Source organism: Lepeophtheirus salmonis, chromosome 1 (assembly GCF_016086655.4).
Source record: "Lepeophtheirus salmonis chromosome 1, UVic_Lsal_1.4, whole genome shotgun sequence".
NCBI classification, from domain to species: domain Eukaryota; kingdom Metazoa; phylum Arthropoda; class Copepoda; order Siphonostomatoida; family Caligidae; genus Lepeophtheirus; species Lepeophtheirus salmonis.
Genome location: NC_052131.2, coordinates 5495599 through 5639777, shown reverse-complemented (window position 1 = coordinate 5639777; position 144179 = coordinate 5495599). Strand labels below are relative to the sequence as shown.

Genomic DNA, 144179 nt, shown 5'->3' with positions numbered 1-144179 from the left:
ATATTAGCAAACGGTTACTTTGGGTTGCTCGGGCAAGTGCTTGGGTATTCTTAAACCCATTTGTCCACTAATTTTTCAAAAAAAGAAGTAGCTATTAGAATGTTTCAGTATTAGAAAGAGGAACACAAAGCTACCAAAAAAAAAAAAAAAAAAATTCGTACCTGTTAAACCAAAAAAGTTATGTAGAATAATGTCGTAGAACCAACCAAGAACCAGAGGAGGATAATGGCGATCAACAACAAGAAAAGACGGACAGAGATGACAATGTTGTCTTTAGTCAAGCAAAACAATCTAAAAACCATAATGATCAACTGATCATACATCTACACCCAACATTGTAAAGCAGTAAACTAAGAACATCTCAGATAGTTTTAATAATAGAACCATATCACACTGACTGCAGAACAAAAAATCATAATCTAAGTGGATACACAATTCACAGTAAATTATGATCAGAATCTACATTCGAACTGCATGCTAATAATAAAATACTAATAATCATCTTTAGGATAGCAAATACATTGAGATAAAAGAGTAAATTCTTGAGAACGTCATTTATGAACACAATCCAATAGTAAGAAATCAGGGAAATGAGCCCCAATTCCTCACTCAGCAAGCTAGTTCAACTATTGATATTACAATTATGATCCAACAGCATTCCACTTCCTCGTAATGGAGCCCTTCAGGGTCGCGATGCTCTTGTGGCTGACCTTGCACCCCTCCCTCGCCAACTTCTCCTACCAGTAGTAATCACATGGATTGAGGTCGGGTGAATTGGAGGGCCAGGTGTTGCGATCCCAGAAAGTGAAGTTGTGGGAGTTGAAGAGGTTAGTGGTCCTCATGGAGATGTGTGCGGGCGCTGAGTCTTGTTGGAATATGAACTCCCTCCCAGCGGCCGTATCCTTCATCCAGGGGATGACTAACTCCTCCATGACTTTGCAGTACCTTATCGCGTTAACCCTTTCCTTGGGATTGAAGAAAAAAGGAGGCATCACATTACCGGTGCTGCAGATGACACCCAGGGTCATCACGGAGGCCGGGAACTTTCTGGTTAAGACCGCAGGGACCTCTTCTCTCTCCTTGGCAAGCCACCTATCATTCTTGACGTTGTAGCTTCTGTCGACAGTCCAGTTCTTCTCGTCGGAGAAGAACATGATTCTTCCTCCATGGCTCTTCAGGTCATTGAGGAGACGCTTACCGTTGCTGAGCCTGGTGGCCTTAATGGATGCCGTGAAGATGTGTTGTTTGGCAATTCGATATGACCTGTACCCGAGGTACTCATTCACAGACTTGGAGACCAGCTGCTTGATCACTCCACGGTTCTTGGCCAACCTGGACAAGTAAGTCCCCGGCGAAGCCTTGATGGACTTCTGGAGGCCTTCAAGGAAGCGGGGAGTGCAGATTCGGTCACTTCTTATGTTGTGGGCCTTCCGGTAGACCTTCCCCTCAACCTCCCAGGCATTGAAAATCCGGTACACCGTGGTCTTGGGGTAGTTAAGAAGCTTGTAGATAGCAGAGGGATTGTGTCCCGCGCGAGCCAATTCTAGGACGGCGTCTCTCCTTGCTTGTTCCATGATGACTATTGTTTGTTGTTAAAACAGTTGTGGTGGAAGTTATAGTGTATTGTTCATGCAACCTTTTATATTAGTATGATTTAACCCCAAATATCCACATTATGGATCTGGATGAAGTTTAAAGTAGTTCCAATTTATGGTGGCCACCCTGTAATTCCACTCAGCAGATATATCAATGGGAAACCTGGGAATACCAGAGAGCATCAGAGTTTGGTATAGACTCTCAACTCTCGAACAGTCACAGCTGAACTATAAGGTGAAAAAAGCAACGTCATTCGAAAAGATGATATCCTCTATTTAATAGGTAGAAAACATCATCACACTCTTGTTAATGCAAGTAACATATAAGGTTCTGGAATGGGCAAAGTAAATGGTACTACTTACAACCAAACTAAGTCAAGCATTATAGCCTACTCAAAGGCAAACAAAGTAAGATCTTTATACTTCCAGAATTATATATTGGTGGAAAAGGAATGAAATATGCAATGCAAAAGAAGTACTTGGGTGTGACTTTCGATCAAGGAATCACTTGGACGGAACACTTGAAAGAAAAAAAGTACAACAGCTTTTCGAATGAAGGAAGCCATGATCAGACCTATCATCATCTATGGTGTCTTGCCTGTGGACACATCATTACTGAAAATAATGATAAAATGAAGACATGATACACCTTCCAAGGAAAGACACTCCACTTTATGACTCACACACTTCGATCAACGCTGAATGCAAGAATATGTAGAGTCTGTTTTGGGCGTAACCTCCTTTGACGTCTATATAAAAGCAGAAGCAATGGAGTCAAGATGGGGAACAAGGTTTTTCCTACGGCACACCTGGGAGGACATTGGTAATCTTCCAAGGTGGCGTGGGCGTTTCTCTCGTGATAAAATACTTGATCAAGGTAAGTTGAATTAACCAATTGCAATCATATCTAGGTTGACAACTGCCAGATTGACAACCTTGGCACCGTCATTTTTTACTGACAGATTCAAAGATGAACAAGACAAACAGGTTCTGGATGGACTATCAATCGAGATAATACGTCCAATCATCGACCTTGTTTAACAACGAGGCATTGGTATTTCAAGCATAAGTATTCTCCATTGCACATTCAGTAGAAACTCTTCTCAAGTAAGATACATCGATAACAAAGGTTATAATTCAATGAGATGAACAATCAGGCATTGCTGATAAGCGCAATACCTATACTAATGTGTGATTGTAATTGTATATTTTTAGGCTTATAATTTTAATTAAAAAATGCATAGTTTTGTGGCATTTTTTCTTAAAATTGAAAATTGACATTTGATAAAAAAAATGGAAAAATTATTTACAAATGATAGAAGGGAACAGGATGTTTCAGAAGAACAGGCGCTTTGCTATGGCTCGACAAACCATTGGCAGGATTCAGGGAGGTACTCAAAGTTAGAGCATTCTGAAATTGAAAAAGAAAGATAGTCTTTGTCTATTCATGAACCTTTTTTCCTGTCTAAAGAGAACAAAACAGGCTGTATTAAGTAGTTAATTCAAAGAATCTATTCCTCAAAGTTGTACATCTAGGACTGTGAATTCATACCTTTAGTGGATATCAAGCCAAGTATTGAGGAACTTATCAAGTGACTAATGGGCTTTTTATACGAATGTTTATGTATATTTTTCTAGTATGATATAATGACATTTGAATATGTAACTACGTTTGTGATAATGTTATTGACAAAAAATATGAAAAACTAATGCAATTTTGCTCCAACTACATTAACTTTTAAAAAAAAATTATTAACATAAATTCATTGGTCAATGTTTAATTCCATCAATTAATTTATTTACATATTGAGCAAATTTAAATACCATTTAATGACGACAGAAGGAGCTCTTCAAAAATCATTAGACACTCATGTTATTATCTAATTTGGTTAATTATGGTACGTATGGTTGGGTTTCGTGCTTCTATATTTTTCCTTTATCTTAATATATACTATATTGGTGATAGGTATTATTTCAGTTTAATTGATTTTTGCCATATTTTCCATTGCTATTTTTTTCTTAACATTTTCCCCCTTGCCATTATTCCACTGCCATTTTTTGTTTAAACCACTTCAAACATATAAATACATAGTCGACGTTAGCAATGTATATTGTATTAATGTCATATTTTATTCAAATTGTAGTAATACATCTTTAAATTAAAACAATTCAAGGTGAAGGAAAGTATTTTCTTAAAGTAACAGTTTACCAAAAGTAATTAAATAAAATGAAAAGAAGGATTGCTATTGAATTTAATTATTTGATTCCAGCATGGAATCTGCAGGGAATTCTAAGAATGGAGTTTATATATTTACTTATTCATATTAAATTTCTTATTCTTCGTATATTAGGTTTGATAAAAAGGAATATCGTATTTCCAGCCCTTTTTTGAACAAAGTATATTTAATTCCTTTTTGAACAGATTGAATAATATTTTAAGGCGTAGTAAAGGTGTGAGGTTTTACTACAAACATTTTTTGGAAGGTATTGCGTTTGATCTGTTAAATCATAAATTATCGTGCATCGAGTATGGAGGTATCAAAGAAAGAAACTCGCCATATTTTACACCGAAAGGAAAAACACGTCAAAAGGATCAAAAGTGTTCAAGAAAATTGTGATCTATACGGAGATAACACTCCTTTGGTTTGTATTGTACAAGAAGGGTTTGTGAATTTTGTTTCCAACAACTGTGAATAACTCAGTCATTTAAAGCTAGTGATGGAACGAAAGCAATCAGCATTGATGAATTGTAGACAACAAGGCAATGCCAGGCCACACACATCTTGATAACACTCCAGAAGCTCCGGGATCTTGGATTAGAAGTTCTTATACATTAACCCTAAAGTCCGGACCTAGTACCAAGTAACTTCCGCCTATTCCTGTCTATGGCTAACGTGCTTGGGTTACAAATTTGGCCTTAAAAGAGGCCTATGAAAATTGGTTGTATGAGTTTTTTTCCCATAGGGATAAGGCCATTATAAAGTTTATAAAAATTAACATTCTAAAAATGCACTACAGATTTTTGATAGTATTGATTTTATTAACAACTAGCACTTGTACCCTGCATTGACCGGATATTTAGGTGTCAACAAACAAACACATTTGCTCTAATAATATTGAACAAAAATTCGAACGTGCGGATCACAAAATGAGGTTTGAAGGGCATAGGAATCAAGAGTTTATTACAAATTTGCATATAATAATGGTTGAAGGGTGATCCAAATCGATAAAGACCATTGTCAGGGATCTCAACTGTTCTGAAAGGCTTATCGGAAAGTGTATGGCAGATTATTTGTGAAATAAATCAAACATTATGCAAGCAGCTCAACTTCTGACAGAAAAGATATAGGAGCAGAGGCTGAACTATTTCAAGAACAAGTTGAAGCACCTCATGCAATGAAAACGTTGACTTGGTTGTCAGAATTTGTGTGAGGCACAGTTGAGCGACACACCAAGAGATCCTCCTGAAACACAAAATTAGAACGAATGACTAGACACGGAATCTGCCAATAGAGACTACTATCAAGACCTGATCCTGTTTTGAGGTCTTTAAAGTCACTATAGACAACAAACGGGATTATACTGAATAAATATTCTTAATTATTTATTCAGATTTAATTTGGCATTGATAGTAATGACTTAAACATTTCCCAACGTACTCAAAGAATCATCTAAAAAAATAAAGAAACATAAACGAATATAAAATATATTGTGTTTGAACAATGAAAAAAAATAGGAGGAACTGTGCTGTTCTCCTTTTGGCTAAAGAAGTAAAAAGGAATGGCACGGGCACGTATTCAGTTCAAAAAGCCTATCCACCCATTTCTCCGGTATCCATGTAAATAAAGAATACTGTTCCTGTTGTAATTACAAAAAGAGTTCGATTTCCCATGTCATATTTTATTATCCAATGTAAATTTACTTCCCTAGAAACGAACGAGTGTTGACCCAACGTATATTGAGTTTTGTAGCTACGATGCGTTGTTCCATAGTTATAATTTTAGCTAAAACAATAAGTTATGAAATTAAAGTAAAAAGTTTCTTATAATTTTGAACTTTCAAAATCAAAATCCCTTTTATAATCTATTTACTTCATTTCATAAAAAGTTTGTCAACTAGTCCTACTCTTGTCAGGTAAAATGCAGGTAAGGTAAAAATTCTTTCTTTTCTTTTTTTGAGCGGCCATTTTTAATAATATTTATCGAATGACCGTTTTTTAGAAAAACCCAGGCCTTCTAATGTCTTCTTTTTATAAATTGTGTGTATATTTCATTTTATGACGTGTTTTGCCAAAATTTTATGGTACTTTTATACAAAATATCTATTTCATTTATATAAATATTTAAATTTTAACAAAATTAAATTCAACGTGGGCCTTATCAAAAATGGGCTGGGAATTGGCCCCAAAATCTGGCCCTACATTCTTCCCAACATAAGTACTGCTAGGGATATAAATCTTAAGTATTGTCGATGTGCAAAAATAAGAGAAACCGAAAATTCACAAGGTAAACCATGACAGTTTGAAGCATGCTCGAAAGGAAAGCAGTTTAGCTCTCATGACGTTTCATTTGATAAGCTAAAAACAGCTATGAGAGGACAGAAATTAGACCAAGACTCACTCCGTATCAAGCAAGGAAATAAGCAGGAATGACTTTGTTCTTGATCCTCAATTCTACTTTGAGTCTAACAAGGACTTACACCAGAGACGTCCACAGGGGGTGGGCTGGAAGGGTTGACCCCCCCCATAAAAAAATATATAGGAACTTTTGCTTTCTACTAATATTTTTGTTTAGGATGAAAATATTTTACGCAAAATTAGGGGTAAAATTTTATTTTTATAGATTTATTTTCTTAGGCAAATTGTGGAGAAGAAAAAAAAAGTTTATAATTAATTCAAAATAATTTTTGAAATTTTAAATTTTTTGTGAAAAACTGCCAGTTTTGAAGTTATTTTGTATAGAGCTGTAAATTCTTTAAAAAAATTCCCAAAAAGTCAATAATTTAATTAATTTTTTTTATTTAATTTTTTGTGAAGAGCTATGGATTTTTGATAATTGTTTCAAAAAATTCTATTTTACAAATTTTTTGTGAACAGCTATGGGTTTTTGAAAATTGTTTCGAAAAATCAATTCCCCCAAAAAAAAAAAAAAAATAATGACAATAGTTTCAAGAAATAAAATCACCGTTGAGGATCTTAACAACAACTAAGCTAAAAATGCTTAGTATTCACAACAATATGTTTTTGCGCTGCTGTATTCACGGTTTTGTTAAAAGTTTTGGTCTGATTTTTTTATAGAAGTGAGGACAGGACTTTAATTGCAGGTTATTAATATTACGTGAATACCTTTGTGATTAATATTGGGTACATATTCACATATTACACGAATATTCTTATAAATAAAATCCAACTAGCAACATGCTTTAAATTGGCCATTTTATAGGTATAAATATATTCAAGAATGTACCTAATATTGAGAATGTCCCCAATTCCAAAAATGGGATGTAATTTATAAAATGTTTTTATTTAGGGAATAAATTTTTAATTAAATACCTTCTTACAAATTGCTGGCCTCATTTATCTTTCTCTCTCCATGACATAGTTTCATGGAACTTACTTCCTAATTTTATGAGATTTTTATGGAAGGTTTTGGACCTTTGAATATAATGAAAAGTTACATGTATAGGTAAGAAACTTGGGAGTCAATAGCTAACAGTCTAATTAAATTACACAGGGGATCACTTATTTTTGACAAATTAATTCAAGCCAACAAATAAATTTATCTGAGAGTGCAGAATCTAAAACCGGGTTTAGTTTTCCTCTAAGTCATCTGAATTCTGAAATATCTGGGGTTATAGTAATTTGGAACTATTATCGTTGATGGTAATTTTTACCCTTAAAATAATCCTCAAATTGAGAGTAATAATTATAAGACGAAAGTAAAAGTTTTTTATGACTGAAAAGTGTTATTTTTGATTCTGTATCTTGTTTTGAACATTATATATTTCTATTTTAGGGTAAAAAACGATCTAAATCAATTTTGTCGTCAACCACGGCCTCGATTCTACCTAAAAAACGGGATCAGGTCTTGACAGTAGTCTCTGTTGGCAGATTCCGTGTCTGGACATCACCTCGGATTTTGTGTTTTAGGACGATCTCTTGGTGTGCCCCTAATCTGCGCCTCGCACAAATTCTCACAACCAAGTCAACGTTTACAGAAACAAAAGAAACTTGGGTTTTTCGCTTACGTTTAAGTCGAGAAAATGGTACTTGACTGTGATCAACAAATGTCCATTCGTGGACTCTAAGCAGTTGAACATCTCCAAGACCACTTTCTATAAAGGAAGCAAGTTCAAAACATTTGAAAGAAAGAAGGGCTCTGTCAAAAAGACCAAACTGGACACTGATGAGTAAACGAAAACAGCACATGCAAATCCCTTCTAACCCATGATGACTTATACAAGAAATATCGGAGTTGCAGGCCAGACTGTTCAGAGAGCTTTAAAAAGAGGGTGGAAAGTATCATTCAAAAGAGTATATTTCTGACACCAGCAATGAAAGTAACCAATCTCTTTTGGAAATATACTCTTTTGAATGATACTTTTTAGTCCTTTTGAACCCTTTTTTTGACAATTTTATGCCCCTACAGCCCTGATGCTAACCTACTCTACTACACGTTTTGGCTTTATGTTGAGGGAAAGCCCTGGAATGTCCATCATCCAAACACCGAGTCAAAGCTATTGTCAGCCAGCACTGGGATGCCAAGATAGGGGAGTACATGTGAAGCTGGTACCAGGCCTTCCGCCACAGCCTGGAAACCATCATTGTCACTAAGGGCGACTACATTAATGATTAAAATCACTCAGACACACATCTATTTATAGTATAAATAGAACTGAAATTCTACTGTTAATTAATAATTTATATCTTATTGTAGTTTAAAATTCAAAGTGTGCAGAATTCACTGGACCAATTGGTATATAACCTTAATTCATATTAACTTAATTCTTAGTTCAGTTCTTAATTCAAAAGAATAAATTAATCCACTTTTGCAATTAAATTAGATCCCTATTTATTAGGTCTATTCCCGTCTTTGGACAATTCCTATAGGTCCTTCGAACGTCAGTTCTATTGGTCCTTCGAACGTCAGTCCTGGAAAATTTTCGTAAAAATGTCGATGGTTTCTCAAACCAAATAAAATATATGAAATATGTATAATGAACATTGCACGTACGTTCCAAAAAATATATAATGCAATTTAACACATGATGTCTACCTTTTTTTATATTGACACATGTGCAACATTGTTTTTTATTCATTTTTAAAATACTGCTATGTTACTTTTAATTTATTCTATGTACCGGTATGTTAGGTGAAATTTTCAATTATGTAATTATTAAAATCTTGGACTGAATAAATCAATATTCACTATACAAAATAAACAAAAACGAGTGAAAATTAGTTGACGCCGTCAAATAAAGAAGAAATAGTTGACCAAAATATTCCAATTGTAATGTTGATGGATTTTAAAGACATAGAAATATTTTGAGTTTTTTCAAATGTTTATTGTAACGTAATAATTTATACAATAATTGTTTAAATTTAGAGATATCAATAGATTAATTAAATATTTTTAAACAGATCCTTTTATGGCGTAAATTTAGTATACTTCCTATTTTTAAATTTTAATATTATTTTTTTTTTAATTTCTCTCACAAGTTAAACTAATACTATAAAATTGTTGGAAATTGTAGCGGGAAATTTTTATGTTTTGGTCAACCATTTTTTTTTGTCTCGTCTGCTGTCACGACGTCAAAAATTTTTCCTTGCTTTCGATCAGTATCATCACTCTATGTATTAACACGGCGTTACCTCGCTATCACAAAAATAATCTACGTATTTATTTGTCAGCTGTCGATTCTTTCTTCTCACTTGATACGTCATAGCTATTACATAATATATCATAATTGATAAATAAACGAAGCTCTAAGTAATATTATAGTTAGGCTCCATTTCCAAAAGGACAGAAAAACAATTTCTTATTAATCACTAGAAGTCGTTGTATGTAAGTTTATATTGACCCTTTTATTTTTTCTATGAATAAAATTAAGATTATCATACACAAATACAAATTTATAATTACACTTCCAATAAAATGTTACTTGGCAATATTATAGTAAAGTAACAAATAAAATATTTTGTAGGATTTTAATATTATAAAATATATAAATAGGGTTCGGAATCAAAACGTGGACTGATTTAGTGATTTTAGAAAAATATCAATAATTTTACAATGGTGGCCTTCGGGGAATCCACGTTCGGGTGAGATGTCAAGTTAGTCTTCCCCTCCATAGTACCTTACACAGCAAAGTCCAACGGGTCCAAATCCGGCAAAGATTATGCCCACATGTCTTTGGGCCAAAAATCAGCTATGTTGTCGGTGCATAACTTCTGGTATTCAGCCGATCTGTGTAATGGTGCACCATCTTGGGTCCACGCATAGATATCCTCTTGGTAGGTGTCCTTGAGCCATGGCAGTATGGTGAGCAAAAGCATCTTGTAGTATGCCTCCTGGTCGATTTTCTCCTTAGTCTTAAAAAAGAAGGGATTCATCTTCTTGCAGTGAAATGCCACTACCCGAAGGACCATTGTTTAGCCGGATGTTTTGTATGGAATCCCCTCCCCCTTTTAACTTCCTTTGTTGATCCCCCCTGCCAAAGGTCGTTCCGATGGCTGTAGACCTGGTCCACGGTGAAAATCTTCTCGTTAGAGAAATTTTTTACTGTGGATCCATTTCCCTTGATCCTCGCACAAGCTTTCTTCCACCTCTGCAGTCTACTTTCCTTCAGAGTGTTCGTCAACAGGTGGTGTGGGGTCCTTGTGTAAGAGGACAACCCCAAGTTCTGGTGCACGTCAAACTTGATAGAGCGGCAATTCATGGATTTTGTGGGGTCCTCCTTGATCTTCTTCTTCAAGCCCCCTAGAAACTCAGAATCCCTTTTGAAGCTGTGTCTCCCACTTCCGTCTTTCCTCGAGAAGTCTTTCTTTTTTCATTTTTGACTGCTTGAAAATGAGGCTCCTGGAACACTTCACGATGTCCATAATCTTTGCCACCTCAATTTTGGCATCCAGAAGGTCTGAGATTATCTGCCATTTTGCTCCTTGCTCACTCATGAAGAAAGATTTGAGAAATGTTTATTAATGTTAACTTATGCAAGAAGGACAGGAGATTCGGAATATGCTAGAAAAAATTGACAAGACCTCTCTTTTTTAATTTGCAAAATTTGCATTTATTAAAAGTCCTCGTTTTGCTTCCGAACCCGGTAAATATATGTCATTCATTTTCAAAATGGTGGAGAATAACATTACAATTATAGTCTGGTAGTAGTTAAGAGATAAATAGTGGTTTATATTATTCACTTATTTGGCTAGCTACTACATGATTTGGGCCTTTTGTCTATGTTTTTTTCTGGGGGGGGGGAAGGATGTGTCATACAATAAAGGTAATGACGTGTTATATCTCATGGGGGTCAACAGGGGATGGGCTGGAGGGGTTCCTTTTCTTGATTTTTTTTTTTTTTTTTGGGTCAGGATGAAAAAAATTACGAGAAAATAGTGGTAAAAATTATTTTCTGGAAGGATATATTTCCTTAAAAAAAGGTCATTCGAGAAAATAATCCAGCAGAGCAAAATTAACTTATTATTTGAAATTTTTGTAAATAGTTAGAGATTTTTGATTAATCTAAAACTATCCTATCCCTCTAACTATTTTAAAGCGAAACCATATTTGTTTTGAGTTTGTGAAGGGATTTAGCAGAACACATCCTGTATTTTTTTAGGATAGGATTGTCGGAGGAGATAGTGAACTTATCCAGATGTCTTCTTTTTTGAATATCTAGGGTTATTCTCAATGACTCTTTCAGAAACAGCTCTCCTAACTCAACTGATGTTCAGAGTTATTACAAATAACAATAAGATTAGAGTTATCATTTTAATTTCATGCTTCTTTGATTGATATGGCGGGAGAGTACATTTTGAGAGCACTATTTATAAATAATTTACACTCAAATACAAGCTTTACTTGAAATTCATTTAATTTCATTGATCTATATCCAAATTATGAATAAGGTTTTAATCCTTTTTAAAATAACAGATCTAATATGAAGAATCAAAAATGGAAATTTATAAAGTTATCACGTAAAGTGGGCCATCCATACGATTTATCAGTTCAATAACTTGTTGGTTGTTTTTTAATAATTTGATTAGTTCATATCATTAAGTTACACAAACTTGTATTTTAACCCTCTGATACTGACCTGGGAAATTATACGATCCAGTATTTCTAAGAATGCTTAAAATATCTTTGAATATACTATTTATTTCCTATAATTTTTAATATGCACCTAAAACACTAAACTTGCTTAAATTCGGTTCTTTATTTATCTTGCAACTCCGTTGTTTCGGATTTAATTGTACATATAATTATTTTAAATCGAGGTTTGGTGAACTTAATTAATTGTTTTACTTCTTTTTGATTCCTTAGATTTCAAAGTTACTGAGGCGTAAATATATATGATAAAACATCATAAAAATTGATTGGTACTAATTTGATTGCCAAAATTTGCTATATTTTGCAGAATTTCTGTTTAAAAATATAAATTTATGATCTCACATTAAGAATAACAAATCATATCTTGCAAAACCCTAAATTCATACTGTTAAGATTACTTTGTAAAGAGGGATTATTCATAGAAGTATTTTTGTAATTTTAATTTATAACTATAAGTGTACAGGGATAGAAAAATTGATATAGTTTAAATGACGTAATTAATATAAACTTTCAAATATTAATAATGTAATTAAATACATTTTTTTTTTCTCTTTTTTAACCCACTTCACAAACTGTCTTATGGATGCTCACCATAGGAGGCTTAAAAAAACGCATAAGATTAAAATTTTGTATACATATAAGACAATTTATTTCAAGTATGGACAAAGTTTCGCTAGCCAAAGAATACATTCTTCCATATATACTATTTATGGAAGATGCAATCTTCTTTTCTCTTTCCTTTTTGACCAACTCATGGCATTTTTTCTTTTTTCTGCATTAGTGGAATAGTTATGAAAAGAAAGAAGAATTTAGTGAAAACAGTCGTGTAATGAATTAAAAAGATTTTTTTACAATATGAGCCATAAGAAATACCAGTACCCCAACGATGAGTTAAGATACCAGTTCTGTTTTAGTTTTGAATTACCGAGTGGTCTATAAAATTTGAACAATTTGAATTTTAAACTTCATCAAGATATAATTAATTATTATAGAATTTAAACCAAATTAATACCATTAATAGAAGTGCGACTAAGCCCCCTTAATCATTAACGTAGCCGCACATTGTAGCAATGATGGCTTCTAGGCGGCGTAGAAGTCTGGGCACATGCTGCAGATGTAGTAACTGCCATGGCGTCCCAATTCAAGCTGATACTGGCTTTTTGGGCCTTGGTGATTGGACGATGGACACTACAGGCATTCCTCTCAACAAGCAACCTAAATGTAGGAATGCGAAATTGTCAAAAAAGACTTCAAAAAGAGCCTTGCAACTGAGGAGTAGAGTTTCTTTCATTGCTGGCCAGTCTAGTGGGAAACCCTGAGATCTTTCGTATGGGTCCACATTAACTTGAGGGGATTTGTCCGACTCTTTAACTCATACAGGCCTTTTTGACAGAGCCCTTCTTCTTCTCCAACATTCTGGATTTCCTGACGGGGTAGACGGTGGTCCTGGAGAGGCCTGATTGCTTTGAGTGTACGAATGGAAATTTGATGATCACATTCAATTGTAATTTTCTCGACTTGTACGTCAGCTACAGAGCTAAGTTTTGTTTTGTGACTAATTTTTTATGCTTTAATATATCAAAATATGAATTAATTTCAATTGTTTAACTTTCATATATGTCAGTTGACGTCTTACACACAAATCTATATTGACTTCATTATCAGAGGATCATGAATGAAGAAATATTCTCAAAAATAGCATTGCCCTGTAATGTTGAACTCACAGATCGAGAGCGAGAAACTTTTACTGCAAAAGTCAAATCAGAAGCTCTCATGAAATATATGAATGATCCTGAATCATTCAAAATAAGAGTCCCCAAAGTTAGAGGTATGGATACAAAAGATGTAATTCAACGTAGTGTTGGGTTTTTTGATAAAGTTAGTAAATTTGGAGAGTTAATAAAAGAGTGGATGAAATACTTGAAGCAAAGAATACAAAAATTGTCTGAGACTGATTAGAGGGAATTTGAAATAGAGTGAGCACCCCCCTCCCATGCACTAGTTACAGTTTTTGGGAATAAGGTTTTTATATTTCCCGTGACGGAAATAACAACGTGCAAAGTGCTATAACTTTGGGCGCCTTATGAGAGACTGTGTGAATCGTCCCAAGTCACCGTCCGAATGCAGAAGATGGCTAGCACGAAGAATTAAACGTATTTACCTAAACAATACTCCTGTAACTATTACTATCAACCTAAGAGGCCTAAAAAAATTGAGAAATCAGAAATATTGGAAGCAGTGACTGATCTCGCTGGAACAGAGGATGAAGAAGATCACGTGTCGCCGATTGAAGGGGAATTGTATGTAGAATATAATGCACAGCACAAGATAGGAAAATCAAAAGGAGGCTTTCTCTAGAATCAGAAGGTTGAAGAAGTAGAGAAGGAGATACCTCAAAATGAATATAGTATTTAAAAAAAAAAATTAAGGACCAACTCAGAAAGTGAGGAGTCGAAGCACTTGTGATCAAGCACAAAAAAAAATTGCCAAAATTCATAGTATGATAAGCAAATATGAATGGATTCTGTTCTAATCAAAAAGGATTTTTTTGTGGAAATTCTTGAACTCATAAAATTTTCCTGAGATTGCCTGCTTTTTGGGCAGTAGAATACAAGAAACTGATGGATGCCCTTTTATAAATTCAAAGTATAAAATTTTCTCCTCAAAGACCATTATAAAAGATTTAATGCACATATCAAGGGGCGTAACAATATTGGTCAGAAATGGTTTAACTGCAAACCACATTTTTAACGACGTGAAAGGAGGTATTTTAACAATTTATGTAAGCTTTTGGGGTACAATACACAAGATTTTATGTGTATATATTCCATTTGGGATGAAAAAAATTAAGACTACTTTAGTAAAGCTTAAATGTAATCCTAAGCAGGAGAGGGTCATAATGGCCCGGGACTTCAATGTGGCAGAAAAATCAAAAGGAGACTTCACATAAGAAAATGGATTCCCGGACATTTAAGAAAATATAAATTCTGGATGAACTGTGGAAGAAGCAAGAAGTCTTTTTTACAAGACTAGTAAAAGAGTCTTAATTTTTACTGGTAAAACTGAGGTGAAGAGGAGAAGAGACCAAGAAAAGATTTTATTTGAAGAAAGAGAAGACTGACTTTTGAAGAATTAAAAACGTAAATCAATTATAAAATGGAAAAGGCACGTACCAGAACCCATACTTTAAATGAAAACATAAATTCAAATCTATTATAAAACATGGAAAAAACTAATCGAGTTTATATTCCCAATGTCATTGAGACTGAAAATACAAAAAAATGAACCACAGACCAGAAGATTAAATTCATTCAGGACTGCCAAGAAAGAGCTTTGGTCTAAGGGAGAAATAATGAAGGAAAATGATCTGTCTGAAAAAAAGTAGAGGGATTTGACGAAGAGATTTACTCCATCGGAGATCTGGGAATACATAACTATAAAACTGAAGGTAAAAAAATCCTCAGGTATAACCAGATTCACAGCTGAATTTTACAAGTATTTTCCACAATTACCCTTAAAACTTGCAACACTTTTCAAGAAGTTTTTTTTTTGGCCAGGTATCTCAAACAGTCGAAAAAAGGGGCTTATAATTTTAATACCAAAAAAAGGAAAATACAAGACGGAGATTAGAAATTGGCAACCAATATCATACTTGAAAGTAAGTAAAAAATTTATTCAGGTTGTATTACAAAGAGGTGAAAACCGATTTTAAACAAAAAGTTTCCAAGAACTCAATTCGGGTTCCGCCCATTTCATCAAATGGAAGATGTAATGATGTCATTAAAAACCATTGTTGGTTGTTCCGAGGCAAAAGGGCAAGATGTTGTCTTGATTCTTCTGGACTTTGAAAAAGTGTTCGATACAGTTGAGCATTCCTTCATTATTGATTAAATTACCAGGATGAATTTCCCTCAAGTCTTTTTCTGGGAAAAACTTGGCGAATGAATCAGAATCAATCATTGATATTAAAGAGAGTCTAACAGTAAGGTTACAGTGGGTGTTAGGCAGGGGGATCCTGTGAGTCTAATGATTTTTCTCTTATGTGTGTTATGCCTACAAAAATGTTAGATGCCGATAGTAGAGGAGCAAATATTCTAGGGGAAAAGTAATAACCTGTTTTATGCAGATGATGGAACTATCAATCTTAGTGATTGCAACATTAAGTCCAAAGTGTCTAGGCTGGGAGAAGAGGTGGAAATATTCGGGAAAAAATATGGTTTAAGGGTGAATGCATCTAAATTTCAGATGCTAACAAATATGACAACGATTCCTCAACATCTATATTCCTTCAATCTAGTGGAAGAAGCAACAGTTCTGGGGAATACCATCTCCATCAAAAACAATAATGTAAAAAACCTAAGGAAGACATTATTAGCAAATCCATCGATGAAATTTTGAAACATAGACTCACCCATTTCGAGAGCATAAAATGTTGGAATCAAGTGGTAATTCCAAGAGTAAACCCCATCTTGAGATCTACACCATCTTATGATACATTCTGCCATACTTGGAGGAAGAAAGGAATTTATTTCGTTTGGCTCCCAAAAACTGTTGGGACGAGCTGTTTCTTAACTCCCAAGAAACGTAGAGGCTTGGGAATGTTTGAAGAAATTTTAAGAAACTTAGTAGAGGTATTTTTGGTTGTTGTTTTTTCCGTCTCTTCTTTTGTATTATTTAGTAATAAGTTGTAAATGTATGTTAATCAGTACTTTTGAAAAAAAAATTCCATGATTTGGGGGAGAGAGGAAAAGAGTTATCTCACTAATCTTTTGCTGTTTTATATTTATGTCATACACGCACTAGCTTTGTTGTGCTTTACTGGCAGTTTCTTTTTTGTTCTTACTTATTTTCTTTTATTTTCACATAGGAATCTTTGAAGTTTAAAATGTAATGATTGATATCATAGTATGAGGAAATGTGTTTGTGCGTTATATTCTTTTGGATTCTAATTTAAAATTGTGATTACCAACTGTATTTTACATATTCCTGTTTAAAAAAAGAAGAAGTAACTTTCTGTTAAATTTTCTTGAAACAATCTCCTGACAACAAATTTTTCAAAGGAGACGGGAGATGGTTGAAAAACTTATTGGGTTTGATTTATTTACGCAGTGTTGGTCTGACTCAAAGCAATACATCCATCAAGTTGCGAAGGAAAACACGTAATCATTTTTAGTCCAAATATTTTGGTGAGGATATATTTTTTTGTTCGCTGTGAATATATTTGAATACTACTCTATAACTAACTATCTACCGTCCATAAATTTACCCTGTTGACTTAATTAAGAAAATGACTCTGACAAGCTTACGGTATATATTGTGTTAGCTCTAATGTTAAAATTCAGTGGGAAAAAATCAGATAATTCAATTGACGATGTTTCTGCAAAATATCATCACTTAAGCATACCAAAGTTAACAGCAGAACACAATGGAACAATTTTTCGCACACCTTGTTACCTAGTTTATATTTTTTTCCTCAATGGGTATCATCTTTTATAGGAACAAAACTAATAATACTAAAAATGTACTCAAATTAAGAAGCACTTTTGGCGTCTTTGTTTAAAAAACTTGATTTGACCAAGGTTAATAAAAATACAATGCTATACCATAACGCGTGTACGACGGATGTTTGACTTCCACAATGCTTTTAATAATGACGTCATAGTAGATGAGTGGTTGCGTGCTCTGTCAAAATCTATTTTTCTTGCCGGTACGATACATTAAATTGAAAATTATAGAAATAGTGACGCCATACTCTATGAGTGGTTGTGCTTTTGTAAAAATATGCCTATCTTACCTATCAGTCTGTACAATACATCAGATTGAAAATTCTAGCTAGCCCGATTACATTATGGAATCTTTGTATTTGTATTAACCTTGGGTTCGACCAACTTAGGGCCCAATAAAAAAACAGAAAAAAAGAGTTAATGTCCCATGTATAGAGTAGTCCTTAGACTAGCTAATAGAAAATCCCTAAAATAATTAATTTTTTTATATAATACTTTTTTCTAAAGAGGTAAAGATAATATGTACTTGCTAAAATGCACTTCTTCTATTACTGATCGAAGTCCTCCTTTATGGAGATATAGTTCGAGAGGTACTTTCTCGTTAAAAAAAAAAAAAAAAACAATACATATATAAATATACTTCTTAAATATGTAGATTATATTGTTAGATTGTTCGTTTGCCACACTTTTTCCAAAGCCACAGCTTCAAGAGAGCTGAAATTTGGTATGGAAGATTATAAATGCTAAAACTGGAAATAAAAACTTTATAATAACATCATATGTTGGTAGCCTACTGATTAAGTTGTTGTAGATGAATGTTATTGTCGGTTTTTTTTTTCTTTCATTTTTTCTGCTCCTCTATTAGAATTACTCAACTTACAACCAATAAGAAAACCAAAATATATTTATAAGCATATAAAGACTCCGTTTCTCACAATTATATAGTAGGCATGAATTACTCCCATTTAATTTTGCCTTCTATTCTGAGTCGAACAAAGACTTACACATATAACTCCCCCTACAAATCCTCAGATCTACTTTACGTCTTGCACGCTCTATTGATTACTTTTTACTTATTTTCATAGATGAAAATAAGTAAAAAGTATACTCTTCCCTATATTATTAATAGATAGGGTTTGGTGTTTGTGTTTGGCTCCTTCATCTTATAACAGATTGCAAGTTCACCTCTTAACCATTCATAGAACAAATCAATAGGCTCCTTGCAGAATGAATATAACTTATCCGCCTCAATTTCTTTATATGTGTTTCTGAAGCTTATAAACGTTGCAATACGATTTCTTATTTATTTTTTCCTGAAGTTGATAAATGGGTACCTCAAAACGGATTTCCTTCCTAATTTTTCAATATCTGAGTTAGACCAGCCCAGTTTCAATAGACATTTGGGGACTAGGAGGACCCGAGAGTTGTTACTCTGTTGTTTTTTTTTCTTCTCCTGATCAGTCCCACATTCAAGTCCTTTCTATAGGGAACGGTATGTAGAACTATACTCATTTTGATTTTCGTATCTATTTCATTACAAAGATTCAGTTTGCAATAATAAAATTATCGGAATAGAAATCCAAAACATTTTTTCAAATTGTTAGGGTGACCACGTTCATTTTCGATTTTATTTTTCATATCATTTGAATCTATGCATAGGATTTTCTACTTGAAGAATATTAATAACAGCTTCAGAAAATAAGAATAACCTTTTCAGATTGATACTTAAAAATTACTTTTTTTAATCAAAACTTAGAACTCATTAACAATCAAAAATAGTACCATCTGTTTTTCATGAGCGAGCATACGCACTACTTAATATTACTTAATACAAGGGTCGTTTGAAAAGTCCAACCAAAGTGAGAGGGATGCCACTACTGGCTTGTATCGAGGTTAGTAGCATCTCTTTGAAGAACACATACAAAATCGATCCATTTCTTTCTGTTTTGCATTTGTTTGAATATAAGAATCTGCTGGAAAGATTATAGCGACTATTTTGTTAGATTTGCAATGAATAAACATCATCGACTAATTTGCAAAGGGCAAAATTATTATTACTGTATATCATTTATCGTTATTGGACCGTTTGAAAACTGAGCTGCAAGAAACACACACATGATTAACCCACAATAAAGTCATTTTCCACCACGACAATGAACCAGCTCTAGCAATCTCACACACCTTCACTCTTCTGTCATCTATCAGCATAACATGGATTTTATCTATGATTTTGGGGTAGTAACCTCAACAGGGCGTCCAAAACGTTCAACGTCACGTGTCCCCATATGCCCATTCAAAAAACCAAACAAACCACTTATAAACTGTTCCAATCAAGGGTGTAGGTTCCCCATAATGGGTATCAAACTTATTTTTAGTCTCCTGAGGCGTTTTGCTTTTCATAAATGAACTTTAAATAAACACACGAAATTCTTTTCCGTCCAATTTTTGAAAAACACTCCACTTCTTCAATTCAAACGAATGCCAAACAGAAGAAAATAGACCTATATGGATGAAAGTTGGTGTGTTTTCTTCCAAGAGATACTACTTACTAAATATAACATCGATAAGTACCAGTATTTCAATCTCTCGGACTTTACACGGAATTTTCAAAGGACTATCGTACATATATGCTCTCTTTTTCAAGAATTAAAGAACAATAATAACAGCTTTGGAAAATACAAAAACAATGCTCATATTCTAGCTAGTGTTTTCGCTAATATTTTGTGCAACTCAATATATGCACAAATAAAAGAAAATATATGCAGATATAAGAAACCCATAAGAATTCATTAGTCATTACACAAATATACATATTGTGTATCAAAACTTAAAGAGTAAATAGGCACAATACCTACAGAATACATTTATGTATACAAACATAGAAAGATCAAAGAAATTGTCTCAAATGAGAATACAATCAGATAAGAAGAAAAAATAGCCTCGTTTATCTTTATATATATATAAGTTTATAAACATACAATATAGCAAAATAAATGGATGTGAAATGAAGCCTAAAAAGGTTTGTAGGAATGAGGAAATTAGATCAATTCAAGTGAACAGTGTACAATGTATCATGGGAGAAGGGAAAGAAAGATAAAAATAATGTAAATTTACAATCAATCAGGTAATACAAGTCACCATGGAGATGGTGATAAATATCCTTATCTATGCTGTCAGTGTTTTGATATGTCTTTGAACGCAATGTAAAATAAATAACTTGGTTTTGGTAGTCGTTGAATCAGACGTGGTTGAAACGATTACGATTGAGTCATGACTCGGGTGGCCCAGAATAAGTTGCTGGTTTAATTCAAGAACAAATCACTCATTTTATGATATAATATTTATAGTTACATGTTAAGTCACTACTGTTTTGAAAAAACTAAGTAGTCATTGGCCTACTATGAGTAGATCTTGGAACTAGTTGAGATGATTTTTTTAAATCAAGACAGCTTATCTCGGTAGGTTAAATAGAATGGCGAGACTTAAAACTACTCAAAAGAGTCCAAATGAAGACAAATTCATCTTTAGAGATAAAATTCTGGCCCTTTATTCCCTTAATGATCGGAATGGAGGCAATTCCAGATAAAAAGTCGGTGCAGACTCGGAATATAATTGGTCCATTTATAGTAGAGAGAAGACTATTGGGGTACGGCAGGTCCAGGGAGAACGTCAATGACCATAATCCAAGGACCGTTATGTAGAACCCTTTTTCAAATGCTAAACAAATTTGTTTTTAACTATAAGATGGTGACTTTGATCCTGTTCACGAATAAATCGAATCTAGAAAAGGATAGACAGAGTTGTTATCTTTGAAAGGAAGGAAAAGGAACAAGCTGGCAACTCTTCTACGACTGCTCGAGGATCCTGAGAGTCCTTACCATTCTAGAGGAGAAAATAAAGATGAATACGGGGCGGATGTGACCATACGGGACTAGATGATCGCAACTCAAAGACAACATATAGTACATTCTAAAATTGACTTTTTCATGACATTTGTTTTGAACGTGGTATATGCTATTCGATGTAAAGGAGGATGCCTTCCGATAGGCTTCGAAATTTTTATTCAATGGAGTATAACTTTTTTGAGGAGGTTTGACGACAAGGGGTCAAGGAAAATACATTGTTATTTATGTATTACACCCACGACATAATCTAAAATAATATTAATATGCCGGAACAATTTTAAAAATCAACACAACCTCAAATATTTTAAATGTATCAGCGTTTAATGCACGTCATTTACTATTATTATTGTTAAATCTATGTAGTTTATATATTTTTCAACTAACTTTAATGCTTCTGTTGTTAGTAATAATAACACGGTCTTACAGCAAAAATGGTACTAATACATATATGCTAACTTTAAAAGAATTGGATCCCTTGATTCCAAATATGCCCTTATTTTTTCTCTCAGAGCCTTATGGCCTTCAGAATAAGGTCATTATTTTTTTATTTTTTTGGGCTACTTTTAAGGTTCCAAATTTGTAGGTCATCAGTGTTGAAGATTGGGATACATTATGAAAATAAATTTTAAAGTCAAATATGTCCGTCTTTTGGAATCACGCACTCACTACGTGTATGCAACAAGTTATCTTGTGTCCATTGAGCTTGAAATAGAATGCATGAAATCAATTCATAATTTATGGATGTTAACATGAGGGATATTCAAGGTCCAGAATAAAAAGTTATACTTTGTAATCTTCATTCAATTATTTGCTTAAATTACTTTATTTATTTTGATATATTACCTGAGTCCCAGATATTATTTAATATATTTTTAACCATTGACAAATGTGCAATGGTGGAATGGTTCATGCCATATAGGTAATAATGTGTTCAGTACGTTGTGGATATATATAAATTGTAATATATATGAAATAGTTTCAATGAAAATAAAGATATATCATAATATTTCTTATGACATTGAGCCTCATACCTCAACTTGTATAAATAAATCTAGAAGAAAGCAACTCTTTGCCTCCAGTGAATATATCACTCTAATACAGAATTTGGTCTTTTCCCAAAGTTTATAGAAAATTATATTTTTCAGAAAACCGCAAAATGAAATAAGTCAATTTCTCATTGATTTTTAAGCATATTTATTTAATATAGATATTTGGTCCTCTATACATTGTTTTAATATATTTTTTGATTAATTTCATCTAATGTATTGAATTAATTTAGACTATTTAAATAAGTAATTAGATCTTTTTTTTTTTTTTATATCAAACACGGTTCTGCGAGTCAGTTTTTCCCGAGATGAATGTAGTGAAGAGTAAATGTATTACAAAACTCACTCTTGAGCACATACATCATATAATGAGGATTTCTACAATCAGTCTTGATGCAAACTTTAATAGGAGAAAATAACAGTCATTAGACATTAAATATGCAAATATTTTCAAACGTCAATGACATTACTTACATTCCAATTCAATTAAAGCCAAATAGCATGGCCCACAAGATGATTTCTTAATCTCATTTTGCCAAAGATTTTAGAAAACATAGAATAAAAACTTACTGTCAATCAAAAATCTATAGCTCTATTGCCTAGTTGGATTATATAATTTTAAATATATTATTACATCGTTATGCGTTTGTCTTTCTGTGTTGTGCCTATGAAATGAGACTTTTTTTTTTTAAATTTGAACGTTTATGGTGAAAAATGGTTAAAAATTATGCACCTTTGCTTGTCACACATTTTTTCATTCATTCCCACTTTCCAAAAAAATTGTTCGTCTTTGGCCGCAAACCATCCATTTTTTGGCTTCAATGTGAGAATTGAAGCGTAAATCATTGAGGGCATGGTCCAACGATGCAAACAAGTGATAATGGGAAGGCGCTAGGTCTGGTGAGTAAGGTGTAAGAGGTTCCCAGTTGTACGATTCCACAAGCTGGTATTATTATTTTATTTTTTTATATTTATTTATTTAACAAACATAATTTTTTTATTCTTTCACATATACAAAATATCCAACTAAAGATCAACCATTTACTTTACAAAAAAAAAAATCAATAATAACAGAGTTTTGTAAGGTTTATAAAAACATCAAAGATTTAAAAGTTATTAAAAATACGAGGTAAAAGTCCCCTTTATAAATTAAAATATAAAATTTGTACACTTTAAAAGTTCATTGTTTCTATGTATCTTGCGATTTTTGTGTGTAGACCCTCAGAAAGATGATTCCTTTTTGATCAACAAGCGTAAATAATTGTGAGAGTCTTTGCTACTCTAGCCTCCACTTTTAAAATCATTTTCTCCTCTGATTGTAAGAGCAATGAGTCAGTCTGACGCCTTGAGACTAATGTATGCCAAACCTATTGGTTATTATACTTTCCACCATCAACAATATGTGTCTCACTTAATCACAGAAATAAAATAGGTGGAACGAAAATTTTACTACTTCTTTACAGAAAAAAAAACACCACGGTCCGTTTTATTTGACTTGTTGTCGCTAGCTGTATCGAACCCATTTCTGTGACCATGTTGTAAAGGGTTTTGAGTGTATAATTCTGGAGTTGATTGCTTCTTCTTCCATATTAGGGTTCTTCCAGCGTTTTGCAATCAAAAAACTTGGTGTTAATTTCTTTTTTTCTGTTTCGATTTGTTTTTTCCTTTCCACTAAACCAATTCCTATAAAGAAGAAGATTGGTGGACTTTTATGTAGGAAATTAGTAACAAAAATAATGCAAGTTATATTCCTCCTTGAATAATTCAATCCGCCATGTTTCCTAAGAATCTTTTCAGCTCATCTTTTAAAGTTAGGACATGGACTAAATTATTTATGATGCAAAGTCTTTTATTATTTTTGTTTAAAGTTAAGAAGCCCAAAAAGAAGTCAGCCTATATAAAAGTCGAAAATATCAAGCGGAGGAAAAATATATAAACCTCTACATCAATCTACCCCACCCCCTCCCCACTCCCTTCTTAAAAAACCGTAAATATGGACAGCACGCTCGGGAGTTATTCTCTTGAACTTGATGTGTGTACGTTCGCGCCCAGGTGATTCCTGGAGAAGAGAGTATACTATATGTCTATGGATTTCACCAAAAAGATTCCTAGGTTAGATGGAGAAATTGTAATACTACAATGTTAACTTATACTTAATCAGTGCAACTCCATCTAACCAATTAAAGTAACACTAAAAAAAATATGTACATATATACTTTCAATTCTACTCATCAGTCTCTTAATTATATATACATATTTGAATGATTAAATTGATATATGTTGAGTATTAAAATACTATTAAACAAACACCCTTAACAAAGTGTTAATATAATTAACATAAATGTTAGCTTGAAAAAAGTATACTTGACAGGCTCTTCAAAGTTATTGAGCCTTCAGAAAATAAACTATAGACTAAATGTTGAATCAACTCTATGTACATATTTATCATGTAGGTATATTTCAAAGTTTTGAGGCTATATTGTGAGTGTCCAAGAATAAATTTACATAATATTTGAAGTATGTAGGAAAAGGACTCTTGAATAAGTGGTTATAAAATGATAATATATAAGGAATTCATAGATTTAAGAATGCTTACTTAAGAATTAATGTATTAAAAAGGGTTTTATTAGTGGTGTGTAAACTTGAACAATTATTGACTCGGTTTGAATCAAATAGATAAATGATTGTAGGATTCAACTCAAATAATGAGTTGATTTTCCAATTTAAAAAAAAGGCGAGTTGACTTCATATTATTTTAAATCGGGTTGATGTGTATCACTAAACCTCAATTAAAGGTGTGTTCACTGATGTGCGCAAAGTGTATAATTCAACGCAAGACTTTTCCCTTTTTTATTATTTTTTTTTTCTGGCGTTCTTTATAAAAACTGCTCATAAAAGTTGCCTGGAACCTCTATTGCAACTTTTCATTTTTTTCATAATTTTGAAAGGAAAAAAGAAAAGATTGTACGCAAACTTTTTAGCAATTTGCTTCAACTCACTTTAAATATGAGTTTGGATGAGCGCAAATGATTTTGGAAGTATACCTGAAGTATTTGGAAGTTAGCTTATGTATTTGGAAGTATAGCTGAAGTAATTAGGAGTATAGCTATAAAAAGTTCGACCCATATATAAAAAAACACCATATCATAATTTTTGAATCTGACATATTCAATTATAAACATTGCATGATTTTAGTTTTCATTAATGACTGCCTTTTTGCTAAGTGGATCATCTCTTTTTTTTTTTTTGAGAGTTGCGAAGAATTCAAAGAAGCATTTCGTCATAAGATATCTGTTATTTAAGTCAATTGAAGTAAAGGATAATTAATTATTATGTAAAGTCTGGAGCCAAATCCAACGACGGTAAAGAAAACAGTTTGATTTACACTGTCTGTTAGTATTGTATTTGTTGAAATGTCGTTTTATTTCCAGGAATATATTTGCTTGCTCTATAGGAGAGCTGGGAATAAGTGCATATACAAATTGCAAGTGCCTTTTTTTGCTCACAGGTCCTTTAATATTTTCATCCACCCCTCGAATTATGAGAGAATTTGTTAAAAATAGTCTTAAATCCATTGAAGGTTCGAGTTTTTAGCTTTCTAATTCAATTCAATTCCTAAAACTTTCATTGTAAGATTAATCGAGTCACAAATTTTCAAAATACGGACTCAAGTCCGAGTTGCAAGTAGCGAGTCCAATCCCCTTACTTAAGGAGTGAACATTATGAATTGGAATAATATTATCCGTTCTACATATTTACACTTCATGAACTACGAAAGCTTCATAATATAATTAAGGTAACTTAATGCATTTTAGGCTAAATATTAATATACTATAATCTATATTTTGTCTTTAATTCCCTGTAATTATGATTTGTGGAGTTCCTGTGAATATCAAGTCAACGATGATGTGAAATATAATATGTATTTCAAGATGAAAGTTGATTATTTTTTTTTTTTTTTTTTTGTTATAAAATAAATAATTTACTTAAACAAAATTACATTGACAGTTTTATAACTAACGATTTAACTATTATTTTGATTGAAATTACATATAACATTTAGAAAATGAAGTTGAAATGTATTTTAATTTTCATTAAATTGTTTTTTTAAATTAAATAATACTTCTTAACAAAATAATAATCGTTGTTTGTTTTTTTTCAATTTTGTATTATAGAAAAAATTGTTTATTATTATTTTTTTTTTTTTTTTTTAAAGACGAAGTTGGTCTTTCTTGGTTCCTATAAACAACAGTAAAAGACCTTGAGTCCAACCTATTTTGATTTATATTATTTAGCAAAATGGTGTATAAATTCAAATAAATTACGTATAATGTAAGTCTATATTTACAGTTTTGATTCGATCCTGTTTATCAAATTATCAGTAAATTTAACTGGTATTCAATGCAAAAATTGAATGACTACCATTAAGTGAATTCAAGGATATGAATATAAATTTACTTATATTCTTAGCTCCATTCCTCTTGTGTCTCATTTGGCTTTAAAAAAACAACGTAAATTTGGAAAATAAAGTCATGTACTGAATGTGTCGCCCTCACTCCCACTTTTTTTGGCTATACTTCCAAATACTTCACCTTAAAAAAATATAGGAGAAAATTTGTGTTGAAGTATATACTTTGCACAAATCAGTGAACCCACCTTTATGCTCCCTTCCACTCTTTAACCTTAAGGAATCAATCTCTCGAAAGAATAATGATATATTTATGTTAAATAATATAAATAAATGTATTAATACATATTTTGTGATGATCCCAACCTCCATCCCATTAATAAAATCGTTTTTTATGAATAAAAAACTAAAACAATAATGAAACTGAGTACAACAATGGCGTATATAGGGGTGGTTTTTCCCCAAAAAAAAAGTTTATGTATTTTTACTTTTTAGTAGGAAATTTAATATTCTAATGTATTTTTCAAAAAAAAGAAATATATTTATTTTTGTAACTTTTGAGCAAAAAATATCATTTTTTCTGAACAGCTGAGAATTTTCGAATTTTTTTCCAAAAAATTAAATTTTTTAGGAATAGGTATGAAATTTTGAATTTTTTTTCCAAAAAAATTATTTTTTTGTGAACGGCTGTGGATTATTTAAATTTTTTCCCAAAAAATTTCATTTTTTGTGAACAGCTATAGATTTTTGAAATATATTTTCATAAATTTAATATTTGAAATTTTTTTCCATGAAATGAACATTTGAAATTTTTTTCCAAAAATAAAATTTTTTGAGAATAGCTATGAATTTTTTAATTTTTTTCAAAAAAATTACAAAAACCATGTACCCTCCCCCCTCAGTATAATTCCGCAGACGCCCCTCTGACCTTTTTGATATATTTACTTTAAATTAATATAAATTGCTAATTTTTTTCATATTTGTTCACAAAACAATAACTAAGCAGTAAATACAATCATTTACAATATATTTAACTCAATTAAGCCTCTGGTGGCCGCAATAACAGCTTCAGTTCGGATCATGAGCCGTGTAAAGGTATTGAAATCTAGAAACCAGTATAACTTCCTGCATTGCAGGATGATGGAGTTGATGAGGGCCTCCTTTGTGGTGTGAAGATATTTGTTAACCTTTAAATCAAGGTAACTCCAGGTAAAATAATTCATCAGATTCAGAACTTCTGATCTCGTTAATAATTGTCCCTCTATATAAAGTCCTTCAGATCTTCCACGTAATCATCCTATACTTCTACATATAAGAACTAAGGAGTTCCATAAAACGACAGAATAATCGACAGAGATACCCAGCGAGGAGCAGAGAGAGTTATCATCCATCCTCCACCCACAGCTCCTTCTTTGAAATGATTGAAAGTCAACTATGCTTCGTCTCCTGCTCCAAGAAATTTATTCCATTAATAAGAGTCCTTCAGTTTCCTGGATGTATTTAACGCCGAAATCACTCATCCCTATCACATTTATATCAATTCCATTTATAAGTTGGACTTTGTAATATACAATACAGTCTATGCCGATAATTATATAAGCTGGACACTTCAAGCTCATGCCTGATTGCTTTATTACTACTGAGTCACTTGTCATTGGAAAATAATGGGAACATGATTCTAGACTGGTAAAGATTATGTGCTTCTCATAGTTTACTCTGCTATTACAAATAAATAGTTATTCGGAGCTGTTAAGTGATTATGTGTTTTACAAAATATAAAACAAACCTTCAAACTTCTGTAGATTTATGTTGAAATATCTGAATGTCATTGAAATTCCCAACCTTATTGAGTCGGGAATCCTTCTCTAAACAGCCAAATTGCTTGTCATCATATTGGAATATTACTCTCGCAAAGATCTAGGATCTCAACACAAATAAATACCTAAATTATAAAATATTTTCTATACCAGATAAATTGTTTGACTGAAAACAATTGATAAATATAACAATATAATAATAAGATTGTTTTAGTATTGATTGAAAAAATAATAAAGTATTAATGAAATTCTTCAAAATTTACATTCCCTATTAATGAGTTCTCTGTTATTTTTTGTTTTGTTTTATTGATTAATTCGGTTTTATTTTGAACATGTAAATGCATTTTTGTTATTAAAATGGCTGTCAGGCGAGTAGAAATTTCAAAATCTTTCCTGTTATTAGTTGTAGAACTATTATTGGTCTATTTTACAAACTATTGCAAGCAATATAAAAGTGGGAAATCTTTAGAAAATTTGATTTCCCGAAAATTATTGACACTTTTACTATACTTAAATATATATCTCTTTCTGGAGAGATAAGTAAAAATAATAATGCAACAGATACTTATTCAATGCATCATCTTCAGTTTTGTGTTACCAATATAAACTGTATATCAACATAAATAACAAAATATTCACAAATGAATTAGCTCCAACTTATGACTACAAAGTAACTAACCGTAATAGTTGTCTACCGTATTATATTCATAAAATAAATTATAATTCCCCCTTTATATAGTGCCAGGCCCATTTTGCAAGTAGAAAATCTTATATTTTGAGTTAGATTCCTTGTATTCTTAGAGCAAAATACAAGTACAGGCTAGCGTTTTCCACACATACATAACGTAATAAAAATGGAAAACTTACTTCAGTCAAATTAAAAAAGTGCTGAGCGGCACACCCTTATAATACATTACATTGCATTTAATTATTCATAATGAGATCCACCTCTCTTAATAATATCATCAATATGGCACAGAAAGCTTTGGCATGACTAGCCCACCTCGTGCGGATCAAACTTTGGCATATACTGACTCTGGTCTTGCACTTTGAAATTTACATACCCTGGATATATAGAGTAGCCCAAAAAGAAACAAACCTTTTATCAAGAAAGTGTGTGGGCCAAAATGATGCCTTGAGCACAAAATGTCCTCACTTGCGGAGCCATCACTTTTGGCCTGCAAACAGCCAAGACCTGAACCCATGCGATTTACATCTCTGAAGGAGGGTTGAACATGAGGCGTGTGCCAAGTGACATTCGTCTGTTGAGTCCCGGAAGTCTCCAATTTATCTGGACCACCCAGTATCTATGTTTTAGTTTTCGTGGTGGTAATATTTTCTGGTCATTGAAGGTTTAACTTTTTTAAAGACCCAAATTAGATTTTTAAAATCCTCTTGAAATAGTTATGTAACGCAATTGCTAGCATGTTTAAAGAACTTCAACTATTGTGGTAGACATTAGTGAAAATGGTCGCTCAATAGGGTTCCCTCATTCGTCATAAGATGCAATTTCTACAATTATATTAGAGGATTATTTTATTAAAAAATGACCTCAAAGGGTTTTTGTAATTTTTTTTTCTTCTATGAACTTTAACAGTAAAAATGCCAAGATACAAGTTGCTAAAGTTCAATCAATAAAATATTCAGTAGAAGTAAACAATCAAGAGATTGTTATATAAAAATACTCTCAGTATGTTACTTGACCAAATTTTAGACTTTTTCTTTATTTTTATGTTGATGATTTTTTGTTTTGTAACTTACAATTACAAATTACAAGAGGAAGATTCAAAAGTATCTTGTGTCGACCACCTTTTATATGATTTATAGCAATCCTGGTCGAAACAACTGGTTGATGCAATCTTTCTTTCACTCTTATTTTTGATGTGAATGTGATTAATGTCAAAATTAGTCCATGTTGCTCAAAAGTGACTATGGTACATCATATTGAAAATTCCAGCAAGTCCGATTATGATTATGAAACTTGAACAATAAATTTGAAAGTTTATTTTGGGGCAGTCCAAGGATCGATGCAACAGAAGATGTATTATAATGCAAGGAGCTTGTCCAGTCGTAGACTGCTTAAAAAGTGCATCAAAACTTGAATCAGATTTTTAATATATTATACATAGTAGATAAGAAGCAAGGACGTTCGCAGGGTTATATGTATATATATATAAATTTTTTGGGTGATGGCATGGTTTTTGATTTCTTTTTTTTTTAATTGACAATTGAAATTTATGAAAAAAAAATTTGAAGAATTACATTTGTGAAAAACAGTGAAAAATTCAATTTTTGCATTTATTTTTTTAAAATCTATAGCTATTATCATAAATATAAATTTTTTGGATAAAAATTTTAAAAATCCACAGTTTTTCACAAAATATTAAATTTAAAATTTTTTGAAAAAAAATTCAAAATATAAATTTTGGAAGAAAAATTTCAAAAATTTATAGTCTATCACAGAAAATTGAATTTTTTGAAGAAAAATTTCAAAAATCCATAGCTCATCTCCAAAAATTGAAAAATTAAATTTAACTTCAAATATAACATTTTTTTCTAAAAAGCAAAAATGCCTTGCCCCGGGGGGGATCAATAGCCTCTCTATACCACTCCTGTGGATACCTCTGAGAAGCTAATGTAATTTTAAATGGATACCGGAAACTCTGTTAATAAGGGAACACGAGGAAAACAGCGCGGCAGGAAAGACCTACCTTTAAAAATTTACGCAGGATTAATTGCCGTGCAGAAAATTCGCCTTCTTACATAAAAATTATAAAGTTATAAAAACTTACTGTATTTTGATTTGAATATAATTTGGGTATAAAAATGGTATCAATTATTTCTTCAATAGATGGTTGTTGTAATGTGGAAACATAAAATTTGTGAGCGACTGCTCAGTCGCTCACAAATTGCTTAATTTTTTTTCAAAAATACTTCTCATTTCCCCCTTTTTTTGTGTGTGAAAATGGCTCATTTTTCTAAACTGGTCTCAAATAAAATTAGAAAGTTTTGTTTTAATTAAATAACACAACAACTTTTGATGATTATTTGATTATATTTTTCAATGAAAAATATACTTGCCAAACCTCTCCTTCATTGAGCTCTCTTTTTAGGGGTAACATATGTATTAGATGTAATCAGGCTTAAGATTACATGATTACACGTAAAATCTAGAATGTAGTGATGTGTACCTTGTGTTGTATATGTGCAGTCGGTTTACACTAGATGGAGTTAGAAAGTTAATATATCATTCTAAAAACAAGTAATACGACAGTTTTCTAATTGTTTGACTCAATATTGTTTGTGTGTGAGTCAAAGATGGACACCAGCAAAGAGAAAATAGGCGGAAACGTAAGTCAGACGGCTGAAGTTGTGAATAGTGTTTTTGGTCCTTATATTGTAATAGACAATCACGCACAAGTTTGGTTTCGTCGATTCCAGTCCAGTGATTTTGATGTCATAGATTCACCACTCTCTGGAAGGCTATTTTTGAAAATATATATGAACTAATAAATGAGATTTGATTGAGGTATTTGGCTCAAATAGGGTGTCAGGAATAATGAATCATGCTTGCATTTTTGAAAAGATAAATTAAATTTGAAGGTGGAAAACTTTATTTTTGATTAAGTGGAAACACTGATCGTACCTGCTATTTAAATTCGAAGAGTAAATGCTAGGATTATTAATTGAACAGAACCCTCAAATCTCATTTTCAGCATATAGTGTTCAAAATAGTTTAGTGTTCAGATCATTCAACGTGCACCATTAAATTTGGTAATCCGTTCATTGAACATGGGTTCTGATGAACGCTGGTAAATTTTGCGTTCTGTTCACAAGCCTAAATGTAGGATATGATGTTATTTTGTATAGAACTGCAAACTCCACAAAATGGGTGATTTCCAATTTGATAGCAAACGTCATTTTGTTATGGAATATTTCATAGGATCATTCAAGTCAAATTGTAAAAGCTTCACAATAAAAACTTTTATCCTAATTATATTTAAAAAAAACTACAACTCAAAATCTATTTTTTTTTCATTCAGATTATTAATTCCCTAGATACCGAGCTTTTATTTTTAGCTTTCTGCAATTTACATACCCAATTTGATTAGTTTGACCTTATATTTGACGTTGACATTTGACATTCTACCAAATGTGTAGTTCAAAAAAGTAAATGAATCCAAAATTATTCATTTTTATCACGCTCTTACATATATTTTATAACGCAATCCTTCCTCCAAAAAGAAACAGGAAAAAGACCCAAAACCCTATGGTAATTAGCCAAATAAGTTAATCATGCCAACATTTATTTTTATTTTAAATACTCCAGACTTATCATTGTTATAGGTGTAGGATCATCCCGAGAGCTCATTGCCTTATTAGGCCTTTTTTCCGGCTCTCTTCTTTTTTCTTTTTTTTTCATCAGTTCATTCTTTTATAACTTTCAACTGTCCTAAGGAATGATACATTGGTTTTTCCAGTCCTACGGTCCTAGCTATCTTTTTATATTCTTCACTCATGGTAAGATTGAAGGCTATGTCAACTAAGAATATATTGACCAATAGCTAGAATATATAATAACACACAACTCCTTTTTCAAAAAGGTATGGAACTATTAAGTAACTTCAGCGACTAAAATGACGTAGTTACTGCAAACAAAGTAAATTCCATACGATTCCATGAAATAATTAATTAGATTAGTGAAGGATATAGGAATAAATTATGTCCAAAACTTTTTAATATCTGTTTTTTAACACTGTAGTGTTGGAGAAACTATGAAGGAAGTCAGTCAAAGTTAAGCAAGACCATTATATTTTGACAACTACGAATATACAAGATCTATTAAATTGAGAAAAATACATCCTGAACGTGGTTTTTTTTTGTTTTATTATTTGGTTCCTTCATATTAATATATATGTATACAAAAAAGATAATATAAATATAATAATAATAGTCCAGGGCAATTACGCACAGATATATAAAAAAACGTTGTAGTTTAAATTTATTGCCTTGGAGTTGAACCATATCGATTATAAATATGCAGATTTTTTTTTTACTAAAACGGACTAAAATATCCAAATTGTATGCAATACATAAAATTAAAACGACAAATTATCAAGCTTCTCCTAAAATTTTTGATTATTCTCTTAAAAACTTTTCCTTTGTTGGACACCATAAATGGGATAAACTTGACCACTTCTGATGTTGTCGACCATGCATACGTTCCTATTTTTGGAATTTGGAGCAATAAAGCCAAATATCTCGCAGATGCTGTCAAAATTATACCCCTCACTTCTTCCACAACAATTGGTTCATATGACGTCAGCCTGCTCGCAATAAGAGAGCTTTTGAGTTTAGAATAGCAAAGTCAATTGCATTGGTTTCGGGTAAAGGTCCTCTTTTCCTTCATGAAAGTCCAAACAGTACAATTGCTTTCTGAAACTTTTCATCTCTATCCATCAAACCCAAGTATCCTATTTATAAGGTCGTGGCATTTCAGTCAACACTGCTTACTAGGCAGTTGACGTCACGAACGGTATAAAAATCAAAATAAACTCAGTGATACTTCATACTTTACTTGACTGAGAAATAAATAAATTACTCTCCAATATAATTATAAAACATCCTTTGGATCTAAATAATAATTGACTTGAATTTACATGGAGAGAAGGTAACCAACGATATGAAAGATATTTCGTTAGGGGTTTTACTATCAATAATTCATTACTTAGGTGGAACCTCCTGAGTTCAACACCATAAAAAATTCGTCATAAAATATGTGCAATCTTCGGTTGCAAAAGTCCTGACGGTGTCATATACCACAATTTTCCAGAGAACATGGTTCGACAGGGGATTTGGAAGAATCTTTGCAAGAGGAAGGATACATTTAAAGCAGAAAATGCTCAAGTGGGTAGTCTGCACTTTAATAATGGAAGCTACGAGAGGGACCTGGAGCATGAGCTTCTTAATTTGACTCCCAGAAAGAGGCTAAAAACAGATGCAGTACCAAGTCTGATACTTCCAACTTCCACTGTTCCTAAGCCTGAGGATCAATGTGATAGAAGTTCCCGAAAAAATTGCATGAATAAATATCCTCTCAAACTCCCAGCAGTGTCGATAATCAAGGTGAAGACCAAGTAGATTTTGTTTCACCTCGTTCCAGGAGGGAAATGAGGAGGCAGAACAAACAAATGGTAACCAATTTATTGATAAAGGAACAGGAGCAAAAGAATAAAGAAAATAATGGGGATAGAAGCAGAAGATTCCCTTTTTCTGGAAAATACTGATAATCTCAAAGGAAAATTAAAGAAAAACGAAAGCAGATTTATGTAAACATAAAGTCAAGGTAAACATTCTCACAAAGAAAGTCGAGAGACTTGAAGCAACGGAAAAGGAAAACTCCAAAATGTAAGGACTCTTCATGATAAATGTACTTTAGCTCAGGCTAAGAGAGTTTTGACCCCTAATCAAAAGATGAGTTCAATACTCAAAAGAAGATATTGCCCCTGCCTTGATAATAAGATCAATGAGTAGACGTGCTTTTGAATATTTAAGGCAGAAGAAAATCATGCAAATGCCAAGCATTCGAACTGAAGAGAGACAGCTTCAACTTTTTAAAATGAATCCAGGATTTCATGATGATAGCATCAAATTCCTTCAAGAAATGATCAACACCAACACATTTAAATACAATTTTTCTGTGCTATCCTATGATGAATGTCAAATTAAGAAAAAATATGATATTGAAGACTCAAAAGATTTATGTGCCTCACTTTAAAGTTCAAATTGTTATGATGAGAGGATTGTTTGAGAAATGGAAACAGCCGATCTGGTTCCATTTTGATACCACTATGACCAAGAAGCTGCTTGATGATATCATAATCAAAATGGAGAGCAATAGTTTTGAAAATAGAGCAATTGTTTGTGATCTTGGGAACCACACGCTTCGTTCTGAACTGGGGATTGACAAAGGAAACTTTTTCTTCACCAATCCATTTGATTCCAGTAGAGTTGTCTACATTTTTCCTGATTCTCCTCATCTTCTCAAGCTCTGTAGGAATAATTTACTATACAAAAGGTCTATGGTGCTTGCAGAGTATGAAATATTAGTCCCTCTTGTTGAGAGTAATTTTGAGGGATTATTGATGAAAGATTCCAGAGAATTTAAAATTGTTTTTAAGCTTAAACCTCTTCACATTTACTGGAAAGGAGGAGCGAGACAACAAGTAAGATTGGCTGCACAAGTTGAGAGTAATACAGTAGCCAAAGCTTTCACCATTCATATCCAAAGTAAAGAAACAAGAGCCAAGGAAAACGCAATAAAAATAATCAACAATTGCTTTGATGGAGTAAATAGCAAGCAAATTTATGGCAAGGTTAAGCTCAAATGTGGACTGGGTATCAATTTTGAAGATCAATGTATTGCCTTGGATAAAATGGAATTGTTTTTGGATACATTTAAGGTCATTGTAAAGGGGAAATAAGAGTGAATTGCCATGGCAGAGAGGTGTGCGAGTTTCAATCAAATCAACTCGAGCAGTGTACCATGATTTGATTTATAATCGTCCTCTTTCTTTCATTTTTATGCCCAGAACTAATCAAGATTGCCTTGAATTTTTTTTTACATGCTTGAGAAGTGCTGGTGGTGATGATGATGACCCTGGAGCCGTTGGAGCAATGAAAAGGAGGATAATTCTAGAAATTGGAAAAAATTATGAAACTTTGTTGAGCCAATCCAGCTGTTCAGATTGAAAAAGAATATGACATTTATTGAGGATGAAGAGGAAAAAGAGTTCGTAACAAAGCAAGTCACTGGAGACATCTTAGATATCATAATTGGTGAAGAAAACTGTTCAGAATTTGAATTTACGTTTGATACCCCTTATGAAATTCATGTGGATTTTGTAATAAGCCATCTACTAGATCAGTTCAAAAAAATGGGATCTCAACTTTCAGGGGCTCAGTTATCTATCGGGTTTTATTGGCCACAAGATGAAATTTCTATATCCGGATTTGGGGAAGAAGACAAATTACATATATTTGAATGATCATGGACTGATACCATGGATATATCATTTGTCTAAAGGAGGACTTATGGTGTCATCTGATTATTTTTTAAAAGATTGTGAAGTTTTCGACCAGAAGTTCAAGGAATTCTATTTACCTCTATTAGATCGTCATCCAAAAGTAATCCAACATTTTTGTTTTTTTCAAGTTTTGGAAGACTCCTTTGAAGGCAAGTATGACAAGGGTGTTCTGAATCTCTCTGCCAAGACAAGGGCAATGATACGAATAAGATACTTCAATGTACAATTAGAATTTAATACTGGAGGGAGTGAAAAAATAAGAGGAAAAAATCAAATCGGCCAATTTCAAGTTTAATTATAATTTAAGCAAATATTCAATATTATATTAATTAATACCAAAAGATTATTAGGGAATAAGTCAGTTCCCTAAAAAGGTAACATTAATAGATTTAGTAATTTAAAAGGAGATCGACGGTATACCTACAGCCGAAACAATACAAGTAGAAATATATCTCAAAAGATTTTACTCGTTGTAGAGTGTTGGTAATGCATTACCTCTTAAACCAAAAATATCCTATTTATTTTGTTTTTAGCTGTCGATCCTCTTGTCTCATGTGATAAGTCCAAGGTTAATAGAAAAACATGGTTATACCATAACTCGTTTGACTTCCACTACACTTTTTAATTTTGACGTCATAGCGTATGAGGGGTTGTGCATTTATAAGTCTAGCAGTTTTTGCTGTTCAAGAACCGGAACCGACAAAGTCGAAGCAAGAAGACAATATATTGCTTAACAGTCTCGGTGATTTTTTTGGTTTTTTAAATCTTTATTTAGACAGCAAATAATTAACTTTCCTGGTGAAGATGCATTTACAGTTATTTAATTAAACATTATAGTCTAAAATTTATTCACCAGATTAAGGCTTATAAACGTAAAATATCCATATATCTAAACTAAAAATATTAACATTTAAAACCAATATATTACGAACATATAAAATTAAGAGCAAATTTGCTTTTAAACTAACAAATAGCTCGTTCCTAAAAGTTCGAGTATTTTCTACAAAATCTGAAAATGTCTTAATGCGTGTTGGATAAATGATATTGGAGGCCCAATCCCAAGTACCCTCGATTGCCCTGGGGATCTTGAATTCGAACCTTCGATATCATCCACCGCCGAAATTAAAATAGCATGAGTACCCTCTAAAACCACGGTTTATCCTACAGTTATATTCTTTATTAGGTAACTTTTAACATCTAATAAATATGTTAAATAGTTGAATAGAATTATCGCCGTAATTATATTAACGTTATTGTCCTCGAAAACTCTCGGATTTCAACTAATAAATGATCTCCGAATATGTAATTGTAGACATACCAAAGAAGTCATGAATAATTTACCACAATCTTTACATGGAGTGCAGAAAAATAAAATTCCTGTGGTATTTTGAAATTGAGCTGCGAATTTTCATTCTTCAGTTATTTGGGAAGTCAAAGACATAATCCTATGCATGCCATTACCAGATAAATTTAATTCCCCAATCCATCCATCACACCTTGACACACATCTGAATTAGAAAATTCATTTTCAAATGCCAAGGAACGGCACATTGTGTAGCTTGGCATGTTTAATAAGAGAAAAAGTAAACTTCCCGGTAAAAAAAACAAAAAATCAAACTAAACACCATTATCATGTATAGTTAGCTAATTTTTTGTGAGTGCCTCAATTTTAAAAACACAAGGTCACGTAAATTGTTAAAAAAAGTTTTTTTTCCAATAATACCCACGATTGTTCCACAATTGTAAGTGGGGGTCGCTTTCCAATGAACCCTTGGTGTTGCAGCAAGCAAAGAGGAAAAGTAGTCGATACATCCATTTATAAGATCAATTCCAATTATGATATATTCATAATTGGGGCATCACATATCCCCACTCCAAGTTGGGATTTTTCGTTAAATCAACCAAAACTTGCGAATAATACTGATTATACCCACAAAAGATTCAACCACACCACCCAATCGATTTCTTGGTATTTTTGATGGTGAAATTTAATTCCAATGAAAAATATAATTAAACCAAAACATTTCTCCCAATATGGTATCCTCTTCCAATATTCGTAAGGAGATTGTCTTATACAAAACATTTGGAATAACAAAAGTGTAATAAAGGTCAATTATTTTTTTAGGTTTAAAATTGCATAATTATTGACTTTAGTTTTAGCTAATTTCATTCTGAGTAACCAAAGCCTGCCCATTAATCCCTAAGACAGCTATCGTTACTTTGATACAACAATTTGAAATTTTCAAACCTTTTCGGGATGCCATAAGCCAATCACGATAATTGAAGTCTTTGATATATTGATTTTCAATCCCGATTTTTTTTCAAAGTTTTTAAAATAAGATAATACAATGTCCATTCTTTTTGTGATTTAAGTTCCGAGTTTACTTCTATCATCACAGTCACATCATCGGCATAAAGATCTATAATATGTTTGATATTTCTAAAACTGACACCAAATCCTAGATATTTTTTTGTCATAACGATTCTTAGCTTTTTTATAGAAGCTACAAAGAGCAGGGGCCGAAAGAAAACCCTGTCAGACAACTTTTACAAAAGTAAATCGGTCTGTTTTCTTTACTTCCAACGATTACTGCCAATGATCCCTGACAGGGTTTAAAAAAACGGCTTGAGAATGAGAAAAGGAAAGGAATGCTTTTGAAAAATCGATTGCAACAATAGCTCCAAAACACTTGTTCCTATCCACAGCTTCAATCGCTGTCTGAATAGTTTGGGAAATGTCATATATTTTTCTTCCTTTTAAAAACACTTTTTGCTCTGGGCATATCATTTTATTTACAACATTTTCAATCTGACTTGTTATCACTCCAGAAAGTATTTTGCATGTTTCGTTTAGTACATTGATTGGCCTCCAATTATCAAGGTTTAAGACATCTTCCTTTTTGGGGATTAGAACAATTTTTACTTTCGTTATAGCTTCTGACCGATATCCCTTCTTTTCTATAAAGTTTCACATATAAATAAATAAGGGATAATCCCTTCTCTGCATATCGTAAATATCTTTTGCCAATCCCATTTGGACCAGAGGCCTTATTATCTTTAAAGTTTTTCCTAATGTATTTGGATAATATATTGTTAGAGAATAAAGAAGTTCTTTCCTTTTAGGGAGCTTACTTCTGAACCTATCAACTAACTTCTGGAAAGTTTTACAAAATTCTTGCTTTTTTAGTGTTTTACACCAGAATTATCTTTATTACTGAGTCGGAGTAATTATTTTTTAGTCTTTCCTTTATAGTTTAGCTCTCTCTTCTAACTCGGTGATTTCTGCAATCCGGAGGGAATTATAAAACTTAGAAGTTATATTTTGTTAAAAAAGTGAATCCATGTTCAAGGTACGTTCCAAATTATCATTAAAATTATCCATCACTTTTCGCTTTTTACTAATACAACTTCTAGCAAAAGTATTTATTGTGCGTTTAAGGGAAAATATAACTATTTTACTGAAAATCAAGAATTAAAACTATTTGTTATGTTAGTTTTCATTTTGTTTATGCATTTTTCATCATGGATCAACCACTAAAAGCGGGGTTCCAGGGCTTTGAAGAAGTTTCGAGTAGAAAACAAACCATTATCATCTTGTAATCAGAAAATGGTTCAGAACGATACAAGCATACTTAGTATTTTCATAGATGAATATTGACGCTATTGCTAAATCAATTTGTGATGTTGATCGGCCTCTTCTCTATAACACACTATCGCTTGGGGTAAAATATGCTGCTCAGTCCATCAAATTTAATTTTCTTCACTTATTTTTTATTTTAATATAAGTTGCTGACACAATATAGGTCAATATTAAGGTCACCTACAAGAAAAATTGGTAAATTTTTTACCTTCACAATTGTTGATAATGACCTGAAAGAATGATTGACTCTTTACATTTGGACCAAAAACATTAATTAATTCAAATTTAGCCTGTTCAATGGATATTAAAATTATATACCTGTCACTTGCACTTGTGTAAAATTTGGTTCATGTGGGATCACCAAGAGATTAATAAGCCAAGGACAGAACTCCTCAATTTAAACCCAAGGAGTTAAAAAAATAGCTTATTTCGTTTCCCAACTGGTTCAGAACTGGTTTTTCTGGGTTTTTTTCATTTGTTTCCTTAGAACTACTAATATCATCATGAATTGAAATAATTCATTTACAAATATTCGATACTAAAATGATTTTGTATTACAATTTGTCTCTGTATTTTTGTTTATTGTAACCTCTTCTTTGACAGTAAAAGTGTTTACTCTTTCATTTTCTAGAACTTTTTCCTCAATAGCTATATTTATCCTCCAATCTGAATCTACCACAATATCTTTAGTCCTGCCAACAATGATGGAACCATTATCAACTATTTCACTAGTTTTATAAGGATCCAGTCTTTGGATAAAACTTCCTTAACTGACTCAAGATTATATCCCCTTTTCACAAACTGATTGATATAATTTTTTATAATACTTTGCACATGCAATTGACTGACCTGCGTCGTACCTAATCCGAGTTTTTATATCTCAAAAACCTGGAATATCACGCTTTATTATCGATCCAAAAACAAAATTTCCGTTATTAGGTCCTTTAATCTTCCATAAATAAAAGTAGTCTCTATTGCAGGTTTTAAAATTTCGCCGAAATCTTTTAATTGTTATTTTATTTAAATACAATGGGATTTTCAGACTCGTCTGTACGTTGAGCTCTTAACCCTTAACAACTCCTTTAATTTCCCCACCTCTATCATTTGCTCCCCTAATTGGAAAGGTATCCTCTACGTGAGAAAGGTCAGTACTAATATCCAATTATTTTTTCATTATGTTTTTCAGTTGTTCATAGAACGAATTTTATCATCACAATACCTGCTACACAAGTACAAATTAAATTAAATTTTTGGGGCATTGTGAATCAACAATAATTTAATTTTAACAACATTAAAGTTACAATCCTTAGAGGTCCAGAGTGAAGAGATGAATCGCTCAGATTTGAAAACTTGTGTTTTACTAACAACATCAAAATTAAGTCCAAATCTAATCTCAACCATTTAATCAATTGTTATTTTTTTTTCTTCAGCTGTTGTTATTATTCTTGAGTAGGGAATTTAATTTCATATATAGATTGAATTATATTCAAAACATGATTGAGCATTCATGTGTACTCATAAAAGACAGAGAGCAACCTTGAGTATCTGTTGCCTATTTATAATTGCAAGTCCTTGTTGGACGCAGAATAAAATAGGGGATACACAGGGAGAAATTCTTGGCAATATCCATGTTTATTTTTTTCTCACCTCCATTCTTGTCATAGCTGATTGAAGCTTATCTCCTACGGACAATTTCTTCAAATTTACCATGTTGATTTTTTTTAAATGTCCATTATACACTCAATTTTCATCACTAGTTATATGCATAAACCAATCTACAATATATTTTTATCTTTAATAAAACATAATAGCACTCTCGGGTATTTATAATAGCACTCTCGGGTATTTATAATAGCATCTAATCTTGTTTTCTTTAATCTAAAAAGATGTTCCATTAAGGGGCTTAGGGTATTTCATTATATGACAATGAGATACGATTTGAGTGCTCAGTGAGTTGATACAACTTGACTGACTAGTGTTAAACATCTGTTTTATGAGCCATTTAGCGAGAAAGTTTCATTTTTTGCTCATGCCTTGAAATTATATTTTTAACATACATATTTTATTTTTGGAGTAAGCCATTTCATGATCTACATATGTTGAAAAAAGGCTCTTCAATAACCAAAAATTAGGAAGATGAATTACTCAAATAATTAAAAATGTATTTAGTCATAACAGGGCCGTCAAAAAAGGTGGGAGAATTTTTAACATACATATTTTATTTTAATAATTAAAATCTTAAAAAAGAAATTTTTTACTCGTCTTTATTACGGTCTTACTCCGTTAACACAAAAATACCTGATGTATTTGTTGTCAGCTGTCGATTCCCTTGTCTCACTTTATATGTCATGGCATTTCATAATTTATTCTTTTTAATAAATAAAAAAAGTAATAAGTCATACTTAACTTATGCTCAGTTTTCAAAAGGAAAGGAATACCAGGGACGTCTATATTCCACTCCACCAAATGAAGGATTTTTGTCTTCAACTAGGAAAAATTATCGTTCTGGAGGAAAAAAATAAGTGAAAAAAACATGCCCCTATTATATTGTAATCCTGCGGACGCCCCTGAATACAATTCTTGTATAAAAGACAGGGTGTAACCCTGAGGATTTGTTGTGGAGTTATATTTGTATGTCCTTGTTGGACTCAGAGTAGAAATTGGGGATCAACATTAGAGTAAATCTTGCCAATGTCTTTGTTTAATTCCTTCTCTCCTTTTCACATCTGATTGAAGGCGACCTCCTCAAAACATTTCTGATATTGTCATGGTTACCATGTTGATTTTGAGAGATTTTTTTATCAAGCCCATTATGTACAGGTTTTTCATCAGTTATTTTAATACAGTATCGAATAAAATACCATGAAAGATTTTAATATTATGATATATATGTACCATATGTAATTCATTTTAAAAATTGTAAATAAATAATATGATAACTGGAGATTACTTATGAGATAAATAGCAGTTGGTATGATGAACTTATTTGGCTATCTACCACGTAATTTTGGGTCATTTATCTGTTTCTTATTGGAGGAAATGTTGCGTAGTACAATCAACGTAACGACAAGTTATTTTTTCTTTTGCAAATAGAAAAAAATAGGCAAGACCTAAGGTGGAAGTGATACGTATAGTATGTATAATGATGAAAATTTAGTTTCGAATGAACAAGTTATTTGTTCTTTGAATTTTTTTCTTAAAAAAAAAAGTCCCATAAATTTCAAAAATCTATAGCTTTCTCCAAAAAATTAAATTAGGCAAATCTGGTTTTTTGAAAAATTAATTTTTTTATATAAGTTTAAAATATAATTTTTTTTATATTAGGTTCAAATAATATTTTCTTTTGTATAAATTTAAAATTATTATTTTTTTTTAAATATTTCAACTAACTATAGCTATTAAAAAAGAAAATTCAAAAACCCACAGCTATTCACGATCAAACATTCTGAAAAAAGTTTAAAAAATAAATAAATATATATATAGTTCTTTACTGAAAATTAAATTTTTGGGAATCGGGAAAAATTTCAAAAATCTACTACATTAAATTATTTGTTGGAATATATTTTTATAAATCCATAGCAATTCACAAAAAATTAATTTTTTCCGAAAAAATTTAAAAAATTTAATTTTTAGCTCTGTTGTATAATTTGCCCGAATGACCTTAACATCTCTTAGAAAAGAAATCTTTAAAAAAAAAATTCCTTAATTTTCTGGTTATTTTTTTTAATTTTTTATCTTAACAAAGAAAAATCTAGTAAAAACAAAAATTCCTTAATTTTGGGGGGTGGGCTACAGCCCCTCCATCCCACCCCCTGCGGACGACCCTGCCGGCGTTATTTATTTGGTCGAGTCCAGTCTTGGGACGGCCCTATCAGTCCTTGAGATTGGTCCTTCAGAATGTCAGTACATTAAATAAAAAAATAAAAAATTTGAGTGATATCAGAAAGGACCGAATTTTATGAGTTTTAAAAATGCGGGAATGAATTGGACCAAACCGAAATTTGACTGGATGGGACTGCAGTCTTAAGTCCTAAATAAGGGTTGACACAACCTGGTACGAAAAGAAAATACACTTCATCATATAATACACATAGAAATACAACGGTATATTAACACTAACAATCACGCAACCTATTAAGAACAAACAATTCATCTAGGTAGTAGCAATATTAAACCAATGTTACAAGAACATGAATGGCAGTTGAGATATATGGTAAGTCAAATAGAAATGACGCTTAACTAAAAATGAAGTTATTGAGAAATTCCCCTTTTATTTATTTACTTAATAAACATTAACCGTGAAATAGTTTATAGACATATTTGTTCCATTATGGGATTTATGTTGTTCAAATTTGAGGGATGGGATGAGATACTCAAGCGAATCTAAGCTTTTGCTGCAAGTTCATATACTTAAGTTCAAAGTTTATGAATTGGAGAGCCTTGGACTGGGAGATGGGATCCTCTGCTGGTGTTATATTACGGAAAAGAGGCAATAACCGTTCATCAGACGTTGGAGGAGTCCATGTAATTGACAGCATCTCAATACGCCGGTTAGATACTGTTCTTATCATCCACAAAAAACGAAAAATGATTTTTAACAATTTTTTGACGAAAAAATGATCATTTGTTTGCTCAACGTGGAATATGAACCTATGGAGTCGGCGAATATTCAAAAATATATTCACTAATTCCGGTACTTTTTGAAATCGTTTCGAATTGTAACATTGTATGTTATCACTAAGAACGTGTTTCCCGTAGTATAAATGCGCCTTTACGGTATACCACCAAAACGAAACTCTTTAAAATTACGTGGTATCCCTTCTGCTACTCATTTACGTTCATGATCGATTTTTACCATAAGGAAAAACTATAACCTTGCTCATAGTAGGTTTTTTGAGAGGCAACTGCCTATAAATCAATTAGCCTTTACGTACTATTATATGATTAGACGATATTATTATTAATTTTCCAAACGCTATAAATCATGTCCAACTACATTTCATCCACCTCCTATGTTGATATTCGGCCTTTTCATCAGGACGTGATACTTCGTTATGTGGACGAGGAAGAGCAGGAGATGGTTCGTAGTTTTTGCGAAATGGGATGCAATTGTAAAGTAGGGCTTCTAGAATCCTGTGGAAAGAGAGGTCCATACTCTAAGTGGTTTTCTCCGCAAGAAGTCAAATTTCGTAGGGATCAGTCCTTAGAAATGACGACAATTCTCTCGAAATATATGCTCTTTATCATTTTTCTTCAATGGATGAAAAAGTCGACAAGATGAAGCTTTATATTAAAGGTAAGCAACTGTGCCAAATCACTTATTTTTTTAAGGAAATGTCCAAAAGTACTGTTGGTCATTTATATACTCATTATCTGGAAAATAGCCTTACTTTGAGGAGATATAGATCTATTGAGCATCCATCAAACAACCCTTAGAATAAGTCTATTCATTAGTGACGGGAAGGTATCAAGATATTTCTTGAAAACCTACTGAATGAGCCTGGCGTTTTTATTTCTGGAAGGTTACCTTCTCATTCAGACCTTAAGGCTGTTCGTATTCCAATTTATTTGAGTAAATATATCATATCCTAGAAATACGTTCAATCATGCTAAGATTTTGGTAATGAAAGATATTGTTGTAAAAATACATTTTTAAAGCATTGGAGGACTGCATCTCCAAAATTAGGAATTATGGGAAGGGAGGAGTGACTTTTGCCATATATGTTACGATCATTCGGAAACTTAAGCTTACTTGTTTAGGGAGCCCATCTTAAAAAACAATACACTTGACGATTGGACATTAAGTAATCAAAGATCCATTAAAAAACATTTAGAATGTGTTCAAATAGAAAGAAAAGACAACAGCACTCGAGTCAGTTATTCTAAATATAATAAGGATGAAGTTCAATTGTTTACAATCGACTTGTCAAAGGCTAAGTCCATTCCATATTCATATATTCAACAACGAAATCCTAATTTCCTATCTCACATATACATATTTGATGAAGCGGAAGAAGTAAACTTATATATTATAGTTTAAAAATATAAATTCTACTCTTAATTAATTAATAATGCATTATAGTTTTGCTCCACAACTTGAAATTAAATGCGACAACTGCAGGTGGATAATATCTTTCAATAATATTTTTACTTGTTATCTATTTTGTCAATGCTTTTCAGAGGTAAGAAAAAGAATTTGAATGTTATGGGTCTTTTAGCATACATTGTAATGGTTGGGAAAGTCGATACAAACTCCATTCATTTTCTGGTAGAGAATCATTCCAAGTTTTCTGCCGATCACAGCTTTGGAATGATTTGTAAATCTTTTAAAATCAGCAAAGTGTAGATTTCATTGATGACTTAGTTGAAGTAGTAAATAATAAGTATCCAAAATTATCCGCAAAACCTACAAGACAAGATGAAGCTAAATGGTTTAATTAGTAAAAAATTATATCTGAATACTTTACCTATATTTTCCCGCTGTCAGTTTAAACTGACATGCCTTTTATGGGTGTTATACGTATTTTTTTTGATGAATATACCTTTAAACTTCAGTTTGATAAGTAATTATATTATATTCAATTGCCAATATATGACTTTTTTGATCTAAAAACTCGTAATATTGTGTAATTGATATTTACAAATATTTATTGGAAACGAAAAAACCTTTAAACAAATTTCAATTGATTTTTGAAATAGGACAAAATATAATTTTTAATATAAAACTTTGATTACTCCAACTGTATTGAGCCTTACAGTTTTCCTCACTTATGTCTCTCATTTCCTCGTTCTCTCCTACGACCTGACCTTTGAGTGTCTCCCCAAATTTTCTCAAATAATTAAAGATAAATGTTAGGCATTCAACGCCAAAAACAAAAAGTAAATTTTGATATTTGCTATGAAAAAATGGACCACTGGATTGTCAAAGAAAATCCGAAGCAATGTCTAAAATGTCTAAACCAGTAAATATTATTGTCAAAAATACAATGTCGGATCCCATCCTGATTCTTTCACATAAAATAATTCAAATAAAGTTATAGATTGGTTAATTATCAATAAATAAATATAGATATCAAAATAGAAATAAATTAATACTGAATTTTGTTTTTCATTAACCCGAAAAAATTTTTGGACTAATTTTATTTATTATTTTGTATGAAAAGGGAGAGGGAGAATACGCACCATTATGTGACCAGTGTCAGTTTAAACTGACGTAAAGAAATTAGGCCATTAAGGCCCCAAAAAAGTTCAAGCTTTACAAAAATCTTAGCTGGGATAATATGGGTTAAGATAAAAGGAATACAAAATATTACGGATTTATATTCGCTTTTGATGATCCTGGAATCGTAAAAATGAAGGAGTGGTCCAAAACTAAAGAAATAAAATCGTAAAGGCTATGAAAGAAGCACATTTGAAATTGATCATTTCGATTCCTGAATACTATTTATGTGAAGAAGCTCTTCTAACAGAAGACAGGGAAGACAATCTAGAAAGAAATGTAGCTCCTCTAATCAATTGTGAAAACAAGGGGGAAACATTTTGTAAGAGACTAATGGAGCACTCTTCAAACCATTTACCTATATCAATCTCTTCCTTTCCTAACCCAAGCATTAATCCTACCTTAAGTCAATTGAATACCTCAAACTCTCCTACATTAAATCCGTTTTCATCATCTAGCCCTCTTTCTACTCCAACCTCTACTCCCACTTATTTTGAATCTGTTTCTTACCTCAAGCCCTCTTATATTAAAATCAGCTTCTTTCCTCAAGTCCTCATCTTACCTCATCATCATCAAGAGTTAAAGAAAGGTGCTTCAATTGTATTGGGTGTTCCTTATATAAACGATATGGAAAAAAGAGGGAAAATGTAGATTGTATGAATAAATAGTTGAATCAAGGTTATTTCGATCCTGACGTCTTTTATTTAAAAAATGTATTATATATTTAAAAATTAAAAAACATTCAAATTAAAGTTATGGATACAAAACCAAAATCTCCGAATAATTTATCCTATTACATGGGTTTATTGAATCACTTTGCACATATAGGGAAATCTGGATGCTCAATAATCATAGACTATATTCCATATTAATTTTATTATTTGATTAAGCAAAGATCGATAATATAAATTGAATTGAGTTTATAGTAAAAACACATTACATCAGAGGGATGGATGATTAAGAAGAGGTATTACTCAATAATAAGATCTTAAGTATCGACATTTACTTCTTGAAAATAATAAAATAAAAGAACTCAAAAGTCAACTTCTGGACGTCTCATCTTAATGTTTCCTTTTTAGAATACCATCTCACAAAAGAGAAGAGGAGCTTTCAATCACACTTATATGATGTATTACTTGTTATTATAATAACCATAGTAAATTTATAATTAAAATACCATGTTCAATTATTGTCAGAGGTAGGAACAAGTCTTATATTTCTTTTGGCAAAAGATGTACAATATATAAAACGTAAATCACATTTATCACATATAAAATATATTTCTTCCAATATACTACTAATTATGTTATTATTATATAAAGCAAAATTAATTAAAAATACTCAGTGATTAAATGAAAATAGCATGGACACAATCCTGTCTAATATAATATTAATATTATCAAAAAATTAATCAATATTCATTTGTTCGATCCTCTAGTTAGCTTTCTTAATTAATTTTGTAAAAAAATATACTATATATATTGTACATCCTTTTGCAAAAAGATGACTCCTAAATTTAACAGATAAAATGTTCAGTGTAAACTTTATTTTTGGTAAATGTTTTGTAATTGACCTGTGGAAAAATGTTAAAGGTAATTTCTATAGCAATCCCAGCTGGAAACATTCAATCAACGCAAAAAAATCAAATCTAAACTTTCTTTATTTCGGTTCAAAAATGTGGTCATTGTGGAAGATCTATTAATTACAACACGTGACTTGGTATAGATTCCCTCATGAAATAAAGAGGGTGTAATATTGTAGAAGGTCAATTAGGTCTTGCCAGTTGGTTTTTAAACATAAAAAATACAATTCCCCTACACCTCCACTCCAAATATTAGTAAAACTTATTGGATGTTCACAACTCAGGAATTACAATTACCCTGTCCATGATGATTCTTTGAATTCTAAACCCATGCCTCTCCATTTCATTTATAATAGAAAAAAGTAACTCATTTCCCATGTACTTATTAAGATCAAAGAAGTTTGTCAGTTTCCAGATACTTACTAAACCTTGCTGTCTTTCAATTCATTTTGTATCTTTTCTTGATATCTATCTCATCAAAGGGTAAGATTGCTAACTTTTCACCATCTTCAGAAAATTAGGAGTATCTCTTTTAGGGCTCTAATGCTGGCATGTTGAAATTCAAATGAGCAGTCGAATCAATGTTGCCACTTTTCTTGTGTTTGTCGTCTTGGAAGAGCTAAAGAATTATATTTTCTCAGATATTCAGAAGTTTTGAAGCTCATGCATCTTAAAACAAGATCAGATATAATTTTATTCCTTATTTAACCCTAATTGAACTTGGTATTCTTATATCATATTATACGTTTTGTCATTATTGGTCCAAGCTTAATGCCAATTTACTTTTTACAATAAAAATATCATGCTTCTTCATCTTCAGGTACCTCCTTTCGTTACATAAATTTGAAATATCATTTTCTGTTTTCAAAAATATTTCTTAAGATAATAATTTTCTGATATATATATATATATATTCGATTAGGCTATATAATGTTACACTGAATGCTGACATCATTAACAGATACTTCTTGTGAATTATGGAGGAGAGCTTCTTAATTCAAATGGTCACACTCCGGTATCTCATTTGACAAAATGATATAATCCATTCTGACTTCAACAGTATTGAATTCGTCTTTTCTTCGACTAGACAAAATGCAAGCCTTCATTCTTGCTAGGTCTTTCTAGAATGGCTGGTATAAAAAGCCTCATGAATTTTTACAAATAGCCACTACACAAACTATTTTAGTTTTAATTAACTAATTAAATTAAATATTTGAAAAATCAAAAATATTATAACATATTCCTTATTTACATGTGTTATGTCTATATCTTAATAGTTTATGAGATTTAAAAACTTACATTTGGCGTTATAGGCATTTAGTAAAATATCCCTAAAGAAACATTCGACAACTACTTCTCTGATAATGATAACTTTTATTTAAATATTTACTTTTTAAATTTATGTAATATAAATCTAGGATTATATCCCAGTATTAGTAAGCTAAAGTCGTCCCAATGACGTCAATAGAAATAGAAAGATGTAAGAAATAAAGCTGTTATGCTTGCCCAGCCATTTTCTTGTGGCCTACCCTTTTTCTAATAACACTGACTGTATTAAACACCTTATTCAGAACAAATGTATTCAAAATCATATATTATATTTATAAAAGATTTTGTCACCCTGGGATTTATCCGACAGTCCTTCCAACGTCAGATTGGTGGATTTTTTTTTATGAAAGAGTGAAAAAAAGCCCTATCACTACAGACATCATCCACATTGTGTGTAAAACACTCACTTATTTTTTCTATAAATATTTTTAAAACCCTTTTTTATTTTAGCATTCCAAGGAAGAAAAGGATTTTTAGACAGAATGCTTTGATCCCCAAGAAATGCATCTACTGATTACCTTAGTAGGCATAATAAATGGGAGGCTAAAATAATCTAAATCTACATGTCATTGTTATTTATATATAATATTAAAAGAATCTTGTCATATTGTTCATAAATTATGAGATCAATGTATGTGTAGAAACATATTCCTTTATTCAAATATATTTAATCGTGCATTATGATGAGTGATGCATAAAATATGTCCTTCTCGCATGTAAAAATGAAAATGGTAATTCTGACAATTTGAAGAATTTTCGGGAGGAGATAAGCTTAGCTGTCACGGCGTTTTATTAGATCAGCTCCCATTCCAATAAGTATTTACACTTAGAACTCCCATCCAAACCCTCAAGCTTACTATCCATCTTTCATGAGCACACACACAAAAATTATTATTTTAAGTTAATACATTCCCTTCTCAAGAAATAAATACTAATGATAACAGCTTCATAAAATATCAAATCATGTTTCGGTTTCAACTACAATGGTCGCTCCCACTTTCTAATGCATATTTTGTACACTTCTAATTAAGATTCATGCTAAATAATCCAAGGAATACTGAAATGAGTACATAGTTCAAAATAATATGATATTTCAACTTATGCTAAGAGAAAAGAAACTGAAAATTAAGATTGTCACTATATAATGACATTTAATGACTTCTTCATCTACATTTAAGAACATACATATTACTTGATTCTTGGATAACAGTCTTGATTTTCAAAATCCTATTTTTATCTTTAATTTTAAATAGTTGAAATGACTGAAATTTTATGATACATTTAAATAAGTTATACATGATTCAATACAATTATATATTTTTTCATTTATTTATGTTTATTTATTGTTCAAACAACTGTTTGAATTTATAAAAGCAGTCTATACTTTTTTATAGAATAATTATGAATTTAAAATATTGAATTATATCCTATTTGCAATAGGGCATTAGCAAGCTAAAACATATATATTATCCCCAAGGTGGAGTGACAGGCTATTGCTTGTTTTTTATACTATATGTTTGAAAAAATGTCACATACTGAGATAAATTTTCCCAGCACCCTCTATATAGTCATATAAATACATAATTTATATTGAATAGTATGATCCATGAATACCAGAGAAATTGATGGAAAGGCTTTTAATCTGAATAATAGCTACCTGACGCATTATTTTTTACTTATTATATACAAGAATATTTAAAAGAAGGGCTCTGCAATGTTTACTGCATTTCTACTTTATTGTATTTTGATTTGCAGGAAGTTCATTAGTTTATAATTAATAATTTAAATTTAAGGATTGTGGTGCTTATTACATTATAATCATTATGTGCTGCAATTTTGGGATATATTTAATCTGTTTTAAAAGATCAAGGAAGCATTTGAACCCATTATATTTCATCAATTTCTAAGGATTATCACGAGATTGAACATAGGAAGACCATGAAGCACTCTTCCTTGAGTCAACATATTTCAATCTTCCATCAATGGACTAATGTCCTATGAGAAACTACTTCAGGATCGTAACCAAAAGAAAGATTGAACGTATGCACTTCCCTTGTTGAATCCGGCGTCAGGCGTTTCTTTCTGGAGGAACGTTGCATAACCATCAGTTGTAATATATCTATAACTTGACTGTAACATATGACAGTATACGCTATAATAACATTTAAATTAAACAACTTTTCCTGGAGGCACACAATTTTCTCAAGAGGGCTAATGCCCCTTGTGTGGGCCCTGTATCTGGAAATGGATATACTTCTGGTCATGAGAAATGTCAACAAATTCATTCCAATTATAGACGATGTCATCTATAAGGAGAGACTCTTTTTAGACTTGTGTATGTTTTAGAACCATTTGAATTCAGACAAGATTTGGACACAGGATTTGAAATATTATCATATAAGGAGTTGTAAATACTTAGGTTCATTTTGAGGAAAAAAAATTTATGGAAGTCTCCGGACAGAAGGTAAAGTTGGATACTTAATTAAAATATAACTTATTATTTGAAAATTATTAGATATTAAAAAAACAAAGCTGTCAATTAAGTAAAACTTATTTTTTGTGAATATATTTCTTATATTCAACTATGATTCGGAGGACACAGTTAAAGTTATTGGGGTATAAATATACTGTTAAATGGGTCCCTGGTAAAACTCACACAATCGCAGACGCTCTTTCCCGTGCTCCTGTTTTTCAACCAGAAGATAAATCTGATTTACTTATACGGTCTGCAAAACTACAAACAGAACAACTGGATCTTACTCTCCAATCAATAACTGATGGCGCTAACTCTGATACTGAATATAAAAATGTTATTTAAGTGTTGAAGGACTGTAAAAACTTAAATAGTTTGCCAAAGAATCATGGTTTTCTAAATTACCGATCACAATGGGATGTATTATCTATCAATGAGGATAGTGTACTTCTCCTTTATCACTCAAGAACCTTTGGCCCACTGAAACAAAAAACCAATACTCTATATGGTCACTGCTTAAACTTTTACGTCTTCTTGATACTAATACAGTTATCTCTGCTCTTTAAAATGGGTTTTTAGATTATGGGAAGCCTCTTAATATAAAATCTAATGGTGGTCCTCAATTCCAAGGTCTATTGGAGGAATGGTGCATGAGCAATAATTTTAATCACGAGCTCTTTTCTGCCTACTATCATGAGTCCAATGGTCATGCTGAATGCTCAGTATGTAAAATGAAGTATTTATTAGAGAAAATCAAAAATTTCAAAGGCTTTCGTTTTTCTCTTTTTTTATATTTATATTACCGTATATTATTGTAAATAAAAGTAGATTGTAGTGAATGTATTCAATCAAGTGATTCAATATTAAAAATAATATTGAACAATACAATTAGATAAGCAAATTTTTATAAAGGTTGATGAGCATTATCAATATTATTAATGAAATAAATCACCCTTATAATCCACACTATTCAATTTTTGGAATCCTTTATGACCTTTATATATTTTTGAATATTACCATTTACTCAAGAAACTAGTTGTTTTGTTATGCAAGTTTATGAAAATATTGAATAACAAAACGTAGACGCTCAGAAAAATTAGCACTATACTGAATTTTGTAGACTTCGATGTCTTGAAACTAATACGGCATTCTGGAACGAAACAAAGACACTTAACCTTTGGCTAATGAGAGTAATCAACAAAAATCTATTATTTTTACTACACACCAAGATATTTAAAAGTATATAATTGGAATAGTTGTAAATTACAGCAAATTAATCCATTATCAAATATATTATAAGGTTAAACAATTAAGACAAAATGTAAATCAATCAAGCACAATTTTAATGTTTTAACTTTTAATGTCATATTAATATGCTTTACAATTGGAAAGGAACATAATCTATTATTTCGTGTCAATGAATACTAAAATAATATTTCTTATAAGCAGCTTCGTTACATCGTTAGAAAAGTGTGATCCGTAATTTATTTATTGAATATTGATGTGGAGATCCTAAATCCTCGCGATCGAATTATTTTTAAATATAATGCCAAGTGATTTTGTAATTCAGAAAATGACTTCCAACTCACTAATTTTCAAAATATATTAAACGATATTCATATTTTCCAATATAGCTCTACTGAAATAATAAGACCACCGATAATTTATAAACATATTTATTACGTAAAAACTATTTATGTATACATATATATAGGTAATAGAAGAGTTGAGTATGTATTACGGTTGTGCTGATAAAGATATCTAGAAAAGAGGACCACATTAACTTCATGGTCTAGGATCGTTTTCTACTTTTTTTCACATGACAGAAGAGACACAAGTAATAATGAAATCAGAAGCGAGGATGAAGTGTCTAGAATCACAGAAATAATTCAGCCTTATAAGTGGACTCAGTGTCATAGATATGAGTTGTTTGTTATGTACATCAATGACATTTAAGGACTCAAATCAATGAAGGAGTTTTCTAAGAATATTAGAAGGTGATATCATTCATCAAACGCATCAAGACTATGCAGAAAATACTCAAACTTTTTAGAAAGAGCAAAATAAAATAAAAAAACGAGCCATTTGTTAGTTTAAAAGCAAATTTTCTCTTAATTTTATATGTTTGAAATATATTGATTTTAGATTTTTTAGTTTAGATATATATCGATTTTAGATTTTTTAGTTTAGATATATAGATATTTTATATTTGTAAACCTTAAACTGGTGAAGTAATTTTAAACTATGATGTTTAAAGACATATTTTTTAAATGCATCTTCACCAGAAATTTTTTGATAATTTTAATTTATATTAATTATTTGTTGTCTAAATAATGGTTTACATAAGAAAAGAACACAGACTGATAAGCAATATATTGCGGTCTTGGTTCGAATTTGTCAGTTCCAGTTCTTGAACAGCAAAAACTGCTAGACATATAAATACATAAGTATTTATAAATCGACTTTTATTCGGAACTTTTATAAAAATACGCAACCTCTCAACATCAACGTCCAGCAAGGTTAATATATATACAATGTTAGACCATCATGTAATCAGGCTTGCTAGAATTGTCATTCTGATGTACTGTATCAATAGGCAGATTTTGACAAAACACACAACCCCCCATAGTCTATGACGTCACTATTGCTAGAACTTTCAATTTAATGTACCGACTGCTGGTCAGGAAAAAAAGATTTTGACAAAACATGCAACCACGCATCTACTATGACGTAAATATGAAAAGGGTGGTGTAAGTTAAACATCAGCTGTACACGCACTATGGTATAACTAAAGTTGATAATCTTTAGAGAAAAACGCGGGCAATGGGGGGGGAGGCAGAAAGACTTATAGTGTCATTGTTTAAAATACTGATGTGCTTATCACCTGCCTACTTTATTATGATTTTTGAGGGTATAACTAAAGTATTTATTAGCAAAATGTTTAATGAAGATATACTACGTATAATTGACTTAGACGTTTTTTATCCGTTACAATAGATTTGAAAACGTCACACTCCATGAAATTGTAATTCATTATGAACCTTATTCTCAAAATAATAGCCAATGAAACGACAAAGTAGAGTATTTTGAAATATATTTGTTAGTAACACTGAAATTGGCTCTATCGTTACGCCATCAAAAAAGTTTTCAGTTAACATCATCCAGACTGCATTGCAAGATTTTTATGGACACACCTTATATATAGTCACCTTGGTACTATGCTCCGTTTCCACCCGAACAGGAATACAAATTCTTGTTGATCCCTCCTTGATTATATATATAAATTGGTCATCTCATTTTTTCTACAAAAACACTTTTCTAATAATTTAATAACTTATAACTTAATATAATTACTCTCAGGAACTTGGAGGTTTGAGCCAAATTTTTTGACGAACAGATGAGTATACCTGAATACCTGAATTAAGACCATTATAAATATCAGCTGCCTGAATTACTTCTATAGATGGGAGAACTTTCTACGTTTACATAATGCTCACTCTAACTGGGGGAACCAAGGGATTTTATAATGGGTAAAGAGGGGAATAGACTGTTTGGCTTGCTTTTTTGTTGCATTCAAAAATTGAATTTTTTGGAAAAAAATTTCCAAAATTATATTTTCAATATTAAATTTTAAAAAATAAATCAATTATTAAATTTTTTTTTAAAAAAAAAATATATAAAAATTAAAATTTTTCATATATTTCAAAAATTCATAATTTTTCAAAAGTTAAATTCTAATTATTAAATTTCAAATATTAAATTTGTTGTTGGTTGGAAAAAATAGCTTCAAAAAATTAAATTTTTCAAATTTAATTAAAAATATAAATTCAATTATTAAATAATTTTTATGAAATTAAATTTAAAAAAAAATTTATTATTAAATTTTAAATATTATATTAAAAAAATAATTATTTCAAAATTAAATTTAAATAAATATTAAATTTTTTATTACAAAATTAAATTTTCAATATTTTTAATTTTTAATTTTTTTATTCAACTTCATAGATAATTTTTTTTTTAATTACGAAATAAATTTTAAATATCCATACCTATTTACAGAAAATTCAATTTAAAAAAAATTAAATTATTAAAGTTTTTTTGTATTTCAAAAAAAAATAATTTACAAAAAAAAAATTAAATTTTTAAATAGTAAACTCAAAAAAAAAATTTAAAAAAATAAACAATTATTAAATTTTTCGGAAAATAATTACAAAAAAATTTTTATAAAAATTTTAAATTTTATATATTATAATTTTTTTATTATTTCAATTTAAAAAAAAAAATTAAATTATTTTTTCGAAATTAATTTTAAAAATTCGGTAAAAATTTAAAAAATTAAATTTTATATATTATAATAGCAATTATTATTATTTTTATATACGAATTTAAAAATTAAATTTAAACAAAAAGTCCTTTATAAAATTTCAAATCTTAAATTTATTGGAAATAATTTCAAAAAAATTTATAGCTATTAACAAAAAATTAAATTTTTTAAAAACATTTCAACAAATTTCTAAAATTAAATGTGAAAAATCATATTTTTTTTTCAAAATGTGTTATATTAAATTTTCATGTAAAATTTAATAAAGAACATAAACAAACAAAACAGCACAATGAACAAATGTTTTCCATTCTTCAATTTTTTAAAGATAGTTTTTTCAATACAAACATGTCAACAATTTTAAATAAGTAAAATAAATTTGAGTTTTTTAGTTTAAAAACTCAATTTAAAACTTTTATAATATGTTTATATTTTTATAATTTGAGTTGCTATAATTTTTTCGCTGAAGACGTCCTTCCATATAATTACTTTAATTGTTTGATGCAAATACATACATAAAATGCAACGATATAATTATAAGTGGGCTCTTTAAAATATGAAAAAATAAAAATGCATTTGTGATACGTCAACATAAAGACAATCTTGAACCAAAATCGATAAAAAGCGAGCATCACAATATATTTTTTTAATTCTCATATATACACCTGAATATTTTCAAGGCATATTTGAGTTAGTTATAGGCTTATTATTCAAATTTGTGGGATAATTCAATAATTGTAGTAAAAATTTGGAACACAATACGTCCCCTTTCAAATGACCAAAATGTTTATGAATAATAATTTCTCCCCAACTTTACAGAGCGCTAGACTTCCGCAGTTCATTCCCCAGATTAAATTTTTTTGTTTCTTATTCGATATAATTTTTTGTCATTCTACAAATTATGCAGCAAAATAAAAAAATTAATATTTGAAATTTTTTGTGATAGCTATATATTTTTGAAATTATTTTCCTAAAAATTTAATATTTGAAATTTTCTTTCCAAAAATTTGATTTTTTTATTTTTTTTTTTGCAAAAGTTTCATGTTTGAAATATAATTTTTCCAATTTTTTGTGTTTTTGATAACGGATAATTAAGGGATTAACTCTTCTTCCACTCGAATTGCTGTCATTTTGTTAATTTTTCTTTTATCTTTTTATGTTTTTGATTCATTTAACCTATTATTTTTCTGGTTTGAACTCATTAGTCATTAAATAAGTGATATTAGTATTTATAATGAATAAAGGAACCCAAATTTTTCGCCCGGCCCAAGTCTAATTTCCCCAGGGGGAGCAATCTTACGACAAAATTTCCCATGGTGATTTTTCCAAGATCCAAGTATAAATACTTTTTTTAGTCGACAAAATTTATGGGACAGCAGAGCAAGATACTAGCATCGGTTTAAAACTAATTTGTCGCGGAGACTCTATTTAATCCCAAGTTGGAAGAGAGAAAATTATTGTCCCAACTTTCCACATAAAACTATGGCTCATTAAACAATAGTTCAAACCTCTAGTCCATGATGGAGAATGCTTTAAATACATCTCGTTGAAAATACAAAACTTTCAATGGCAAAAATAAAGAAATTAGAGATGAAGAGTAGGTCAATAAAATGACAAATCTGGAAAGTTTATAGAGTATAACTACGATTGAGTCCCATATTTTGACATGAAAGAACTATATAGACGAAAATAAAAGTAAATATAGAATGATACAAGCATTTCTGCATTTAAAAAATCAATTATTAATCGCTTTATCTTGATTACCATTAATAATAAAAAATGTATATGACCACCAAAAAATTGAGTAAAATTAAGTATCTTACTTAAAAGTTATTATCTTTTTTATTTTTTCTTCAAATTCTTTATAACCTAGATGAAGTTATAGAATATAATTTATATTTAAATTTAAAAAAAGGTTGATATAGATTGTTTTTTTGTAAATTTAGTTTTTAATATTTATTAAGATATTTAAATATAATAAGCTGAGCTGATTGCGTGAATATAGACTATAGTAATTTTCCGAACAAAATAAATCGAATCCTTTTTTATGATTTTTATGGAAATTAATTTATTATACTTTAGATATAAGGGGATTAAAACAAGTTTATAGATGCTTTATGTTCAAACTAATTGATTAATTGAAGTAATCAGCGATTTGTTTTTATTCCGGAGTATTATTGTAATCTATTATCACGCAACCTTAAAAGCTTATTATATTCAAATGTTCTCGAAGTTGGGTGTTTGTTGGTGGAGACATATCAGTGCTCCTCTGCTACATCCACAAATGTTACTGCTCCATCAATATGCCTGTTGAAGACAAGGTCAATAGTAAAGGTCTTCAAAAAATAAGAGATCCCGATGAGTACATAGGTCTCATCGACTCTTTTTATACTGTGCGCTCATGCAGTGATGAAGACTATGTTTTTAGTAGTCACGAGATAATTTTGTGTTCTACAACAAAGCCAAATGGAAGACTGTAAATAAATTACTCTTAATCTCTCAAAATTTGCATAAAAGGGATGAGTAAATAATAATGGTATATATTGTATAATTTATTATTCAACTATTGTTTTCAGTTATTTATTGATAAAAATGACTTGATTAATAAGCAAAATGAATGACAATAGGTATTTACAAAAAAATAAATTTAAAATATGATATTTTAAATTTATTTGTCGTATATGTTATTCGTTTGAGATGTTTGTTCCTAAAGGTTATCTTAAAATAAATGTTTGTTAGAAGTCGGAAGTCTTTTTTATTCGACATTGGTAGATAATAAAATCCCAATAATATTCTTCTTACATCTGCATAGAAATATCATCGTATGTCTGTTGCGTATCACCATCGTTTTATTTACTTTAAAGAATATGACGTAGGGATTAGTTTTAGACATAGTCAATCAATGTATTTTCTTAACAGTAGTATCTACTTGTGTATATATTGTATTATAATTGCTGTATGTAATCCCTTTTAAGTAGTAAATAGTAATAGTAGATGAAAATGGCAAAACTAACCTGTTGATCAAAAGCACTTCCTTCCCACGGCTCCGCGAAAGTGTTTTCGAGAGGGCAGCACTAAGTTAACAGACGTGCTGCCAATAACAAGATCATTGGAACCCTCCATCAGCCACACTAAAGAAATGGGATCGAGTGAATCTGTCACGACATCCGAATATAAGAGCGCAAAAGGTCTCCCTTGTTCTAAAGGTACGTGCTCTACTTCCAAGGATAATCCAAAGAAGAACATAGGGGATTGTAAATTTTGTGGGAGAATCCGTGTCTTCCAGAAGTCAAAATGCCCTGTGCTTGCAAGGAGTATAATCAGTGTGGGAAACTGGGCCATTTACGTATATTTTGTACGTCATCCGCATCTTCCAGTTCGGTTAACCAGTTTCTAGTTAAATGATGTAGTAGGAGATGGAGTATATGCCTTCTTTTGGATAAATGGGAGGAGATCAATTTTTACTCGACCTTGGATCAAACGTTAATATTTTACATAAATATCTGGTGGACCTGTCAATGGTTGTACAGATTATTGCTCCAATAGATGTCTTTGGTGGTGGAAAAGTCAAGACACGGGGCACTGTTAGGTTGTCTGTTACTTTAAATGGTTCTGACCCTGTTCCTTGTAATTTTATTGTGTCCCCTAAGTTTTCGAGTTTGCTTAGATTTTGTTTTGGTTAAGGTGCTTAATTCTGCTAACGCATAAAATACAGTTGAATCTATAGAATCCGCTGGTACTCTGTGAGAAGGTTGCTTCGGAGATTCGAGAGATTGAGAAGTGTAGTGTCCTAATTCCAGGATTAATTGTTCAAAATTGGCCTCTCGAATTGGTTTTATCTTACAACTAGATGGAAGTGCTTGGGTTTGTGTTGATGTTACCCAAACTATCTAACCAGTGGTGGACAAGATGTTGCACCCACTCCCTCATACAGATGAGTTGTTTGAAGACCTTGATCAGGCACGGTTCTTCTCCTAATTGTAGTTCCTAAGATGTTACGAGCAGTATGAGTTGGAAAAAAAATCAAAGGAGTTTTTGGTTATTAATACTCAGTTCGGGCATTATAGAGATAATATTACCATATGTTCTTAACAGAGGCTTTTGAGAGGTATTCGAAGGTGCAAAGATTTATTTTGGTGATGTCCTCATATTCTCCAAAATTCAAGAGGAACACTTTCAAATATTAAATGAAGTGTTAAGTCGAACTTCGAATGCTGGAGGTATTCTGAAGCACAGCAAGTGAATCCAGATAGGTAATGAATTAACTTATTGAGGGTTTTGCATATATCAAAGTGGCTGATCCCTGGATCTAAAATTAATTCGACCTGTTATAGACTTCCCTATTCCTGTACCGTGTGATAAGGTTAAATCGTTCATGAGTCTCGTACAATATTATTGTCATTTTGAACCACATCTATCAGTGGAAATTTATCCCTTTCACGAGATGACGAGTAAGGACATGGTCTTCTCTTGGTCTGAAAAGAGACCGTTGGGTTCCAAAATATAAAGTCTGCTGTAACTAAATGTATCAATGAAATAGATTGTCAGTTTCTCTTTATCTAAGTTTTTGTTCAATATCGTTTTTATGTTGACAAACATGTTCATTAGGATGATAAAGGTTTATATTTTATTTCATTATAGGATACTGCGCACATTATTACTCCTTCATTCATTACTTCATAGCTCTTTTTTGCACACCCTGAATTTTTCAAAATCCTGAAAAGTGTGTGGGAGAGATAAAAAGAAAGAGAAACATTCTTGGGATGCTTTGTATTTGATTTTATTGTTATTCTTTTAGTGGGTTAATATGAGTGAATGGCGCCAAATTGTTTGATTTTTTTAATTATGTGAAACATATTTTTTTAAGGTCATTCATTTATCATCAATGTGTTGAATATATATCACATTTTGCAATTAAAAAGAAAACGGGGGGTGTTCATAAGTAAATATTCCTAGATTCAGGAATGTTTCTATTCCTTTTAAACTATAATCTAATTGTGGCAGTATCCGGCATTGTCTGGAGTTATTAGGTGTGGCCAAACAGAAAATTTTTGATAAAATACTATAGGAGATAATTCCCGAAGTAATCCTCAGTCTTATTCTCAGCTTTTAATGATCACACTCATTAATTATTTAAGGGTTCGAAATTCATGAAAATGAGAAAAATATATTTTGCCAAATTACATTTTTGTATATATTTTTTTTTTCGATATTCAAAGTAATGAGAAGAAACTTGCAAATTTCGTGATGATTAAAGCCTTTTTATACTTAAGTCAATGGTGATATAGCATTTTACGTTTATAAACTATAGTTTTAAGGTCATATAAAAGATCATAGGTCACAATAAAGGTGAACTTCTACAAAATTTTATTTGATTGTATGAATTAGGGTGTCCAATTTGTAGAGCTATATTGCAATTCGATCTTTTGTTGCATTTAAATAAAAAAGTTATGTTTGTAAAGTTACAGTCATTGAAAAGGCGTTTTTTGAACTCTATAGCCATTTGAAAATGAGATTTTTAACGACATTCTCGATCTTGTTAAGGGATTCAGAGGTTCAATTTAAAAGTCATCCTGTTGAATTTCAGAGGTTTGAATTTGATATTTATGTGGTTGAATTTCAAAAGTTTAATTAAAGATTCTTTTGTCAAGTGATATTTAAGAATGTTAAGAATATTATCCTTATTTTTCATTTTGAAGAAAAATTAATTGTAGCCTAAGGAAATATTTTATTTACTCAAACGCTGGAAATTTAAAAAATGATTTTTCTTGTGGACTTGAAAAATAAGGATAATATTTTTAACATTATTATATATTTGATTTTAACCCCCCTTATAATGAAACAATGATAATAACTACTTGAGATTTTTTTAATGTGACAAGCTAGTGTTTAATTTAGTCTGTAGACTGAAGTACTTCCGTGAGCTTTAGCTCGTTGTTGCAAGTATCACTCTATTCCCAGCCTTGATCGAGTTCACTGACAGGGGGATAAAGAAAAACAAGCTAAGATGGATGCCTGACTATTACATGAGTTTAAAATTAGTAAAAATGATGGCGTCGAGCTTAAATATTAACAAGTCACCATATTTTAAAAAAAAGAACTGTTGAACAATTTTTTTTTAAAGAACTGTTGACCAATTTTTTTAACTGTTGTTTAACTGGGGAAGGGGACTCCAGGGGGGGGCTTTGTTCTTGGAATTTGTTTGAAAAAAATTTCAAAAACCATGACTTTGTCAAAAAATTTTAATAAAGAATTTTCTGGGAAAAATATTTTTACCCCTATATTGGCTTAAAATTTTTCATCCGGACCAAAATGTTTTTGAAGTAAAAAGCCAAAATTCATTAATTTGGGCGGGGGATACAGCCTCTACAGCCTACCCCTTAAAGATGCCCTTAGACTCAAGCCCCTTCAGCCGCCCCAGGAACGATTCTACTATACCAGAGGGAAATAAATATAGGTATGGAGCTTACAGAGAATAAAAATTCAGACATCGAAAAGTTATATACAGATATTGTATTCTTATTATCCGAAGGAAGAAAATTGCACTTGATCAAGTATATCCCTAATTATTGAAATAATCATCTTTGTTATCAGCCTATTAAATTTGTGGCTGCTTCAGTGTTAATAATACATAAACAAATAATCGACAGAATAAAAAAGGAGGAAGATTCTAACAATTTTTAATTTTATTTAACACATAGACTATGGGGTATTTTCAAAATGTTGCATCTTTCGTCTTCAAAAAACATATTTTTATCACTGAGTTCGAACAAAATATCAAATATATCCATTGATGCTAATCGAAAGCATTTCGGAATTTAAAAAAACAAAACAAAACAAAAAAAAACATAAATTCTACATGATAACCCTGATAATTTGAAGAATGCTTTGGAGGAGATCAGCTTAGCCGTTATTACGCTTCGTTAGATAAAATAAAAGCAATTGTGACGAGGGGGTAGGAATAAACAAGATAATAGGCAAGAATTACTTCAATTTCGATCCTCAATTCAACTCTGAGTCCATCTAGGACTTACAATTATTACTCCGAAACAAAATCCTCGGGGTTACTTTGTGTCCTTTATGAGCACATGGAAATGTTCAATTAGGTTTTAAATATACATAATTGTATGTAGTAAAAAAGGTTTCCCACCTACAAAAAAATGAACGAACTAACAATGCTCCCGATTTTCAACGCTACATATATCCCTATACAATGAATACTTAAAAAAACATGATATTATTGCCCTATAACATATCAAAAGTTAACAATTGAAGGCGATAGAACAGTCTTTAGCATGTTCCATTAGCTCTATATTTTCATTTAACTACACTTTATAGTCTATACATATACATATTTTTTCTTCTTTTTCTATATTTCTATGGGCGAAAAATTATATTAAATTTATATTTAACATATTTTAATTCCATTTAAAATGATATTATGATAAATAGGTATTGCATATAAGCTATATATGTCAAATATGTAAATTATTGAGTATTTTTGTGTAGAAAAATATTTTTATTTTCATTAATGATATTTTTATAAACACAACAATCTAGTATGTGGTTCGAGATGTGCCCCGAAATGGCTTAAATTCTTCTGCTCCTGCTTCCCTGAGCATCAAAGAACCCTCCTAATATCCAAAAATACACACCACCTATGAGGTTTTACAGGCAAGGGCTATCCAAAAGGCCATTTAAATTCTACCACCGCTGCGTTGCTAAGCATGAAGAACCTCTTATGATATGCTATGATACACCCCAGCCATGGCCTGTGCACAATCCATCTCTTAAAATCAAATATGTATAACACTTCATTAGTCCAATACATGATAACAAATACAAGTATAATATATACCTATTATATTTCATAGTATATAATTTTCTAATTAACACAATATAACATATAAACATTGCACAAAAAAAGTAGAAAATTCTTGCCTAGAAGTAAATGGTGCACAACCCTTGGGCCGAGCAGTATTGGAGTTTAAACTACTTTGAGTCCCAGTTCTTTAACTTTACATTTATTAAAAGGTTTTTTTTATGCTGACAGAATCCACGACGACGGAATTTGACCTACCTCCGGGTCCAGCCATTCACCTGCACAATCTGTGGATCGGGGTGTATTATAGTATATTATAAAAGGTTCATAAACCCAACAACAATTGATTTTAAAAAGCTTTGAGGCCCAACACTTCTCCTTTACAACTTTTGGGATGTGGATATTAAATGGGATATTTCATGATCAGTTTCTTCATCATTCAATAATTTTATCGTCCAAATATAATATAAATTGCATCGAAAATGCACTTGATCATAATGTCCAGCAATGAAATTACTCAAAATCTTATTACCTACAGTAATGTTGCTTCGCTATGATATTATCCGAAACAGTTTTGTTTCACAAAAATAATTTAAGTATATGACAATGGTACCATTTTGTCTGCTACGTTTTTAACACCATCATATTTCAGTGAACCACTACTGTGGTATGCTTATACAATGTTCATTAATCAAAATATAATGTTTTTCTGTAAAAGGAAATTAAATAATTTACTTATATGACATATGAACAATACCTATATATCATAATATCATTTAAATTGAATTAAAATATGCAATATACACAAACAAATTTCATATTATTTTTGTCCAAATGTTGGTTCGGCAAAATGTTATCTGGTGAAATGACATTTGGCAAATTGTCCTTTGGCTAAAAAGTTTTCTGCTAAAAGTCCGCTCACGCGCTCGATTGTATTGTTATTTCTTCGATCAAGTATCTACACTCAAAAATGATTTATGATTAGCATACATACAAATACCAACATACAGACAAACTTTGCTTTATTAATATTGAATATTATTATCAAAACAGGATATGATTACTAATCTTTCCTCCTTCAAAAAAGAGAGGAACATACCTGAAATTGTTGTTGATAGTCAGTTAATTCACACCTAATACAGGTATATTCTTCAAATGTGTATGAAAATACTTTTAAGTATATGCCTTCCTTCTCTTTTTATCCATTCCCAGTAAAACTGTTTCAGTGTAGGCTTTACACTACTCCAACTTCTACGATCGTACTTAGCCCTGCACTTCTAACAGACTTTGCCAATCACACCTTATTGACAAATGTTTGACTTATCTTTATTATATAAATGGTTATTAGCTGTTTGTAATGTTCAAATGTATGTTTTTAAATGAACCCAACCTTAAATAAACTATCGGGGCAATGAAAAAAAAAATGGGACGAGATTTACAGATCTATTTATGAAAGATAAATGAAGGAGTGGGATTTTTGGAGAAGACTGAAGTGAGACTACTGGTATGATTGAGTCTTGTTAACACCCCTAAGATACTCTCCGGTTGTACAGGGCAAAATACAGTTTAAACTCTACCGTCACTGTGTTTCTAGGAAACAAGGAACCCTTCTAATGTTCTATAGAACAGCCCAATCCACGGGTTGGGCAGATGAACTGCTTGGCCTGAGGCAATTTAAATTTATCTGCCGCGTCTTTTTGAACATAAAAGAACCCTCCAAATATCCCAAAATACAACCCTGTTCTCAGGCTGAAGAGGTGAAGAACTGACCTCAAGGCAGTTTAAACTACACCACCAACGCGTTTTCAATCACTAAGAACCACGAGTTGTCGGCTTTTGATCCCTGAAGCAGATTAAAATCTTCCACTGCCGCTTCCCTGAGCATCAAAGAACCCATCTAATATACGAAATAGAACCCAACCCTCAGGTTTTACAGGTGAAGTGCTAAAGAATGCAACTTAAGGGCTGCCATAATCCTGAAGACCAAAAAAAAAAAAATGTTACTAGAACTTTTCTGGAGCCCTAAGAATCTTTATAAAAAGTTTCAGCCAAATCCATATATCGGTTTGGATGTGATTGAAGGACAAACACACAAACAGATAAATATACATGTTTTTATAATAAATTCTGAGGATATGGGGAATGACTGAAAAATGTATCCTAGACTATTAATTATCTTACCATTGTATCACACAACCTTTCATCCAAAAACAAATATACATAAAGGCTCAAATTCAGTTTGCATTTAGCCAAATAAGTCAATCATTCTAAATTACTATATATCTTTTAAGTACTTCTACACTATCATTGTTATATTATTTCTCTATTTCACTTTAAAATGAAATCCATATATGTATATATTTTGTAATATTAAAGTCTACATAGTTTTTTTTTATTTTTAGACACAGTATTATAATATTGCTGAGTAATATTAGATTAAAAAAATAATTAAATGGCCAATATAGACTTAGAGGGATTAACAAGTAATTGTATCCATGTCCTTTAGAGCAGAGGTCACTAACCTTTTTCAAAGTGCGGACCAGTCAACGCCTGTTCAATTGTTCTCATATAGAGCTTTATTATCTCATTACAATGCTAAAATAACATTATGAAATAATAAATTTATAAATAAATCGTTCTAACAATATAATGCTATTATTAATAACATCAAAAACAGTATCTAACTACAAACTCAGTGGGAGCTCTGAGCTTGTTTCTTTGCAACTAGATGGTATCATCTTGAAGGCTTTTTCTCACTCATTTTGCTAGCTGGGTTAAAATTTGAGGGGCAAGTGAGGAGAATACGGTGATTTCAAGGTAAAATACGTTTTAAAATAAAAGATCGCTCGACTTAAACTGTGACTCTATCATCAGTTCACAAAACTTTATAATGTTCGGTATTTTATGACGTCACTGAACTCTATTTCTTCTATTTACAATTAGTTTTAGTACAAATTGTCTAAAGGGACCGGTCGTAAGACTAGAATGGACCTAATAAATTAGGACATACACAACACTACTCTATTTAAATATTAAGTATGAATGCAAATAACAAAGGAACGTAGAGAAGATGTACGGGTTATTGTTGCTTGTTGCCCGTTGTATTTGATGAGTCAGTAAACAAATTAATTACTAACCCAAAAATAATAAACAACTATCTCGCACAATTTATTATATTTTTTAATTTGTATTTATACTTAATATTTTCTTAGATTTAAATGGTCTAATATATACCTATATGAAAAATCAAGGCCAAGAAATTTCTGTAATCACAGTTTTTATGGAACTATTTAATTCAAATATCAAGCCTAGCATAGGCCTCTTTTTTAGAAATAGGTCTACATTTATTTATTTAAAATTAAATAAGAGTTGTTTTTCCCATAAGAAAATGGCCTTATGATCTTTTATTATGTCATAGTAGTATTTTCTACCCCATTTCTAGAGGGTGCACTTGATCCTTCCCTTACAGTTTTCTATTATTATATGGCTCAACAAAGATTCATTTTTATACAATAAGGGTTACTTCAATTTTAAGAAAATAAATAATTTTAACAAATTAATATATTTTTTTGTGTGTTTGTAGATGAGAATGAGAGTAATAGACAGGCTAAGATAAATATAAAGGAGACAATAAAACTGTGCATTCAATCTAGGGAACTTTCAATCATATATTATAAACCGTATAATATTTATCCGTATTCATTGCAGTAACTCCTTGGTCATATTTTTATATTTGTAGATTAATTTGTTTGTTTTATGTCCTAATATGTTAAGAAATTCTGGAACAGCTGTAGCCTCACCTCTAAATTAAGGAATTTTTAATTTTTTTCTAAAAAATTAAATTTTTGTTGAGGATTTTTGAAAAAAAATCCTAAAAATTTAATATTGAAAATGTTTTTCGAAACAATTTAGTTTTTTGTGAATAATGATAATTTTTTTTATTTAAAAAAAAAATACAAAACTAATCCCACCCCATTTTATATATACATATATAATCCTGCAAACTGGTTTGCAGCCTTCAACATTCAAAATCTACAGATAAACAATGTTTTTAGGCGAAAATTAAATTCACAAAATTTTGCAACCAGCATTTTTTCAATTGAAACTTCTTTCATATTTTGGATATCTCCCAATATCTCTGACCCAATTGATCTCAAATGTCTCAGTAGTATATACTTCCTCTAAAAAAATAGCTCATTCTGAGATATGTGGTGTTATTTTTGAAATTTTATCGTGAAATGACCCACACTTGATATTATTTTAATAATTTTAAGGGTACTAAATTTTACGGACAATAAGTTATTAAAATGGAGGGAACGCTGTACATACATTGACGTCATTCGTTTTACGTCTCAAACTGATAGCAATGACAAACAAACTTAGTTATGTTTATAATCTCAAATGTATAATCAAATCTAAAACAATGAGTGATGAGAAATATCATAGCTTATATTATAGAAAAAATTGTGCTAGGTAATTTCATTTTTAGTAAATTCATTCCCCGTATTTTCATTCCTTGTAATTTTATTCCCAGTAATTCATTCTTTGTCAAATTCATTCACACAAATATTATTCCCACTTTGAAGAGGGATAATAAATGACGTCATACGGTTGATATTTCTACAGTAGTTAGTAGAAGGAGGGCTGGACAGTGGGCAGTCGGCACTGGTGATGATTGATGACTAGTGATGGATGGGAGACGGATATGAATGAGTTATGTGGTGTAAGGATTAGAAATGACGTCATGATAAATCTTTAATAGTGATTAGGGATGGAATCCCAATCTGTGTTTTATATTAACAGTATGACGTCACTAATTATCCTTCTTCATAATGGGAATGAAATGTCTGGGAATGAATTTTACAGAGAATGAATTTACTGGAAATGAATTTACTAGGCATGAAAAATACATGTAATTAATTTTATTGGGAATGAAGTTACTAGTCAGGATAAAAAATATTCAAGGTATAATTTAAAAAAGATGTATCCCGAAGGAATTTAATTCCATTTGATAAAGTGATCCCATTTTAAAATATTAAAATTATCTACTTATCGTCATTGGATTGTTTTATTGTTTCGATCCTGGTATCTCATTCCCATGTAAGGAGTACACTCTACTCCCTTATAAGGTCTGGTAGTTTTCCTCGTATGAATTGTCCTTCCGTTGCCCCTCGTAGAATTTGGAATCCAAATTCGAACATCTCTTGAGATGGATGATGAAGTTAGAAGTATTATTCTAAGATTGCCTCAATTTTCCTTTTACTAGGCATGACGCCATAAAATTGGCATTGAAATCGGAAGAAATATGATAATAATGCTGACTATTCGACAGTAAAACCCTTTAAAAAATGGGATCACTTAAAAAATACGAAATGAATCCCAAAATCCTTGAGATTCATATTTTTTAATTATATTTTTTTAAATGTGGATCGAATATTTTTCTAGAATTTAGGCAATGATGTTCTTCATCACTATGTATTATGAATAAGTTAAAAGGGTCTAAGGAAGAATGTCGTTTTTCATCATTTTTTAGCCCAAAATTAAAAAATATATCGAGTGTAGAACATGATATAGAATCAATAAAAGCACTTTTACAGAAGTTATGCTAATCTTACTTTTAATTTGGTGATTGTATTTAGGGTTCAAATTAATCTGAACGATAATAGTCCCGAATATATATTTCCAAATATATCAGAATTCAGATAACTGAGAGAAAAACTAAATTATTTTTGGATTCTGCACTCATAGATAAATTCAAATATTGTCTTCAATTCATTGGCAGAAATTCCCCTTGCCCAACTGTTTCCCTGCAACGGAGAATTAAGTGTCTGTTTTGTTTATCATATTTTGTATCTTAATATATATTATATTAGTGATAAGTATTGTATCAGTTTATAAGAATCTTACCATTTTTTCCTTTTGACATTTTTCCAGACACTGATGCATCATCGTATTGCTTATCCAAAAATGCAAAGAATAAGTGATGTTAAGAAAATGTAAAGTATTACTTATGTATAAAATATTCAACATCTATCCAGAGGAACTTATTTGGACATTGTACGTCATAAAAGTTCAATGATAAAGTGCCTTCCATCAAGTTATATAGTATTTACATTAATTTATCATAAGGAAAAATAATAGTACTGAATCTCAAGGAGCTTTAATCAAGTGAAAACTATCTGTTCGATGAATATGAGATTTTTTGTTAAGATCTTTGTATTGTACAAAATGCAATTAAAAAATGAGTTATATATTTTTGAATAAAGAATTCAAAGTATCCTTTGATGATCATTATGAAAAATTTAATATTCTATCAATAATCAATATTAGGGCCTCCACAGGGTGTGGGCTGGAGGGTTTGTAGGCTCCCCTCCCCAAAAAAAAAAAAAAAGGAATTTTTGCTTTTCAATAAAATATTTTTTCGTCATCTGGGAAAATTATGCATCCGAGCAAAAAATGAAATTATTCAAAAAAAAAAAAATATTTAATTTTTAGTTAATATCTAAAGACTTTTTAACTTTTTTTTCAAATAAATTAAAATTAAAAATGTATTTATTGAAATTTTTTGGAAAAAAAATTCATTTTTTTGTTAATGGTTGTAGATGTTTGAAATTTTTTCAAAAAAATGAATATTTGAATTTAATTTTATTTGAAAAAATATGTGTATTATCATATAATGAATATTTTATGCTTTCAAAAAAATTCTTTAGGAATTTTACAAGGGTTCAATAAGCAATTAAGGCTTGCACGCCCACTGTTTGATATAAAAAGTAGATACCCCAAAAGTATATGTATCTATGTTCATTTCGATTGCAAAGAGCAATATTCGTCATGGTAAAATATTTTCTTTTGTCAATTTTTCTTTTGGTACGAAACCCTCTATATGGAACATGTTCCCTTCTTCCAGTCTGTAAACCAAAATGTATATATACATTATGCCTCCATCTATGAAAATAGTCTTTATGCATGAAAAACAAGTAATTGAGTAATTCTATTTTTTCAATTGGGCTTTATTCTGAAGAAGCTGTAGAAGCATTAAATTAAGAAATTAGAAATTCTAGACTAAATCACTTAAGAAAATAATCAAGAATTAGTACCCTAACTGATCAGATTCGCCGTCTTCTGATAAGCAGTAACTCTTTAATATTTCACTTTCATAAGAATATATTTATAAAAAAAATAAACAAAAGTTATCGGCAAACCTAATTCATATTTATATTGATAAAGTAAACGATTACTCTGATGAGATAGATTAAATTTATGTTTTCGTTAATTTGCCCTGTATCAACAAATAAATTATGTTTCAATAATTTTCATAAATATAAAGAGAAATGCTATAAAAATATACGAAATCAGTTTAACTTAATATATTTTGATAAATAAGTGATATAATACTTAAACTACATCTGGAATTGTAAAAATAAAATATAAAATCAATGGACGCTTTTTGAGGGAATTAAAGTACTGTGAGACCCCTTTGTTTGGATATATTAATGGTGCAATTGTTGACTCAAGAAAATAAAATTATGATTGAATAGCATTCTGTGCCACTTGAAATAATTCCATGGTTCAGACTTATATCATTCATAAATACCTAATAAAGAGCCTAGTAATTTTAATGTATCAAAATGAAATGATACCCTCAATAAATAGTTGTGAATACAAATGAATGATTTTATAATAAAATAAGGCATATTATGCTTAGACAAGTTACAACTTATATATATATTTATTGTACAGCTATGATCATTGTAATCTTAGCTTCCAAATATTGACTATTTGATAACATGGCCATGGGTGTGGTAAATTAGATAAAGTTATCACTTCAAAAAGATGATGAGAGATTGATAAAGGCAAGAAAGAGGGTTCAAACTATTACAAAAAAACGATCATAAATTTTACTTTTCCCACGTCTTAAAGATTGAAAGCATGGCTGTGGCTCTTGTGATTACTGTATGTCTCATATTGGCTGTCATTCTCTACGAAATTAAATGGAAATACCCCCAAAACTATCCCCCCACTCCACCCTTTCGTCTTCCACTCTTTGGTCATTCTCTTTATCTTCGAAGTGCAGGGAAAAACTTTCAAGAAGGGTTCGATCGCATCTTTGATCGATTTAATGTGGGTGGAGTACTCTGTCTACAAGTGGCAGCTCGGATTCGTATGGTAATGATATCGGACTTTGACATACTTAAAAAGATTCTTAAGACTGATGATTTAAACTATCGTCTCGCACATGACTTTTCCATTGACTACACTAAGAAGCTATATCAAGGAATTGGTGTGGATGGAGTACTTTGGAGCTACGGGTCTATTTGGAAGCAACAAAGACGATTTATGCTTTCTACTCTCAAGAACTTTGGATTTGGAAGGTCTTCCATGGAGGACATGCTCATGGAAGAGGCTACTCTCTTCGTAAATTTTCTAAATGAAGAGAATATCCAGACAGGAGGGAACATACGTATTGCCAATTTGTTCAATATTGGAATTCTAAACGTTCTTTGGAGGATAGTGGCAGGGACACGTTTCGAGTACAGGGATCCAGAACTACAAAAAATAGTGCATAAAGTGGGAGATGCTATTCTATCTACAAATTTGAAGCCCACAATTGCAGCAATCTTTCCTTTTCTGAGGACTATTTATCCTGGAATCGATGATACCCAGGAGGTAACATCCAAAGTAGCTGCCGTCTACGAATTTCTTCAAACAGCTGTCAAGAATCATGAGGCCAACTTTGATCCAAATCATCCAAGAGACTTTATCGACACCTATCTCCTCAAAATAAAAGACTCTGAAGAGAATCCAGACAAAGAAAATGACAGCTTTCGAGGGGAGTTGGGGAAATTGAATCTTAGTAAGACACTCCTGGATCTTTTCTTTGCAGGATCTGAAACAACATCAAGTACACTATCTTGGGGCGTCCTCTTCATGGTTCGACATCCAGAAATTCAAAAAAAGGTACAGGAAGAGCTGGATCTTTTTCTTCATGAGGGAGATGGAGAGAGTTTTCGAAAGGCAAGGAGTGAGGATCGTATTCATTTGCCTTACACTGAGGCGGTTATTTGTGAGATACAGCGACGTGGGAATATCACACCCATGGGGGTTCCACATGCAACCTACAGTGGAGACGCAAAAGTAGGGAACTACGTCGTGCCCAAAGGACATGTTGTGAACGCATATCTTTCCGGTATTTTTCGGAATCCTAAGTATTTTGGACCTAATCCAGATCAGTTCAATCCGGATAGATTCCTAGAAGTGGCATCAGATGGAGGAGTGAAGTTTATCAAGAATGAGTATCTCATACCCTTCTCTATTGGAAAGCGATCCTGTCCTGGAGAAAATTTGGCTCGAATGGAGATTTTCTCTTTCTTTACAAGTATTCTACAGAGATTTGAATTACGCAGTATAGATGGGGAAATACCCTCCACAGATTTTATCTCTGGGATTACATCCATACCCAAGCCTTTCAATATCAAATTAATACCACGGGACGTGAAAATTATAGTTTGAACAGACAACATCTACAAATTAAAAAATAAATTACGTCAAAGTAGAACTTGAAATTTTTTTTATGATTGTCCACGTGGCAATATGATATATTTGTAACTATTAATTCAATGTACTAGTTAATCAAATCTACTAATCTAGAAGAATTAAACTTACATTGTACTTTATTAGTGTCTTATCAAACTATGTTTTATATGATGAAAAATGTATGTTTAAGCCTCATTTTGTCGAGAGGGATTCTGAAAAAAAACTCCCCTAAAGACTTGGTTATTGTTACTATTAGGAAAATCTTTTTGATATTTGTATTTGATAGGCTTGTTTATATAATATTTATTCTACATAATTTTAATTCCATTATTTTCCTATATACTTACACATTTAACAACACATTTCAATGAGTTCACGCAAAAAAAACAAAAAATATTTATAGGTATGAACATATAAAAAAGTGATTTATTTATGTTATATAAATATATGTTGTAAGCATACCACGCACCCTTGACAATCATTCAACGTTCGTAGAGTCTTATTTATTATCAGGAATGATCTTAAAAACCCCATTCTCCCTCATTCTTCGTCTCTCGATTTGAGTAGTTTGTAACGAAAAAAGATTCAAGCTTATTTTACAGCCTACATTTTACCCCCTAATAATTTTGCCACGAGGATATTTTGCCGCTTGACATATTCGCCGCCTTTTTATGTTTTTATACTATCAGTTCGAACTGTACTTTTGTATCTCGATCAGATTAGTTATATAGCTGGGTCGTTTTGCTTACTTCTCCCTTTGAACCAGGCATTATTATCTATCTTTGGCGTAGATTGTTTTAAAAATGCCTTATAAAATAAATAGATATAAATTTAAATACACTTATAGTATTTTCACTGTACTAATGTTATTTTAAATGTAGAAGGTTTTCTTCTTTATAGCAGTAGGCATCCCCCCCTCCCAAATTATATATCAAGTGGCTGATATTGACTAGGATATTAATTCATGTCTTGCATTCTCCTTGTGGTTTTTTTTCATCTCAAACTGCTCAACTCTACTAATGACGTATTAGAATAAAAACAGGGTATGGAACGACGTAGTTTTTTTGTACTACATACATGCTCAGAATTTTTTTTTCTCAAGAACTCAATGTGCATATGTAGTGATGAAAATCTGGTGTAAATTTTAGCTTGCCCGTTTTTATTTGGAGTTGGATATATGAAGTAGGAATTTTTCTTTTCCATAGATGTTGTCATTATTATTTAATCTTAAATATTTTGTTACAATATCACTCTTCTATTTAACAATTTCAAATCAAAATTGTTATTTTGATTTGCAAAACATCATTTCCACAATGAAAAAATTAGAAATGGATAGATATATTTTATTTGAAAGGGACCATATCGAAACATATTAAGTCTCATTAATCAAATGAATATTATAAGTTATAGTATAGTGTGTACCTCAACTGATACCAGAAATTTGAATACAAACCTTAAACTGACTAAATTATGTCCTTGATATGTTTAGTAGCATGTATTCATAAAACATGGAAATAGGGTCACACACCACAGGATCTGTTTGTAAAAAGAGTGGAAGTCGTTATTTTCTATTTTTGTTCATATACAATTTCAATTTCACCACTCTCTTGTCATCTATGAACTATACTGGATGGATTAGGCTATAGGATGCAAAGGAAAGAGTGGACACTCAGTATAAAAAGAACATGTATTTTCCTTCTCTTTGCTGATTGGCTTAAAATTTTCAACTGCCATAGGTCTATTTTAAAGCTATTGAAGGAAATTTAACTACTACTTTGTTGGCTTAATTTAATTATTTATCATTATTAGCCAATACTTATTACTTGCAATATATTTTTTATAATGGTAACGTGTATTTCGAATAAAAAAGGATTATAGCCTAAGATAAAATATTATACCGCCCAATCCGTAAGCTTTTGTATCAAGGATGTCTTTGAAAAATATTCGTTAAAGCTGAGAAGCGATTACTCAACCTTACTAAAACTTAAAAATTTAGTGATTCAAGAAATATCACCAAAAATCTGGAAGGTCTAATTGAAAAAGACACAACAAATATTTATCTACCAGATTGTCATAGTATTAGTCAAAAAATATTCGAAAATATTGCTAGATTCGTATAAAGAAGTGCACAAAAATTTCTCGAAAGAGACAAACAGAGAAACGAGGAATGAGGAACAATGTTCGGGTAAGTAAAAGTGCAAGTATGCTTGAAATTCTACAAGAGATGTCTTGATTATTGGTCAAATTTAATTAAAATTAATTATTTAAAGGTATTAGGTTTCCTTTTAATATTATTTAAGTTTATTGTGAAAAATTCACTTAAGTATTTAATATTTAAAAAGTAAATTTGGTTCTTTTGAACTTTATAAATTTTTAATTGAATTCTTTAATCAAAATAATAAATCAAAGTATTGACAACTATTTAATAACCAATTTCAAATCAAGAACTATCAGAGAAAAACAACTATATATCAGTCAGTTTATGAAAAAAAGGGTTAAAAAAATTATTTTAGGATTTGTTTCCTAATAAAAGAAGATCATTTGACCAAATTTTGCAGCGGAGCAAAGCTTTTAATTTCTGTATTTTTTTCTAAAAAGTCAGAGAAACCAAACCCCGCCCCAAATATAAAAATATAAACCTACAAACGCCCCTGAAAATGTAATCTTGTTCATGATTGACGGGAGTGCAAAAGAATTTTCTCATAATAAAGTAAATCTTTTTATTTGAAGCCATTTCAAAAAATATATTTTTAGAAAGTTTAAGCATGAAACATTTATCATTTCAATGACATAAATTATGTCTTATATATTTTTAATTTAACGCAACATAACATATAATATATTTCCAATATACATACACTACTACACAATATTTACACTTTTTTTTATAACTATACTCTTCATTCTAGCAGATTACTTATTCATGGATTACCTTCTTATATTGATATCAAAATTGAAATCTCGAAGGATGTTTAATAAAAGTTATTAAAGAAGTAATATTTTACTTTTCTAATAAAAATCACTTATTGCTATGGTGAAAAAGTAACTTTGTTCATTTATTTTTGTATTGGGGTTTTTAATATTTATGCCCAAATTACATTAGAGGTAAATGAAGGATCATGTAAAAAAAACACACATAAATAAGTATTTTCGTTTATAATTATCCCTCTCCAAAAAAAATCTACTTAATCATTATTCACATAATACAGATAAAAAACAACTAAATAAAGTCCTTCACCATACACAGTTGAAAACACACATACAAGCATATAGCAAAAACTAAATCAGGAGAAAATAATAATAAAATATAAGAAGTAATCCACAATCAAAAGTACAAACAGTATCTATAGCAAGACTATTTCTTTTTAATAGCTTTGTTAGATCGTACAATCCACTTTAAAGAGTTAAAATATGTTGCTGACTTAAATGGAAAATACCTAATAATATCTCCTTTTATATTTCCATCCAGATCCAGAGGTGTCCAGAACCATCAAAGAGAAGGCTTATCTCTTCAGCAGCCAAGGGCTCATAATTTGTAATTTTGCTGGAAATAAGAGCTTTGGAATTCAATAACGCTAAATCCAAAGCCTTGGTCTTTCCAAGGGATCTCTTTTGATACTTTTTTATAAACCAAATTACACATTACAATTTGTGTAAGTTTCTCCGTACCTTTGACATTCAATGCCCAAAATTTCAACCCTGTTTTTAACATTACATTCTAAAAGTTTAGTCGAACAGTCTGCCTATCAAATCCCTGATAGGAGAACAGCATTTTTACTTTTGTTAACTACGTTCAATTTTGGATTCATCCACATTAGTATCAAGTAAATGTTTAGAACTGCCTAAGGTAATTCCAAAGCCACTATATCTCCTTAGCAGAGATATACTAAATTATTCATTTGCGGAAATTAATAACAAAGGTACTGGGGACATCCTTGCCTGCAGCTCCTTTTGAGAAGAATAGGCTCACTTACACAACCATCGATCTCGATTGTACATGATTGTTTCAACTTCTACAAAACAAATGTCACGTCTATATCGTAATCCCATATTGCAACCCGTCCTGCTAAAAGACCAAAAATGATCCAAAAAAAATAATAAAATTTGTAAACTATTTTGAGACCACTTCGTGAAAAAAAAAAAAAACAACTTCTAATTGGGATGAATATTTGAAACTGTTTGTGAAAGGATGTTGAATTATTTATCACAAACCAAGTATAATTATATTATAGGACGGAATAATTTGTTTAATTATAGACTAAAATTTGTCATGAAGGTCTTGACAATCTTCTTGGAAAAGGTGGGAGCTTCTGCTAAAAGGATCATTTCTCAAATACAAAATATAACGGTAGTAGAAATAAAATTCTAAAAAGTAAATAGATCTGAATCGAAGTCTTAAACGAATTTTTAAAACATGCATTAGATTAGAGTATAAAAATTCTACTTTACAAAATTATATGTATTTATTTTATAAATTACTGTAAAATATTGAAACTAATCTATAACTAACGTTAGTACCCGGCATTACCTGGAGTAATTAGGCGTCGACAAGCAGACACATTTTGTTTAATAAAGTAGAAGAAGGTCACATTCATTTTCTGTTTTTTTAATTTTATATCAAGTTTTTTTTTAATATGAGTTGAACTAAATGCCTCCGAGATTACATTTATTTTTACATATCAGCGTGAATAATTGATAACTGTGACTAAAGTGGTAAGCACTTTTTCATTGGAACCGTTAAAATGTTTCCTTATTTTCCTTTATCTTCATATATATTATATTGGTCATAGATATAATATCCAATTAAAATAATCTTGCTCTTTTTTCTGATTAGTCACTTTCCTTTTTTTTCCTTGACAATTATTTCAAAAATCACTATGAATATATATGGATCAGGATATACATAATAGCAAGAGAACAATATTATAAAGTACTCAATGTATACTATACTCCTTTTATTTATTTATACTTTATTGCTATATTATATACATGAGGGAGCAACATTATATACACGCTCGATTTTGTATGCCATACGCCAGCAGGATTTCATTAATATGACTACATTGTTATTTCATACATAAAAAATATGAATAGTATATACATCAGGGAGCACTATATACAATGTATCCTAAATACACGCTTTACGCAAGATACTTGCCAGATTTAATTAATATGACTACCATTTAAATCCATCGTAAATCAAAAATGTATTTTTTCAAACATCCAAACATACATTCATACGTATAGATAAACTTTGCTTTAATCACATAGATTGGAAAATTCGTATTTTTTGTAAAATCCTAAAATATTTTGTAATGTTAAATAGTATTTATTGCTTTTTTTAAAGAATAAAAACTAAACATAAGAATGATCAAGTTACTACTATTTGTGTATCGGGTGTAGAAAACAAATAATGAGACTTGCCTTAAGTAGTCATTAAAATATTTATAACTTATCAGGATGATGTTGTACATAGAAAAAAAAATTATAATACTTTTTACTATAACTATGCACATTAATTATGAGTCTGCCCACCATCAGCCTCAATGACAACCTCCCACCACCTCCGGAACCCCTAGCAAACATAAGCAACATAGACCTTTTTCATGATCATCCAACGCTGATAACAGAGTTTTTCAGGGCATCAATATTTGGGTGGCGGATTTGATCAATTTGGAAACAGATGGAGTAATCCAGTGGAGTCAGATCTGGGTTCTGATGGGCCCAAAAGTTCTGAGACCAGAAGTTCATGTTACTAACCATCAACTCTCGTAAAATAATGGCAGTATGGGCCGGAGCCCCGTCCTGCTGAAATGCGTACATGACCTTGTTGAACTTCTTCATGGTCTTGGTGATCTATGGAACCACATTTTCCTTCAACACCATCAAGTAGTCTGCCGCAGATAACTGGCATCCAACAGGAAACGAAACTGAAGGTACTTTTTATCTAGTTGATGCAACCACCCAAACATCATCTCAGAGACCGGATGTTTGGTCTTAATAACAATCCTGATGCTATTTCATCCTTGCCAATGCATTACCCAGTTACTGTTATGCTTCAATAATTCAAGAGTTGTTGGCAACGCATAAGACCTAGTTCTTTTTGCATTTGGTCATGAGTGGCCTCTCAATGCTTCTAAACAATCTTCTTCTAGCCTTTCAGACGGCCTTACCCACGGTAGTCCGATCAACCTCTTTTGCCTTCGCGTACTCTGACATCTGCATCGTCGAGTTGACCTGAAAGACCGACATGATGTAGTCAGGCTTCACTTGGGTGGGTCTTCCACCTTTGGGTTTCTTTTTAAGGTTTTCCCCATCAGCCAATCGACCAGACAAACTGTGACTTTACTTGTTTTTAAGGCCTTCATGTTGTCCAAGGTGGTCCTCCCAGCTCTTTCTTGTTTCCATCGTGATACATACAGAATTTTCATTCATAACATATACATCAATCAAAGGCTTAGAATCTAAGCTATTCAAAAATAATCAGTTTTTTAATATTTAATCAACAACATCTATTCAAAACTGTATTTTTAGAAGGCCTCATTTATTTTTTTACAGCCGGTATATGTTCATTTTTAAACTTTCTTTACGAATGCATTCCAGTTTGTCTATTCGACATTTAGTCCACACGTGCATATCTTAAAATACTTTAGAGACAGGGGATTCTACACATGGGTATTGACAGATTTAATTAGTGTTTGGATGATTACGGGATACAATATTTTAGTCAACTTATATAAGGTTGTCCGATTTTTTTACAAATAAGTACAAGAGCTTCCACGTGAAGGTCATTATGAAATTGTATTCCCCTTGGCAATAAGTTATCAAACAAAACAGGACATGCTTGGCTTAAATGACATGATGGTAACACTTCTAATAAAGCATTGAAATAAAGCGAAAAATACGAAATAACTTTTTCCCTACCCTATTATTTGGAACTGTAAGTCCTTGTTAAACTCAGAATAAAATTGTGGATCGACTTATGCCCTTCGTGATAGCTGATGAAAGCTGATGTATTAAAACGCCCTGACAGCTAAGCTTTTATATGTTTAAAATACTCACGATTTTCATCACTAATGAAAAAAATAGTGGTTATACTGATAAATGAATAGGATTTTATTCATTATTCTTTCATTCTTGAGGAGAGAACCATCATATACATATAAACTACGAATGTATTTGCTCATGAATGACAGAGAGTAACACTGAGGTGTTACATGTAGAATTACACTCGGAGTATAATTGAAAACCAACATCTCTGTAATTTCTACATATATCATTACTAGATATGCAGTGAAGTTAATTGTATTTCTTTCATCTCATAGCTGTTTGTAGTTGTGATATGAAACGTCATGAGAGCTAAACTGTACTCATCCCAAACATGCAAGAAATTGTCAGAGTGATCACGCTTATTTTTGGTTTCTTTTTTAAAACGTACCGGTGGATAGTATTAGTTATTTCTATAGCTACCATATCGTTTTTGATCCTATCAAGAGACGGAGTCAATTTTTACATTCGAATATGTTCGTTTTGTCTTCTTTAAACAAACCATATTTTCCCGGTAATTTAATAAAATCCCTGTATATCTTATGATTTAATGAAATCCCTAAAAAAAAGGATTTCACAATACCGTAATCACAATTTTCTTAACGGGCTTTGACTTTCAAAATTAACTAAGCATTTTATCTGGCCTGTCAGGGAGATTATGGATAAATCATCATTAATAGGCAAGATAAATACTGCTACTTAATATATTATTTGGGATATCCAGCCCTGAATCCCCCCTGGTGATTGCAGCATACATGTAAAGTTGACATCTTTGAAATGACAAAGCTAGAAAAGAAAAAACGGTTGTTGCAATTACACTTTCTTCTTTTTTGTTTCTATATCTAATAGGTCATCGCGGTGTTAACTTCTCTCTCTGAAGTAAGCATTATTGTCTATATTTGGTCTAACTTTCTTTGAAATGCACAATAAAATAATATTAATTAGTTCAAATATATTTACAATATTTTTCATACACTAATGATATTAAATATCTAGAAAGTTCTCCTGGTTTTAGCAATACCTCATTGTCTCTACCCAAAATCATTTTACAAGCAGTTGGTTTTAACAAGGATCTTAATTCAGGAGAACCATATGTCTTTCTCTCACCTTCTCCTAGCACTTCCTTACAAAGATATTAAGTCTACTATTGAGCTCATAGAGAGTGTATATACGTTATATAAAAATAGAATTAAATACGTAAATTTAAAAACTGATTTTCTTTTGGTACCAGGTTCTGATAGATTTATTCTAGAAATGAGATCAGATTATGAGTATAAATAAGGGTTTCTCATTTCCCAGGGAATTTTCTTTTAAAGGGATCCTTGGAAACATATCTTTAAAATATTTGCTTTCGACTATATATCACGATCCTCTTATGAAGTAATTCATACCATGATTTTTTATTAAATATAAATTTTAGGAAGAGTTTATACATTTTAAGCTAGTTTTACTCATATATTCTTGGTATTATGGTGAAATATACAACACGACCCACGGGCTATAATAATCCCTTTCTAGGTAGTTAGTATCGAACCAGTACTCCAAAACCTCTTTCATGATATCCCAGTACTTCTTGCACTTTAATTTCAATAGCCACAGCGGTAAAGAAGTCTTCAGTGACACTCTTGTTGCCTTCCTGGAGAGGCTCTCACCGGTATTAATGACCCTACTGACCTTACGGATAAACTCAACAGACCAATACACAATGTCTGCCACCCCATTTGCAGAGTGATAGGCGCCTGGGGCGTCCACAGTATCATATTTTTGGGAAGACTTGGTTTTTAGATTTTTTTAGAAAAAAATAAAAAAATAATTTTTGGGGAAAAATATTTGAAATATTAAATTTTTTGAAAAAACATTTCAAAATCCAAATTCATTTACAAATTTTTTTTAATTCACATAGGTAACCCCAAAAATTTATTTTTTTTGGGAAAAAAATTCAAAAATCCACAGATATTTACAAAAAATGAAATTTCTTGGAATAAAATTATTTTTTTGGGAAAAAAAAACAAATATTAAATTTTCTTGTTAAACAGTAAAAGTCCTTAATTAGAGGCGGGTTACATCTCCGATTCCAATTAATCGTAACATTACTAATATCAACATGGCTTATAAAAATAAATAAAGGACTAGGAACATATTACATCCATATTTCAATCAAATTAAATCATTTAAAACATTTGAGTGCTTTGTTGAGCATCACTTATTAATTATCGATGCGTATACTACATAAAACAATCAATCCCCAAAACTTTAAACTGAGTTATTCAATGAGTAACATATATATGAATGAAGCTTATATTATGAAATAGTAATAAGTGGGATCCCGGGAAAACGGGAGATAACCCCTTGTATATACCTATCCCGTATTTGACTAATACCTGCATAGTGCTATATCATATACGTCTTCTGTTCCTTGCCTTCTTCTAGGTAATATTTACAAAAAGAGGAATTACATATCTCCCTTCTCTCCATCTTATTATTATTAATATTGTCCACAAATAAATGATTAAGACTCATCTAATTACCTAGGTATTTATAATTATTAATTTATGAGCATGGGAATTTGTTCATTTCAATTGGGATGTATCAAAGTTACTTTTGATGTTTGACACTATTTGAATACCTTCTTCATTTATTTCCACAATCCAATTTTATCACCCCATACCAATTCTTCAATCAGTGCTTATTTGTGAACTCTTGAGACCAAGAACAAATTTATTCCCAAAGGTCCAGTGTACAAAAGGATGGTCTGATGGTAGACCAATTAACATTATGCCACATAGCAAAAGGCTTTATAAAAGGATATTGACCTGAAGACTAAATATCCTTACCTTACTCTTTAGCGCACAAATCATTCTGGAAATCGATATAGTTTTGAAAAATATTTTTTTACTAAATGTGTTGATTAACCAAGCCAGAAAATCATTCATACCCTGATCAATGACATTTTTAGCCATCGAGAAGATATTTGATAGCGTCAACCATAACACTATCAGGTTTTCAAATTGAAGCTTAGGATACTCCTGGCGAAGATGAATTCTTTGTACTCAACAAGGTACGGATCTCCCATCAATCTCTATTTGGATGGGGAATGCTACAAGGGTACTACCCTTGAGGGTTACTTGTGAACTTTGTTCTTCATTTGATTCTGTAGAGGCCAGGAAGGTTGCCCCGTTTGTAATTAGTATTGCTCATCTTAGCCAACTTCCCTACGTTGATGATAAAATACTACTGTTTTCTAGCCAAAATGACATATAACTTAAAAAATAATCACTGGGGTGTGAAAAACGAAAAGTAAGAGTAAGGAGGAGTTGTGAAGGTTTAAGTCCATCCTTATTGGACTCACAGTAGGAATGAGATCGACATCGGATTCATTCCTGCCTATATCACTGCTAGATACGGAGTGGGGATTATATTGTGTAAATCCTTCCTGTCTTGCAGCTGTTTTAATGAAATGTCATGGCTGCCTCTCTTCCCACACATTCATTTAAATGTTATGGTGTGAATATTAATTTTAGGTGGCTTTTTAGCATACTGCCGGATCATATTATTTTCAACAATGATGATATTATGTATGTTACGACCCAGGGTGGAAATCAATGTGAAATAATAAACTATAAATGATAATCATGCTTTGACCTCAGAGCCTGTTTCAAAGCATCGTATGAAATCATAGAATTGACCTTCTGCGTTAAAAATGTTTGACTATAATTTATCAAAAACCAAATATTTAGCAAATATCTATGACCACAACATAGAATTAACCAATACTTCGTTTTTTGGTTTTTTTCCTTGACTGTTAAAGGCAAAAATAAAAGTGATATGTTACTGTATCTGGGATTATTCTATAACCAAGTTTCTTAAATTAATCTATTGAAAATTGTAAATTCAATGGCACTCATATATTTACAGCCATGAGTGATTACCTTCGCGAACAAAGTTGAATGTTGTTGCTTCTACTTAGTTGTGTGTCTATTGGTCAGCAATCTAACTTTGTACGAAGATTATATAAGGTCACAGTAAGAGCCCATTGAATTTTGAGAGGTCAATCTAACACAAAACGTTAAAAATATACAGTTATCTTATATCTAATATATACTTATCTTTGAAACATGTTAAGGCAAAGAGCTCAAATTTATGTCATTGTGTAGGTTTATTGAAGATGCTTGATATAACCCAAAATCCATGTTCAAGATTAGAGATAAAAATCATACAAAAGGTCTAAAGCACATAATCAACCATCACTTTTAAAGAAATTGAGAAATATAGCTGAAATTATCTCTTTGTGGCACAAAATATATATAGATATACATATAACATATATTAAAATATGAATGCAAAAGATTGATTTAATTTCATTAAATTCAACATCGCACATTATTGTATTTAACAAAGAAAAGAAATGATATTTCATGTTGGAAAAATTACCAATGAGTAGAGGTATGCGCTCTACTGAATATTTATTCTAGTTGTATTTTAAACTGTTCTCACATGGCGAATTTTTCTGACACTTTTTACCTAATAGAGGAGAACATTAGGATGCAAATACTTATTTCATCACGAAACTGAGAGAAATTGTCCCAAAGAAATACTTTATGATCACAATGTTCATATTTTCAAGAGTACTGAATTTAATGTTTACTGGGTTCACGGAAAGTCATGTTAATTTAATCTTATATAGTATAATTATATACAAGCTTGCGATATATTATATTTGAAGTCTAGTTGGGTAGAAAACTAGACCACAAAAGACAGCTTTGAAAAAATAACAGTTCTTTTAACGGATTGAAGATCAACACCAAGGACATCAGCACCATCTTGAAGGAAGGTCTTGTTCTTTTTTTGGGCGAAAAAGTACTTCCAGAATGACCTTCCAACAGGATGGTGCCCCACCCACCCACATCCAGGGAGACACAGCAGGTGTGGTCTCTTTGAGTGGCTTCAAAGACAAGATATTCTAGCCTCCTGACCCGACCTAAACGTCATGAATTACAATATGTCGTCCATTCTTGATAAGAGAGTCTGTGTGACCCCCAGACAGAATTTGGACGACCTATTCGCCAAACTGGTGGCTTCCTCGGACTCCATCCCAGTGTACATGATGCGCGTCCTTTCCAGGAAGATTTTGGACTGTGGTCTAACTAGGGGTGACAATTTATAATGAAAGTTATTTCACATGTTTTTGAAACTGGTGTCGACCTAAGCCTATAATTATATGAAATTTATGTAATTAGTTATATCATTAGTACTTAAACAAACATTTAACAGAACGTTCTCTGGACCCTGTATACTTTTTTTTACTTTAAAGCATAGGAAAAAATAGTTGTTGCTTCATACAAGAAATGTGGACACTACGAGATTTCCTTACTAGTAATATCTTGTTTTTGTATCCATGATAACCCTCATATCAAATGCTAATTATGCTTCACGCCTTTAAAGCCAAGTTTCCAGCCAGCATCATGACAAAATTTACTGTGAACTCTTGTCTAACCAAGTGATACCTTCGATGAAAGCTGAGGCAGTGGCGGCGATTCTTGGTTCAACAAGGCTAGCAATCAAATTATAATACTTCAAGTAATTAGCAATCGTATTTATTTGAGTGTGCCGCATATATGTCAAATAAAATATGTTTAGAAAAATCAAGCTTTGGGCTTTTATATACAAGGTCAAAAACAATGTTCAAGGATAAATAAACAAAAATGAACTCTCAAGCTAGTCAAACTCCGAGTCCTGGTACCCCGTAAAATTTCTTTTTCTATTAGATAAATTTGCCATGTGTATGTTGCTTAAAGAAAAATGAATGGGATCTTTCAACTTAATCAGTGTCATATTAAAACTTAGCTCGTCAGGGGCGCCCACAGGGGGGGGTTGTTGGAGGAGCTGTAGCTCCCCTTGTCCAAATTAAGGAATTTTTGCTATTTATAAGAAAATTTAATTTTTTGTTTTTCAAGAAATTTAATAAAATTTTCAAATTTTATACCTAAATATTTAATATTTTAAATTTTTTGTGAACGGCTGTGGATATTTGCAAAACAAAATTCTAAAAACTTAATACTTGATATTGTATTTTTGATTTTTTTTTCTAAAAATTCTATTTTTTTGTGAATATTTGCCCTTTTTCAAAAAAAATTTCAAGAAAAATTAATTTGCGGATTTTTTTGAAATAATAAAACCCCAAAAACCAAGTCCATAGCTTTTCACTCAAAATTAAATTTTAATCTTAATTTCAAGAAAAAAAAAAAAATTACCCTTACCCAAAGAAAAATCAATCGTAAAAAGCAAAAATTCCTAAATTTGGGAGGGATTCAGCCCATCTGCCTAACCCTTTTATTAATTTTTGTTCAAGATTGTTTTTGTGCTAACTTATCAAATATGTACATCGAATTATAATCAAAATATTAATGGAAATATATTTCGGTCAACTATTATGTTCCTTTTTTTAATAAAGGAAAACGATCATTTAAATTACAAATTGTCAAAAAAATTGTGAGGAATGATTTATTTTTTAAATTTCATTTCTTCTCCTCAACGTTCGTAGTACTTCTCACACTTGTTCCAGCCTTCAAAGCAGGCCTTGACTAGTGTGTTGCTTGAGTGAGTGACACAGAAACCTCTACTACAAACAACAGTATGTACATATCAACACACGCTCTTCGAAAAAAAAAAAAAAAAAAAAGCCAGCAAATTCGCGCTCCTCCTATTCATGCAGATGTAAACAGGAGAAAAACGCAATTCTCTTTCTCTTAACCCTTCTTCTTCCTCCAGTCTACGAATAGGTGCCGAATAATGTTGTAAAGATATCGAAAAAGGGAAAAAACAACAACAACTAACGCAGTGGTGAAGGGCAGCAGGATTGGAAGAAAGTAAAAAGAAGAAAAATATAGATTATTTATTTCAACATTTCTACCAGATTTCCATTTGGAAATTTATTTAACCTATTCGGACATATATAAATACATTAATACGTCAGCTAAGTAAGTCATTTAGAATTTATTTTATTTTATTTCTAAAGGGGGGAGATTGGTATAGTCTGACGTCATGCCCGACTCTCTCTAGTAGCAACAACAATGTATGGCATTACGTAATTTCCCCCTAACTTTATGACATTACTACCAGCGCCCTCTAGAATGAAAAGCATGAAAGAAAGGAAATTCGCAATTTCCCAGAAAATAATAAATGTTCATATTTACAATATATACCCTATGTCAAAAAGAAACTCTCTTCCTCTCGTTTCGAACGACAACGTGAGATGACGCGCATAAGTAACTAGGTATATACGGAATATGTTGACTTAATTGCTTACAGGTGCGTTTCATTCCCTTTCTGATTTGGCTTGACGTAGGGTAGAAGAAACTTTCTGCTCCTTTTTTTTTTTGCACCTATGTGATTTTGCAGAGAGTCTACCTACCCCCACTGATCTACTTTTTATGCATGTTTTAATATAGTCCTATTTGCGCATTATTTATCAAACTAAAGTATACTTAAATCTATAAATAATAGTATGGAGTATATTATAAGGAACCACATGGATGACTCATCCATATCCATATCCTTTCCATATTCTATTTGAACAGAAAAGGGTGGTTTGTTTTTCTTCTCCTTCCATTGTTTTCTTATTATTTACTCTAAATAGAAAATGTCTTTAAAGGAAAAACAAAAGACACTTTGACCTTCATGATTCTCCTATGCAACATCACTATTTCAAACAATAATAACTATGAGGGCGCCACCGTCAATCAACGACAGAAATTGTCTCTACATATTTCAAATATACATTTTAATTTCATTAGATTTTATTTATTTTTTTGACATTAATGATGTTACTAGGCTCTAAAAGCAATTCACGGCCTTGAAGACGCTTTTGAATAATATAAAAATGTTAAGGTATTAATTCTGTGAATAAGGATAAAAATTACTCAAAAAAAAGGAAAAAAATAAGATAAGAAAAGGATTCTGTTTAATCATTAGATATCAAATTCGATCCCTATGTGCATAATAGGTAATTTAATAGTGGTATTCAATACATAATTTCCTCAGAGAAATGAAATATATTATTGCCATAAGTATTACATAGTTAGAGCACGAAAATATACAATTTATTTTGCTGTTAGTTGTCGATGTGTATGTTTTTTTTTCTCTCCATATAAATCAGTGTTTTGAAGAACGTTGATTGGTTGAATTCGAATATGCTCTTATTGTCAAGCTCTGAATATTTTCAAACAATTATAGTCAAATAATATTTATGTAGTCGGGAATATGAATTGGCTAACTACTAATGACTGAGATTTAACCTCTTTTCTTTCGGAATAAAGGTTGAATTATACAAACGACCATTTAACCATGGAATACATCCAATAAAGGAACAAACTGCAAAAATATACAAATACCTTAGTCTTTATAACAAACGAACCTACCTGCACTACCATAAATAAATCATTTAGTTTATTTCGAAATTTTGAAAACTTTTTGAGAAATGAAAACAATACCTCATGATTTGTAACAGATAAAAAAATATAAATGCCCGGGAAAAAAGGGAAAACAACTTGAATAGAAAGTATATTTTAATATGCGTAGGTTCGATTCTCGGTCTCTCCTATAGAAGGATATATTAATCATGTAAATGGACTTCAAAGACAATTTTTGGGTTAGATGGAGTAATTGTAATACTATAATGTTTACTTATACTTAATTAGTGATACTCCATTTAAGATTTTGTCAAATAATATTTGACTTATTTTTCGTCAACTAAAAAAAATTATAATATACCTTTAAATTTAAATATTTTTCTTTGATTGGTAGTGTAATCCTTGTTATAAAAGTTTTTCCGGTTATTACTTTCCCAAACATGATCCCTCTTTTCTGAAACAAAATTTATCATGAATACAAATGTTTGCTCTGTGATGGAAACTACGACTAAATTTACGGTCTTTTTCGATATTAAAATTATTAAGGAAACCACTTCTATTTGTTGAGTAGTCGGGACAGCAAATAAAGATTAATTGCTTTCCGAATTTATATCTAATTTTATGAGGATATTGTTCTTCATATTTTCTTTGTGGAAATTGGTAGCAACTAAAACTACTTTAGATATATCAACCATAGAAAATATATAAAGGGACGAAGTTTTTATTAAGAAGTTTGTAATAGACTCGGGATGGCGTCAACTGTTATGTTTTAATAATGTATATATATATATTTTTAAGAATTTATATATATATTAGTTTGTCATACAGCAGTTGACGTAATCGACAGTGACACTAGAGTTCTCAAGCAATCTATCAAATTAACTAATATTTTGGATGTTGTTGAGAGACGACCTCTATCACAAATTATAAATAATTCATCAAAAGGGGTCTGACTAGGGGGCAGATAAAATATTCTCCGTTCTTTCATATCTCATATGACTTGTTTTAAATCCCGAGCAATAAATTCTCACAAAAGTTAAAGTTTAGATTTTGAAAGCTTTTATAAATTTATCAATTCATCGTACGTTCAAGCGAGCAAGAAATAATAGAAGAAGGGAATGTTATGACGACTGATGTATGATACGCAGAAAATATTTCTCTCTCTTGTATAATTCATGCATATAACGTATAATAAGTGACTCATGCCTTTGCATCCTTGATGAAAAGGAAACGAGGTAGTTATATGAGTGATCTATTATTATAATATGTAATTATTATTATTTGCGAAAGGAATATTAGCAAATATCACAATACAAACATATATTACATTTAGTATATATCTATTCATCAGCCGAATAAAAGAACCTTTTGAAATATATGAATAATACATAATTTGGGGATACCTCAAACGCCCACATAAGGGGGAACGGACATAAAATAAAATTACAAAATTGAATACATATGTAGTATTTTATGTATGTTCACGTAAATATTATTTAATTTTTAAAAAGAAGAAGAAGAAAAAAATGGCGTCTTTGGAAAAAGACTTAAAAACCTGTTTTTCTTTGGAAGGCGCGATATTTAAAAAAAAAAAGAGGAAGTGCAATGTTATACATAAGTATTATTGAGAGGTTGAATTTATTTTTAGAATGACCTTAAATGTCGTGAAGAAAAAGCATCAAAGAATCAACTTTTAACATGTATACACATAATTATACTGCAGTATCTATAAACTCCTTCAACTTTTCTTCCGACACAAATAAAAGGGGAGGGGGAGAAAGTCCCAAATCTATTGGTATCCCATCAAAATTATTTCCATCTGTTTAAAGATTGTTAACGAGAGCGAATTGTAGTTTTATTAGTCAACTTTTTTTTTATGGATAAAGGTTGTATAGGTCCTTTATATGATACTTGAGATCGGTCCTTCAAATACGTTTCATATTATAAAGTCCCTTTGTATGACGTAATTTTATAAATAAATAAAATTAAAGTACCTAAATCAGTTTAACAATTGAATTATTGTGCTAAAATCCCAAGCATATTTTTAGTACGAAGTTTGTAGAGCGATAAATCATGAACTCTATAATAAAATATTGAATTTCACTTTTGTTTCCTGAATTGTCTGCGTTTGAGAAATATTCGCATCCATAAATTACAAAAGCATAGCTTCCCAACTATCATCGATCCACAAATCTCAAATGACACTCGAGTATTAATAAGGGACTGTAAAGAAATCGACAGCTGACAACAAAAATACATGGAGTTTCTATTAGCATATTAGTAGTACTTTTGAACTAGAGTAAGAGCGTGACATACATATTAATTATATTACACGTATTTACTATACACCTTAATGCTGAATACATAAAATAGAACAGATGTCGCCATCTAACATATTTCTATGCCAACTCTTTTTTGGGATCTGTATACATATTTTAAATAAGTCATATTGAATCCCGCATTATGTGCAAGATAAAAGCGTGATTACTCATAAACTCCTATGTCAAATTAGGGGCAATTTAGATTTAATTTATGGCTAGTTTACACAATAGATATACAAATTATTAGACAGTTCACTACATTAGAAGCTCCATACTAATGTCTGGATATGAATCAGTCAAACCTTTCCCTTCCCTCCAATGTCTTCTCCTCTTCTTTTTGCTTGGAAACAGCGAATACTTCATAATAATTCATCATTCGTCGTGTGCAAAAGAAGGAAATAAATGTTGACGTCACTTTCATTCGAATGTACATTGTATGATGTACACTACTGGAAAGAGAGAAAGAGTATTCAAAAACCGGTTATGTAGTGTGCATATTTACATACATCGCTATCGCTGGTACTGATGTTCCTATTATTACGTAATGAAAAGTAGTCTGACAGATGAAGAAATACAATTAGGATCCATCTTATGACAATGATGATTTATCGTTCTACTTATAGAACGAATGGACGCACCCCACCCTCCCTACTTCATCTTTAATCAGAAGGGGGGGGGGAAATCCATGGCTTTCTATAACTCTACTTTTCCTTTTAAGGAGAACATTATCCAGCTATAAAATCTGAACGACTCAATCATATTCGTATCACTTTCTTTTCGTTTCCTCTTCTATAACACGTCGTTTTCTTTATTGACTTTATCAACCTTTCCTCATTCAAAAAGGTGGGAAATCCGTTGGCAGTACTTTTACCCAATTCTTTCTAATTTATGTGGTTCTATTTATCAAAAATAACCTTTCAGAAATGGAAAAGAGCGTGAGCGTTGTTTACGTATATTAGTTTTTAAACAGAGTAACAGAGAGTGGCATCGTCTTGCGTCAAAATAATACAACTCCAATATTATTTAATGTACAATATAGCCTCCATGCTATCAACATAGAGGGTGCTTGATAAAAGTCTTATGTGTATGCACTATTTTTTAAGCAACTAGTTAACAACAAGCTACAGACTATTACTCCACCTAGCGTATAATGTATATACCTTTTTTAGTTTGGGCATGCCCTATTGGAGTTTAACTAATCAACACTGTTCAAAATAAGGAACATGATTGGAAGAAATAGAAAAAGTTAATTATAAAATAATAGGTGCATTTTTATTTTGTTTGAACCTGTGCTGAGATCATCATTCTTGAAGTTGCCCATCTTAGAGGAGACATATAAAAAATCAAATTTTATCAAATTAAAAACCTGTTTTTTTTTGTTAGATCGAGGATAATTGTGAATGATTACTTGGGGCATTATAGGTATGTCATTCTAGGACCTTTTATTGATATATTCGAAAGTAAAAATTTTGTTATCCTAAACAAATCTAAGTAGTAGGTATGTCTACCACCTATTAATTTGATTTATTCTATTACTGCTGTTATTCTAATGCCTCATTAACTCGGTCCCAATTCAATGGTTTATTTTTTATCTGTTGAGAATACTTCTATAGCTGAGATAATGACTTTGAAACATAACCTAGACTTTAAAGAATAGCGACCAAGTCAAGTGTGGCCAAGATATTGATATATTTTGGAGTTAGTGGTCTCTATCATAAAAAACGATCAAGAGTTTGAGGGGTTGAGACCAAACTGAGACAAAAATTGGTCTCAAGACCAAGAATTATCTTTACAAACACATCCTTGATTTAATTATTATTTTTTTCAAATTTTAAATGTATTCGATGAAGTCCCCTTTGGAAATTTGTCCATTATGTTAAGAAATACCTACATGGACCGGGGATCAAATTATCGCCAAAATATTTTTCTACAAAAAACAACACAAAATGTACATTTTTAACTTTTTTTATTGAAAATCAAAACTATGACGAGCATATAGGTATAGAGTAGCCATTCATTCGATATAATCACCGTTGGCATAAATAACGGCCTCAATACGGCCTCTGAACCGGCTTCAGGCCCTTCTGACCATCTCATTGTCCATGTTTCCGAATACCTCCTTGATGGACTCCATCAGGCTAGCCTTGGTGCTATGGGGATGTCTGTTGGTATGTCTCTCGACATAGCCCCAGACAAAAAAGTCCAAAAGATTAAGGGCGGGAGAGTTAGGAGGCCACAAATCCTTGGTTACGACGTCATAACAGTTCTCGGTTAACCACTGCATGGAGATTTTGGACATATGGCAGGGTGCTGAGTCCTGTTGCCACACCCAGGGCCTGTCTCCGGCCACCCCTTGGACCTGGTAGGGTCATCCTCAACCATCTTCTTCACCTTGTCGACAAAGTCGGTTTCCTTGACCTTCCTGTCGGCGCCCTCCTCCTTGGGTGCCCTCTTTATGGTGGCATTCACATCCCAGGTGTCCTCTAGCTTCTTACGGATACGCTGAACAGTCCGTAAATTCACTCCTAAGGTTGAAGCAATCGTTGAATTGGAGATTTCACCTCCATTATTAACCAATGCCATGACTACAGCGGACCTCGAAAGCTCCTCGTTCCACTTATAGCTCTTTATCTCATCATATGATGACGGCATGATGCTAACTGAACTACGTATCGTCAGCTGACGAGAATAGCTTTCCTATTTGGTAACCGGTTATTTATTTGACAATGTCGTCTTCAAGTTATCAAGGTTTAAAGCAAGCGACAATGTGATCCCCGCTCCCTGTATATCAATTAATATGATCCCAACAGAGCATAGCCTCTGTTTGTATAATCAGAATATGAGATTAAATGTATTTATCAGGGACATTCAGGGGGTTGGATATCAGAGAAATTAAACATTAATAGATATAAATTAATGTTTGTCATATTTTATAAGACACCCTAATATCCCCCCCCCTCCCTTCGATGCTACTGAATCAATCTTGTAATATAATCTTTCTCCCAATTTGTTGCATTAAATTTAATACAATATGCAAATGTCATGAGGTTCAATAAATGCCATTGGGAGGATGTGTACAGATGTGTATAAAAATTAATTTAAAAAAAAAAGTTCACATTCGTTGTAAGATGGAACAATAGCGTGTGCCTCTTGCACTTTTTTAAGAACTTAACACACTCATTAAATGTAAACATACTACTCGGATAAAAATAATACATTTTTATTCTTCTTCCAAATTCAATTTTCATTCGATTATCTAATTAATTTTTTATTATGTTAGTAGACATGTTTATAACATATGTTGACAATATCAGCTATTTAGCAATGTTTAATTTATTTATGACAGATATGAAGGTTAAAAGTTTTTTGCTGTAATTTTGGTAATTTCCTACTATTGAAAAAATGAATTTAATGGAACTTGTTGTAAAAACTTTTCAAAGATTGATTATTCTGCTAAAAAAGATGTTTTTTTACAAAATGCTCCATTTTGATGAATAAATAATCTTTTAAAAGTTTTTGAAAAAGTTTTCTCGTAAATTAAATTATTTTAACTCTTGTTTATCATACGCACAGCACACCAAGAAAAGTAGGACCTCTTTATCTGTTTAAAACAAACTCATGTGTTAACAGAATTTTTTTTTAAATGTGGGAATCGAATAAAAATTGAATTGATCAAACCTATAAAATAATTAAATCCTTCTTTTTGGGGCAATCTTTTCAAAATCTGTATATAAATCTTTCATGAAGTGTTCATTTTTTAATAGTGATTTTTACAATTCATTTTCTAAACACATACTTATCGTACTTTGTTCTGCAATATATATAGAAAAAAAAGGTTCATATTTTGAAAGACACTCCATACAATCGATATTAGTATTTTTTTTACGTAACCATATAAGAAAAAAAATTGTGTCATTTGAAGCAAATCAATTTATTCTTATTTTCCCAAGTAATACATTTTGCATGTACATCAGTACATCGTATTTTGGCACAAACCTTGTGATTATAATTTCTTATCCAATTTTTTTAGGTAGTATCTTCTGACTTATTAACAAATTCTGGAATTAGTTCAAAGGATGTTTTTTTAATATATTTACTCTTTTTATTTATCTATCTCAACAATGAAAAAGGAAAAAAGTATTCTGTACAAAACATATTGCTTTGTTGATAACAACTTCTTTAATTAAGATATAATTTTACAAAATTAAATATCATTTCAAATTTCCCAAATTTCTATTTTGATTATGTATCTAATGTAATGGCAAAACAGTATCTAGTTTGTTCAAAGATACATATAGTGTCGTATTATATAACAATTACAAAGGTGTAAAAAGTTTTATATTACTTAAATATCAATTTTTAATTTAACACTCCAGAAAAGTACTCGAGTTAGGATCAAAAGGGAAGAATCGGATATGCTATTACATATTTTTCAATTATTCGATGAGGGAATTGAATAATTTGATAAGAGTCCACATTTTTAATTCCTAATTCCAATTACATGATATATTAAATATATTTATATATATATACAAGAGCTTCTGCAGGAATACATTTTGAGAATGACTTAGTTTTTGAATAAAATTTGAAAAATCAAATTTAGATTTTAAAAATTCACAACTGCTCACAAAAAGAATCAAAAATTTATAGCTATTTAACAAAAAAATAATTTTGAAAAATAAAATATACTGGAAAAAAGTTTGAAAATTAAATTTAAAAAAAAAACAAAATCAAAAATACATAACTATTCACCAAAAATTAAATTTTTACGCCTATTTTTGCAAAAAAAAAAATTTAATCCTTACCAAAAACAAACAACTATCGTAAAAAAGAAAAAATCCTTAATTTGGGAAGGTGGCTACAACCCCTCCAGCCCATCCCCTGTAGACGCCCATGCAGTGTCATGTTGTCTATTTAATTTCACACTAGGAAGTAATAACTCCATTAGCCCAAAAATGGAATAAATGACTTCGTTTGGGATAATTTGCACCTATTCATCGACCTCTGATTTAGATATTTATACATTTGTATTTAAGTACATATGTATGCATAAAATTGAAGGTCTAAATTTGACAACAGAGCATTTTTTCTTACGTCATAAATTGCATCATCATAAAAGGAGACCTTATTTTGTTGCTCAAAGTTGATATTTTTACTAAATGAAATTGACACATTTCCAACAAAGCAATGTTTTTATGAATAAAAAAATGACCTGCCTTGGATACTACTTGATACCAATAATAAATAGTGGAATTTGAATCTGATCAAAGCAATAGGACCTAAAAATCCCTGGAATTGTACCTTTTATTAAATATAATTAGGAATAAAAAATGTTTTAGGGGAACACTATTTTATGAATACCATTGTAATTCTCAATTTTTATTTGCAACACTCCATCACTACATATATAATACCATATTTGAATTACATTTTATGAGCAGATATGAAATAAAACTAAACAAAAGTGTGAAACATGTTGGATAGACAGTAAAGTTTAAATCTTTTTATAATTTGCCCACAATTAGGCATCAATTGAATATTTCCCTTAATATTAATGACAAAAGAGTATTGATTGTTATAAAACTTGGTTCTTTAGGCAACCAAAATGGAGAATATCAATTTAGTAATTTATTCGATCTTTTGTGTGTATTTACTACAGATTAATGAGACCTCTTTGTGTTGCTTAATCGAATTACTTAATCAAATTCATAGAATATTGTATACACCAAGGAACAATACTCTATATAAAAATATTAGATTGTGGAAAAAGTAATTTCATATTTCCCGCCCCTTTTGCTTTAACTAAGTATATCTGATAAAATGTTCTAAAGGTGTGAGTGTATACTCCAAACACATTTTCGACACGTTTGTGCTGGGCCGGTTCAGTTGTTAATTATCGTGTGTCGAGGATGAAGGGCTCAAAGGAAGAAATTCTCCTTATTTTGCATTTTTACTACCTAAAAGGGATACACGCGTTGAAAGCAACCAAGAAAATGTGTAATGTAAACGGCCCAATACTTTTTCGTTTCGTGTTGCACAACAGTGGTTCAAGTGACTTTTTCCCCTGCTCAATTATGCCCTCTACTGTGAACAGCTCAAGAGTCTGAAGCTGGTGATTGAAAGGAAGTGGCTTGAATTTGTGAATAATGGACAACACACGTCCGCACACATCTTTGATGACGTCCCAGAAGCTCTGATGGGAGTTCGGATGGGAAGTTCTTATGGATCATTCCTAATGTCCAGACCTGGAACCAAGTGCCTGTTCCTGTCTATGGCCAACACACTTGGGGTTGCAAATTTGGAATCGATGAAAATTTGTAGTTCAATTTTGTTCCAATAGGGACTAGGGTTTTTACGAAAACGGTATTATGAAGTTGAATTCTTGTTGGCAATAGCTTATAAAACAGAACTGGGCATACTTGGCTTTAATCAGATGATTAATCCCCCCCATGTGTACTAACTATTTTTGATTAACTTATTTTTAAAATGACCTTTTTCCCATAAGGCTATGGCTCCATACAGTCATTTAAAAAAATGTAGTTCCATATTTAAGTTGAAAATGTTTCATTTTAGAAAACATTCTGTTACTATTTTGGTTGCATTTTCGCTATGTTGTCATTTACGCCATTTTTTCATGTGTTTCAAGTCTAATTGGTTTTACGTTAAAGTTAACTGCTCATGAATTCACAAATCAAAGTGATGTTCTAATTTACGTCATCAATTATTAATAATTTAATTCAAATTTCATTAATTATAGAATGGATATTACTCTTTTAATTAATAACTTATGTTTATTCATAAAGAAAAAAATAAGGAACATCAGTAAATACTAATTAGGCTCCTTTGGATGCAGAAAAAAAAAGGAAAGATAATTCATAATCATTAATTTTTAGATTATATTGTTTTTACCTGAAACCGAAATAAGTGTACTTATATATATTAAAGTAGTATCCTTTTTTACTCGAAGATATAAGTTATTTACAAACAGACAGAAAAACGTTGCTTTAATGATATAGATATTTAATCTCATTTTAATTCAATCTTAATTTTCTTTTTTATTATGACGCGCTAACCTATATTGTTATTTATAAGATCAATATATTTAACTCACACTCCAAATTGAGGGCTTCATGTACAAACTTTGCTTGATTAATATAGATTACCCCGATTTCATAAATGTTAAACCCTTGAGAGACACACATAGTTATAGATCAACAATTGCCTAATTATGCTAAACAGCCATTGGAAACTCCTTTATGTGTGTACATCGCCAGTTAGCGAGCATTATTTAGGGGTTCATAGTAATCGGGTCACTAAGCGTATAGTCCTCAAACAATTCAGTATTTAATAATAATTTTTTAAATTTTGAAATGGCTTCTCACTATTGTTGACTGGCTAGTATTGGGTACAGAGACCGTATTTTCAATTAAAGCACATTAAGAACGTATATAGGGATGGGAGATTGGGAGGAGACGAATATTTTAGTAATAATAAAAGTCTTTTATTAATTTCGAAAATTCTATAGCTATTCCCTGAAAATAAAATTCGTATTAAAAAAAAAATCAAATATCTAATTTTCTCATACAAAATTCAAAAATATACAACTATTCATAACAAATTACGTTTTTCAAAAATAGATTTCAAAAATTTACAGATTTTTACATAAAAAAAAAAAAATTCTCACACCCCAATCCAGTTAAATCTTGCATATCAGTCCTAAAAAACATTTAAAGTAATGTCCTTGATGCATTACTTGATTTTATTTCTTAATCAGTTCGAGTACTGACAGACCAAAGAACCATTCCCAAGGACTGATAAGACCATTCCTAAGAATGGAGCGGACTAGACCGATTTAATAAAGACTGACACAACACTAGTTATTAGTATTACTACGTACTATTTGATGAGTAGGAGTGAACCCATTTTCTCTTTATAATAGAAATTACGTAATATAAAATATCGTCTGTTAAATAATTGACAAGAGTATTTTTAAATAAAAATAAATTAAGTAATTGTAGAAAAACAAGTCTAGGTTGTTTATATGTATGTATTTGTAAAAGTCTTGCACTGACAGGAGTGGGGAGGGGGCTATGTTCACAATCCAATTTTTCTACTTCTAAAGACAACAACTTAACAACTAAAAAATTCAATAATATTATGATGCTTTAATATGTTTTGCAGAAAGATTTAATTAAATGTGATATTGACATATAATATTGTATATAATGAGATTAAACAAGGGGATTTAATTACTTTTATATTGATATTACTTACATGATTAATCATGTATAGTACATGTAACATCTAATACAGCATTGGCAACCATGTTTTTAAATTATGTTAACGAAGGTAAAATGGGATCAATGAATAAAAGGATTAAAATGTTACTCACAGGCAAAAACATCCTCATAGTCCATAGGAATATATATATATTTTTTTTTTGGAGGGGGTTAGTTTTCGAATATTTTTCAAAGAAAATCCAAAAATTAAAATTTCTGGAAAAAAATTCAATAATGAAATTTCTAATATTAAATTTTTCGAACTGTTTTTTTTAAATTCTCAAAAAATTAAATTTGTAAGAAATTAATTTAATAAATCAATAGTTTCAAACAAAAAATTAAATTTTTGTTAAAAAAAAAATATGAAAAACTAAATTTTTTGGAATAAAATTAAACTTATAAAAAAAAATTTTTTAAATAAAATTTCAAATAAAATGTTTTGAAAAAGATTTGAAAAATCTACAGCTATTCACAAGGAAATAATATTTTTCCAAAAATATCAAAATTATGTCCTGCTGCGTAATTTGCCAAAATTACCTTTTTTTAAATAAAATATGTCGTTCTAAAAAATTAATTTTACCCCTATTTTCCCGTGCAAATTTTTTCATTCTGACATAAAAAATTCTAGTAAAAGAAGAAATTCTTTATTTTGGGTGGAGAAGACCACCTTTTTGTGGACGCCTCTGATCTATTGCTTGATTTTATTATATATTTAAGCCTAAAATGTATTATGAATTGTTTTTTTTCACCAAGTTGAATCAAGATTTATTACAAATTTGTCCATCCTATGCAGTATTAATTTAAGGGTATACTTTTAGCCCTTAAGATGGCACTTCACGCAAATATGATGTAATTTATGACGTCAGTGAAGACGTTCTATGAGTACATTTATTTAGATCTATTTCTACGTCGAGTTTTGTATACACTTGCAACCTCGACTGTCAAAAGGGAAAGTTTGAAAAAACATATGGTGTTGCCAATTGTTATTTATTATGGGTGTATTTATTATTCAGATATTATCATAAAGAAATAAATATTTATTTATCATATAAATACAATAAATATTTAATTGTAGTCCTTGTGGCCATTAGTGATGGGACGATTAATCAGATTTGGGTGCGTTTTTTTTTTTTTTTTGTTTTTTTTTTAAATCATGTTTAATTTGCAATTCAAATTCTTATTTATTACTGGTATTTAACTATTTATTATTTTTGTAATTTATAAATAAAAAAAAACCCCGTCCTTTCCCAACTTAAATTTTCTTTGAAAATTTAATATTTTGATTTATTTTTCAAAATAATTAAATTAATTTATTTATTTAGAAAAAACTTAACTTTTCCTCAGTACATAAATATTTATTAAATTTTTCGGAAAAAAATGTAATATTTGAATTATGTTTCAAAAAAATATATATATAATATAAAACTCAAAATCCTATCTAATACCCTTTCTAACTATGTGATACAGCTGTTAAAACGGACTGAATATAGATATAACATTATTATAAAGCCTTAAATTTGTGCATTACAAACAAAATACTACTCAAGTTATTATGTAAATAATTGATATTTTTAGTTCAAATGTACCATATTATTGCCATTACGACAGTTGGAAATGTATCAGTCATTAAATTTAGAAATCCCCCCCCCCCCGCTTTCCTGAAGAATGTCCTGTAGAATAATCTATACCAAACGACATCATCTTATTTATCAGCCAATGACATCCTTATCAATCAATCATCACCCATTTTTATTAGTCAACATTTATATTTCAAATATTAGTTTTAAATTAAGAATAATAGCAAAATATTCACTTAAACTAATTAATCTGTTTTTTATAACTTTTATCCCAATGTAACAGCATACATGAATAAGAAAATAAACAAAAATAAGCAAAATATTGTAAACCTTTATAGAGGCTTTCGCACATTCACGTTGGGATTATCTTCTTCTTTTGAGCTTTTTAACTTGCCAGGTGTTATTATCAAGCTAAAAAGTAATATTGTTGTGTCTATTAAAAAGCAAAATTCTTCATTGACAACAAGTAAAACACATAACAGCTTTTTTGTCTATCTAAGGGCTTTCTTTGTCCATCCATTTTTCAGACCATATATATTTTTTTAATTTTACTGAACAGACTTCTTCCGATAGTCCCCCTTCTCTCTCCTTCGACGGGTTAGGAAGAAAAAGACGACAACTTTTGCTCCAAATCCAAACTTTTCTTTACAGAATCCATTGTTTTCAAAATCTGTATATAACTGTGTGTCCATTTTTCTATATTTAACGGAGCATAAAAATATTCTTCCAGTGATTTTACTATAAAATAATTGCACAATAAGGCCTTTGTGTTCCTATGAGTTTGTAAATTTTCTACACATTTCATACCCAACACTTTAAAGATATAATTAATCAGTTGGTAAACTGTTGTAAGTACTTTATTAGAATATTAGTGTATATGAGGCCCTCTAGAATGGGCTCTGAAATTTGATACCCTTTTCAAAGACCCATGACAGGGGCAAGACGGATTTTAAACATCATATAAAAGACTAATACAGCCTTAATAACAGAACTGCATGATACATTCCTCACTTATTTAATTCATAAATCTAATTTTAATATTTATTTTTTTATTTCTGATTGAAGTAAATGCCTCACTCTTGCATAGGACACCTTGACTCTTCCATAGATTGCTATTCTTGTAGCGATCTGTCAAGCTCATTCGTAATAAATCTAAATATGTTATTTGTCCATCATCATTCCATTCCTCATAATTAAAAACAACATCTTTCAATTATATTTCTTGACACGTCATGTTATTTTATTGAATCAAGATGTAGTTACTCCCCTTATCTTTTTAAGATTCTACTAAAAAAATATGTAATTAAATTTCAAATATTGTTATTGTTCATATTATTTTTTTTTTAAAGTTATCTCGACTTGACTACAAATAATGAGTTGATTTCAAATGTTATAAAAACCCTGAGACGACTTAATATTTTTTTGAGTTGTCGTAGTGACTTTTATCACTAAACCTTTATCAAATATTTTGAAATTGCTATCCCTAAACGATTTTTCTGATCCATCACAATTTCTGATAAGTTTCTCCTAATCTCTGTGTAGACATTTTAGATTTACACCAGGCTTTTGTACCGAATAATAAGATCTCACAATCCAGGTACTCACTGGAAGTATTTAACAGGGCATGAACAAACCAAAAAATTTAAGTATATTATCTGCAAAATTGGGTAAGAGTACGAATTTGGGGGTGTAGCATAAATAAATTAAATAACGTATTCCTCTTTAAATTATTTTTCTTCAGCCCAAATACAATTTTGAATTTGATTTTACAAATATTAAATACAACATCATATATCGTTCAGCTTTATTATTTTGCCACAAAACGGGGCACCACTCTCAATTAGTTTGTAAACAACAGTCATTGTTTTTCAATAAAATAAATAATAAATAAAACACCGACAGATGCAAACTTGTACATGTACTGTTTGAAGGCTGATACTAACTAATAATCATATGATGTAATTCTAGTGGCGCTATCTATGTGTCACCCTCCGAACTTTTCAGCAGACATAATATGCTTAAAAGTTAAATCGACTCTTGTATATAAGATTTACGAATCTAATATATATTTAATAGTACAAGTACTATTAAAAACTTATCGCGCTTTGTTCTGGAAAAATATTTTGTAAACAAACTGTCAATAGTTTAAAGAGTACCACGTTAGATATTTGTATTTATTATTTCAATTTACAACAAATGAGTCACTTCATAAGAAATAAAAAATGAAAACCGAGTGGGGATCTTATTTTCCAAAAATGGATGTAACTTTACCAATATTATGACCCATTTAATGACGTTTATGTTGTTTTTAATTATCTCTATAATTAGTGCATGTATAACGTTCATAGAACTTGGTAGGGATCATTTCTAAGGCCCAATTAATAATTTAATTATGGTTCATTATATGTATTCAAAGTAACAAATTAATTAACTTCTAAAAAATAATAGGTAGCGTCCGTAAATTAAATACTTATGTACATGGGTAAATATATTAAACAAAAATTGACCACTTACAAAATGTATTTTCTTTCTAAATTTGACCACCGTGAATATATTTTTTTTCCTTTTCATTTGACAACCTTGAGGCCAGAAGCTTCTTTTTTGCAGAAAAATAACAAGGCTTTTATTTACTCATACATTGCAATTGAGAATGATTCAAAATAATGAATTAATCATCTTGTATGTAATATATAAATAGTAACGAACACAACAACATGTTTTGATGGTTGTATCTATCAAAAATAAAAACAATGATTTTTTTTTTGTGTTTCGGATTGCAAGTGCTAATGCTAAATATAAGTACTAGTATTGGATTTTGGTCCCACTATCCTAGACCGGTCTGAGACTCTGAAATTTTTGTAAGATAGAACTCATTAATTCTTTTAAAGGAATTTGGTCTACACGGTGTAAACTTTATGTTTTCCTTAAATCTTTTCTCTGAAAGAAATCTGAAAAAGTCCCTAAATAAATTTGTAGTTAGCGAATTGTTCACAACTTAACAAAAGCTAGCTCAACTTCAACCAATCAACGCTCAGAATACATATAAGAGGGGAAAAAGAGGCGTCTGCAGGGGTGGGCTAAAGGGGCTGTAGGCTGCCTCAAATTAATACAATAATGTTTTTTCTTCATTTGGCCTAATTACGCAGCAGAGCAAAAAAATTAACATTGGAATTTTTTTTTTCTTAATAATTTAAAATCCAAAACCAATATTTCTACCAATAGCCACCTCTCTCCCCGTTTCTTTACTTGATATAAAACACATTTTAATCTCTCAACCCCCTCAAAAATAGAAAAAAGAAAGATAAGTAGTACAGTAATTATGTAAAGGTAGTGTGAGTTGTCCTTCCAAGTGTGGAAACATTCTTCATGTATGTACAAATAGTTGAGAGCATTTTACAGCTTAACACCAATTAGATTTCAATCAAACAACGCTCCTCAGAACTTTAATAAAATCTAAGAGAATTAGACAATGATGTTGATGTTTTGAAGATATGATTCAAAAAAATGTTAATGTTTTCAAAAACTGTCAATTAAAAAATTAATTGAACATAGCTTTTAATGTGTTTTAAATATAAATTAGCAATGCTTGAGCTGCAGTACCCTCTAGTTGGGCTGGACAACTTGCAACGTAAACAAGGATCAGCTCGTGCATCACTTAGTGATACTTAGATAATTAATATAGTTTTTGAGACTTTAAACGTGATAATTATTGCAAAACAAATATATATACTCATGATCTATCATGTCACATTAAGCAAGAAACTCCACCATTTCTTATTCTCCTATGCCACATTTGAATTTTTAACACATTTTATCTAACATGGAAAAGTAGAAAAAATGTTATATTAAAAAACGTTACGTCACACTAACAAATTAATTTAAAGGCCTTATTTCATTAGTAGTGAAAAGTTGTGTGGACATTTGTAAATAATAAACATCAAAATTTCAATTAAATACATTGAAGACATTTGTATTTGATAAGTATGTAGGGCAAGGATTAAATAATTAAATATGACATGTTTTTGTCAAATATTCTATAGTAGCTACATAAATAATAAGAAGACTGGTCAAGGTGTGCGTCCATATTTATCATCCTTATACACACACAATTTATAATCTTCAATCTTAAATAACTGTTCATATCAAAATAAAGAAGTTTTGTGATGCAAAACGATTATTGCACGTAACTAAATTTTTATATTTTGAAAATATAATATATCATAGATTTCTCACTCTTAGCAGCAAGACATAGTTTGAATCACAGAACTTCTTCATTTTGATAGGAAAATAAAGTTGAGTTCTAAAAATTATGAAAAGCAAAGATTTTAAAAACAAGTTGCCTACATATAAATACAGATTTGGAACCAAAAGCTTGCAGTATCATGATTATATTAAGAAAAACGTGATTTTCATTCAATCAAGAAAAAAACAACTCAAAACCAACTTCTTGATATTTTCAAGTAATGTAACATTTACCTATATTTTTCATGCAATATCTCCTCCTTCACAAGGAGTAACAGCCTTGGCATGGCGGTGAACCTAGTGGTGTACCATGCTGTAATGATAGTAGAACTTCTTATGACACCCTAATCTGCAAGGTCAGGGGGCTTAAGGGTAGAGCTGAAGGAGAGCCACATGGAGGCAAGCCATAATTCTGCCATATTGTTGCTGTAAAAGTTTTGGTTCTTCTTTTGCTGTATGGACCAACAATAGGCTTCTTCATGTGAGTAGTCCGTATAGAGATGCAAACAGTATTTACAGTCCTCTCAGCAACCGGCGTAAAGGTGAACGCATGTGCGTTATCATTTTTGTTGTTGTTCGTCCGATATTTTTACACTTTGAAACCCATGATTAAAAAAAAACTTGTCTATATTTGTTTCATCTATCGTTTGGTTGCGTATTGTAGTCAAATGTTACTCGAAGTATTTGAGTACCCACTCTGTGCACATATAAAAGAAGGGATAGTCCCCCTACTGGCCCGGAAACTTAATTCAAAAGATGTTACATCCGATGTCTGAAAATAGCCAACCTGCGCATCTAAAATCAAAATCTTATGGTTCATAAAAAGTCACCTCCGTGAATGTTTGGTGTTATCAGAGGGTAAACTTCTTTGACATGAACGTTGTTTCTATTCCAAAGGGTACGTCCGTAACAAAATCATGCATTTGATTCCCATGTTTTATTATTATCAAATACACAGACCATTTTTGAGACAAAAACAAAAATTCCAAACATAGATAGATGAATGCAATTATGTACAATAGTAGCATACAAAAAAATAAAGTCTTATTTTGTTTTATCTATAATGCAGGAAGTTATTAGACTTAGATCAAATCTTTTTAAATAATATTTTTCGGTGGTAAGATTAATGCATCATGGGATCATGATGTACATTCATTCGCATGCATTCAGTTTCAAATGCTTTAGTTAGTCATAGACCAAACTAGATATGGTCACCATTTATACTCAAAGTGCAAGTCACATCATAAATAAAGGATTGAATAGTTCATTATTATGGGCAGCTCCAAATCATTCATGTCTAGAAGAGTTAGGTTTCGGTTTGAAAATCCTTGACCAGTCTGAGACTTTTATTACTTTTGTTGGAGCAAAGTAATTCAGTCCTGTTTCAAAAAGTATTTTTGAAAAATTCGGTCTTTATTGGCCCAAGAAAAAAATCAGTCTAGATTTCTTTCATTTCCAATTCCTTATATATGAACTGTTGATGATGCCATGTGTGTTTTTGAGCAGAAAAAATAGACTCATCACCTAATCACCTACATCTTGTTGAAGAGGATCGATCAAATTCATACATATGATATCATACAGAGATAATGTTTTAGTGATACATCGAAAATCATCTAAAAATGTGGTTGTTAACGTTTAGTAATTTGTGGTTTCAAGTATTTATAAAATCAGTGTAAACCACAGATTCCTGTGTGGTAAATTTGATACATCCTTCATCAGATTGTTTTAGTAGTCCTGAGCCAGAAGGAATGATGTGTATCTTGTTATCGGATTTGACAATGTACCTGTTTTTAAAGGTATTTGAGTACCCCTCAAAGTCTTGATATCATTGTCATAACAAAGAGCAAAGCAATTAGATTAACTATAGCAAAAACTTTTTTTTATTAATCTCCAACCCTCAAAGGCTTGGTCCTGTCTTGGCTACAGCCCTTCCAGCCCACCCCCTGTAGATGCTCCTGTAGTAAAACTTGCCGATGTCTTTGCTTAATACAGAGGGGGATTTGTGTTCATTTCGCTCATTTTACAGCTCCTCTGATCTAACCTAATAAAATGCCAAGACAGCTAAAATACCCTTGTCCCTAACAGTATTCAAATTATCAGGGTTATCATGTTACTTTTCTCGTTTTGGCATACTGGCAGTTCCTATTTTATATATCACTACTCTATATAATTACATACATTCATTATAAATCCAAATATTTTGAATCGGTATAAGTGCACATCCGAATTGTATTGTCAATATACATATATGAGTTTAAATATTCGATGCGTCACTAATAGGTAGACATAGGTATATGCCTTTCCAAAAATACATATAAGGAGTGCAGTGATACTTGAAAAATAAAATGAAATTGTAAAGCTCGTAGCATTCTAGTCATTCATGAATACTCATAATTAAATATTCATATGTCTTGACAACTTTTGTTTTTGCTTTCAAATAACATGTTTTACATACATAAGCATGAAAATATATTTATTGTACATATTATCAACCTCTTACAAATATATAAATATGTATACAGGGTAGGGCAGCAAAACGTGGACTCGAGAGATGGATTTAGAAATACATCAATAAGTTTATATATTCAATAATAGGCAAAAAAAAATTAACAAAACATCCAGACTAGACTTTTGGAAAACTTTTTTCACACATTATGACGACCTTCATTATCAATCACAGCCTTTACACGTCGCCTGAAGGCCATACAGGAGTTGATAACAAACTACTCTGGTAAGTTGTCCTAAACAGCCACTATGGAGGACTTCAGTGAGTCCATATTTGGGCGTGAGGTCATGTTGGATTCCCTCTCTAAAGTGCCCCATAAAGAAAAGTCAAGTGGGTTCAAATCTGGTGAAGAAGTGGGTCATATCTCTTGGGACAAGAATCGAGATATGTTATCTGCACTGAACTGTTGTCACTTGGCGGACGTGTGTGAAAGGCTACCGTCCTGATTCTACACGTAGTTACCCTCCGGTTAGTTGGTATTTAGCCATGGCAAGTTGATGCTCCTAAGTACCTTATAGTAGGCCTACGGCCTGATTTTTTGTCCAGCTTCGAAAAAAAAAAAAAAAGCAGCTTCTTTCTATCAGAGGCCACAACGCCGAGGAACATTGTGAATGCCGTATATTTGATGTGATACACCCCTTGGACCCTTTCTTTTGTTTCTGCAAGACAGCAGGCGTTCCAGTGGTTGTAAAATTTATCAACTCAGAAAATATTCTTCGCCCAGAAATTTTTCAAAATTAACCCAATTGACTTGATCCATATGAGGATTTTCTTGCACCTCTAAAGCCTCCGGGTTTTCATGCCCTCTGTAAGAATGTGGTGTTGGGTCCATGTGAAAGAATCTTATCCCAAGTTGTGCTTTATAGTCTTTCTGATGGTCCTAGGAACCACAGAGAAGTCGTTTGCAGGCGATTCATTGACTTAGTAGGATCCTCCTTTATATTCTTTGAAACTAAACAAGAACTTCGTACCCCTCTTTAAATTATGCAATCCACTTCCTGACATCCTGGAGAGGTCTTCTCTGATATTTTTCCCCCATCTAGGTCAGCCTAAAAACCAATGTCGATCAAATATGTTTGATGCAAAATAACTTATATAAATAATGTTTGCATTTTTTCCAACTTTAGCCGAGATATACGACCTAATGAAGAACTATTCCGGGAGAGGCGTAATTGAATTTTGGAAGGAATTAAAAGATAAACCCCCCTAATGTATTAAATATATGTTCTATTAAGATTAATAGAAATACAAGGTTAGACCCTCATGTAATCGGGCTTGGTAGAATGTTCAATCTAATGTATTGTACCGATTGCTGGGCAAAACAGGTAGATTTTGACAAAATACACAACCACTACTCATAGTCTATGACATCACTATTACTAAAATTTTCAATTTAATGTATTGTACCGACTGCTGGGCAAGAAAAACAGATTTTGACAAATTACCCAACCACTCATCTACTATGACGTCAATATTTAAAGCGTGGTGGAAGTCAAACATCAGTCGCACACGCGTTATGGTGTAACCTTGTTTTTCTATTAACATTGTGTTGTACCGATACTTTAGTATGTATCTGGCAAACTGATACATGTATTACGTAATAAAATATTTTTTTAATTACTATACTTGAATAATTATTATGGATGAATTGATCAAATTAATACATAGACGTATATCTACGATGTAGTGATTATTAGTGATGGGACAACTATTCGGAATTGGACATCGGAGAATTGGGTGTTATTTCTGGAATTGGAATTGGACATTGGGAAAATAATGTTTAATTTGAGATTCCGATTCTTATTGATTGCTAGTATTGAACTTTTAATAACTTTTCAAAGTTATGAAAAAAAAAATTATCCCCCCCTCCACACTCAAATAAGGGATTTTTTGCTTTTAATTAGAAAATTTATTATTTTAAATTTAATTTAATTTTTCTAAGGTTTCTGTGAATAATTATGTATTTTTGAATTTTTTTTTCGAAAAAAAATCTAAAAACCAAGCCCCCTGTGAACGCCCTGATAACAAAATAGTGTTTTAGAACTACCATAATATTTATAAAATTCAGGAATCGGCAAGTTTTACTAGAATTACAACGGGTTTTTTTAATTGTCCCATCGCTAGTGATTATGATTGAACAATTCACGAGAAATCTGCATTGACTTGAACACCAGAATATATATTTTTTTTCAATTTCCTGATTCTGTTCGTAAATAATAAATACATTGAATTTTTGTTAGCGTTTCTTATCATACTTTTAAAAAAAAAAAGGATACATTTTAAATTAGTCTTTCCCTCATGTTCCCAATGATCATTTTCTTTATGTTATCATTTTCACTGGTGATGAGAATCCGGTGTATTTTGTAGCTTGTGCATTTTTTGGGGAATGGGTTATCTAAGAAATGTATGTTATTTTCATTATTATTTCATTCCAAAATAGTAATTACCTTTTCTACCACATTCAATTATATTCAAAACCTGATTTTACATTCGTGAGTGCTCATAAAAGCCAGAGAGTAGTAATCTTGACGATTGGTTATCGAGCTATAATTGTATGGCTTTGTTCGACTCAGAGTAGAATTGGGGATATACATTGGAATAATTTTTGTCAATATCCTTGTTTATTTCAATCTCCAGTTTTATCTTTGTCACTTCCGATTATGGCTGATCTATAAGTTGATTTTTGGTTTCGATTTTTGAATATGCCCAAAATACACTCGATTTGTATCACCATTGTCCAACATTTATTAATATTACACATTAATGAATAAAAAAATAATTCTCGGGAATTTATCGTAGTTGTAAAATCCGGGGAAAATTTCATCCGAAGAGAAAGCCACCTAGCAGTGCTGTATTGAAATTCGTATTCGCTATACTTTCAATATTTATATCTTATTTAAAATGTAGATATATTTTCCAACTGAGTTTATGCTCACCAAAAACATCATAGAGATACATGGTTGTTGAAGTAAATTCTGGTCATCTTTAACTGTTTTCTGAACAATATGGAAGCCATGTAGCTCGGTTATTTCAATTTTAAAGTGAGAGCTTGAGCCTTAGCTCTAAGATAAGTTGTGCAACTTTTAATTCAAGACAAGTATTTACGAAGAAGGAAATCAAAAAGATGCTCATATATCCGAATTGCACAGTCTACGACGTCTATAACTGTTGGAAGGAGGAGGGATCATACAAAAGAAAAGCCTTCAGGTTCCAGATTGATTAAAAACAATTTGAAATTTGAAAATTGAAGATTTTTTCCAAAATAAAATCGGATCTTACTTGAAAATTTTCTTATCAAATAATATTTTGATTTTCCCAATACAACACGACATTCAATGAAGTGCATACGATTATCAAATCTCTTGCAATGAAATTGTATCATAATCAAATCCTTAAGGATCAAATTGCTTGCAATGAATTGTTTAACAATCAAATTACCCACAATCAAGTTACCTGACTAGATAAAATAACTTAAAATGACACCTCACAAGGAAATTTTATTGATTGCCCGGGTATTTTACAAAATGCCCAATTTTCAACATTGGTCATAACATATATATATATATATATGGCCATCTTATTATTTTTATGAAGAAATTTTGGATATCATATACAAGCACAAATGTATTTTTATACACTCTTAATAAAACTAGGGAATTTTTTAATACAGTACGCAATACTATGTAGGATTTGAATATTATCAAATATACATTCTTGTATATGTAACTCTTTTTCAAAATTGTGGATAAATAATTATAATTATAGTCTAGAAGTACTGAAGAAATAAATAGCAATTGTTATGATTCACTTATTTGGCTAATTAATAACTAATTTTGGGCCTCCTTTCTTTTCTGTTTGGAGAAGAGGTTACATAATACAATAAAGGTAACAACGTCTGTACTCAGAGTAGAATTGAAGATTGACAACGGAGTAGTTGTTTGCTAGATATTGAGTAGGTCAATTGTTTATACCCTTAGTCTAATTATAGTTAATTGAATGCAGCATCATGACAGTTAAGCTGCATTCCTCCAAAATATTCTTCAAATCGTCAGGATCACCCTGTACTTTTACGTTTTTGCATTTATTTTCACATACCGGGAAGTAATATTTTAAATAACTCTAATAATAACTTCTCCCGAGTGCGTTGTCCACTATGCAATGGGCCCTCATTTTTAAATATCCAATACGTCACTAATCTATATACGTACATACCACAATTTTTTTAGAGTTGCCATTTCGATTATGAAGAACGGAATAATTAGAATTTTTCTACTCTATCTATATATAAAGAAATCAAATACCTGAAGAAATTAATTAAAGCATTTTACATGCCTACGCTAACCGCAGGAAATATCGTCAATCTACTTCACCAACCATGCGTGTAATTGCCTTGGTTCGCATGATACGTAAAAAAGTATACAACATAACATTTGTATGATAGCAAGTATAATCATCTGTGAGAGATTATCATTTCCCAGGAAGTTCCGAGATTCGATAGTAATAATAAATAATGTAAAAATTAAATTAATTTATTTTATACTAGCCAGAGTACCTGATTTTGCTCAAATTTATTAAGCCTCGACAAACAGACACAGATATTTGCTTGAGAAATATAAATGTCAACTCTGCTTAATATGTGGGGCGGAACTTTCGGTCAACACACTCAAGTAGTTCGGGAGCTCTAAAAATGTTAAGTGCAAAATTAAAAGTGAGGTCTTAGCAGACATACAAACCAACTTTGCTTCCTTCATATATAATTAAAAAATAAAAATACACTTTAACTACTCTTTAAGATCGTGACAGATCTAAATTAGTTCTTGTTTCTTACATTTTGTAAAAGGTGTAGTTATAATTAAATATTATCTAATTGTAGGTTTTGCAATACGTAGGTGCATTGTTCAGCATTAGTATTATTTATTTCTTTTCCATGTTCAATGCACATTTGACCATCATAAATCTTTTAAAACTTTATCTGAAATGAATCTTCAAAATTACGTCTTAACTTTCATTTAATGAATTACATAATAATAAAGTGTTGATTTTAGCTAGTAGTTTCCATTATATATATTTTTTTTCAATTTTTAAAGAGTAAAATTTAAATGAGAAGTTTTGTGAGGCCATTAATTTAACAAAATCATCTGAAAATAGTGATGCACCCAACTTTTATTTACTACGTTAGCCCTCATCTTTAATCATTGCCTCAAAACGAGGCCTAAATCTCTTGCTAGCATTGACTATGTAGTCAGACTGTAACTGGTTCCACTCCCTCTTGATGGAAGCCTTAGGAGTCTGGGCAATCTTGTGAGGAGTAGCACATACCCTCTCCGCCAGACGTATCTAGATAGAGTAGTCCAAGGGGTCGCGTCTGGAGATGAAGTGGGTTACATTTTGAGGTCCCAAAAGTCGAGAAAGTTGTCTCTCATGAAGGCCTGGGTCTTAAGGGTGCAATGACACGGGACTCCTTCCTGAGGGAAAACAAAGTTGTCCCCGAACTTTTATCTGGCGCAAGGTAGCACTTTCTCATCCAAAAGTTCGATGTAGTCATGTATATTAATCCAACCCTTCCTCTCCACAAAAGTGGGACTTCGCCTTTGCTGGCCACAACTGCCAAGACCATGGTTCAAGCTGATTTTTTTTTGTTCTGAAGACATGTCTCGCTGAAACCGCACACGAGCTTCTTGGATAGTGTCATGAGGGGCATACTGCGTGGGTAGAGCTTCAAAATTATACCCATTTTACAAATACTCGTTTTTTTAAATTGAGTAGAAACTTAAGATATGTCCCAAAACCTATCTTTCAACGACAATCGACAAATAACCTTCCGATTCATTAAAATATAAATTAAGTGTGTCAAATGATAAGATCATCCTTGTACCATTAAGAAGCTACTAAATGCATAGATTACCTAGGAACTCTAGTTGATTTATGTGTAATATGAATATATATTATATATTAGAAATTCTATCAGATATAATTTTCCTTCATTTTGTGTAACAGCTATCACTAGGGTTACATTTTGCTAGCCTATACTTGATAAAACAGGGAAACAGCCTGTCATTGAACACATCTTAGAACCTTAAATTATTAAAATCAAGATATTTCTTACTTATGAACCAAATGATAAAAATATTACAAATACCATCTATGACTCAGAGCATCAATATATATAAGGACACATTATGCCCCGATAATCCCATTTTTTCAAATTAAAAAGTGCCGGTACCATAGCAAAATTTCTCTGAGAGTCATTAAACGTTGACCCTGTCAGTTTTTTTATTAGGCTCTAGTATAAAAGTTATCTTTGTACAGGGGGGGGGTATTAATCCCAAAATGGGAGAATTTTGATATTAGTGTAGTGTAGGGGGGTCAGGGGATTTTCATTTTTGTTTTGGAGAGGAGGATAGCTCAGAATATTAAATAATTGAGAGCAATAGATATATAAGTTAATAAATAAGGTATACATCCCCTTCAGACCTCCTGTGGACGGTAAAAGAGGCCTAAAATTGGCTCCTTTTGACCTAAAAGTCCCATTTTTAAAATAAGGGGATGCACAAGGCAAAAATTACCTGCTAGGCTTCAAACGTTGAAAAAGTCAGTTATTTGATTGTCTCCAGCAAAATAAAAAAAAAAGTGTGCAGGGGGGCATTCAAAATTATATATCTACCTAACTAAAAATATATTGGAGACTATAATTAATATATCATAGATTATGACATAATGGTTTTATTCTCTTTTCTTCATAAATACATAATTTGAGAGTGAATGATTTCTCGTTCATTTTGAAGACCTATATTAAATAATTAAAGAGTAGAATACTACATAAAATATACATATACTGTTCCACCTGGATTAGCACTAAACAAACTTGATTTTAAAAAATGACAAAGACGCACGATAGCAAATAAAAATAATTTCTATTTTTAGCAAATTCGCACAAGAGCACGCAATACTCACATACAAAGGATTTACATCAAAATACTTGTTGTATGTAAATTCAACTTTTTGTCCAATACATTCTAAATATATGATGAAAATACATATTGGGAAGATAACCAGTTGAATACCTAATGCTCCATTCAAATCTGAACACTTAGTAATTCAATAAATAATTAAGGTTGAAGGATTGAAATTTAGTTTAAAAAAAATTGGAGCTCTCTAGCTTACGTAAAAGTCGAGAAAAAAGACACTTGAATAGGACCGAAGAATTTACATTCAGAACCTCCTTGAAGCTGGAAAACCCCCAACGATAGTCTCCAGGCAGTTGGGCGTCTCCAGAACCACCATATATGCCTTTAGTAAGTCTGCAACGTTGGAGAAAAAGAAGGCCTGTTAAAAAGGTCAAACTGGACCCGGAGGAGTTAAAGTAAACTGTACAGGCCAATCCTCTCAAATCCATGAGGGTCCATGCAAGAGATCTCGTGGTTTTACACCAAACTGAACAGAGAAACAATAAAAAAAGTTGGTGGAAAGAGATTTGGATGGGTGGAGAGGCCACTTTTGATACCAGTAATGAAAGAAAACCATTCAACTTTTGGACCCACATCCTAAAGACCTGATACCAAGGCCCTTAACTACACCTAAGGGGTACATTTCGAAGGGAACGACTGCAGTGTTTGTCATCCAAACACCGAGGCCCACAAAGCCACAGTCAGCCAGTACTGGGACACTATGACATAAAATTACATACAAAGTGGGGGCTAGACCTTCTTCTGCCACTTAAAAGTCATCATTGTCACTAAGGGCGGCAACATTAATGATTAAGAGAGCTCAAACAACCATCTATTATTCATATAATTTTGTCAAAATTATATTCTTAATTTATAAATTATATCTTGTTGAAGTTCAAAATTCAAAGTGTTAAGATTTTAATGGACTACCCGGTAATAATTAAACATTATATACCAGCATCATATGCCAGTCACCTTGGCCATTTTAAGGAGAGGAAAAGATCAACAAATCAATAGGAAGGGGTGGGGTGTTTGTAGAGGGCAAGGATAGAGCGTGAGCAAGACTTATGCTATGTGGACTGTTTAATGTATGTTACGTCTTGTGAACTTTACAAAAATTCAATTCCTACCAATGGCAATTTAGAGTAGGGAAATATTTTGTAGAGGAAATTTAGTTTTGTATTTAGAAAAGGAAAACACTTGGTATTTTTTTTATTCCAAAAAAATATGTTCATTCGTGGTTATAACAAAGAATTATCGATGTAACTTTTTTTAAATGTACAATAAAATTATATTTTTCTTCCTGCTCTAATACTGAGTTAAATGTTCAGTCTTATTCTCCCGATAGTAGTCATCAGAGATGAGAAAAAGTTCCTAAACTGGAAGTATATGTCGAGTCACAAGTCTTTGAATATTTCCATTCGAATCCTCTTGAAGTCCTCAAAAATATACTTCAAAGAAGGCTTTACATCCAGTGAAAAATTGAAATAACTTTTTAGTTCAAGTCAAGTCTGGAGTCTTTGAATATATGACCAAGTCGAAGTTGGGCCTCGAGTCTAAGTCACCGCCTCTGGCAGTAATTTCTTTTTTTCTAACCCTTCCCCCCTCTTTTCAAACAAGTAATAAATCATTCTAATACATTTAGTGTTTTAAAATTGAAAGTCATACATTTTGAATTTTTGGTTGTTAGAAGACAGACAACATAATTGATAGAGAAACGTACATTTGTACTCCCCTTTTCTTTTCTTTTATATTTGGCGCTTAGCTTTTGCTACACACGCTCGTTGTTAGATTGTTATTTATTAAGTAAAGTAGTCCGAGGGTTCTAAGATATTAAGCGCACACTCAAAAATTAGCCTTAAGTAGACAGACAGACCAACTTTGCTGTATTAACATATATATAAAGCATAAAACATACACTTTAAGTAAATTTTCTATCATTGGGAAAGATCTAAATTAATTCATGTTTCTTACATTTCGTAAAAGTTGTAATTATAATTAAATATTACCTAATCATCAGTTTTGCCAATCCTAGGTACTTTGTAATGTGCCATTCTTTTCTATATGTTCTATCATAAATCTTCTAAAAAATTATCTAAAATGAATCTTTAATATTATTTGTTAAGTTTAAAAAATATTTCTCTCTCACCAACTCCCCCCATCAACAAAATATTAATTCCATTCTTATGCATGAGTATTTTGAATTTTTGGATGTAATAACTTTTTTTATAAAAAATAGAGTTTAAAACGATTTTTATACTAAAAAAAAAAGATCATTCGATCAATATGTGCAGCAGAAGAAATTTTTTTTACAAAACATCCCCCTCCCATAAAGAAACAAAGCAAAAATGTAATACATAAATAATCTTCCAGATCCCCCTGATCTGTGATCTTCAAGCTTAATAATATATTTATTTATTAAAAATAATCCAAAAATTTCGAATATTACATTTCTTATAACTTTTTCTCTAATATACAATTTAATATTAATTTTCTTCCTCAAAAAGTCAGAACTATTCACAATAAATTGAATTTTTTGGAAAAAAAAAATTCATAACTTATGTTTAATCTCAAACGTTTAAAATTTTTGGATAAAAAATTACAAAATTCAGAACTGTTCACAAAAAATAGAGAGAATGGAGAAAAATTTCAAATATTAAAATTTTATGGAGAAAAATATCCAATATTAAATATTTCAAAAAACCCCAGATTATCGCAAAAAAATTTCAAAAATTTACTATTTTATACAAAAAAAAAATTAGATACAAATTATTTTTAAGAAAATTTCAAATATTCTTAGTTATTTATAAAAAATTAAATTTTTTGGAAATAAAAAAATTTAAAAATCGAAATAAATTTCAAATATTATTTTTTTTTTAATTTCAAATATTAAATTTTCTGCCAAAAAAAAAAATTCCTTATTTTTTGGGAGGGAAGGGCTATTTCTTTCATAACCTATAAATGTAATATTTAATTAAATACCACTAATAAATAATAAGATATCAGAATCGCAAATTAAACATTATTTTCCCAACTCCGATTAATCTTCCCATCACTAGTTGTAGCCTACTAACTTAAACCAAAACAAAAAGGTTTGCAAATATTCCAAATTTCCCTAAATTTTCAATACAGGAAGGTATGTTCCAGGAACCATTAATGAAATTCCTTAACTTTAGACGACCTTGTTCACAAAAGGCAATACTTAAATCTTTAACCTTAATGTACATGGTCAATCCTACCTTCAAAAAAGTATATTTATTTAATTAGTTGCTTTTTCCTTTTATGGAATGGATGATGTCAAATAGTTTTATTAAAAGTATTTATATATAACCTCCTTTGTACTTTGTCACTAAAATGTTAATTTATTCTCCTGAAATTATGAGGATATTACTTTTCCATTGCTATTACCATGGCGTTACCTCAAATAAATCTTATTTTCCTCTCATCAATGTTGTTGACAATGATGATTACTTGAAATTGAATTAGATCTTGTTAGCATGTTGTGAACAATTTTTGACAAATATTAAATAATAATTCCGGAGTTGGGCAGATTCAGCAAACTGATTTGATTAATTTTTCTCTTTCTCTCGAAGGAACGGGTGGGATATACCATCAAGGAAATAATGTAACTAAGGACAGATTGTATTCATTCGTTCTGTTTCCTTTTGGAGGAAATGTCGTGATATATATAATGGATGGAAGTAACAAATGGGAAATGTCTATCTAATTGCGTCATGTATTTACAAAGTTTACCATCTTTAATTTACAATTTTGTTGAATTGTTCATTTTATTTTTTTGGGGAGGGGGGAGCGTATGCAAACTCAAATCATTTTCTTTTATATCCATTCCAGGAGTGATTAATCATTTTTTCTATGTGGATAATATGTATACAATATAAATCTATTCCAGTCTTTTTTTGTATGTGTGTGTACGTACCTGCTGTTGATACGATTCCTATAAGTAAATAACTAGAAATATTTGCATGGTATATATATTTTTACTATATTAGAGGCTATTCAGATAGTGAAACATCAAGACTACATTTCTACTCAAATGTGTTCAGCCGTTAAGCAGGAAAATACATCTCTTTTTTGTCAGCTATTGATATTTCTATGTACTCTTCCCAACAGATGAACAATTTTAATGCAGTGTTTTATCTCTTTGACATGATTGGATATACAACAGATATGAATGCATTTTGACGATATTAGCTAATTAGACATAAACTACATAATTTAGGAAATTTCACATCTTTTATTCCAGAATAGGTTGATAGATATTTAAAATAAATATACTTTTGTGTTTTTCATCTTTGATACAAGTAGATTAACTGTCAGGAGAGGCGAAAATTGCCTCTCTTTCATCACTTAGGAAAAAGGTTACATTTCATTTGTAGTTAGGACATTAAGAAACATTCTACGTAACATTTAGACTATTTACTAAATTTAATAGTAGGCTTGGGAATATTAATTACTTAATTATTTAAAATTGAAGAACAACAGATAAAAAAAATAATAATAGGTGGGTTACCATGTCTGTCGTGTGTAAATAGGTATTCGACTATACCGAAATGACAAAAGTTGGGAAGTTGGTAGCACCGGATATTTTTTATTTAGTATTTTATTCCTCTAAACAAGAAAATAACCATCAAACATAGAAAAAAAAATGGTCCATCGTGAACGCATTTTGATTTGAAAATCTGTAAAATGTCGAAAAAAAGGAAATTTTGATGTTGTTTCCTTAAAATTATCGATTTGAATCCAGTCACAGGATTTTTATTTTTTTTAATGATGGATTAACCATATAATATCAAAAATAAGAGACACAAGAGATGAAATTTATTTGGGAGATATAAGTGTTCCCCGAACCTCGATCAGGATGTTACTTCAAATATTAATATCAAGGATTTAAACAACGTCACTGAGCCTTTCATCACGTTTTTAAAAAAATATTCATAATGAATGAAAAATATTAAACTGATAGAATATAGAAATAAAATTTGCTTAATTAAAGACAAATCAACCTGGGAAATTAAGGAACAATGAATAAACTTTCGTATTTTTAAGAGTTAAATAAACTGCTTTCGTAGTCCAAAATTATAAATATTAAATTTTTTTGTGAAAAGGAAATTTTTTTTTACTTTTAGGGCAGGCTACAGTACTTCCTGCCTAGCCCCTACGGACACCCCAGAGTATAAATAAAGATAGACAATACTTTGATGTTTATCCACAACTCTACTGTGAGTCTAACACTTTTATTTTTAACTCCCCAACCAATCATCCGTGTTACTCTACATTGACTCAAGTACCTTATGCTTTGATGTTCTTGCCTCAAGAATAATGATAACTACTTTGCATTATATTAACGTAATTATAAAAATTCTAATAAGAGGAGACATGAAGCTGAAAAATCCACAGATGATAAAAAAATACTGACTATATTTTTGTGTTTGTGAAGTGATTATTAATTAATGTTATTGTGATAACATTGTGCCATGACTCATACCCCATGAGGAAGATATACAACTATTTTTGTTATTGCTATATATTTAATGTATATGGCAAGGTTGCGTGAATACATCATTTCCTTATGGGAGGTTTGCTTCTTTTTATTCTTTTATTGCGTAGTGTTGTAAATTATGAATTATTTTAAATATTTTCAGCGACCCATCCTATAAACAAAAAATAATAACTGAGTCCTAATATTTGTTCTCTCACATGTACACACATATATTATGGATTAATGTTTGAGAGCATGATTTGCTTTATTATACTTGTAGGCTTGAAGACATATATATTTATACAGAGGATTTACACACTCGTATAAAACTATCGCACATATTAAAAGTTCTCCTCAATAAACAGATGATATAAAAACATTATAAATACAAACATATATGTATTACATAGAATCTAAAAATAAGCACTTCATAAATAAATGAACATATGGAAATATTTAAGAATGATCAAACAAAATCAATGTATTATCCGTTTTTTTAAAAATGGGGAAAATTTACTAGCCCTAAGAGTTATCCTTTTTTTTTCTGAATAACGGTAGATTTTTAAATTTGTTTCCAAAAAAATTAATATAATCATTTTTTTTTTCATAAAAAATTAATTTTCTTCTGAATAACTAAAGATTTTTGAAACATTTTTCTAATTTTTTTAAGCAACGGATATATTTTTAAAAAAATTCCAAAAACCAAACATCCCCCAAATATAATCCAACCCGCCCCTGCTTTGTAGGTAACATAATCCTACTTTTTTCTTTAAATATCATTCAGGGAGTTGTATTATTTTGCTACAAGACGGCGCCACTTTGCTTAGATACTAATACAAGTTAACGGGTTCAAAATTGAATTGCATGCTATGACCAAATACTAGAATTTACCTGGGGTGAAACGTTAGTTGAGATGGAAAACTGTCAGATTTTTGTAATGACACCATTTTTTGCCTCTGGGGTCTGATTCCGATGAATAAGACTCAAAAGGTTTTTACGTTATTTTTTTCAGCCACAAGTCTATCCCAAGTTATGTGACACCATTTAAAAGATATATTAAAGTTCATTGAAATGAACCTCGGATTTTCTAGAAACTGACAAATTTTGTAAACTCTCTCTATATTACAACATAATCAAAACAAATTCTTTAATTGAAATTTGCACTATTATATACTTAAGATCTATTCATTTACCATAAATGATATAACCTCTCCTCACCTTGATTGACTCGCGTAAACTTCCCTCCAAAAATAAACAAAAGAAAAAGACTTAAAATCAGTTGTTAGTTATTAGTGGTGAAACTTGGTCTTTATTAATTTTTTTTAGCCTGATTTTCACCGATATTTTGACCAAGACCACGGTCTTGCACCGTCGATTTAATCGTTTTCAAGTATTATAAAGAGTGAGGTAGCGTTCCGATACAAGTAACAGTGTTACCTTAACAATCTATGGTGTATGAACCAAGGAATGAGTATCGTTTAGCTCCCGTTATTCTATTAATAGAAGGTCATTGCAGGACGGCACGCCTTGTCTACTATGTTTTGTCATGAAATAAGGTATTGTTATTCCGTCATGACTCATAATACAAATCATTTTTGTAGGATCCTTGAATAGATAAATGATTATACCTATATCCCAAATATCTACTTTGATTGATTTATGATGATATGAATGTTGTATATATCTATAATTGCTAATAATTGATAGTGAATATGCTATATAAGTTGCAATCCTTACGTGACTAGGAGAGATTTAATTTGATTTACTTATCAAGCTACCTCATTCCATAGTATATTCTGTATTATGTTTTTTTCTAGGACGTTAATTAATTCAAGCCCCCGAGTTCAATGTCTCCAGCAATTGAGTCAACTCCATCGAGTGGACGTCGGGTTAACAAGAAACGCACTTATTCAAGCACATCCTATGACTCTACCTTATTAACTCCTGTCGCAGACAATAGTAGAAATGAGCCATCCCCTCTCAGTACTGTTGTTATCAAGAGCAAAAACACAAAGATCATCGTTTCCCTCCTAGAAGTTGTCAATCAGCGATGTCTCCAAGTTCAGGAAATCCAACCTCCCATTGCCTACATTGGAAAGAGTTTTGAAGAGGCCCTTAAGCTTAGAGATATCCATGAAGCCGTTCTTAAGAATGTTGAGTCGAAGCAGAGCCCTGTTAGGGAGCTTCTCAGGCAAGCTGATGAAGGGAATTCTGGACAAAATCATCTTGCAAGTACAAGCAATGAGGATATGGCCGTCCTTGGTGCAACTTGGGATGATCTGAAAATGCTTCTACATAAGAGGAAAGTTATTTTGGAAAAGAACACAAACTTTCAAGCACATTATTTGGTAAGTAAGGCTTCATACAAACATAAACATACAATAAATTTAAAGTATTGACAAGTGAGATGATGAGTTTTCTGAGAAACTAACTAATTATAAAATAATCAGTAGTGCTGAACCGGTACAAAGAATGATTTCAAATAAATCATTAGATCCTCCCCATCCATTCTTTTATCAGTCCAATCTTTTTACCATTCACGATTCTGAGGAACAATACCTCGGTACGTCAATTCTAGGGTCCTACCTATCTTTTAGCCATTTTTTCATTCATAGCTAAAATTAAATCATATAAATTCGAAGAAAATAATGAATGTTATCTAGAACAGATAATAATACGTTCTAGCCTACACCTCTTATATTAAGCTTCACTATCTTGTACCTTTGAAACTTACACAACGTAAAAGGGGTAGTTAGTAACTACGTCATTTCAGCTGTTGAAGTTACCATAAAAGACAATAAGGACTGGTCCTAGAACTGAGTAATTGAGTTAATAAATTTCCACACATTTTCATTAATGTTGGGATATTAGTATTAAAAACGCGCCATGCAGATTCTTGCAAATTTATACATATAATGTATGTATATAATTGGCTTTATGTTCGACATATCCATAATTACTATTACATACCATTGATTGGTAAATTAGAGCAAATGATAAAATTTGCATTAAAATAGTTGTACAAATCACGATTATTTATTATGTAAGATATCAATTTATCAGAAATCCATGTCAATCATTACTTTCAATATTTAGCGATACCCATACAAGGGTTCACAAATTCCCTAGCCCGACATGTTAAGACTATTTATTTTTTAACTCGGATTAAAAAAATATTTAAGCCCCTTTCCCATTCGCTAAATAAAAATATACCCGATATCTTGGATTGGTAAGGATGGGAGTGTCCTTCAGTGTGTTACATGCACAACCAGGCACCTGTTCCTCACTCACTCTTTTGCCCTGAGACATTTTTTTTTATGTTTAACTGAAAGGCATAATATATACAAAACAGGAAAAATAGTAAGCGGAGGAGATGAAACTGTGCTTCAAGAGAAAGGGGCTGAACATGATCCGACTTTTCATCAAAAACAATGGTATAATTTGCCCGAAAAAATAATTTTGTGGTTCTTGTTCTGGCTTGATAAAAGCTACAAAAATTTTAATTAATAGGTCTTTTCAATTGCATTAAAACCTTAAAAACAAAAATAGTGATCATTTCTTTTCATTTTGGTCTACCAATGCATGAAAAGTACATGCCTGTAAAGAGATTTCGAGATTTTACAGGCCTTGTCATACGTACAAGTTAAAGAATATCCAAAATGAAACTAATTATCACAAATCTTTCATAATGTTTTTATAATAATGATGATAAATGACTTGATTACATTATTGGCACGAATGGATTTCTAGATATGGGGAGGGGCACACGAAATAGTTTGTGATATTTTTTATTTATTATTGGATGAATTGATCTTAGTTTAGAATGTTAAATTTATTGACTCTTTACCCCTTTCCTTCTCTAAAAAGAGGGAGAAAAAAGAGCAAAAATTAGTTAGTTGAAGAGATGGATTGTTTTATTCTCCTCTCTTTATCTAGGGAAAGAATAATCATGTTATATTAAGCCTTATTTAAGGCCAAACACTAAGCATCCAGACCCTTTCCACGTTTCAGTCCTTCAAAATGGTACAATCAATCTTTTGTGACGTCATTCAGTGTGTATTTTCCTTTACTGCTAATAATAATTACTATTTAGCTTTATTTAATAGATTGATTAATAAAATGTACCTGTATAATGCATTATAATAAAAGCAACAATATTTTATGAAAGATATATGGAATATTCTTAATATTTATAATATTAATACGCTCAATATATCGAAATATTACAAACAATTTAAGGTTTGGACTGGACTAGACCAAAGATCGTTTTTTTTTTGTCTTTTTTTTGCTGATCTAGTCCTCCCCCCCACGCCCCAATGGAAAGAGGGACTGTAAAAGAGGGCAATAGATCGATGATTAACGAGTTCAGTCGTAGCACTGTTCACAAATTGTTTAATTATTCTTTGTGTAATTAATGTAAGGAGCTGTTAGGTGCTCAAAAAGAGCTAATTTGAGTGCAACGAATCAGCATTCAGAACACTATTCAATAGTAAAAGTAGTAGATATCAACAAACATATATCTTTGCTATAAGGGTATCTCCAGAGAGGGAACTATAGAGAGGCAAACCTCCTTTCCCTTACAAAAAGTAATATTATTTAAACAGGTTTTTTGTCAAGAAAGTTATAAATAATACATTGTGGACTAAGAATCTTTGCTTGATTTCCCCCTATTCCAATAAAAAACTAAGTAAATATCCTTGTTGTATTAGAGGAATAACGCATTGAGGGAAAAAAATCCTAAAATTAATAGGTTGGAGAAAAAGTAATGTCCAACTTTTTTTAAATAAGTATATCTTGTTCATTATTGGTCATATTGTATCATACACTAAAGTGTTGTAAAGGTGTGACTGTATACTATAAACGCTTTTGTAACAGTTCACTATTGAATTATCGTGCGTCGAGTATAGAGATCTTAAAGGAAGACATTTGCAATATTTAAAATTTTTACTACCTGCAAGGCAAAAACGCTTGGAAGGTGACCAAATTTTTTGGTCACCTTCCAAGCTGTCTATGGCCAAAGTACTTGGGGCACAAATTTGGCCTCAGTAGAGCCCTAAGAAAATTGGTTTTCTGAGTTGTTTACCATTAATAGGGACAAGGGGTTCTACGAAAAGGCATTATGAAGTTGTATTCTCGTTGACAACGTGTCATCAAACAGAAAGGGAATTACTTGGCTTAAATTGGATGAATCTAACAATTCTTATTAAGCATGGAAATAAAGCAAAATATACAAAATTACTTTTCCCTAACCTATAATATTGCCAACTCATGCTACTTAATAATTTTTAAAGGAACAAAGATATTAATTATAAAGTACCTTTACATACATAAATTATTAGACAAATTACCGTTCCAAATACATTTTTATGCCCTTTTAAGCCATTACAATACTACATTTCAATGCAGTTAGTTGTAGGGGATTCTCTCCCGGGATCCCCCGTTTTCCTGGGATTTTCTATTTATGTTAAGTTCAGGGATATACTTTTTTTATTCTAGGAAATCCTTCATTTAAAATGTTTTATTTGATTATTTATCATTCATAAAATTAATAGTTGAATATATAAATAACTAGAATGCGTACTCAGTTGAGCATAAACCTCCAACTCTTTCCAAGTTTTTGTCTCTTATTTACTAATGCTGGTCGCTTTAGTTCGATTGTCAGTATAAGGAAGAATGGAGCAGGAAATAAAACCGTTCGAACCACTGTTGTGTAACACGAACAGAAAGAGTATCGGCCGTGTATACATCGCAAATTTTCTTGGTCGCTTTCGATGCGTTTTTTTCCTTTCAGCTAGTGCAAATATAATATATGGCGAATTTCTTCATTTGAGACATCCTTAATCCAAGCACGATAATTAACGACTCAACCGGCCAAGCGTTTTCAGTATATACTCAAACCTTTATAACGCCTGTTCTTATGCTCCTCTTTGTCCAATTATTAACAATATATACTTAGTTAAAATACGAAATTACTTTTTCCACAACCTGTTTATGGATAAGAGTAGTTTAAAATGTATGATTTAATCTTGAATTATAATCCGGGATCCTGCTCAACAGCCCTTTCCCGGTAAATAAGGAACCTTATTTTTATAATTATATTTTGTCAAATAATGACTCTGCATATTGTGCGGGGATGACGTTGCCAAAAATAATTTGTGCCTAAGTATTATATTTGTTCAATGATGCGGTGACAAGAGTCAAGAAATAAATAGAGATATTCACATGGCACATAATTATGACGATTTATATGTGCAAGCCTTTCATCAAGAAATTGTAGGCTAAAAAAATAAAAATAATAATTTTGTTGAAATATTGACTTGTATTTTTTGATCTAAATTTAAACAATTTATTCCTCTATATGACGATTCTGTCTCTTCTAGGATTTCCAGCATCGTGCAGATGAGCTCATTGCTCTTTGTAAGAGCAAAGACAAGCGACATCGTAAGTCTACAGCTAAATTAAATGAAGTAATTTTGGAATTAGCCTCTGCTAAAAAATCTATGTTGGAAACCTGTGTTTGTGCACTACAAGATGGTGAACTACTCTCGGAAGAGCTCTTAGCACTTTGGAATAAAAAGCTTCTACCTAATTCCACCCCAAATAAATTCAAAGAAACAACAAGTATATCAATTGAGCAGGTAAGTAGGTTTTGAGATTAACATAAAACATAAAAGTTCCGTACATTTTTCATTTTAATTATTTAATCGAGCATGAACTATACAAGTGACATGAAGTAACACAACAGATTGTCCAAGTTTTAATTTCATAGTCTGATAATAATTTATTTGATTATAACATCATATTTTTTCATTAACAACCTTAAATCAATGCTAATTTTTAATTTTGATTGATATTAAGATTATTTATTTGTCATGTATCTAGAAGTGATGGACCTTTTATTTTATAAAACCCAACAGAATAATCCTTATCAATTTTTTAATTTCTATCAAAAAAGTCAAAAACTACATTATTCCTAGTTATATTGAACATCTTATATAATTTTAATCCTTACTTTATACATATTAAAAACCAGTTGAACTATGAAATTCTTCATTTAAAATGCTTAATCCCATTATTTAGCTAGAACTAGTTACAATTTGTACAATGTCCAAGCCATAATTAAGTTATTTACCCAATTATATTTATTTATGTAAATATAATCTTATTGAAAGGTGGATGATTTGTTAGAAGTACTCCATGGTAAAAGAATAGAGGCAACAAAGCTTTATGAAGAGCGTTTGGGATCTCTTAAAATCAATACAGACTACATTGATTTAGCTACAGAGATAACCGAATTAGAAAAGGCTTTGGATACTCGTATTAAGACTGTTGACAGCATGGAAATTGGCAAGAATTTAAAAGAGTCTCGCCATATGTTGGAAGAGTTGGAATCTCTTAAGAAGGAGCATGATTCTCTCATCGTAGATCGCATTAAGACAGTAACTAACGAGTCCAATCGATTTGCTGACTTAGATAAGGATGATCTTAATCAAAAGACATCAGTCCGAGCTTATAATTTATTGGAGAGATCTACAGAGTATCAGCAACTCATTGACGCTAGAAAATATACTTTGTCCAAAGGAGCAGACTACTACGCCACAGTGGAGAACACAAAAGGTATAATGAGTGGATTGATAAAGAATAATCAAAATCAGGGTGAAGGTAATTAGAAAGCATAATTATTGATGTAGATGATTAATTAATAAAGTTTTATCCATAGATGTAAATGATGGACATACGGATCATGAAAAGGTTTTAGATTCTCTCAGTACTCATGTTCAAAATGTACGTCGTCTCTCACAGCCCTTAATTACCTCTATTAGACAAGATATATACACAATCCCAGCCAAGAAAGACAATGATGAAAAGGAAATTCTACGATCTCTTAAAGAACTAGAGAGTAATTACAGAGACGTACTGTCTGGCTATCGTGACTCTATCAAGAAAAAAGATACAATTCTCAGAGATCGATTTCGACTTCGAAATGAAATCACGGAATTCCTTCAAGCTAATTCAACAATTGGAAATACATTCAATTCTGCCAAAGAATTTTCGGATCGAACACTCCTGTTTTGTGATGAAGTTCGACCCCAATTAGAAGATAAGTCCAAAAAGCAAGTAAGTGGAGGAGGAGTTGTGGCATTAGTTTCTGGGACAAAAGAAGAACAGGATTTTATCAAAGATTTAAGGGTTCGTTTGGATCAACGCCGAGGATTGGCTGATAAATACCTATTATTTTTTACAAGGCTACATAACTTTGAAAATACAATGAATAACAATGTGGCTAGTTCAGAAAAGATCAAACGTGCTTATTTAACCCTTGTTGAGGCAGAAAGAATCAATTTAAAGCCAGAGCTAATTATTGGCAAAGAAAATGCTTTTCTAAAGAGCAATATGAAGAAAAATATTTTCGCAGTTATGGAAAATTATAGAGGCCGGAGACGACGTAAGAGTATTCGAGTGGATGTTGAGGAGAGAGAAGAGTATCGAATTCGCTATTCATTGTCCCCAACATCTTCTGAAGCGACCACAATGACACGAGTAACGAGGAAGTATGTGAGTAATCTAAAGGAAACGATCGAAGAATTAAAGAAATATGAAGATGACATATCACCACCCTTTATTGAAGGAAAAAGGCCCGATGAAATCTTAGCCAGACTCCGTGAAAAGTTGGAGCGACTAGACAATATGCAGGCCCCTAAATTCAATGAATTGAAAGAAGAAATACAGGATTTTATTTCCCAGGTCTCTCTGTCTGAGGAAAATAAAAGTAAACTTACGGAGGTTGAGAAGAAAATGGTTGAAATTGAGGATAATTATTCACTATTAGCTGTAATACGTATTATAAATGTAATAATAATAGGGATTATTTTACTTATCATTTTTTTTGTATAGGAGAAGACGGTACACTCAAAAACAATTGTAAATCTTTTAGTTGTATTTTTCAAAAACTTTACTGAACTTTCGCAAAATGTTCATAAAGCATATAATCCGTCTGTAAAAGGCTCAAGAGATCTAGTAAGTTACACAAACAAATAATGGCATGATGTTTTCAGATCCTAAAATATAATTATAATTTATATTTACAGACGGAAGAAGAAGAAATTAGATTATCAGAAAGTGTTCAATCTGTTAAATCCTTCCGAGATGATATTTTAAAGAAGATAACTCAACGCAACGATCCAGAATATGAACGAGATCGTCGGGTTCTCAAAACACTTTTTAATAATTTGGAACGAGAATTAATTGAATTCCGTAAAATAAGATCCAGGCGTATGGAGACTGTACTCCATGAAGAAAGAGAAACTCGAATCAAGGACTTAAGACAAAGAATGAGAGAAACAGATGTTCGTGTAAAAGAAGCTTCCAAAACGTTGACATCCTCACGAAAAAGCATGTCTCGTGACTTGGATCTACCTGTACTCTACACATTTGAGAACTTTGCTGATGGAAGTTTTTCCACGACTTTTAGAGATTTGGAAAGAAGAATGAGAGAGATTTTAAAGGAGGATGAAGAATTACGTGTAAGCTGTAACATTATGAATTTATTTGATAAATTAATTAGCTATGAATGATGATCTTGGTATTATATATTTCTATTTCAGACTCAAGTACCAGAAGAATATGTAAAATCTGATTTAGCTCTCCTAAGAGATCAATTAATTAAACATTGGAATGAGTTAAGATTGTTCTATGAAAAATCACGAGATCAAATTCAATCGGCTAAGAATTACTATGCACTCACGGAAAGAATTGAAAGATTTATTTCTGTATCAGAAGATAAAATAAAGTTCTGGAAAAGCCGTCCTCCTACGCGAGAATGTTCAACTGAAATTCGTGACTATTATCAAAAATGTCGCAAAGAAGTTGTAAATGATCTTTTGGTCCGACTTATAGCTGAAGCTGGCCTTCTTTTTGGGCCTGAAGGTGCTGTTGATAGAACTGTATCCGTTCAGCAAAGACTCAACAAAGTTATTGATGACTTAAAGGAGTTATCTGAGGGACCGTTGGAAAGGAATCCACCAGAAATTGAATTCCCATTATCGGATGCAATTGAAGGAGAAGATATGTCATATCTCCTTAAAGCAAAGATTCATCGAAAACCTGATGAAGGTTATGAAGTCCAATGGTTCAAAGATGGTTCAGCTGTTTCACCACCAAGTGTAGTCAGAAAATCAGAAAATGGATGGCTGACACGTAAACTTACTTCTCCAAATTCAAATCCCTCTGAATGGAAAGTTAGAGTTATGAGTAAAAACTCTGGGCTATCAACTGAATCTTCTTGTAAAATAGGCCCCCAATCTGCCCCATTTTGGGCAAGTAAGCCTCCTCAATTCTTAGAAGTAAATGAAAGGGATGATCCTAATGCACCAAAAAGTAAAAAGGCTATCAAGGTGGAATGTGAAGTTGGAGGAACGCCGAAGCCTAATGTTGAGTGGTTCATGGATGGAATCCCTGCTGATAAAAGAAAAGTTCTTATTTTAGAGGAAGAACAAATTGGAGGCAAATATATAAAACATACTTTGACCCTTCCAAGGAACGATCAATTTGCTTTGACCAAGAATATTGAGATGAAAGCTAAAAATACGTATGGGCAAATTTCCCACGTCACTTCCATTGTACGAATTGTTTCAGCTCCCAAGTTTACACTCCCTCTAATTGATTTAGAGTTAGAAAAAGAACCCCAGGTTCTTGAATTAAAATGCAGGGTAATTGGTATTCCTCGTCCAGATTTGTATTGGTTCAAAGATGGAAGATCTGTCAACTATGATAATGCAAATGTCACTTCCTTTTATGATGGAAACGAAGCTATTTTCATGGTAGATCCTTTTATGGAAGGAAAGTACGCAGTAAAGGCAGTCAACACGGCTGGAGAAGCCTCATCATCTGCCAAAGTATCCATTGAACATCCCTTAAAAAAACCCACAATTACTACTCATTTAAAGGATCAAACGATTCCAAAAGGATGTCACATGGCTGATTTAGAAATTGATGTGGAAGGTCATCCAAAGCCTGACCTGACTTGGTACAAAAACGGTATTCCCTTTAATTCTAAAAATTTCTGTGAAGAGATTTTGGACAAGGATAACCATGTTCATAGGAAGATAACTTTAAAAAATCTGACAAGAGGTGAAAACACACAAATAAAGGTGAAGGCATTAAATGAAGTTGGCGAATGTGAGAGCTTTTGTTCCCTCTTTTCACCAAAGGAGGAAGTAGTTCCAAAAATTGTGGTGGAAGAGTTAGAAAACCCAAAGCTGAAATCTGAAAGCTTTCTGCATATAGTAACTCCTCCTTCCAAACCTCCAATCCTTGAGAAGCCAAAAGAATATAAAACTTATGATTATGGTAGTAGACTGTCAAAGATATTAACATCCCATGCTGAAGAGAAGAAGGCACTCGAAGAAAATAGTACCTTGCCTTCAACTTTTATAACTAAGGTTATAAAATCTGAGACCCAGAGAACTAGTAGTCGCAGCAGTGATTTGAAACCTATTATAAGTAGGACTGAAGTTTTGAACACCTCTGCAGAGAAGAAATTTGAGCCTCCCCCATCTCCCAAGTTTGAACGGTTCCAATCCTACTCCAAATTGCACGATAGGTCCTCCTTGATTCCGTCCCCTTCTCCAACAATAGCCCCAACACCTACTACAATTCCTACCCTCGAAAAACCAGAGAAGATGAAAGAGAATGTCCTTACTTCCACATGTTCTCAAACAGGTATTTTTAAAACAATTACACAAACCGAGCAAGAACTGAACAAGAAGAGGGAAAGTTCCACTCTTCAAAAGATGGCCACGACGACGACTGCGACTAATCTTCTTCCCAAATCATCTTCGGAAGTCAAGGCGGCCATGTCTTCAACTTCAACCCAGAGAGCATCCCTTATACCTAGATTGGAGCCTATAAAAAAACCAGAAATCCCAAAGAAGCCCACCAATCTATCTTCTATAATGAGTAGTTCAAACTTTGGAAGCAGTAGGAGTGTGGATGAACAAAAAGTACAACGACGACGACAAATACAACCTCTCAACAAAGGAATTTTACATCCACTCGAAGCAGTTCCTTCGTATCTGATTCTAACAGAAAGAATCAATCAAGTAGTAGCAAGTCTTCCTTCTGGACTCCGCCTACCTCACCATATTCATCAAAACGATCCACTGAGCTATCAAATTTTAATCAGTATAAGCCTCCAAGATTCGTGGTTCCTCTTGATGAAACAAATACCTTTGAGGGGAAACCTGTGGAATTTAGAGCAACCGTCTCCGGAGTTCCAGCCCCTGAAATAATATGGCGTCTTAACGATTTGGCCTTGGATAAAACATCATACACCGTTCATGGTTGTGACACTGTATTGACGTTGAACAATGTAAGTAACACAAAAATTGCATCGATATACGTAACATACTATTATCTTCTTTTTCTATCAGTTAAGTCCCAAAGATAGTGGACGGGTCAGCTGTGTGGCTGTGAATCCACGAGGTACAGCCGTTAGTACTGCCAATTTAATTGTTGAAATAGCTCCTCCTGAGTTAATTCAAGGACTAGATGGTTTTAAAGAGATTGAAACCGGTACTCGATTGACTCTTGAAGTGGTTCTTGGTAGAGTAGAAGGGGATGAAGAATCCGATGGAACTAAGCTAAAGTTCTATGACGTTGTTTGGACTAAAAATGGGGAACAGATTCCTTCACCAAAGGAAGAGGCACGAATGAAATCATATCGGAAGGGAAATGTGTTGACTTTGATTATCTTTAGAGTGAAGGTAACATAAATATAAATACAATATATATTTTCTTTTTTCGTAAATTTATGATATAAAATTATTAATATTAAGGAGTGTGACTCTGGAAACTACGAAGTCACAATCAAAAAACCTTCCACATCCTTAAGTAGTAGTTGTAATGTCAAGGTAGTTCCAGAGGGGCATCTCTCACGAGAATCAACTCCCTCAACATCAATTTACACGAGTACTAAAGCCTCCACAACTGCCTCGAAAGACTTATCTCTCAAAGGCTTCCGTAAAATATCAATGCCACAAACATTTAAAATAAAATCTCCTGATCAATTCCGACCTTCTTTATCTGTTCTTGGAGGTGGGGGAGGAGCAGAAAGAGGATCCAACTCCTCTTGGGAAACCCGTGGAGAGATCCATCGCCATGAGGAACATCAGGATTCAAGCAAGTCTCCTATTCCATCGAGTGGCTCACTCCAGTCACATACTCTCCAAACTTCTTCGAATACGAGCAACATCAACAGCACAACATGGACATCATCCAATCGTGGAATCTTAAGTGGTTCATCTAGAACATCTAGCCGACATGTGTCCACCGAGGACGAAGGAAACCAAGTTATTGATGAAGAGGAAGAAGAGGATCGTATTATGTATCCTTCTTCTATTCAGGCTATTTTGAAAAAGAATGAGTTCAAAGACATTGGAAGCGCTGCAAATGAATTGAAGAAAAACTTTCTTTCCTCCCTCTACTCGGTAAGATAATGATAATTTCTGATATTTATAAGGAACCTTTTTATCTCCATTCATTCCGAATTCAATTTTAGAATGCTGATAATAATTCAACTACTTCCTCAACGACGATCAATTATACAATTTCTAAATCCCGGGAAGTTGAGGACATTGTTACAAGCGCTCAGATTTTTAGAGAGTCCCCTGCTTACGTACCCCCCGCTTGGACGACTGGAATGACCTCCAAAACTGTCACTAACAACTCCAACAATAACACTGCTCCTATTAACATACAATCTCTCGCTGCTACCCTAGCCAATTCAAGAACTGCTTACTCGGCTCCAAACTCGCGAGGAAGAACCCCGGAGCCAAGAAAATGGGAATCTCCTAAATATGAATCTTTTAGATCTGGTTTCCATAGGAAATATTAACAGAAATTTAAATTCATGTAAACAAAAATTATTTATCCTTTATTTTACAAATTATGTTGTGCCATTTATACGCTTTATCTGCTTATTTAGAAATTTTATAGATGTCTCTACTATTCTTAGATGACCCATCATTTTCCTTATTTTAATTGGTTTCCTTTATTATCTTCATTATAACACAAAGAGTTAATACACATAGCTATCTATCTATAATTAATTAAATACTATATTATTCAATATTATAATCAGCATTGCGCATTTGAATGTACTTTACTCGTACTCTCCATTTCCAACAAAAGCCCTTCAATAAAGGTTCTCAAATTCAAATGACGCATCTGTCCCACTTCCATCACCTCTTGATGAGAAGCACTTTCCTTCGATTCTGGACATGAAACGCAGATATTCGTAATGAGGGACAAGGAAAAAACCCTCATTCCACATTGTCGTGCAACAATGTTTTCATGAACTGTGCTCATTCCTGCATAAAGGAGGGAAAGGGAAGATGGTAAAGAAATATGATGTCAAAGGATTCCGATGATCCTTACCAATGGAATCGGCTCCTAATATTTTCATCGTTCGCACCTCCGCTGGAGTCTCATAGGATGGCCCTCCTGTCATTGCATAGATCCCGGTCTTGACACTTGATTCAATACCAATCCTCTTTGATACAGCTTTGGCTGCCTCAATGTACTCTGAATCATAGCATTGATTCATTGCCACGAACCGACTACCAAATCGGTCGTCATGTTCTCCGGCCAAAGGGTTTTGACCCCCATTAAATCCCAAAAGATTAATATGATCTGTAATTATGAGAAAGTCTCCCACATTGAGTTTGTCATTCGTTGCACCTGATGCATTCGTGGAAATGAGTGTCTCCACTCCACATAAGTACATGACCCTCACTGGCATGGAACACTAACAAGGCAAAATAAGTAGGGATTTATCCATCTTGAAAAAATACCTACAGTTTGAATAGTGTGTCCTTCGTAGAAATGAAAGCGACCCATCATTATCATGACTCGAACCCCTCCCAGGATACCAAAGACCATTTGAGATCGATGACTTCCAACAGTTGTATTTGGAAAATGAGGAATGCTTTCATATTTTATAATGATGGGATCCTTCACTGCCTCTCCAATGCTTCCTAGTCCACTACCACAAATTATTCCATATTTAGGCTTAAAGGGAACATGTTTTAGAATATAGTCGGAAGACTCCTTGACCGATTCATAAGACATCCTAACGGATAATGATTTTTTGTAGATATTATATTATAAAGAGGTATTTCCCTTTTATACTCATATTTCTAGGAAGATACATTACATATACATCCGGCTTGTAAGCAATATAATGCTTACTATTACTCAGAAAGAAAATGAATTGTATTAATTAAATGTAATAAAATTCTGCCAATTGGTGTTAATGTAATGAATTGCATGCTTACAAGTTCCTGAGGAGTATTTTCTAATGCCTTTTTTCACGTAGTTAGATGAAATACAGAGATGTAAGCAGGGTGGTTTTAAGGAGAAGGTGGACAGTGTACGTAATTTTTTTATGGGGTTCGGGAAGGCTTTGTTTTTTGATTTTTTTTTGAAAAAAAAACATCATACAGACCAATCCAAGCAGACGTCCCTGGGCTGGTATTAGAGTCATTTAACATACACTTGATAATTTAAAAAATGGGACCCCGGAAAGAGTAAACACTTCAAAAATTGAGCAATCGTGGTGTGAGAGCCAAATTTGGGTAACTCAAATATTTACTTTACAGAATTAAGCATGGAAACTTCATTTTTCTATTATGACATATGGTGTTTTAAGTTTTTACGATAAAATGGAAAGAATAAATTCACTTTTTTCATTCTTAATTTCCACTTATTGAAATATTAACATTGAATATTAGAATTTCAGAATTACATAAAGGAAATCATACTAATACTTGTAACTTTTCTGTAATGCCAATTCGGCCGTGAATGCTTGAAATGTTTTCTAAAAAAAAGTATTATGACAAAACAAAAAAAAAGTAAAAACGAGGATTCGAAATTATTTTTTTTTTACAAAAAAGATTCGGAATTCTTTTTTTTCTTACAATGGAAGATTCGAAATGTATTGTCTAAAATTTTAAAAATTGGAAAAAAAATAAAAAATAGAAGAGCCCCGCACATTTTTATTTATCCTATTTACTCAGACGGAAAACCGTCCTGGATGTAAACAGTGCTTGAGAAGCATGGATTTGTTATTTTCTAAAAAAATAATATAGAATTGAAATTTCTCTTTGAAAAAAAAAAAAAAAAAAATCAGCCACCTATGGACCATAAAATATATTTTGAAAGGAGGGAACCATAATTTTGGGAGCACCTACTCGTACAATAAAATTAATTTTGCATTTACTAGAAGGTAGTAACGTCATAGGTTTTTTGTAAATGCTAATTTGGTCAAGTATTTTTTTTGTCTTTTGTGATAGCTTTAGATTTTTTTTTCTAGTGTGTAAGTGTAGGGGCGTCTGCAGGCTTATATATATTTTTTTTTTGGGGGAGCTTGTTTTTTGGATTTTTTATTTGAAAAAAACTCAAAAAAATTTTTTTTTTAATTAATTTGAAAAAATACATTTTTAGGAAAAAAAAAAAATTGAAATATTAAACTTGTTGGAAACATTTTTGAAAAATCCGTAGGTATTCTTAAAAAAATTAATTTTTCGCAAATAAAATTTCAAATATTAAATTTTCTAGAAAAAAAACAAAAATTCCTTCATTCGTACTGCCCCCCCCAGCCTACCCCATTTTGTGGGAGCCCCTATGGTTCCGGTGCCACTGCCCAGAGGAGGTGAATAATGACTTAAAGAATAAAAGTGGACACAACACAATTTTGAAAAAATTTGAACTTACACATTATGAGTAAAAGATTCCGAGCCTTGCATCTTATCATTACCAGAGCTTTGAAACACACTAAGCATTTTTCAAGAGTCAAACGAGTTCCTCAATTTTGTGTATTATTATCATTATTTAAAAACATGGGCTTAAATACACCAAATAGTATGTATGTCAAATCATTTTCATATGGACAGTATGAGAGTGTGTGAATTTGTATATTGAAGGAAGAAAATAAAATAATTTTCATATCATGATCTAAAATTCAAATACTATCATCTCATGAATTAAATGCCTTTGATATTATTTATGTATATTATGTACAAGTTGAGAGGTCTGTACAAGATACAACTTGTCGAAGCAAATTGTACATCCTGCAATTTCTTGTCTTAAAATGTATTATTTTGTCATAACATCGGTCATTCTAATTATCAACTATTACCGGGAAATCCATTGACATCTGAACACTACGACATCGGAATTACTCCGACGTGCATCTTTCTTTCTTCTTTGAGTCCAATAACGACTTACATTTACAGGATGGTCCTTTGAAATATGACCACTTACTAATTCAAAAATGTATTAAGGTTGAGGGCTTTAAATTAATTCATATTTCAATATATTAAAGCATAAACAATTAGTTGAACCTGAGCCCTCTAGTTTAAGTACAAGTTGAGAAATGGCACTAGAACCCCAAGCAGTTGGGCGTCTTTAGGACAACCGTCTACGCCGTCCCATGCAATAAATTTATTATGCTTTTGTTTATTATAAATAAGTAAACTTGGGAAAATTATATGTGATAACGACTTTGAATTTAATTATAAATTTAGAAAAATAAGCACTGTCTGAAAGTATTGTTGACGATTTGTCTAATTATAAATATTATGCTTATTGCATTACAAAAATGATCACCTTAAGAATTGCGGATGAATAACTTTGGAAAAGAGAGATAGGAGGGCTATATCTGAGAAAAATTTAAATTGGCTTTAATTTTCCCGATTAATGATACAAAAAATAATTAGAAGCAATTATTAATTCATAGTTTCTTTTTTGAAAGGTTATCGAAAAAAAATGAATTAAATATCCATAATAAATGAAAAATGTCAAACTTATATAAAAATATAAATATGATTAAATAAAAAGGTATCAACTGCATAAATTAAGGAATACTAAATAAAAAGTAGTATTTTTAAGAATTTAATTGACAGTTTTGGTAAAATAGGGTGTCTTATTTGGCCTAAATGAACAAGAAATGAAAAGTATATTTAGTTATAATATACTTCACATTTGGTATCAAAAATAAGATTTGAGTAATAAAAATGAAGAGGGTTTACACGGTCCCAATAGATAATTTCTATTTATTGACGACATGTTTGGAATTAAAATACTCTTACAATGAGGCAAGTTGGAGAAAAGTTGTATAAATATTGTAATAAAATAGATGTTTCATCTATAATACTTAATCAAAAAATCCTGTAAATGGATTGAATTCGATAATTTTAATGAAATAAAATCAAAATTTACTTTTGTTTGACATTTTACAGATTTTCAAATCAAAACACGTCCATGAAAGACCATTTTTTGGATGTTTGATGGATATTTTCTTGTTTAGAGGAATAAAATGCAAAATTAAAAAAACCCAGAGTTACCAAAGTCTCAACTTTTATCATTTTTGTATAGTCTAATATTTATATATATAAATATAATCCTGTGGAATCCCTTGTAGAGTGTACAAAATCCGCATTTTGTTGAGGGATTTATCCAATAGAATGTAAGGAAAAGCATATTTTAATGTAGATAATATCAAATTATGTCTACACAGATGTATTTTCAATTGATAATAATTATTGCTATATTATAAGAATAAACTATTACGGTTGCAAATGTTAATTTTGTATTTCCTTTAATGTAAATGTATGTTGAATTATTGGTTGTTTAAATAGGCATAATATATCCGCACGTACATTGAATAGGCCAAAAATATACATTCATAATTTCCAATTTTTTTTTTGATAGTGGGAAAAGGTGATTCTAAATATATACATAGGGTAAACAAGGGAACCGAAGAAATTCGGCCTATATCTGTCTCGTGGGTAAAATCAATCTTGAATGTCCTTTATAAAAAATTGAATGACAAGGTTTGAACTTTAATGCAGAAATTGAATTTTTGATGCACGATTTCAGACTTAAGACCAAACCTAAATAAAATTGGCCTCGTTTTGAGAATTGAGTCCTTTTTTTCTCTCTTTTTGACGGAAAGTTTGAAAGATACAATAGAAAGTAGATGATCAGTAGTTCAGCCTGCAATTTATAATCCGTTCATAAATAAATAATAGGAAGTGTTATATGTTTCGATGTACAAAAGCATTGAAAAATATTTAATAAGATAACTAGTTTTGTTGTGCTTGGAAGAATTTGTCTACTAAATACAATATAAATAGTAAAATATCTGATATATGTAGCCTTGACGATATATTTAATTTAATTTTAATATACTTTTGTCTACACATTTCCCACAAAATTGTTTTTAAGCGAGATTCCGAGAAATAAATTCTTAAATTACGGGATACCGGGAAATATTGAGATCCCGTTATTTAATAATAAATAATATGGAATTGAAATATTTATTTATAACTTTTTTTTAAGAATGATTAATTTGAAGCTAGTTTTATTAACATTTCCTCATCTCATTTTGTTTAATATCATCCATATCAATATTATTGTGCAGTTTTTTTAGAGCACGCTAGTTCCGGTTTTTAAATCATGCATCCCAATCCGATCCATAACAAAAAACGTAGTACTAAATGATGAAAGAGAACATTTTTGGTTGAGCTGAAAGCTGTATAATTCTAAAATACACAACCCAACTCGGAGTCTTAAAGGAAGAAATCCCCGTTAAGTTACATTTTTACACCCTGAAAGAAAAAAAATGTCAAAAACAATCAAGAAAGTTTGTGATGTATACGGGGCCACTACTTTTTAGTTCGTTTTGCACAACTGTGGTTCGATCTTCTTTTTCCCCGCTCAATGCTGCCCTCTACTATGAACAATTCGACCGTTTGAAGCTGGCAATTGTACAGGAACAGCCAGCATTGATGAATAAGAAACAACAAGACATCACCAAGATAACTCCAGGCCGTGCACATCCTTGATGAAGCGCCAGAAGCTCCAAGTACTCGGATGGGAAGTTTTTATGCATCCACCTTACAGTCCGTACCTGGCACTAAGTGACTAACACCTTTTCTTCCCTGTGGTCAAATGGGGATACAAATTTGACCTTAAAAGAGGCCTGCGAAAGTTGGTCCCAGTTTTTTGCCAAAAGGCAGAAGGGCTTTTACGTGAAGGGCATTATGAAGTTGGATTATCGAACAAAACCGGGCATACTAGGCTTAAATTAGGTGATTTTAACACTATTTTATACAGCATTGAATTACGAAATTTCTTTTTCTCCAACCTGTTACTATCGATGCGTATACCAGATCTTTTGCAAGGCATAAAAACTTTAAACGGAGGTATTTTTCGAAATGTATTTAAAGTTTCATTATACGAATTCTAATATAAATTTAAATGCTGGATTTTCTATTTGGTATATAATCCTGATAAATCCCGGGAATACAGGATCCCGGGATAGAACCCTAGTTATTACTTATGTTAATAGATACAATTATAAGGAGTAAGGAAAAGATAAAAATACTTTTTTACTTATTTAGTTTATTCTTCTTTTGAAAAATCAATCAAGTTTGTATCAAGAAAAAAAGTACCTTTGTATATACCATGAAAGAAATTAAAATTAATGATTCAATCGATTTCCATATGTTGCCCAAAAAAGGAAGGTCTAATGGCGGTAGTAATGTAGATAAGCCGGGTTTTACTAAACCTAAACAAGTCCAAACTTTCATCTTTGTCCAAATAACCACACCCAAGCTTGAAAGACCCAAGACAATAATAACACAAAATGATAAATATTATTATTTAATGCAAAGACGGAAAAGCAATTGTTTCTGCTCCAAAATACTGGAAAGACTTACATTTTTGAAGATCCAAATACTCCTCTAAGTCATTTATTCAATTTATTAATGCGAATTTATGTGGAAAAATTATAGACATTTGATGTTAAATCTTCCTCGTTATGGGAACTTTTATTTAAATCCCTAAGATATTACTATTACCCTGGCTTCGGGAACATTAGAATCAAGATACTTAAAGCGGAACTAGAGAGGATCAAAATACACTATTTATTTGTGTTATGCATTACGTCAATATTAATCTAAAAGACTGGTCAATAAGCCTGGCTATGCCACTGAAAGATGTTTACTAAAAAAATTAAAAATAGATGGGATATGTAATCTCTTTAACGCCCATGCAAAAATGTTTTCTCTCGTATGAGATCTCTGGTAGAATGTCTACATAAAATATTATTAGGATATCGCACTCAACCTTAGGAACGATTTACTGGTCAAATGATGAGCAGTTCGGGGTACAAATTGTGCAAGATGGGATGTCTAACTTTCAAGTGGTAAAAGGCGAGGCAGTTTTTTAATAATACTGAAGCAGAATCCCGCATGTCTGATAAAGACTTCAAAGTGAGAAAGTTAATTTCCGCATCGAAGGATTCACTGATGAAGTAATGAGTTTTTGAAGAGCATTTAGCTATGGGAGAGATCATGGTTATGTACCATGGCCATAACGTCTTGTAGAAATATATAAGAAGTAAAGCTATAAGATTTATGTATACATTTTGTACATTGTGTGGTGTACAGATTATTGCTACAAATTTAAACTTGTTTACAGAAAACACTCATCAGATTAAGCTCGATCGGAATTAAATATTAGATAAAAAGTTGAGCTAAATCTGTTCAAGACAAGAAATATGAGATACTCTTTGTAAAATGGCTGGACAAAACAGGACGATTGGATGCCAAGTAAATAAAATTCTAATGCAATAAGAAATATTAGTATCTTTTGACATGTGTAGTGTATATAGCAAACGTTAATGCTAAATTTATAAAGTAGTTATTTCAAAAGAAAAAGAACTTCCAGAATATAAAGACCGTTTATACTATACAAAAATCAGTTTGAAATTATGAATTTATGCTCCTAAATAGAATATAATCTTGTCCAATGAAACGATGAGAGCAAAAAAATTGCCGAAAGAAGCCATGCAACTTGAGGCCTAAAACACATTTTTCTAAATGCCATGTTATTTTATCTATTCATTGCTTCCCTTCTTACTACGACTATATATGCTAATTGCCATTTATCTGAATCAGATAATTATTTTTGCCTTTAAAAAAAGAAAAATTTGATGACCCAATAAATATATATGCAGCATTCTATTTTTGTAATAAATGATTAATATTTCAGGGGAAGGAAGATTAACCTCAATTTAAAGATGATCCAATATATTTGATTATTGTTTATTAATTAGATGTAAATAATGTAATTGACTCATGTATATTCTTGAACTTTTTCTCCCTCTAAAATATCAATTATTTCTTAGAATTAGTCTAATAATCGACTTAAATTTATTTTTTGTCTTTAAAAAATCACGCAACATTATATTGCTTATTTATTAAATATTCTTTAAAGAAATACAAAGATAAGCTTTAAAAATCTATAAAAATCGAACTCTTTTACAAGGCAAATCCTTTAATATCCTATTATAAGGTTTATTAGAAGTTTGAGTTATAATTTAAGAAAGGATGTGAGCTAAGAGGGAAGCTAAGTTTACCGGTTAACAAAAGAGCACGAGGATTTACACATATGCTCTTTTGTGTTCATTATTTAATATATTTTCTTGTGAAAATTTCTCTCTAAAAGAAAAAAAAAGATCGTCTATCTTTGGTGTAAATAGTTTTTCAAATGCATCATAAAAAAATATAAATGACTTAGACTATAACTACAATATTTCCCACTCACTTATGATATTTTAAATGTAAAAGGTTCTCCTCTTAATAGCAGTAATTCAAAATCATATAACAGGT

At 31.3% G+C, this 144179-nt stretch overlaps 3 protein-coding genes across 6 annotated transcripts; 2 read left to right on the top strand and 1 right to left on the bottom strand.

The window, feature by feature from the left end:
* Window positions 1-72900: 72900 nt before the first annotated feature.
* LOC121115047 (cytochrome P450 2C15) lies at window positions 72901-75091 on the top strand. Its single transcript, XM_040709206.2, has one exon. The coding sequence runs from the start codon at window positions 73006-73008 to the stop codon at window positions 74584-74586; it is 1581 nt and encodes a 526-aa protein (XP_040565140.1). The 5' UTR covers window positions 72901-73005; the 3' UTR covers window positions 74587-75091.
* A 13175-nt stretch (window positions 75092-88266) lies between these two features.
* LOC121115018 (uncharacterized) lies at window positions 88267-135548 on the top strand. The gene is made up of 11 exons (XM_040709164.2): window positions 88267-88634; window positions 123258-123788; window positions 127821-128078; window positions 128613-129102; window positions 129161-130272; window positions 130336-130458; window positions 130530-130964; window positions 131046-133810; window positions 133872-134204; window positions 134277-134927; window positions 134999-135548. The coding sequence occupies exons 2-8, from the start codon at window positions 123288-123290 to the stop codon at window positions 133728-133730; spliced, it is 5604 nt and encodes a 1867-aa protein (XP_040565098.1). The 5' UTR covers window positions 88267-88634; window positions 123258-123287; the 3' UTR covers window positions 133731-133810; window positions 133872-134204; window positions 134277-134927; window positions 134999-135548.
* On the bottom strand, window positions 135466-138357 carry LOC121115027 (purine nucleoside phosphorylase). 4 transcript variants are annotated; one of them, XM_040709184.2, is made up of 5 exons: window positions 136776-138222; window positions 136655-136688; window positions 136297-136570; window positions 135877-136246; window positions 135466-135809 (listed from the first exon to the last, which is right to left on the bottom strand). In XM_040709184.2, the coding sequence occupies exons 2-5, from the start codon at window positions 136660-136662 to the stop codon at window positions 135577-135579; spliced, it is 885 nt and encodes a 294-aa protein (XP_040565118.1). In that variant the 5' UTR covers window positions 136663-136688; window positions 136776-138222; the 3' UTR covers window positions 135466-135576. The 4 variants fall into 4 exon arrangements, with proteins under 4 accessions (XP_040565118.1, XP_040565128.1, XP_071743564.1 ...); XM_040709194.2 differs by having other exon boundaries at window positions 136630-136688; window positions 136776-138189; XM_071887463.1 differs by having other exon boundaries at window positions 136630-136694; window positions 136776-138165.
* Window positions 138358-144179: the final 5822 nt, after the last annotated feature.

Coding starts and splice junctions, on each gene's coding strand:
- LOC121115018 (XM_040709164.2), top strand. CDS start 123,288: ATGTCTCCAGCAATTGAGTCAACTCCATCGAGTGGACGTCGGGTTAAC. Junction 129,103..129,160: donor TAATCAAAATCAGGGTGAAG/GTAATTAGAAAG, acceptor TTTTATCCATAG/ATGTAAATGATGGACATACG. Junction 130,459..130,529: donor TAAAAGGCTCAAGAGATCTA/GTAAGTTACACA, acceptor TTATATTTACAG/ACGGAAGAAGAAGAAATTAG.
- LOC121115027 (XM_040709176.2), bottom strand. CDS start 138,281: ATGCTTAGTGTGTTTCAAAGCTCTGGTAATGATAAGATGCAAGGCTCG. Junction 136,571..138,213: donor GAATCTTTTACTCATAATGT/GTAAGTTCAAAT, acceptor ATTATCCGTTAG/GATGTCTTATGAATCGGTCA. Junction 136,247..136,296: donor AAGGACACACTATTCAAACT/GTAGGTATTTTT, acceptor TTGCCTTGTTAG/TGTTCCATGCCAGTGAGGGT.
- LOC121115047 (XM_040709206.2), top strand. CDS start 73,006: ATGGCTGTGGCTCTTGTGATTACTGTATGTCTCATATTGGCTGTCATT.